The sequence below is a fragment of the Sceloporus occidentalis genome, unplaced genomic scaffold (assembly GCF_023333645.1).
Source record: "Sceloporus occidentalis isolate IW3139 unplaced genomic scaffold, rSceOcc1.0.p SCAF_1, whole genome shotgun sequence".
Taxonomy (NCBI): domain Eukaryota; kingdom Metazoa; phylum Chordata; class Lepidosauria; order Squamata; family Phrynosomatidae; genus Sceloporus; species Sceloporus occidentalis.
Window position 1 is genome coordinate 214,641,392 of NW_028316981.1, and position 117,591 is coordinate 214,758,982.

Consider the following 117,591-nt stretch of genomic DNA (forward strand, 5'->3'; position numbering starts at 1 on the left):
GCTGGATGAGGGAAAACCGACTCAAATTGAATCCAGAGAAAACGGAGGTACTAGTTATAGGTTCCCTTGGTCCAGGAATGGCGGTGGTTCCACCTGTCCTGAATGGGGTCACGCTCCCTGTGAAGGACTCCGTGCGCAGTCTGGGGGTGCTTCTTGACTCGTCGCTTCACCTGACTGCTCAGGTGAATGCGACGGTCAAGAGCACCTGTTATCAGCTTCGGCTGATTCGCCAGCTGCGCCCATACCTGGCCCAGAGGGACCTAGAAACTGTTGTACATGCTCTGGTAACCTCGAGATTGGATTTCTGCAATGTACTCTACATGGGGCAACCCTTATATCAAACTCGGAAGCTGCAAATGGTTCAGAACATGGCAGCCCGGCTGGTCACTGGTGCTCCCAGGACCAGCCATATAACACCGGTATTGAAAGATCTCCATTGGTTGCCTATCCGCTTCCGGGCCCAATATAAGGCGTTGGTTATTACCTATAAAGCCCTAAATGGCTTGGGTCCAGGTTACCTAAAGGACCGCCTCTCCCCGTACATTCCGCCTCGCACCCTCAGGACATCTGGGCAGCAGCTACTGAAGGTGCCTGGGGCTAGATTGTCCTCCACCACAAGGAGGACATTTTCCACTGCTGCCCCAGCCCTTTGGAATACGCTGCCCACTGAGCTCCGCTCGACTACCACCCTGGCCCAATTCAGGAAGGATTTGAAGACCTTCCTGTTCCAACAGGCATTCCCCGATTAAAAATCCTGTGGGCCTCCCTCCTCTTTCGTGGCCAAGAGGAAGGGCTTTGGGGCTTTTTTGCCTGTATTTTTTATTATTGTTTATATGTGATGTATTTTGGATTTTATTGTATGTATTGTTGTTTGAAATTTTATACTGTAAGCCGCCCTGATCGAAGGAAGGTGCGGGATATAAATAAAAACTTTATTATTATTATTATTAACAAAAGGAGGGATGGAGATAGGGAATAGTGAATGCCAGTGGCGTGCTTGCGCATGGCTCTTGCTCATGGCATGCCCAGGCTAGTGCTGACTGCCACCTTTGGGGTCGGGAAGGAATTTTCCTCCAGGACGGATTGGCCTGAGATCCTGGAGGTTTTTCGCCTTCTCCTGGGCACTGAGCAGGGGTCACTTGCCAGGTTAGTTGGCACATTCAAATCCATTTTTAAAAACCAGGATAAAGATAATAAAAATACTAAATCCAACATAAACAGAAAAAGAGCTAATAAAAGAAAAATAAATGTATTGATAAAAAACTACTTCTTGTGTCCTTTGCTTTTTTTCACTCATCTGTTAAGCACACTGCTGCCACTTGCTGTTGCACGTATTCTGGGACAACATGGCTTGCTGTGCCAGGTAGCTAGGTATATGGGCTTATATGTTAGACATCTGGATTTTGTCAGCTTTGTAGTTTAAGCAGTATAATCACTAGGGGGATGTGGGGGATCTGGACTGCACCAGGTGACACCCAAAGTGAGGCTGACACTACTGCAGCAATAAGCTGTGACACTTGCCTGTGTCCCTGTAAAAGTCTGAAGAGATGGGGTGAATGGAGATCGGGTTTGTCGATCTATTTACATGTACAGTTGCCCCTCCGTTTTTGCAGACTGCAGATCCGTAACTCTTGCTTACTCCCAAGGAGCAGATGGAGGAGGTTAAAATTGGGGGTGCACCTAAGACATGCATTTGCAACCGCTTGCCGCCATAAACGCACATTCAAGCCTATGGGGCTTGAACATCTCCAAGTTTCCATTTTTGCGCACAGGGGGTCTGGAATGGATCCCTCATGGAAATGGAGGACTGACTCAAAATACATTTGGGCTGTGTGTACGATATTATCATTTTAAGGTTTTATTTTAATTTTGTTAGTTGCTCATACCACAACAATTGCCATTCCATGCAGTGATATATGAGAATTATGATTTATAGCAATGGAAATAGTACAGTAATAGCATTTACATTTCTATACCACTTCATAGTGAACTCAGCATTCTCCAAGGAGTTTACAATCTGTAAGCCAATTGCTCCGCAACAAGCTGGGAACTCATTTTACTGACCTATGAAAGGATGGAAGACTGAGTCAACCTTGGAGCCCTGAGATCGAGCCCACAATGTTATGGCTGCAGTACGGTCATATAACCACTGCATCACCAGGGCTTTCTGGCTTCTGCCTTCTCCAAACACCACGATTTAAGAGTAGCATTAATACAAAAAACATTCCTAAGGATTCTGTATGGTGTGGTATGAGAGGAGGTTAACACCATGAGTTACTGCACTGGGTGATGCCAACCTGAGTGACATCACTTGATTTAACCTTTACATTCTGAATTGAAATGTTGGTGAAATAAACCTCTCAATTACATTAGATTTTCAGTGTTAGGGATGCAACACACACTTTCTTAGAAGCAGAGAACAACCGACCAATCAAGTCAAGGTACTGGGCTCCCAAATCCAAATACGAAGAACATTCCAGGAAAAAAACATGATACAAATCTTCTGTCTTTCTACAGCCCTATGGGCACTGTCTATTGGAGTTTGGGATGCCATTACATATCACGCTTTAACTTCCATTAGGTGCAAAGTATTACATCTGCCCATAGTTAAAGGGTCTTAAGGTCATATGGGCCTTAAGGAAATGAAAAGGCTAAATATGGGGGCAGTCTTCCAGGATAAATGGTGAACGTTTTATAAAAAGCAATGGAATGGCAATTATCTACAAGTGCAGCACTTTCTTGGAAATCAGTATCAGCTCAGGGCCTTGCAATTTCCAGTTGAGCGCCGTTATAAGCTTTTGCAGCCCAATAGTTTATGGGAAATCCCAAATTGGATACAAGACGACATATTTTTTAGCCCATGGGTCTGGGCCCATTTCTTCATACGACGAAATGGAAAACCAACTGAAAAATTATATTGAGCCAATAATAAAGTGCTGTTTTCTGAGCCAACATTTTAACTGAACAGCATGGAGATTTCATATACATATATGACAGTCTTGGGGAAAGATTTGGGGGCTCCCATAGCTCTTCTTAGAAGTTTATGTTGTATTGAGTAAAAAACTGACATGTCTGAGTGGACCCACACTTCAGCCCCATACAACAACTGGGGCAATAGCTTACTCATGTAGAGCTCAAGGCATGGCAACACAAACCTATCACCAGAATGTGCTGCATATTGAAAAATAGCATTGGCTATTGTATCAGCTGCGGATGCAGTAGCTTTCAAGAGTGTAGACCAGCATCCAGAGTCCTTAAAGGTTACCAATAGGTATTTATAATGACTAACTTGCTCCATTTGTTGGTTATTAAGCTGCCATTGATATTTTTGCCTTCGTCTTCCAAACACCATGATTTTAGTTTTTGAAGAATTAACCCCTAGAAATTCTTTTTCGTAATATTCTACTAGAGTCCTCAAAAGCCTATGCAAGTCCACCTGCGCATAAGAAAGAAGGATGGCATCGTTGACATATAATAAAATGGGGATATCTTTATCCTTCCAACAAGGGGAGGAAAACATTACATCTAACAGAGAAGAGATTATATCATTAATATAGAAATAAAAGAGGGACACCCTTATTGACAGGGATGGCTTCTGAGAAACTGCCATTTGAAACTGTAAGCTTCCTTTGGTGCTTTTCAGAGAGTTAGCACATAAAGGAAAAGAAAGAAAGATTCCATTTTTAGGCAAGTTACTGAAGCCTCTACTGTACTTGCCTAAACATTTCTTGTTTCACTGATTCTTGAATGAAATGGATTATCTAGATTTGTTTAAAAGTGCGTTCAGGTCTGGATTTGAGATGGAAGATACTTTGCTCCATTTTGATAGACCACCTACACCAGGAACATGATAGGACAGTTTGTTCATTCAACTCTTGTTCTGCCTTTCTTCCAAAATGGGATCCAAGGCAGCTCCAAGGTTACATTCAGGTTGGTCCTTTGGACGTCTCAGTGGAGTCTACTGTCATTTACATTTGGGTTCACATGTCAAGATTCAGAAAAGACACTGTTTGGAATTGATTTTTAATCATTCTTGCAAACTCAGATTCAAAATATGAGCTATTCAGACCACGGTCCTTTGGCCTGTCATTCTTTAATATCACGTGAAACATCCGAACAAGGAGATTGAAGGTGCGCTGAACATCAGTGTTCAGGTGAAACACAACTCTGTTGATCCATCTGATTGTATCAAAGGTGTTGATGCCTCGACCAGTAATAAGATGAATGAGAGTTAACAAACTGGAGCTTACGTATAACAATTAACCAAACAAACTGAATGTACAAGTATTCTTGGCTGTTGTCTGTAACCCCTCCAGATAAAACATTTAGATCTGTCCAGGATGGGTCAAGGTGGGCATTTTCTTTAAACATAAATATCAAAAGCTAGGTTTTGCTTAGCTCTTGAATGACCATATAGTAGACCATGGCCAAGGTGCCTTGCCCAACTCAGGCAAGTGTGGCAATGCCAATTATCTCTGCTTTGGGACCGATTTAGACCTGGCACTGTGACACATTGTGTTTACATCAAAACTAGACTCCAGAAGACTTCATCCTATATCATCCTGGGATCTGTACTCTGGTGGGGGGCCTACAGTTCTCTGTCAGAGAGCAACAGTTCTCTCCCATTTTCCTATGACCCAGTCAGCAAGCGTTCAAATTGAGGATTATTTTACAACAACAGTAAATCAGTGAATTTAATACAGAGATAAGTTCAGAGGAGTCAAGGTTTTCTGCAGAACAAGTGAGTTGCAGTGCAATTGCAATAATGGTTGAGTCACCCACATTCTGAAAATATTTCAAAATCCAAAATATTCTAAAAACCAAAACATTTTTTCATGAGTAGCTGATATATATATAACTTTATTACAGCCATTTGGCCAGCACAAATAGCGACACCTTTGCTTTCTGATGGTTCAATGTACACAAACTTTCTTTCATGCACAAATTATTTTAAAATATTGTATAAAATTTCTTTCAGGCTGTGTGTATAAATGTACATATGAAACATAAGTGTTTTTAGCCTTGGATCACATCTCCAAGATCACAGAGTCATAGTATTGTAGAGTTGGAAGAGGCCACAAAGGTCATCTAATCCAAGCCCCTGAAGTGCAAGAAGACGCAATCAGAGCATTCCTGACAGATTGACATCCAGACTCTGTTTAAAAACCTCCAAAAAAATGAAACTCCACCACTTTCAGAGGCAGCACATTTCACTGTTGAACAGCTCTTACTGTCAGGTTCTTTCTAGTTGTTACCCAAAATGCTAGAGTCCTGGAAGGGCATCCACAATTCTGTTCATTTAGTGCAATAGGAAGCTGTGAGAGGGCTCTGGGTAATGTTTAAACCAGGGGTTTAGCCTTTGCATAACAGTTCCAAACCGAGAACTCTTGACAGCAGATTCCAAATCAGTTCAGTTTATTAATTTAGAGGAATTCAACACTGATGCAAGACATGCACACACACAACAACTAAGATACAAAAGGCGGTAGTGGATAGTGACTTGTGGCTGCCAGAGGAGAATACTATACCAGTTCCAGAAGTGAAGTTCTGACTGGGAGGAGGCTGTGAACATTGGCTAGAAAAGTGAGGTCAGACAACAATACTGAGGAGTCAAGCTAAACTCTGGAAGAGTGCCTGCCTGGTCCTAAACTAGACTGAATCAAAAATATCCAAATAGGGATATTTATAGGGTAAAAGGTGTCCTGTAGCAGTTTCTCAGGGGTTTGAGTGGATATTCCAGAAGGAAGAATGGCCAGAGATGGGTGGAAATGACAGAGGTGCCATCTCCAGAAGGAAATGCCCTTTGATTTCCAACCTTCTGGCAATTACTCAGTGCATCACCCACTATCACACTCCAATGTGAAGGGATTGTGCAGATTCCTGTCTCAATAGTCCAATTTTGCCTACATGCACCAAGGCTTCCAAACGGAGCTTTCTTGATCTCCTTATTTGGGCAGGCTCCTTCTTCGCAACGGGCGCCTTTTGTGGCTACATGATCAAAACATTCCTTTTAAGATTATATTACTATAAAATGCCAACTAGGAGTGAAGGAGGGCTAGTCCACGGAGTAACATAATGTTTTATTTTCTTTGTTTTCTTCTCGTTTGAATCCATTGCTCCAGATAGTTTGAATCCATTGCTCCAGATTCAATGGATTGAATCCATTGCTCCAACAAAAAGGGACCTGACATCTATGTGGAAGAAGAGGCACCTTATCCTGATGCACTTCCCATCTTTAAATCCTTTCTCCTTGTTCACTTACTTCACTATCAGACTTGAACGACAGAAACCAGCTTAAAACAGGACTAGTCATGAGTTGAGGTGGAGAGGAGAAAATTCGAGTATGCTCCCCCATGTAGTCCTCTGAGTACTACACACACACACACACACGGAGTATATGGTTGTTAGAGACCAACAGGATTATTACATGGGGCTTTGAAATCATGATTACAGGGGGGGAAAGTGGCTTTGATGATACTTATCACACAATGATGCCTCTGACCCATAGCTGTTGTGTTCCTGAAATGCAGTGAGGGCATCTCTTTTCATTGACAGGGAAATCTGTCAATGATCTCCCAATCACACTAGTCCCTGGGTACAACATGGGATGCCCTCACTGCCGGGGCAGTTGTGATATTGGCAGTCATGTGGGTTCAGTGTCCCTTCCACTCCCTCTGTCCCCCCTCTGTCTCACTATAAGCATCAGCTTATGTAGAATGGGGAAAGTTATAGAGAAGGCTGAAAGGAATTCAGGTTATAGGAACGAATAGTCGACCTAAGCATTTTTTTCAAGGAGAGTTTATGAAGTCACACTCTCTCAGCCTCAGGAAGCCCCTCTGAACAAATTGTACAAAGAACACCAAACTCTATGGCTGACAGAAGTTGGAAATGACTTGAAGACAGACAACAAGAACAATATATCTTCCTTTGTGATGTATTTGGGCACTAATGACTGATATACTTCTTGTGAACATAACTGAGCGCTTACATGAATATCAGTGTTTCAAAATACAGATCAGTGGTATCAATGGCTCTTTAGGCTCAACCTACCTAAGCTTTATACTTTTCTCCAGAGACTTCTGCAGCAACTTCCCATGAAATGTATCTTGAAGTTTCCTATGTCTTTAATGAGTTGGAGTTAAAGAATTGAGAAGACATAGTATGAGTACTGACTGAGCACGTATGTGCTGACTAAGTTGTAAATTGAGGCTATCGTAGTTTGGCCACATCATGAGAAGGCATAAATCATTAGAAAAGGCAATGATGATAGAAAAGGTAGAAGGCAGCAGAAAGAGGGGAAGACCACTTGTCAGATGGCTAGATTCAACCAGAGAGGCCACTGGCCTGAGCTTTCAGGACCAGAGGAGAGCAGTGGAGGACAAGGGGTCCTGGAGGTGTTTCATTCATAGGATCCCCATGAGTCAAGGTCAACTCAAAGGCAGCTAACGACAACTCTTCTCTGGACCTCTTCACCCCCAAACATCCCAAATTCTAAGTGGAGGGCTGGCAGTGAGAGAAGAAGCACTGGCAAATCAAGAACATCTAGACAATATATCACACATTTGGCATAGAGGGTCCATTTTGTGTTCTTAGCAGTGTCTGAGAATGCCTGGAAGTGTGCAAATGGAAATGTGAACTTGCTGTCACAACAATATGGGGGGAAAGTGTTGAGATGAACCAGTGTTAAGAACAGAGACCACTTAGTGGTATCAAAACTACATTTAGGGATGGGGAATGTTACAAACCACATGGTACACACAATGGAACATGCAGTGGTATCAGTGCTATATTTGGGGATATGGTTCATGTAAAGCATCCATCAATAATAAATGCTGAATTAGGTGTGACCACCAAATGCACAAAAACCTAAGAGCAACAACTCTGGCTAAATTCATTTTTATTCATCCCAAACATATTTCACTATATCAAAGTTATCCAAACTTATCAGTAATCAAGTCATGAAACAACAGCAAGCACAGGTTTCTCATGATGAGCTGTGACTCTGTTGCTGGGGATGAGAGAAATCTTGTGTTGATAGTGATGCCTGTTGCTGGAAGGAGATGCCCTGGACAACTTGTCATGTAGATTTATTTTTAAAATGCAGCCCAATTGCCTCTCAGTTAAGTGGTCTTTTGCCAGGCTGTGCCTCATTGTGCTTGCACATTGGTATGTCATGACCATAAATCAGTTTGAGTCTACTACATAATGTGGAAAATGCAATCATTTTCATTTCTTACCAGCACTTCTGTACAGTCGGCCTTTCCCTTATGCGGGAATCCGTTCTGAACCCCCCCCGGCGCGTAATGGAAATACCGCATATGCTTGAGCCCCACTGAAAACAATGGAGCTTATGCATGTGGTGCGGTGTGCATGCGCCACGGGTACACATGCCATTCTTACTTCCGTCTCATGGCTTCAAAGTAAGCTGAAAGCCGCATATGGTGCGCCCTTGTATGAGGTGAGCGCGCTGTACTAGTTTCTTGTGGATTCTGGTATGGCCTGTTCCTGGGGCAGTCAATGGATCCAAGAATTCAAAGATATAACCCTGTTAGTCTGGAAAATCAGTATGCAAAGACTGCACCTTTGAGTCTTTGCACCTTTGAGTCTAACTGAAAAAGAGAGGCTGGTAGCATAAGCTTTTGCAGACTTGAGCTACTTCCTCAGATGCATGGGGACCAAAGTCAGTGTAGTGAATCCCCTCTTGGTTTTAATCTTCAAAGGTAGTGTCCCCTCTGTTCAATGCCCTGGGCAGTTCCTTTAAAGATCACAATAAGTGCCAGAACAGCTTCATCCCCGCCACTATGAGAACCAGTATTGCCTGTTCCTTCAACCAGTAGATCTAGGCCCTCAAGAAATGTGAGCTTGGGATCATATTCTGCTCACCTGATCTTGGAAACTAAACAGGGTAAACCACTTCTGAATATTCCTTTCCAAAGAAAACCCTATGAACTTCACGGGGTCGCCGTGTGTCAACAGGGGAATTGCACCACACACACATGACATTGCCTTATGCAGAGTCATACTGCCGGTCTGTTTAGGTTAGCATTTCTAAGATAACTGGCAGCAGGTCTCTTAGATTTCTCTCATAGATCCCTCCCAGCTCTGAGTAATTGCAGGAACTGAATCTGGAAACCTCTTCATCATCTTCTTCATAGTCAAAATTTTCTTATGCAAAGGATCGCTTCTGTCATTGAGTTATATGATGTTACACCATAAAGTTTATGGAATTAACACAAGTGTAGAATGAAATATGAAACCAGTTGTTGTTCTCCTGTAGGTGCAAATACTTTTTCTTCTCCTCTTTCTCTGCTCAGTTATTTCCCACCTCTTGGGGCTATAACTCTAGCCTAGGAGCAGAAATAATTTGGCTCTCCGAATGTTGTGAACTGTCTCCAGATAAGACTGGCTTGTTGGAGAAAGAGTCTATCCTTGGGGCTGATCTGTGGGCTTACTCTCTCTTATAAAGTTGTGTTCTTCCAAAAACGACTGTCCAACATGGCAACCGGTCTCTTTGGATTGCCCTTGGGGTCTGATCTTTCACCCAAGGATGGCTGGGGAGGTCTCACCATTGACAGCTGTGCCTCAGCTAAACCTGTGCCAGGTTTCACCTCCCTAACCCTAGTACGCGCTCCACGTGTACTTTAATGGCGGTGTGTAACCCGCCTTAATGGGGTTTTAGGTCAAGAAAGATGGCCTTTGTTTTAAGTTATATGCAAGATATCAATTAAAATAAATAAATAAAGATGGTCCTTGTTTAACCACAAATGTTGTGTCTGGTCTCATTATTCCGTGGTTGGTCAACAAAGAGCTTTCTTGATGGCTGCTCCTAAGCAATGGATGGAGCTCCCTCCCAATGGCTCCTCCATTGGCCCCTCTTTGCTCCCTTCCTGCTGCCAGAGCAACACTTTCTTTTACTTATTTAAACAGGCCTTCAGCATTTAACAGGTTGGGACAGAGGCATATTCAACGGGGGGGGGGGGGGGGGGTATATTTTTAAAAATATCTTGAATTTTAAAAAATCATTTAATGTTTTCATTTAATTGTTTAACAGTTTTTAAAATTTTGTGCTGTACCGGTTGAGTCTCCCTTATCCTAAATGCTTTGGATCAGGGGTATTTTAAATGTCAGATTTTGTTGAATTCTGGAATACCTGTATTTGCCTAAATGTAAATAATGAGATATCTTGGAGATGTGACTCAAGTCTACACATAAAATTGATTTATGTTTCATATTCAGCCTAGTGACATAGCCTAGAGGTCCTCTGATACAGTATCTTAAATAAATTTGTGCATGAAGCAAAGTTTGTGTACATCGAACCATCAGAAGGTAAAGGTGTCACTATCTTAGCCACACGTGAAAAAATTGTTTTGGTCTTTGGAATATTTAGGAATTCCACATTTGGAATAATAAATTATTCTACCTATTTTGTTTTAATGTATGTTGTAAGCCATTTGGATCCCATATTAGGAAAAGGCAGGATATTAAATACATACATAAATAAATGACTTATGCTTAGCCTCAATATCCCCCACACTTTGCCATTTGCACATTGTGATTGTGATGACATTTGTGATGTTTCTGCTGAGGCGCACTCATAAAGCTTTCAGTGATGCATCAAGCTTAGTAGAAAGCAAAGGGAAGGAGGAAGGGAGCTTTCATGGGAGACACTTGAAATTTCTTGGGAGCCACTTTTCTGTTAAAGGAGGGAGAGATTCAGCACAAAATGGGAATAAGAGAAGAGAAGGAATTGTATACATTTGTGTTAGATACCACACACACACACACACACACACAAAATCAACCAATCATTTCCCCATCAAAACTTCATCTAGCCAAGTGAACTTTCTATATATTTCTTTTATTTGTCTAAAATCAAGGATATTGGGATGTAAGAACAGCCAAAGCTTGGATGAAGATGTTATTTAAGGTGCCTCCACTACTCAGAAGATGGAGGCAAAATGATGCAATCAATGTGGAATAACTAGAGAAGCCCTGTTCCTTCTAAAATACGCAGAACAAAAGGCAAGGATGGCAGTTCAGTTCTAGAATGAACAGCTGTAGCTTCCCAAGGAGATGAAAGCAAAGGGATCCAACTGGGAAGGTGAGTTGCCAAACTCTATCTTTTAGATTGCCTGGCTCTCCAAATAACCTTGGTCCTGAAAAATGATGAGATTCCCCATGGTCTTTAAGGGTATGATAAAAGCACAGTAAACAAAACAAATTCTAGAAGAAGAAAGAGTATTTCCGGTGAATATCAAGTTTCTGGTAAGTCCCTACAGAGCGGGTCCTGGAAAAAGAGCAGGGTATTGGTGCTTGTGAATCCCTTTCTTAATAGCTTCTGCAAACTAATTATAGGGAAATATTTTCTATGGTTAACATCTTATTTCACCATTTTCTACATGACCTCTATGCAGATATCAAAGGAAATTTTCAGATTTAATAACAACTGCAAACATCTTTGTTTTATAAGACGGAGCAGTAACACCTTCCAAAGTAAGGTATGTTTTCAAACGTCGTCGATATAGAATGAGATGATGATAGCATGACAATATTTCTTTGCAGGAAATGTCATGGCTTGAAAAACTATAAAGAGTGTTTAAAATATCCTAAATTACTATGAGGTGGAAGTGAGTATTTAGGAGTAGGTTCTATAGAGAGAAAGAAAGAAAGAAAGTGGCATTCTGAACTGTTCAATATCTCAAGGCCTGAAAAATCTAGTGGTTCAACATTTTAAAGATAATTTTTGTGACATTGCAAATTTAACAGGAACCTAAATTAATAAAAGGAGATTAATAAATGTATTAATATCAAAAAGCTCAGTGCAAGGCAGGGAACCAACAGAAGACACTGTCACAAAAGGAGAAGAAAGGGAAGCATCCCAGATGAACTTCAGAAACCTGGAAGAAGATCTTTGTGATGTGTCCATTGCTAAGGAAACAGATACAAAATCAGTTCTTCTGGCTGCCTGCTGACATTATTTGGATAATTTCTGTGGCCTCTCCCTCCGAAAGGTAAGTTTCTCTGTCTTTTCCTTCCCTAAAGATGTTACCAGTATCTCCTGACATGGCTGCTCTCCATTTAATAACCACCAAAGCAGAAAAGGGTTTACAGTCTTGCGTATAACATGCAAAATAAATGCTACTTTTGCTAAATCTCTTCAGGCCTCTTTAAAGCACAGCTCATCCAGGAGAGGAATTGGTTAAGTAACTATTGACTGCAAAAGTCAAACTGTATGAAATGAAAGCTAAATGTATGCACTGGAGTAACTACAACAACGTGGAGGTGAGAAGGAGGCAAGTGTGAGAACATGTATTGTTTAAAAAGTAAATACAAGGTTTAAAGACCTCAGCTACATTGGGACGCTCTCTACATTTCACGTTATTTATCTAATATTAAGAACAAGTCTAGTAATCATACATTAACATTGGTTGCAGGACAGAAGGTGAATTATATGAAGAATAAATTGAATGAGGAAAGAAGTTGTGCTCCTTTGAAAATACACAATACCACAGTAAGGAGGTCAGGTGAGAAGTAAGAAACACAGTTCTAGAACAAAAGGTTGCATACTCCAAAAAGACTGGAATACAACAATCCAGCAGATATGCTGCACATTGTCTTATTTGTAGTTCTGTGTGCTTTGTTTTGCCTGGTTCTTTAAATAACCTTTCACCAGGAGAAGGATGGAAGTTCAGGTTTCTGTCAATGTTACCAAAAGAACAAACATGCACCAAAGTATATGACACGAGGCACAGAAGGGAATGGAAAAGGGAAAAGCATTTCCAATGAACATCCCCAACATTTTGGTAAGTCCCTAAAAGGTAGGTCCCTTTATTGGGAAGAGAACAGGTTCCTATTTTTCCTCAATTGACAGCATCTTGCAACTCAGCACCGGGAAATATTTATTCTGGTTAAAAGGTTATGCCATGTCTTTATAAATGACCTCTTTGTAGATCTGAAAGGAAGTGGAATCCTCTTGTTCTCTGAAGGCTGTTCCAAAAAAGAAGAGAAGGAGAAACATAACCACAGATGAACCGCATAAACTTCCATTTGAAGAACTTTTCTAAACTCTACAAAAGTACCAACTTCGACCTTTCAGTTAGTCTCAAGGTTTGTGCAATATCCCTTTGCATTCAGAAACCTGGAAGGTCTTTATGATGTGTCCATTGCTAAGAAAATCAGATAGTACATAGTCACTTCTTCTGGCTGGCTATTTTGATAGTTTTTGTGACTTCTTGTATTCTGAAAGGTAATTTTCTGTGTCCATTCTCTAAAGAGGTTCTCGCCTGGCATAGCTCCTCTCCATTTAATAAACACCTAAACACCTAAGCAGAAGAGAGTTTATAGTCTTGAGTAGAACAGACAATATAAATGCAGCTTTTGTCAACCTTTTCAGATCCCATGTAAAGCACAGATTTGCAGCTCTTCCAGGAGAGGAACTGAGTAAGTAATTGCTAACTGTAAAAGTCAAACTATATCAATCTGAAACTAAATTTGTACACGGCAATAACTGCAACAATGTGTAGATGAGAAGGAGGCAAACGTGAGAATTTCCTTTGGTTTAAAAGAAATTAATACGAGATACAAAGACACTTGTACGCTCTCTCCATTTCACATGTTATTTTTCTAATATTAGTAGAACTGAAGCAAAAGCAAGGCCAGTGGATCATATATTAACACAGGCAGAAGGACAGAAGCTAAATGATATGAAGAATAAATTGGACGAGGAAAGGAGTTCTGCTCCTTTAAAATACACAATACTCTGTCAAGGAAGTCAGGTGAGATTTAAGAGACATAATTCTAGAACAAAAAGTTATATACTCTGGAGAAATTTCAACATAACAATCCAGCAGATATAGTAGACATTATAGTATTTGTAGTTCTATATACTCTGTTTTGCCTGGCTCTCTGAATAACATTTAACTAGGACAGAGATGAATGTTCAAGTTTCTGCCAGTGTTAAGAAAAGCACAAATATGCACCAAAGCATCTGAAAAGAGGAATAAAACACACCTTCCCTCCAAAAGAGAAATGTGAACAGGATTTCCATCTCCAGTATTTTGGTAAGTCTATGAGAGCTAGGTCCCTTATTGGGAAGAGAAGAGGTGCTTCTTTTTCTTCACTTGACAGCCACTTGGTGCCTGGCTCTGGGAAATATGTATTAAGGTAAAAGGGTTACACCGTCTTTTTATAAATGACCTCTTTGTAGATCTGAAAGGAAATTTTCAGGTTAAGAAGAAGTGGAATCCTTCTGTTCTATGAAGAGAGAGAGAGAGAAAGATATACCTTTAAGGTAAATTGTCATCTGCAATAAACTTAGAAGTACACAGAATTTGACCAGATCATTTTTACTTGCAGGAATTAGCTTATTTAAAAAGGATAAAGAAATCGACTGCAAAGGATAAACATGATTAAGAAGCAATCTGCTCCTAATAAATAATCTGGAGTAATATAAGAAACACAACATATTTCTTCAAAAAAAGGAGTGTAAAGCATCCTAAATGAATATTCCCATCATGGAGGTGAGCCCTTAGGAAGGAAGGAAAAAGGAAAAAGATTCTTGGTTCATTTTCCTTGATGATTGGCAGGTTCAAAATCCTATGTAGCCAAAATCCTGGTTAACCTTTTTTAAGAGCGTATTTGTGATTTCTCTGCTGATTCAATGGGAAATTATCCAACTTAGCAAAAAAAAACCCAGGATAATGAACAAAAAAGCAAATATGAACAAGTCTCGTGTGAATTAAGGAAAAAATATATGTTTCCCCCTCCAAAAGAAGAAAGAGTGAAACTTCACGGATGAACCTCACCAACTTGAAATAATGTCTTTAAAATGTGTTGCTAAAGGAAAGAGGTATTTATTTGGTCACTTTTTATGGCTGACTGGGCATTTAACAAATCAAGTGTTGGAGAACATGGATGATATTTTAGCTGTGAGATGTACGTTTCTGTACACTTTTGCAGACTTAAAGAGAAGCCTCCAAGTTTAGTTGGTTCATTCTCTAAAGATGCAATCTCTTTCAGTGGTGATTCTTCAACCCTTTTGTCTAGGGGAAAAAAGATATCTTGAAAAATCATCCAACTTTTCTAGGAAACAAATTTTAAAGGTCTCCTTAGAAATATTGGCATCACAAGGACACAAGGAATCACATTATGGAGGCCATCTTGGGGCAAAGGAACCGAGGACAGGACTCCAGCAAGGAAAACCAAATGTCACTGAAGTTTATCCTCTACATGAAAGCTTTTTCAAGGTAAAAACGTGATTTGTTGCATTCCTTCAGGAGGTGGTATGTGCAAAACATCATAGATAGTCATCATAAACATATAAGAAGTTTTTTAAATATATCACTAATGCAAAAAACCAAACAGATACATGGTAATTTTTCCTGGTTGTTATCTCTTGAATTAAGTGCAGAGAACCTTGCTGTTCTTTATTTCTCTGTACTTTACCTAGTGAAAAGGTAATCCATATTAAAAGGAATTGATTTCACACTTTCTATTTGTCACTCTGTATTTGCAGCTGAAAGGAAAAGTTTATCCTCTGTAATATGATCTTTCTGGTTAAGTCCCCACAAAGTAGGCTGCTTCCTGGGAAACAGGGGATTATTTTGTGATTTTTCCCAACAATCTAGCAGATGTGGTGCACATTGTAGTATTTCTAGTTCTATGTGTTCTGTTTTGCCTGGCTCTCTAAATAACATTTGAGTAGGAAAAGGATGAAAGTTCAAGTTTCTGCCAATGTGAAGAAAGGCAGAGATATGCCCAAAAATACGTGACACAAGGTATTGAACTCATCTTCCTTTAAAATGGAAAAGTGAAAAGCATTTCCAAAAAACGTCTCCGTCATTTTGGTAAGTCCCTAAAAGGTAGGTCCTTCATTGGGAAGAGAACAGATTCCTGGTTTTCCTTCATTGACAGCCACTTAGAGTTAGGAATTGGGAAATATTGATTACATTTAAAGGATAACACCATCTTTTTACAAATGAGCTCTTTGTAGATTCAAAAGAAAATTGTCAAAGAAGAAATGGAATCCTTCTATTCTCTGAAGAAAGAGCGATACATCTTTAAGGTAAATTTTCAGTTGCAATAAACAGAAGAATACACATACTGACAAGACTATTTTTCCTTGCAGGGATTAGGTCAGTTTAAAAGGGATAAATCAATCCACTGTGAAGCATAAACATGATTCAGAAAGTAACCAGCTTTTAATAAAACGTATGGAGTAAATATAAGATGCACAACCTATTTCTTCATAAATGGAGCATTAAGCATCGTAAATGGATTTGCCCATCATAAAGGTGAGTCCGTAGGAAGGGAGGAAGAAGGAAAAAGATGCCTGCTTCATTTCCCCTGACGATCGGTATGTTCAAAATCCTATATACCGAAAATAGTGGTCAACCATTTTTAAAAGCATATTTGTGACTTCTCTGCACATTTAATAGGAAATTATGCAACGCAAGGTCTAGAACTCATCTTCCTTCAAGAAAGGAAAAATGAGAAGCATTTCCAATGAATATCTCCAACATTTTGGTAAGTCCCTAAAAGGTAGGTCCTTTTATTTGGAAGAGAACAGGTTCCAGTTTTTCCTCACTTGACAGCATTTTGCAACTAAGCACCGGGAAATATTTTATGGTTTAAGGGCTATGTCCTCATTTTGTAAATATCATCTTTGTGGATCTGAAAGGAAATGTTCAGGTTAAGAAGTGGAATCCTTCTGTTTTCTGAAGAGAAAGAGAGAGAGATCTTTAAGGTAAATTTTCATCTGCAATAAACAGAAGAATATAGAATTTGACAAGACCATTTTTACTTGCAGGACTTAGTTTATAAAGCATAAGGAAATCTACTGTAAAGGATGAATACGGTTGACAAAGCAGTCAGCTCCAAAAACAAGTTTTGAGTAAAATAAGATGCATTATATATATATATATATATATATATATTTAAAATGGAGTTTAAAGCATCATAAATGAATATTTCCATCATGGAGGTGAGTCCTTAGGAAGAAAAGACAGGAAAAGATTCCTAGCCAGTTTTTCTTGATGGGTGGCTGATTCAAAATCCTATGTACCCAAAATATTGCTTAACCTTTTTAAAGAGCGTATTTGTGATTTCTCTGCTGATTTAATAGGAAACTGAGCTTTCCGGAGTCAATGTTCAGAGCTGTTCGCCAAAGCCTCAGTTCAGTCCAGGGCTGCACAAAGAAGGCCTTGCATCCCCATTTCCATGTGTCTGGTCTTGATGCTTTTCTCAGAGGAGCCAGCAAGGAGCACAGCACAAGAACTGGCGGGGGAGGAGGGAGCATGGGTGGTGCGCTTGCGCATGGCTCTTGCTCATGGCATGCCCAGGCGAGTGCTGACTGCCACTTTTGGGGTCGGGAAGGAATTTTCCTCCAGGGCGGATTGGCCTGAGATCCTGGAGGTTTTTCGCCTTCCCCTGGGCACTGAGCAGGGGTCACTTGCTAGGTCAATTGGCACATTCAGATCAATTTCCAAAAACCATCTTAAAAACAATGGAAATATTAAAACTAATAAAGATAAACCAGCATAAATACAAATAAGAGATAATAAAATAATAAAAGAAAAGATAATAAAAGAAAAATAAATTTCTTGATAAAAATCTAGTTCTCGTTTCCTTTGCCTTTTTCACTGATGTATTAAGTACACTTCTCTTAGTTGCTGTTGCATGGAGTCTGTGATAACATGGCTTGCTCTGCCAGATGGCTAGGGATATGGGCTTACATTTTAGAAACTTTGATTGTGTCAGCCTTGTGGTTTAAGTTTTAAGTTCTGGATCTAATGGTTGGTGAAATAGACCTCTCAATCACAAGAGATTTTAGGTCTTGTAGCACCTTTGAGACTAACTAAAAGAAATATATTGGCAGCATGAGCTTTCCTAGACTTCAATCTACTTCCTCAGATGTTCTGAGACTAACAGACTAACATGGCTATATCTTTGAACAGGTTTTAGGTGATTCTACAGACTAACATGGCTATATCTTTGAATAGGTTTCAGGTGTTAGGAATGCAATACACACTTGCTTAAAAGCAGATTGCAACTGACCTTTTATATCTGAAGAAGTTAGGATTGAATTATAGGACTACTCACCCAAGAGTTGATTCTACTGAAATAAATAGGGTTTTGGAGTAAATGAATAGGATTGGGTCTATATGGTCCACACTGAGAATTAAACTTCGCTACAGAAGTCAATGAAAGCAATTTGAAAGAAGTAGGCTGAAGTCCCAATCTGTGTGTGTACAAAAGGACCCCAGTTCACGAGTGTATCTAGTGTGGACAAGGGGATCTGAGGTACACTGAACATCATTGTTCAGGCGGAACACAACTCTGTCTATCCATCAGGTTGCAGAGGATATTGATGCCTTAATCAGTAATAAGATGGATCAGATTTAACAAACTGAAGCTTCAATAAAAAAGATTAACCAAGCAAATTGAATATACAAGGTAGTGCATGTAACTTCTCCAATACAGCATTTCAATCTGTCCGGAATGGGACAAAGTGGGCACTCTCTTTGAAGGTAAAGATCACAAGGTGGACTTTGCTTGGCTCCTGAATGACCATATAGCAGACCATGGTCAAGGTGCCTTGCCCAGCTGAGGCAAGTGAGCCAATGCCAATGATCTCTGCTTTGGGGCAAATTCAGACCTAGATAGGGTTGCCATAAGTCAGGACCTCCAAACCGGGACAAATATAGGACAACATTTTCAAATGTAGGACACATTTTTTTAAAATGGAGGACACACGAAAAAATATGATGGTTTTTAAAATGTTAATATAAATGCATGTTTCTTAGGCATGAAATGGAGGACATTTTGGCATTATTCCTAGACAGATGGCAGAAATGTACTTCCCTTTCTGGCCAAATCACCCCCCTCTATTCCAAACAGCACATTTGGGCATTGAACATGGCTTTATTTTAACATTGCCTCTTGAATATTTCAGAGGCTTATTGCATAACCAAACTCTTTGGGTTTCACACTGAACATGGGTTCACATGGCTATGCATATTGAACATGTCAAGGTGGTTTAACAAGAAGTGGATTTGCCCTTGGTTTCAGGTGTCTTGCACCAACTATACTTCTCAGAAGTGTGTACTTGGTCAAGGTACTTTGGTTTTTCTTCACTGCGCATGAGTTTGGTCATGCTTCAGAAGCTGTCTGATATCAATATCACCATCATCATCATCATCATCATCATCATCATCATCATCATTGTTAAAGCAGACCTTTTAGCATTAAAAGCACCAAAAACACACAGAAATGCACTTTGGAAAGTCACACTGTCTCACCTTCAGAAAGAGTGCATGCCTCAGAAACTGACTGATATCATCATCATCATCACCACTATCATTGTTAAAACAAAGCAGACCTGTACAAATGGAATGGAAATCCTCCTCCTCCTCCTCCTGCTACTCTTCTTCTTCTTCTTCCTCCTCCTCCTCCTCTTCCTCCTCCTGCTACTCTTCTTCTTTCTCCTTCCTCCTCCTCCCTCCACCTTCATCCTCCTCCTCCTCCTTCCTCCACCCTCCTCTTCCTCCTTCCTCCTCCTCCTTCCTTCCTTCCTTCCTCATCCTTCCTTCCTCCCTCCTCCTCCTCCTCCTCCTTCCTCCTCCTGCTACCTCCTCCTCCTCCTCCTCTAGTCACTGCTGGCCCTGGGCCGGCCCACGTGGGGACCAGAGGAGGAGCTCCTCCTCTTGAGGTTGGCTGGCCAATGGGGGCAGACTGGAGCTCCAACAGCCCGCCCCCTGCTAGCAACCATTGGCCGGCCAGCCCCAGGAGGAGAAACTCCTTCTATTTAGCCCTGCAGGCATGCGCAGGGCAACAGGAAGCTGCCGGCGGGCGCAAAGGCCTCAGCGGCAGCGGCCTTGATAGCAGCAGCGCGCTGTGTGCGCTGCGTACAGCACAGCGCAAAGACTGTGTGCAACGGCCAGCACAGCCACAGCTGCTGGCGCCAGCGGCACCAGAGGACCCGGGGCAATCCCGGGTCCAGGAAGAAACCGGGACGGGGCGCCCCCGCCTGGTAGAAAAGCGGGATTGTCCCGCCAGGGGGCGGGACATAGCAACCCTAGGCCTAGAGCATGATGGAGGGTGAAACAAAAGGGTAGTTGTCAGTCCTTCCAGGGGTTATAACAAGCCAGCAGTAAAGATACCAGAAGCCGTCAAGGAGTAAAGAAAGGTGTCAAACCAAAGCTAGTCCAAGATCAAGGAGACACAAATGCTAGAGGACAGTCAGTCGCCCACATAAGACAGCTGTGAGCAAAAAGGACATTGGGGGCTTTTGGAAGAATTATGGGCATCTCCTTCAACAACACTAGCTGCCTAAATCATCAGCATCTCTTACGTTACAGCTTCTGGGATCAGTGTTTAGATGAATGTGAAGATGTGAGATAATGGCTGCTCTGAAACGGGTGTGTTTCATTTATAAAAATGGATGCAATTGCTGTGAAAGTAGGGCTTGTGTGGCAAGATCCACATCCAAAGCAAAAACAATCAACCCCATTTCTCCCACAAACCCAGGAAACCCAGGGCTTGAAGATGTACAGCCAGCCCTCCATATCCATGGATTCAACCATCCACAGCTTGAAAACATTCAAGAAAATATAAATTCCAAATAGCAAACATCAATTTTGCCATTTTATATAAGGGGCACCATATTACAATGCCATTTCATTTCATGAGACTTGAGCATCCACGGACTTTGGTACCCAAGTGGGGTCCTGGAAAGAAACCCCAGCAGATACCAAGGGCCCACTGTATACACACTGAAGCATTCCCATGGTGGCCTTTTTTCATAAAAGGTTGGGACCTGTAGCTTCATGATGAGTGGAGTAATAATCAGTCCACTCAGTTACCAAAGGAACACTCCCCAAACTGCACTAGTGTAAAACTAGTCTATATTTATACTATGGAAAGATCCTATTATCTTTGGGTAAACTGTCTTTCCGAATGACGCATTGTCCTCCCTCCCACTCATCTCGCCCCGCTTCCATGCGGATGGGGAGATTATGAGGAAACCTAGTTTGCCCCCGACACCAATTCAGTGTGAAGGTTATAAGGAAACCTAGTTTCCTCCGATCCCTCTTTTCACACCACTTGGATCTGATTGTGATTGTGAGGCAACCTGTGATGTTTCTACTTCGATGCACTCATGAGTCTTTTAGTGGTGGGTCAAACTCAGGAGTCAGAGAGAGGGAGAGGAATTTCATGGAAACAGCTAAGTTCCTCTGATAGAAGGAAAAACTTAATGAACAAAACAGGAAATATTCAAGGGTAACTGTGCTGGCCATTTACCAAATACAAACAAAAACCCATCAGTGATAATAATAATAAATAATTTATTTATATTTCCTGCCTCTCCCTGCGGATCGAGGTGGGATTACATCTGACAAACTAAATACAAAGATACAATCAATAAAATACTGACATTATTAATAAAATTGCATGACAGTCATGGCAAACATGGCAGTCACAATCAAAGGAGTGGGACATTTTATTTAATAAGGCTCCTATACAAGGTTGGGTGGGTAAGCTTGCCGGAAGAGATCAGTCTTAAGTGCCTTCTTAAAAGCATCTAAGGTGGAAATAAGATGGATCTCTTTCAGTAGGCCGTTCCACAGTTTAGGAGCAGCGGCAGTAAAAGCTCTATGGGAAGTCAATACCTTTATTGGCCAAACGAAATGGACAATATTGCTTGCAACAAGTATATTGAGCATTTTGGTTGGCCAATATAGGTATCACTGATGGATTTTTCATTGCAGGTCTGTGTTATGAAGACGTCAATCAGAGCGGTGAACATCTTCTTGGGTCTAAAACACACTGCAGAAATAATCCAGTTTGAGACCCCTTCAACTGCCCTGGCTCAGTGCTACGGAATCCTGGGAATTGTAGTTTGTTGTAGCACCAGAGCTTATTGTTTATACAATAGTCTTCTCACTGAGGCTCCATCCACACTGCTGAAATAATCCAGTCTGATACGATTTGGGCTGCATCTGCACCATAGAAATAATCTAGGTTGACACCGCTTTAACTGCCCTGTCTTAATGCTGTGGAATTCTGGGAAATGTAGTTGTGTGAGACATTTTGCCTTCTCTGTCAGACAGCCCTGGTGCTGCTACAACAGACTACAAATCCCAGAATTTCATACCATGGCGCCATGGCAGTTAAAGCGGTGTCAAACAGGATTATTTCTGCAGTGCAGATGGCAGCCTTGTTTCCAGAGAGGAGGGGCTACATTTCAACCTTCTGACCAGGAAGAATGTCAAAATCTCCTCTGTTCTGAGCATGACTAAGAAGCATGGATTTATATTAATAGGGTTTTTTTTTTTTTTTTGTAAATAAAGATTTATATTAATGTATTTTTTTAAATAATGTTTTTGGCTTTTAGTCCGGTGTGTCCTCCATGTTTCTTGAATATCCTACATTTCGGCCTAAATTGTGTCCTACATTTTTTCTACATTTTGCCGTGGTTTTCTGGTACACCATTATGGCAACTCTATCCAGGGCTCAGTGCTATGGGACTGTGGGATTTGTAGTTTTGTGAATATTTAGCCTCTGTCAGAGAGCTAGGGCACCACAACAGACTACAAATCACAGGATTCCTTAGTCTGTCAGTTAAATCAAACTTCACTTGTCCCTCCATATTCGCTAGGGTTAGGGGCACAAGACCCCCGTGAATATGGAAAAACCATAAATAACAAAAACACCATGTTTTTGCCTCCAGTGCAACTCTGTGGTCAACGTCTGACAGACACTGATCATAGAACTGCACTGGAGGAGCTACAAATGCCTAGTAGAGTATTCTCTCTAGGAATCTCCAGGCCTTTCAGTGTGACTTTTAGTTAAGATTGACCATAGAGTTGCACTGGAGGACCTAGAGACTCCTAGAGAGGACACATTAATCAGATCCGTGAATAATCAAATCAGCAAATGTCAAAGCTGCAAATGTGGAGGGACATGAGTGTAGCTTATTTCTGCAGTGCAAGGTGAACTCTATAGGAGGCGCCAAGATTCACCAGCGTCCAATGTTTCCCAAATTCTGGTTAATAAGGTGTTTTTGGACTCCAACTCCCAGGAGGCCCAGCCAGCTTGGCCAGCAGCCAGGAATTCTGGGAGATGAAGTCCAAGGTATGTGGAGGACCAATGTTTGGGAGCCACTGAATTAGAGCGAAAGAGGGGGGAAGAAAACAGAAGGCTTAACTCTATGGTAAAACCATAGAGGGGACTTCTGGACCTAACGGAAGTGACGTCATGAAGTGGAACGGAAGTGGCTGAGAAACGCGACTCCCTCTTAAACCGGAGCTTCTCCGGTGGCGGCGTCAGTTCTCTGCTTCTTCTGCAGAGAGAGGCTGTTCCCGAATACTCCTCTTTCTCTTGACTCGCTGTGGGGCTCCGTCGCCAAGATGTACGACGCGGACGAAGGTGAGTCGATTTCCACCTGTCTCCCCCCTTTTTTGCGATGGTTCTGCCCGATTCCACTGTGTCGCCTATTAAGCGTGGGCTCATCCATTAGGCTACGCGGGGGGAGCTCAGGGCTATGAGGTCAGGAGGAGGAGGAAGGATCCTTCGGGGGGGGGGATCCTGAGATGGCTTGAAGATTCACGACTGTCCTCTCCTCTTTTGCGATTGTTCTGCCCAACTCCGCTGTGTGGCCCCCTTAAGCATGGGAGCATCCATTACGCGCAGGAGGGGGGAGCCAAGGCTGATGAAGTCTAGGCAAAATGGGCTGGCATTGGCTGAGACTGAGAGAGTGTGGCATAAGGGACACAGTCTGGATGCCTCTGGGGACCATGGACATCTTCAGGTGGCCTTGGCCCAAGTTTTGCTCCCTCACACAAACCCCTGTTCTTGTGGTTGTTGTTGTGTGCCAAGTTATGGCAACTTTAATAACTTACTTGTATATGTAAGTGTGAAAGTGTCAATTTTTGGCAACGCTGTCGCTGGCTTTTGTGGGGCTGAGACAGTGGCCCCATACAGACTGCCCAAATAGAGCTGCTTCGGGTCACTTTGGAGGTATGCTGTTTCAATGATGCATGTGTCCTAAGAGTCCGGAAGCTGCATCAAAGCTACACTCCAGTCATTAGCACTGAATCGTGACATTGGTGCAGTTTCCGAACTCTTAGGACGCATGCATCATTTAAACAGCATACCTCCAAAGTGATCCGAAGCAGCTTTATTTTGGCCTGTCTGTATGGGGCCAGTGTGACTCAACTAAGGTCACTTAGGCCTGTTACAGACAGCCAAAATAAAGCTGCTTCGAGTCACAGTGGAGGAATGGTGTTTCAATGATGCATGCGTCCTAAGAGTCCAGAAGTCACACCAAAGCCACGCTCCAGCCCTAAGGACTGGATCATGGCTTTGGTGTGGCTTCTGGACTCTTAAGATGCATGCATCATTGAAACACCATTCCTCCACTGTGACTCGAAGCAGCTTTATTTTGGCTGTCTGTAACAGGCCATAGTGGGTTTAGGTGGCCAGGCCAGTGACCATTTCATGGGGGGGGTGGTCAAGACTTGTTCAGAGGAGGTTTGGCATTGCCTTCCTCTGAGGCTGAGTGAGTGTGACTTGCCCAAGGTCACCCAGTATATATATATATATGTGTGTGTGTGTGTGTATGTGTACATGTGTCATCAGGTCCTTTCTGACTTAACATGATCCTAAGGTGAGCCTATCCTGTGGTTTTCTTGGCAAGATTTGTTCAGTGGACGTTTGCCGTTGCCTTCCCCTGAGGCTGAGAGAGTGTGACTTGCCCAAGGTCACCCAGTATATATATGTGCGTGTGTACGTGTACATATGTCATTAGGTCCTTTCTGACTTAACACGATCCTAAGGTGAGCCTATCCAGTGCTTTTCTTGGCAAGATTTGTTCAGCGGACGTTTGCCATTGCCTTCCCCTGAGGCTGAGAGAGTGTGATTTGCCACAGATTACCCAGTGGGTTTACATGGCTGAGCTGGGAGTCGAACCCTGGCCTCCAGAGTCGTAGTCCAGCACTCAAACCACTACGCTGCAATGCATTCAAATAAATGGAGGGCCTCACACATCATTTTACTCCATCATGGCAAGCTGATAAGCCTCTCCATAGGTCTTAGGGATCAGGAGGCTCATATGTGGGTCCACGTTTGTTCCTGATCTTGTATTGAAACCGTGTGAGGCTTTGAAGGCAATAACCAATGGCTGGCGTCTTTGGGGAGCCTTACTCTTTGTCAGCAGACCTAAGTCTTCAGGAATTAGAATTGCACAGTTGTATAACAGGTCACCAGGGGCTTTTGTGGTGAAGCTGGGAATCGAACCCTGGTCTCCAGGGTTGTAGTCCAAACCGCTACGCCACACTGGCTATACCACTCAGTGTCCATCTGCAATATGACGATGATGATAATAATAATAATTTTTTCTCATCTTTTTTCATATAATTCAAAGATATAGCCGTGTTAATCTGCAGAATCAGTATGTATAGAGATCTTGTAGCACCTTTGAGACTGACTGAAAGAAAGAAGTTGGCAGCATGAGCTTTCCTGGACTTCAGTCTACTTCCTCAGATGCAAATTATTATTATTCAAAGATATAGCCATGTTAGTTTGTGGAATAAGTATGTAGAGAGAGAGATGTAGCACTTTTGAGACTAACTGAAAGAAAGAGGTTGGCAGCATGAGCTTTCCTAGACTTCAGTCCAAATGCATCTGAGGAAGTAGACTGAAGTCTTGGAAAGCTCATGCTGGCAACCTCTTTCTTTCAGTTATCTCAAAGGTGCTACAAGATCTCTCTACATACTGATTTTGCAGACTGACACAGCTGTATACACAGCTGTTAAACATTCATAGAATCATAGAGTTGGAAGGGACCGCAAGGGCCATCCAGTCCAATCCCTTCTGCCATGCAGAAATTCTCAATCAAAGCATCCCCTGTGACAGATCGCTATCCAGCCTCTGTTTAAATACCTCCAAGGAAGAAGACTCCATTACACTCTGAGGGAGTTTGTTCCACTGTCGGACAGCCCTTTCTGTCACCTCCCAATGTTGAGGTGGAATCTCTTTTCCTGTAGCTTGCCTCCATTGCTCCGGGTCCTAGTCTCTGGAGCAGCAGAAAACAAGCTAGCTCCCTCCTCATGCTTACTTGAAAGCAAGTCCCTCTTTTTTCACTATGGCTTACTCCCAGTAAATATGCCTAGTACTGTACTCCTAATAATTCTGATAGTTTCACAATTAGACATGTGAAATGCCTTCATATAAAGGTGAATTCACATCATGGTTTGCACACATTAAATCATATCTTCAGTTTTTGTAAGGAAAGTGAATGGCAGGGTTGGGAAAGGCCTCTGATGATATTCAAGGAAATAATGTTATTTGCAGTTTTGGAAATAAAGGTGAGTCATATATTGGCCCTATATATTTTGTGGAAATCTTTGCATAGCAAGAATTACAGAAGCTAACACTGAAATTACTGGTCTTTATTTTTAATTGGCAGATATGCAATATGATGAGGATGATGATGAAATCACTCCAGACTTGTGGCAAGAAGCATGCTGGATTGTCATCAGGTAATTGTCCAAATAAAAAAATATGAAATAAATCTGATTCTGCTAAAAATAAGCACTTTTGAGTTCCATTGAAGAGAAAAGCATATGTGTAAGGTCTTCCACACAAGTCAGTCGACATTCAGCTTAAACATAGTTTCGTGTCTGTGTGAAACTAAAAATGAAGATAATATACTTCTGTTTTGGAAAGTCTTGGTTTTTTGTACAATTGACTAAAAGTTATATATTAATCAGGTAAATGTAATTATAATCCTTGATGTAGCTGCATTCATGTAACACTGCAGTGGTAATTCTAATTGATTCTAAACCGTTTTACAAAGCTCCTACTTTGATGAAAAAGGACTCGTCCGACAACAGTTGGATTCATTTGATGAATTCATTCAGATGTCTGTGCAGAGAATTGTTGAAGATGCCCCACCCATTGATCTGCAAGCAGAAGCTCAACATGCTACAGGAGAAGTGGAAGAACCAGTAAGTTTTGATACCATGATGAAATGACTGCAAAGTCAGTATTGCTGTTTTAGTTACAGCTATTTGGGGTGGGTGTTTCACAAATGGGATGCTAAAACAGAAAAGGCTCTTTATCATGTCAGATAAAGAGAGAAAGTAGCACCTCCTACAGGGAGACAAGTTTGTATAAGAAAATGTGTTCCTTTAGTTATTTTGTGCCTGAGCCATTTGGAGCATTAAAGGTAAATACCAGCACACTGAAACAAATAGGTAACCAGTTCAGACCTCTTAGAATCCCACTTGGGTATACCCATAAGTAGCTACATTCTGTAGAGCATCTTTTAGAGAAGGTTTTTGTTAAACTAGTCTGGTCTGCTAAAGCAGAGCTTAGACCTCCATAGGACCTGTTAACAATTCTAGCTTGCCCCAGAGCTATGCACCTGTTATTCCTTTGAAAGAACAGGTGCATAGCTTTGGGGGAAGCTCCCAGATTTAGCCTTGCTACTAGGTGGCTTGTCCTAGGAGGTTGCCCCAAAACTATGCACCAAATCTTCCCTTGAAAGAACAGGTGCATAGTTTGGGGGGAAGCTCCTAGATCTAGCCATGCCACTAGGGACTATGGGGGTCCAAGCTCTGCTTTAGAAGACCAGACTAGTCCAATGAGAAGCTTCCCTAAACTGCCCACTTTCCCCAGAGTTTGATTTGTCACCCCATCATGAAGCACATTACTGCATCTAGGTGCCAGCATTGAAAAATGACATGCAAATTAATAAGTAGAATAGTACTTAAGAAAATAATAATAATTTTACATCATATGTTCCAGGAAATGTAAACGTTCCCCACACACCCATCAGAAATTTGTTTATCTACTGCTCTGGCTTCTGTGATTTCATCAGAAATTGCCTGTACGTGATGAAATATATATTTTCAATGATGAAGACTAGAAGCTATTTTTAAAACAATGTTGATGTTCTCAACTACATTCTCCATTTAATGTCATGAGCCTGAGGAGGAAGATGAAGAACAGTGGAGGCAGTGAAGAGCAGGGAGGGGAATAACATCTAAACTAGTGTTTGCAGTCCTAAACTGCAAAGCGCAGGAGGAAGCTGTGCACCAATGCTGCTGGTTCCCAGTGGATCACCAGCATTCTTTGCTGGTGCAAATGTAATGGAGGAGTACCACAACCTTTCTGGAATGCCCTGCACTGCCCTTCTTGCCACAGACACCTGCCCCTAAACTTGATCCCACACAGGCTGCATCTGCACTGCAGCAATAATCCAATTTGATCCCACTTTAACTCAATACTGGCTCAATACTATGGAATTCTGGGAATGCATTCATCTACATTCACATATATTCAGTCAGAGAAATGGGATAAAATGGTTTAAGAAGCTGCCACTTCTCATAATCTATAAACGGTCTAATTAAAACCATGTGTTTGGGTTATTTCCAGCCTCGTTATCTTTTGAAATTTGAACAAATTTACCTATCTAAGCCTACACATTGGGAAAGAGATGGTGCCCCTTCTCCTATGATGCCAAATGAAGCAAGACTGAGAAACCTCACGTAAGAAACTAGTATTTCTATTACTAATGAAAATATATGATGACACCTCACTTCTGATCCTTGTCAGAAGTGCAGTACTGTAGCACAAAAGATGAGGGCTTCAATTGGTATTATTTAAATTGTCATTACTTGGGGGAAAAAGTACCTGCATAATTACAGTTTTATTCTTCTCAAACATAGTAACTTCTTTTTCCAAGGTATTCTGCTCCATTGTATGTGGACATAATGAAAACAGTTATTAAAGAAGGTGAGGACCAGTTGCAGACACAACATCAAAAAACATTTATAGGAAAAATTCCTATCATGCTGCGATCCACATATTGCCTGCTAAATGGCTTGACTGACCGTGATCTTTGTGAGCTGAATGAGTGCCCCCTCGACCCTGGCGGCTATTTCATTATTAATGGATCAGAAAAGGTAAGGATTAGGAATTCTGAAAAATATATTGTCCATTCAGAAGGTTCCATGTATTTGCTACATAGTGGCTTCAGTCTGCTTAGTAGCGCTGTGTTCACTTTTAAAGCTGTGGCACACTTCTTAAACATAGTCGGAATGAAGCCCCACTATTCCCCTTAGTTGCCACCATCCACTGGTCCAGAATGCTGGGCTGTTTCTTTGGCTGCTATGTTATGGGAGCATGGGTTGAGACTTTCAATTCCATTTTCTGCTTAGAGCAAATAAGAGAAGGAAGCTAGGCTTGAAGACTGATTTTTTTTAAGGTACAGAAAGCTCTCTCCCTGAATCCTAGCATTCGTTAAATGCCAGGATTATGCCCTGTATTTGTTCTATTAAAACACATTCTACTAGGTTCCAGTTCAGAGATCTGATGGCTTGCCCACTATATTTTAGAGTGGCCTGGCAACTGTGTTTCCTTCTAGCTGTTACTGAACTGCAAGTCCCAGCACTCTTACCTAGCACACTAAGTGGTAAGGAATGCTGGCAGTTACAGCCTTGCAAATTTGGGTGGACTGTTTGATTCCCATCCCTATTTTAGTAACCAAGATCCTAAAAGTGTCTAATATTGCAAAAATGAACTTGCCAACAGTTTTTTATACATTAGTTTATACAGTATTCTCTGAACAGGTTCTGATTGCTCAGGAGAAAATGGCTACAAACACAGTATATGTGTTTGCAAAGAAAGATTCTAAATATGCGTACACAGGAGAGTGTCGTTCTTGCCTGGAGAATTCTTCTCGACCCACAAGTACTATATGGGTTAGCATGCTGGCCAGAGGTGGACAGGTGAGTATATAAAAACAACAGCACTAGAATATGGAAATCAGTGTGGGATAAAAAGGGGTGTTTGATTCTAAATATGTAACCTTTGAAGAAGACCTGCAAATATTCTGAGTTTGGACTGTTTGTGGTTTAAAAAAGTATCTTGTATTTTTCATGAACCTTCTTGTGTCTGTAAAGACATTGTAATTATCATTAATAAAAAATGTCTTAAAATACACTATTTTCACACATGTTATATAAATTATAAAATTTGCTTGAGAGAAGCTACAGGGAGAAGAATTTCTCCATAAATTATAAAATCTGCTTGTATTGAGCTATAGGGAGAATCATTTGAATATGTTCCTTTATTCTTGACAGTTCTCTATAATCTGTGGACTGGCATATTTCTTCTCTTTTAGGCCTTTATGTCTGCCTCATTTATTTTTATTTTTATTTATATCCAGCATTTCACTTCAGGTTGAGATGCAAGGCAGTTTGCGTTACCCAATTGTGATTTTTAACGGATTAAGACATGATAGAAAGAGAGAAGGAAAGTTCAAAAATGCATTGCAGTTAGGGGTCATTGCTGAGGTATTCAATGGGGTTTAAGCATTTTGATTTATAACCCTTCCTAGCCATACTTACTTAGATTGAACAGTATTTTAATTTATGGTACTTCCAAAGAAAACATTATCAGGCTGCTTATTGTAAACAGGAAACGAAATTTCATCACACTCATTCAGTGGTTGTTGTATAAATGCTTTATATTTGGCGCCCAACATGTAAGAGGAGATTTTGTAATTTTTTTTATTTTTACTGTTTTACATACACTGGGATTTGGTCTTCTTTTTGTTATAAATAATTTATTTTTATTGTTTTTTTAATTCTTTTTGACATTTCTTAATTTCTAAAGTAATGCTTTGTGCAGCCACAAGGAGGTGATGTTAAAGAAAGTAGCTCATTTAGCTGAGTTGGTCTTTTGTACTAATCGTTTGATCATAGTTCTGAAATGTTAATCAGAGGTGATATAAATATAGTATAATAGTAATTGCTTTTTCTTATTTCCTTGAAACTTGGCAAAGAGGGCAGATTACCTTCACTAGAATATATAGGGTTTAATCTTTGAATTAACAGTATGTTTGATATTAATACACTGATGCTTTGCTTGAATGCAAATGTGCTGAAAATGTGTTTACTTGTATCCTTAGGGTGCCAAGAAGAGTGCCATAGGTCAGCGCATTGTGGCGACATTGCCATATATCAAACAGGAAGTTCCTATCATTATTGTCTTTCGTGCCTTAGGGTTTGTCTCTGACAGAGACATATTGGAGCATATAATTTATGATTTCGAAGATCCTGAGATGATGGAAATGGTAATGTGGATTGATTTTATCTGTCAATTCTTGACATGGGGCAGTGTGTAGTTCTAGAATTACAGTTCTATAGTATTATCAAACCAAAGTAGAATCTTGGTTGCAGATAATTTAAGTTATGAGCCACTTCTTTGAACATTAATTTGTTGTATTTAACCACTAAAGATTTCAGGAGGCCTCTCAGGCCGATAAGACCACATTTTCCTTTCTATGTGTATTAGGTTAAACCTTCTTTAGATGAAGCATTTGTCATCCAGGAACAGAACGTTGCCCTGAATTTCATTGGTTCAAGAGGTGCAAAGCCTGGTGTAACGAAAGAAAAAAGAATCAAGTATGCAAAAGAAGTTTTGCAGAAGGAGATGCTTCCGCATGTTGGTGTTAGTGACTTCTGTGAAACCAAAAAGGCATATTTTCTTGGGTATGTCAAGATAAATAATATTACACATATGGAAACATGTCAGCCTGTTTGCTAACATAGGTTAAAATAGTACACTGGGCCCTTGGTATCTCCTTGGGTTTGGTTCCAGGAGCTCCCTGTGGATATCAAAATCTGTGGATGTGCATGTCCCATTACATACAATGCCACAGTAAAATGATGTCTATTATATAAAATGGTGTCTATTATATAAAATCAAGGTTTGCTTATTGGAATTTACTTATTGCTAAAAACATTTTCTAGCTATGGGTGGTTGAATCTGTGGATAAAAAAATCCATGGATATGGAGGGCTGACTATACATTGAGGTCTGGATTGTGTAGGCTGGAGGCAGAATTAACTGTATATGAAAGACAGAGAGGCTTCCATTCCAGAAGGCCATCTACATGGAGCAGCGTTTTGAAGCTGAAAAATGTGACTGGGGTGCTGGTGGGTTAGAATCATTGGGGGCTTCTAATAGGAGTGTCTTTGGAATCTGATTACATACTGTAATAAAAGAGATTATTTTTTTGTGTTTCATCCTGTGGAGGTGAGGATGAAGATTTAGGAGGTGGGGGAGTAGATTTGTTTCATTGCAGATCTCATATTGACCAAATTATTGCATCTTGGCAGAAATCTGAATGTCTTGAATATCTTCAAAATTTTATCTCCTTCTCCCTCTCATTCTCTCTTTTAGGTATATGGTTCATAGGCTATTGCTGGCAGCCTTAGGGAGAAGGGAACTGGATGACAGAGATCACTACGGCAACAAACGGCTAGATCTTGCAGGACCGTTACTTGCTTTCTTGTTCAGAGGGTGAGTGAAAAAAGCTGTGGGTTTTTACTTAATTATGGCCAGTACTGGCTTGGATCCTGAGATGTCCTAGTGGAAAAGGTTGGGTAGAAGTTGTGTTTCCCACCTCTTCACTCTGACAGCCCCCTTTGAGCTCACTCCTGATTAAACTGAACTGTTACAAGGAGAAAGCAGGATTGCCAAATCAGGCATGATGCACAGGGCATGGAAACATAGCTGAGGTAATTTGTTTTAGTTGAATGAATGTGTACCAGAAGGTTAAAACCTTAAAGCCTTTTCTGATTCTCCTGATATCTTGATACTCCTATTGCATGATAGTTCTTGGTAGTTCATGTTGGTGTTGTGTCAAATCAACATGAGTCTTAGGCCAACACCTTTTGGAAACATGTCAAGTATTTGTAATCTATCAGGATTCTTTGAATTGTTTTGAGAGTTCTTCATGGATCATAATTACTGAACATCCCCATCTGTTCTTTTGCTTTAATGAAAACCTGTTATGATGCTGAGATTTGTGTCTGATTCTCTTTGTACAAGATGTTCTGGCATTGACTACTTCTCAAGATGTTGTAGAGCTGAATAAAGGGCAGAAAAGGGCAGCCAAAATGATCAGGAGGCTGAATACATTTTCCTGTGAAAAAAAGGTTTAAGCATTTTGGGTCTGTTTTGCTTTGGAAAAAGACAAGTAAGGTCCTAAACACACTGCAGAAATAATTCAGTTTGAGACCACTCTAACTGTCCTGGCTCAATGCTAGGGAATTCTGGTAACCAGTTTTGTGAGACATTTAGCTTTCTCTGTCAGAGAGCTGTAGTGTCACAATAAACTACAATTCCTAGGATTCCCTAGCACTGAGCCAGGGCAGTTAAAGCAGTCTCAACTTGGATTGTTTCTGCATTGTGTTTTGGACCTAAGAGAGAATATGGCTAAAGTGCATAAAATTGTACATAATGTAAAGCAGGAGTGAGGAAAGTGGAGCCTATACACTACATTTAATCCACAATGCCTTTTTGACAGCCCCTAAACACCCAATGTTTTCAAAAAATAAAAGGGTGAAAAACATTCTAAATTGGCCCCAAACGTGACACCTTATCAGTTTCCAAAACCATAAAAACTGCCTGGGAAACCTAGGAAAGGTAAATTGAAATTGATTTCCTGTCATGTCCATATTGCTTTTTTAGTTTAAAATGTGATGGCTCAGCTTGCTTGAGAAGGCAGGCAGTGGAGTAAAAATTACCTCCTTTTCCTGGTACAGTTATCCATCCCTGAAATAGAAAAAGTGAATTGGGGGGAGTATTTTCCCACAGCCCCCTTGAATCCCAGATTTGGGGAAAGGGCAGCAACCACAATAATCCTGGACCCTGGGGCCATCCACTGAGTTGAATAACAGAAAGTTCAAGGTAGATAAGATGAAATAATTCTTCACACAGTACATAAAACAACAGAACTTTCTTCCCATAGTGTGGGTGGCCACTTAACTTTGAAAAAAGATTAGACACATTCAAAACAATACTGTCAGTGGTTATATTATTCACAAGAACCACATCATGCTAGTTCTCAAGACATTAATTTGCTTTTAACCTTTAAATTAATGTTTTTAAATTAAATAAATTAAATTAAATTAATGTTTTTAAGTGGATTATATTTAATGCTTTATAATTTTTGTATTCCAGACTGTTTTAGTCATATGGTTTTTAATGTAAAACATAAGCTGCTTTGGGTCCCATATGGGAGAAAATAATGATATAATTAAAATATGATAAAATATGATAAAATTAATTTCAGTATCAGGGGCTTTATGCTTCCCAGATTTGCTGAGGAATGCAAAAGGGTGCTCACTGTTGCATTGATGTGTTGCTTGGGAGCATTGGTCATTTGTTGGGGTAGAAAGTTGGACTAGAGAAGCCTTTTCTCAGACCAAAGTAGCTGTTCTCATAGTCCTATGAAGAGTAGTTACATCATTATTAGTAGGGTTTAATGTAACCTGCTTTTCTAGGCTGTGGACTGTATGTTCAGTTGTTTGGAAAGAATTCTTTGGGGAAATAAAGAAATTTCTTCTCATTACTGTTGATTTTTCTGCTTTCTTCAACAGAATGTTTAAGAACTTGCTGAAAGAAGTTAGAATATATGCACAGAAGTTTATTGACAGAGGGAAGGATTTTAACCTGGAGCTAGCAATTAAAACCAGAATTATATCGGATGGGTTGAAATACTCATTGGCTACAGGCAACTGGGGAGACCAGAAGAAAGCTCACCAGGCCAGAGCTGGAGTATCTCAGGTAAGCATACTGTCAGTTTCATGATTGTCAGATGAACATGGAGTTCAGATTGAAGCACTTCAACTTTTTCATTTGATAATATAATGTTTCTGTGACATCTGGAATCCTGTTAAGAAGCTTGACAACCATTTGGTTTAGTTGAAATCACTGCATGAAATTTTATTTCTAACTTGTAGCCTACCAGATATTTTGCCTCATTTTCTTCAAGAGGAATAGCCCATTCTTCCCTAAAACTCCTTTAAGTCCTTCCTCTGCTTGGATTGTTGTCTCTTTCCTTTCTTTCTCTTCATGCTTATGCCTGTTCTTTACTCTGTTCCCTTTGGTCGGGATCCCCTTCTCGTGACCTCAGTTTTTCAACCCTTAGATTCCCCTTCCTTTAGACAGCAACACCACCCCGCCTGTTCTTAAGTGCTCACTATGTCCTTACAAAAGAAACTTTCATTCAAACATTTTTGGATGCAAGCTGCATTTTGTATACAAAAATGACTTCTGCACTCCATTACACCAGAGATGTCAAATTTCTGGAAATTTTGAAGCCCTGGGGGAAGAAAATTTCCTATTTTCTCAGGGGACATTTCTGAAAACAGTTTACAAGCACAATACAGTTTGTAAACTTTCTTTTACTTTAGGAACATAAAATCTGTTATGTCTAATTTTGTTTGTCACAAAGTGATGTTTGGAATATTAAAAACACAGTTAATTTAAAACAAAGATTACAGACAAAACTTACTTTTTAAAAAAATGGTTTTTCTTACAAATGGAGCTACAAAGTCCCCTGAGTAAGGGACACCTGAATTGTAAGGAACCTGTTTGGTTTTGCCAGTTTATTAAAAACAGAAAAAGACAAAACAAAAAAACCCAAAAGAAATCATTAGCACAAACAAAACTAAGAAACTGGAGCCACTATGACATATGCCCTATGAGGAACGACTTAGGGAGCTGGGGATGTTTAGCCTGGAGAAAAGAAGGTTAAGAGGTGATATGATAGCCCTGTTTAAATATTTGAAAGGATGTCATATTGAGGAGGGAGCAAGCTTGTTTTCTGCTGCTCCAGAGAACAGGACCCGGAACAATGGATGCAAGCTACAGGAAAAGAGATTCCACCTGAACATTAGGAGGAACTTCCTGACAGTAAGGGCTGTTCGGCAGTGGAATGCACTTCCTCGGAAGGTGATAGAGTCTCCTTCCTTGGAGGTCTTTAAACAGAGGCTGGATGGCCATCTGTCAGGGATGCTTTGATTTGGATTTCCTGCATGGCAGGGGGTTGGACTGGATGGCCCTAGTGGTCTCTTCCAACTCTACGATTCTATGATTCTATGATTCTATGATTCTATGGTTCCCAACCTGTGGGTCAGGACCCTTCTGGGGGTCGAATGACTCTTTCACGGGGGTCGCCTAAGACCATTGGAAAACACTTATTTAATTACAGTTATGAAGTAGCAACGAAAATAATTTCATGGATTTGGGTCACCACAACATGAGGAACTGTATTAAAGGGCCGCGGCATTAGGAAGGTTGGGAACCACTGCACTATGATGTAGTGGTTTGAGCTTTGGACTATGAATCTGGACACAAGGGTTCAAATCCCCACTCGAGCATAAAAACTCACTGGGTGACCTTGGGCAAGTCAGTCTCTCAGCTTCAGATGGCAAGGGCAAATCCCTTATGCTTGCCAAGGAAACCCCATGACAGGCTGATAGGGTTGCCTTAGGGTCACCATATGCTGAAAACAACTTGAAGGCACACAAGAACAACAACAAATTCTACCATAGTGTCAAGCAGGTATAAAAGACTAAACCTCATAAAAAGAACTGGGATAAGAAAATCGAGTCTAGGAATTGCAATACTGTACATAGTTATGTATAAGTCTTCCCAGTATGTGTTTTTTGTAAATAGTTTTGGGAGATATCTTATCTAAAACATTTTAGTCATCATTCTAAAATAAAATGTTCCTTAATCAATTTTTTCAAGTTTAGGGGGGGAAATTATTTTGAAAGAAGATAAACTTGGCACCCCTCCAAATTTTTGTTCTGTTTCCCCTCCAAATCTATAACCCAACCTGCCTCTGAAGAAGATACTGTTTAACATTCTATGATAGTTAAAGGATGATGGAGGAGTTAACTAGTTTTGGTCAGCCTTTGGGCAGTGTCTTTGGTTTTAACAGAAATCTAGATTTCCCTTTTCTGCTTCCGTGTTGTACTTCACAGTTGAGGCTAGCAAATTTATTTTTATAATTTTATTAATGTATGAGGAATTTGTTCAGAGTTTTCTTCTGTCTGCTGTAACAGTCAAACTATAAAATGATATTTGTGTGGACAGGGAGAATCAAATTGCTTAATGAATTCCACTTTTTGGAGTAGTGAGCCTTTTAAAATCATTATTTTTTAAACATTGTACATCAACATGGGATTTCCAGTGATCTGTCATGCAGCTAGGTCCACAATTGTTTATCTGCTCTATTACATTCGTTGCTTCTCAACTGATTTTAGATTATCTTAAGTTACCTATGATAAATGCTTAAAATGAATGTATTTTCACTGTAAAATAACTCTTGCTTTAAGAAGGTAAATCTTGTTTTTATTGTTAAGATATACACTATATCTCTCATGACCACTTCTAAAAATTTACTTGGTTTTCTCACAAAGGTGTTGAACCGACTCACATTTGCATCTACACTTTCCCACTTGCGTCGCTTGAATTCCCCTATCGGCAGAGATGGTAAATTGGCCAAGCCCAGGCAGCTGCACAACACCTTGTGGGGAATGGTTTGTCCTGCTGAAACTCCAGAGGTAATGAACAGATTAGATAAAAACAAGTGTACAATGTGTGTATATTCCTCTATGTATTCCATCTATATATTTATCTCTGCAATGTTAGTTTTATTTTTAGGCTTCATGATGAAAGTTGATAATCTAAAAAACCTTGACTTAAGGAACCATGTTCTAAAAAATCTTCAGGTTTCTCAGACATCTATTTGGGATTGTTCAGTTTAAAGATCAGTAAAGGAAATATCTTGAAAGCTTGCCTATCACTATGAGTGTTCTCTTGTAGAGCAGGTTATAGGATATGAATGAATGAATGAGATTTTATTTATATACCGCCATTCCTTTGATCACGGCGGTTTACAAGATAATAATGAAATACAATACAGCACAAAACAAAATTACAGATAAAAATTAAACCATGAAAATCCCCCATATTAAACCGTATAATAAAGTACATCATTAAAAATCCATCATTCATACCTAATGATTAAAACCAGTTAAAATCAATAAACAATCTAAAACAACACGCAATACACAGGAGAAGATGACAGTCAGGACATGTGGGGGAAGGCTTGGCGGAATAAGTGAGTCTTGAGGTTTTTCTTAAATGACTCCAGGGAGGGGGCCGAGCAGAACTCATCAGGGAGAGAGTTCCAAGACTCCAAGAGAAAGCCCTTTGCGCAGTCCCTACGTATCTCATCTTTGGAACTCTCAAAAGTTTTTTCCCACCTGACCTGAGAATGCGGGGCGGATTGTATGGGGAGAGGCGGTCCTCCAAGTACTCTGGGCCCAAGCTATTTAGGGCTTTATAGGTAATAACCAACACCTTGTATTGAGCCCGGAAGCGGATTGGCAGCCAATGCAGATCTTTCAATATAGGTGTTATGTGGCTGGCCCTGGAACTACCAGTGACCAGCCTTGCGGCCATATTTTGAACCAACTGCAGCTTCCGAGTTTGGTACAAGGGTTGCCCCATGTAGAGCGCATTACAGAAATCAAGTCGAGAGGTTACCAGTGCGTATACTACTGTTTCAAGGTCTCCCCGGTCCAGGTAGGGGCGCAGCTGGCGTATCAGCCTAAGCTGATAGCAGGTACTTCTAACCGTCGCATCCACCTGAGGAGTCAGGTGAAGCGACGAGTCCAGAAGCACCCCCGAACTGCGAACAGTGTCCTTCACGGGGAGCGTGACCCCGTTCAGGACAGGTGGACAAATTTCCTTCCCAGGACCGGGAGAGCCTATCGCAAGTACTTCCGTTTTTTCTGGATTTAGGCTTAGTCTGTTTTCCCTCATCCAGCCCATTACCGACTCCAGACAGGCATTGAGTGGAGAGATGCCATCCCTAGTCACTGCATCAGTCGGAGACACAGAGAAGACTATTTGAGTGTCATCAGTGTACTGATAACACCGCGCCCCATGTCTCCGGATGATCTCTCCCAGCGGCTTCATGTAAATGCTGAATAGCATAGGGGACAAGATCGCTCCCTGAGGGACCCCAGATGTCAGGGCCCTCCTATCGGAATGACAGTCCCCCAGCTCCACCATCTGGAACCTACCTGAGAGGTAGGAACGGAACCTCTGTAGAGCAGTGCCCCCGATTCCCAACTCCCCCAGGCTATCCAGAAGGATACCATGGTCGATGGTATCGAAGGCCGCAGAGATGTCCAAGAGCACTAACAGGGACAAGCTACCCCTGTCCATGCCCAGACGGAGATCATCGGCTAAGGCGACCATGGCAGTCTCAACCCCATAGCCCGCCCGGAAACCGGTTTGAAATGGGTCCAGATAATCCGTCTCCTCCAAGACCCTCTGTAGCTGGGAGGCAACCGCTCTCTCGATCACCTTCCCTAAAAATGGCAGCAGTGACACAGGCCGATAATTATTTCGAATTAGGGGGTCAAGGGAGGGCTTCTTTAATAAAGGTTTTACAATGGCTGTTTTAAGATTAGATGGCTTGGGCCCAGGATACCTGAAGGACCGCCTCTCCCCATACATTCCGTCCCGCACCCTCAGAACATCTGGGCAGCAATTACTTAGGGTCCCCGGGGCTAGGCTTGTCTCCACCACTAGGAAGACATTTTCCATCGCCGCCCCGGCCCTCTGGAATACGCTGCCCATAGAGCTCCGCTCGGCCACCTCCCTGGCCCAATTTAGGAGGGATTTAAAGACCTTCCTTTTTAGAGCTGCATTCCCCGACTAAAGTCCAATGGGCCTCCTTCCTCTTCACTGGCAAGGGGATTGGCTAATTCGGGGCTTTTCTGTTTTTCTGTTTTTTATTGAACCTGTATTGTATTGATGTTTTTATTGTATTGTTTTAATTGTGCTGTTAACCGCCCTGATCTATTGGAAGGGCGGTATATAAATAAAATTTTTATTTATTATTATTATTTAAAATGGCCCTCCCCGAATGATGAATTGATAATACGACGCAACATTTCTGTTGTCGCCGTTCCCCCCCTGAACTGCCAGCCATGAAGGGCAGGGATCAAGAGAGCAGGTCGTCTTCCTAACGCTACCGAGGATCTTGTCCACATCCTCGGTACTTACAGACTCAAAATGATCCAGTGCAACTGAGTTCACGGAAGCTCTGGACGCCTCTACTCTTGATTCTGAACCAATAACAGCGTCAAGATCAGCTCTTAGCCGAGAGATTTTATCCGCGAAGAAGTTGTTGAACTCGTCACAGCAGGCTTTAGATGGCTCCAATAGTGGGTTCAGGGGGGGAGCCAACTGAGTGAGCTCTCTCACAACCCTGAACAGCTCTGCTGATATCTTCTCAACCTTAGACTTATAAATTGTAAACCGCTTAGAGAGTGCTATGCTTACTATTAAGCGGTATAGAAATGTAAATGCCATTGCCATTGCTATTGCTGTTGTGGAACTCCTACATGGTGACGTTTCTTTGCACTAGCGTCACTGTGGACATATTTTCTGTTCTATTGAATTCAGTTCAGTAAATAAGGTAGAGATTGGAAATTCTTGCTCTAAACACGCTCTTAACTTAAATGCTTGTCATAATATTTATGTCTTATGATATAAAATTGAGGCATGACCTTGAATGATTGAACTATACAAAATGTCATGTTTTCCTAGGGTCATGCTGTGGGGCTTGTGAAGAACCTTGCTCTCATGGCATATATCTCTGTGGGATCCCAGCCATCCCCGATTCTGGAATTTTTAGAAGAATGGAGTATGGAAAACCTGGAAGAAATTTCTCCAGCAGCTATTGCAGAGTAAGAATAAAAGGAAGCTGAATTTCAGGAAGCTTCACATAGCTCGGTCTAAGGCAAACTTTCATATATAACTTTTTATCCCCTCCAGTGCTACAAAGATATTTGTGAATGGATGCTGGGTTGGAATACACAAAGACCCAGAACAGCTTATGAACACACTGAGGAAATTGCGCCGTCAGATGGACATCATTGTGTCAGAGGTAGATGTTGGGTTGTAACTTGAGCTCTACACATACTGTGCTTGATATAGTGATAGTTGATAAGGTTGGTCTTGGTTTGTTTGGTTTAAATCTATTTACATATGAAATTTCTGTGCCATACATTAGATATTTCCTACTTTTGGCTGCTCTATAGTTTTGCTATTGTTTTTGAGACTGGTGTTTGCTTATGCAGGTGTCTATGATCAGAGATATCAGGGAACGAGAAATCCGCATTTATACTGATGCTGGAAGGATTTGCCGCCCGCTTCTAATTGTAGAAAAGCAAAAGTTGCTTCTGAAGAAGAGACATATTGACCAACTGAAAGAACGTGAATATAACAACTACAGGTAGAACCCCTCCAAAGCATTTTGCTTTCTCTTGGGGAAAGGTGTACCTGTCTCTTTCTTGCTATTCCATTAGCATGAGTCTCATATGATGGCAAACAGTTTCATATGATGACAAACTGGAAAGATTATTGGCCAGGGAAACCATGTTACTACATATTTGTTGTTCTTAGAGCCAGCTAAGTGCCACAGTATTTTAAGTAAATAGATGGGGGGCTTAAAATTGCATTCTGGTAATAACATCAGCCAAGTTTAGCCTAGTCATATAAGAACTGAAAGAATCTCATCTGGAGTGTGAATTTAGCAGCAGAGAAGGGGCCGAGCATCCTGATCTTGGGTGGCTCCGCCCACTTGGCTCCTGGTAGGCAGGTAGGTAACAAAAGAGACAAAGGGCATGACCGGGGCCCTGGCCCCCCGCCCTTGCGGGCGGAGCTACCCAGGAACCCCAGTCTTCTTCCTGCCTCGCACCTGGTAGGACGTTTGTTTTTTTTCCATCCATCTCCAGAATCTCATCGCTAGCTCCCTGGACTCGCCTGGCTCCCCTTTCTCTTCTCTCTCCTCTTGTCCCTTCCCTCTCTCTTACCCTAAAAAAAAAAAAAAAAAAAAAAGAAGGCACCTTTCCCCTACTGCTACCTGTGCCCTTGCCGCCTCCCTCTTCCCCCCCCCCCCCTTGACGGACATGGCGGCCGACAGGGAGACCAGAGTCACAGGAGAGCTTGCTTCCACTTTGTCCGGGCCAGCCCCGGCTTTGCCGGCTGCTCGCCGAGCGGCATCACCAGCGGCGCCCCTGGACGTGGAAGCGCGCCCGCAGCGGCCGGAGGAAGCCCTCCCTTTCGCTGCAGGCTCAAGGGACTCCCAGACGACCCATGGGTGGTCTGAAGAGGGAGAGCCCTCTCTTAACAACACCTCGCCGCCACAGTTGGTGAGGTGGTTCAGGGCCTTCCTCGACCAGGAAGCTTCCTCCTCCACCGGGGCAGCCCAGGGAGGGAGCGAAGGCGCTGGCTTGCACCGCGAGCCCAGCGTGGCGCCTTGGGGGGCCGCTACATTCCCAGGGGGCGGGCCGCTATTGATGTGGCCGGGATCCATGCTCCCTCAGCCCTTCTTCCCCAGCAACTCCTTCCCGGGGGGGTGGGGGATGACCCTGGGCTTACCCCAGGCTATTGCCGACCAGGGAGCCCATGGCGGGCGCCATCTTGGCGGGGTGGCGCTCCGCCCACTTCCGGACAACCCGGAAGTACCCCAGCGGCGCCATGCGGCCGCTCATGGGCGCCGCCATCTTGGCCATGCGGCAAACCATGGGCGCAGCCATCTTGGCCACATGGACGCCCATGGGCGCCGCCATCTTGGGCTGCCAGAAGCCAATGCCCACAGTCACCCCACCCGCACGGCGCTGGGATCAGGCGCCACCGCGCTGACAAGGGCCTACTCCGGGGGTATAGGGGAGGTCCCCGCCACAACAAGCCAGCCCCAGGCCACAAGCCAGGCCAGGGAGGGACAGGGACACAAGGCTCCCAGAAAACGGGGGCCCCTGGCCAGAGGCACACCCTCCCCCAACCAGACTCCTTTAAGCCACTCAGGGGCCCCTGACTCAGAAGGGGAGGATGAAGGGTCTTCAGGCTTCGGGTTCGGAGCGCTCTTACCTCCCTCCAGCCAAGCGCACCCGACATGACAGGGCCTCTAGTCGTAAGCGGCCTCGCGCTGCACTGTCCTCCGAGGACGAAATCTTGGAGGACACTCACAACCTCTCAGCCTCTGAGGCAGAGGAGGGCGAGCTGTCACATGATGAAGGGGACACCAAGTTAGACCCCCAATTGTCCTCTCGTCTGTTTAAACAGGAGGACTATGCGCCACTTATAAAAAAGACAACCAAAACCTTAGGCCTTACCACTCCTACAGACCAGGCCACCCCTTCCCCAGATTCAGACCTCCCTAAAATGAGCGAGGATTTGTTCCCAGTGCCGATCTCCCCAGTCCAACAAATCCCATGCCCACTCAACATCATGCAGATTATTAGAGACGAATGGGCAAAACCAGCCTCGGCCAGATCCAACCACGGCATTACCCACAAGTACTATGTACTTCAGCCAGCCGTCATGGACAGGCTCAGAGTCCCATCCGTGGATGCCCCTGTGTCGGCGCTCGTCTCATCAGCGGTGTTCAGCAGGGATGGTGAGGACACCCTCAGAAACCCAGAGGACCGTAGGGCCGAAGGAGCACTCAAAAAGGCCCACGAGGCCCTGTCCATTGCCATTAGGGCTGCGACCACCGTCTCAATGGTAATGCGAGCCAGCCTCCAGTGGTCCCGTCAACTCCTGGACATTCTACCCAACCCAGATACCAGGGTCAAACAAACCGTTAACAAAATTGCCAGGGCGGCAGCCTTCGCTGCCGACGGCACCCTCGACACCATCCAACAGTGCGCTAGAGCCCAGGCAGCGGCCGTGGCAGTCCGCAGGCAGTTCTGGCTTAAGAGCTGGAATGTGGATTCAAAATCCAAGCAGAACTTAGCTTTCACCCCATTCCTCGGTTCCAAGTTGTTCGGGGAATCCTTAGAACCAGTGCTAGTAGAAGGCAAGGACAAGAAAAAAGCCCTTCCCACCTCCAGAAAAAGAGACGATAAGAGGCAATACAAAAACCGCTCTTCCTTTCGCTCCCAACCCTCCTACCCCTCTTCCTCCAACTCCTTTCGAGCCAGGGAGTCCAGACCCAACAGATCAAATTGGGGAGATTCAAGGTCTAACAAACAGACAAAACCCTCTTTCTCCTCCAAGGAGGGAGCAGGATCCAAGCAGCCCCGCAAAAATAACCCCCAATGACGGCGCCCCCCCAGTAGGGGGCAGGCTGCAAGGGTTCAGCCACATCTGGGAGACATCCACCTCGGACAAATGGGTCCTGGATACCATTCGACAGGGCTACAGGATAACGTTCCACCGTACGCCCCCAGACAAGTTTATACCATCTCCCAGATCAGCCGATCCCAACAAGCACCACCTCCTACTGGAGGCCATCAAGCGCCTGCTAGACATCAAGGCCATCGAACCCGTCCCAAGACAAGAGAGGGGACTAGGTTGCTATTCCACCTTCTTCCTGGTTCCAAAGAAAAACGGATCCTGGAGAGCCATCTTGAATCTCAGGGGGGTCAACCGATTCGTCCTGAAGAAAAAGTTCAGGATGGAGACGCTCAAGTCCATCCTAGACGGTCTCCAACCAGGAGACTTTCTCTCATCACTGGACCTTCAAGATGCTTACCTACACATTTTGGTGCACCCTTCTTCAAGAAGATTCCTCAGGTTCAGATATGGCAAACGTCATTATCAGTACAGAGCTCTCCCCTTTGGGCTAGCCTCTTCCCCCAGGGTGTTCACCAAAATCATGGTGGCGCTGGTTGCCAGGTGGAGGACCCAGCGATTACACGTCTATCCTTACCTCGACGACCTTCTGATCCGGTCGTCCTCCAGGCGACAGGGGACTCAAGACATCACCTGCATTCTCAGGTCTCTGCAGGATCATGGGTTTCTCCTCAACCTAGAGAAGAGCTCGCTGCTCCCAAGCCAGCAAATCCACCATCTGGGAGCCATAATAGACACCCAGGCAGGGACGGTGCGCCTACCTCCAGACCGGATCCAGTCCATTCAGGAGGCCATCTCAAAGGCCCTGACCTCCAGGCGCCCCAGCCTCCAGCTCTTAACTCGCCTCCAGGGTCTCATGATAGCAGCTATCCAGTGCCTTCCCTGGGCGAGATTCCACTTGAGACCTCTGCAATGGCTCCTTCTGCCACACCAACGGGCCATTGCCCTCAAGAGACACAAGACGATACAGCTCTCCAGCGAAGCAAGGGAGTCGTTTCGCTGGTGGATGTCCGATGCAGTTCACCAAGGCCGCCTAATTTGGGGGCCCCCGAGTGTCCAAATCACCACGGATGCCAGCCTTCGGGGCTGGGGAGCAGTTTGCGGAACACAGCTGGCCCAGGGCAAGTGGACTCCGGAAGAACTAACACACAGCATCAACTGGCTGGAGCTCCGAGCAATTCACTGCACTCTCCTCGCCTTCAAGCAGACGATCCGTCAGAGGTCAGTCCTGATCAGGACCGACAACACCACGGCCAAGGCTCATGTCAACCGACAAGGGGGAACCAGATCCAGGGCACTGATGATCGAGGCTCAATCCCTTCTAGCATGGGCAGAGTCCAATCTCATAGCCTTGGAGGCAGAATACCTTCAAGGATCCCTAAACTCAAAAGCCGACTGGCTGAGCAGAACAGACATAGATCAAGGAGAGTGGAGCCTCCATCCTCAGACCTTCCAGATCATCGTCAACAGACTCGGCCAGCCCATCCTGGACCTGTTCACCTCCCCCGCCAATGCCAAGACACCCAGGTTCCTCTCCAGATTCCTAACGGAAGGGGCCGAGGGAATGGACGCCCTCAACTACCCCTGGCCACCGGGCCTCCTCTATGCATTTCCCCCGACTCCACTACTCACAAAACTCCTGGCCAGGATACGCAGGTCCAAATCGCAAGTGATCCTGGTGGCTCCAGCATGGCCGCGGCGACCCTGGTTCTCAGAGATCCTTGCCATGGCGTCGCAAGGCTTCGCCCTTCCACTCAGGAGGGACCTCCTCGCTCAAGGACAGATCCATCACCCGGACCCAGCCTGGCTACGGCTTCACGCCTGGAAATTGAACGCCACATGCTAAGTGGCTACGGATACTCCCCAGAAGTGGTTGACTCCATCCTCGCATCAAGACGCCAATCTACAAATAGGATCTACGAATACACCTTCAGGTCATTCAAAAGGTGGTGCAAGCGCAAGAACAAAGACTTCATCAAGGTTTCTGTTCCGACGGTGCTCCAGTTCTTACAAGAAGGCTTTCTCCAGGGCCTGCGGCCCAACACTATCAAGAGACAACTGCCAGCCATCACCTCCATCCTGCCCCATAAGGCGGCGGCCAGGATATCCCAACACCCCCATGTCCGTAGATTGCTAAAGGGGGTCGCCAACAAGGCACCCCCGATCAAACATAGGTTTCCGTCATGGGACCTCCACCAAGTCCTGAAGGCCTTGACCATCTCGCCTTTCGAGCCGCTGAGGGAAGTAGCCCTCAAGTTCCTGACCTTCAAGACGCTGATGCTGACAGCACTGGCTTCGGCGAGGCGTGTGTCTGAGATCGGCGCTCTCTCCGTCCGCAAGGAACTGCTAATCATCAGGCCAGACTCCGTTCTCCTGAGACCGGATCCAACTTTTATCCCTAAAGTCAACTCCGTCTTCCACACCACTCAGGACATCGTCCTCCCCTCCTTCTGCCCTCGACCTACAACCGACTTGGAGAAGTGTTGGCATACTCTAGATGTTCGCAGAGCCATAAAAGTTTACCTCAAGAGAACGGCCACATTTCGAAAGTCTGAGGCGCTATTCGTCTCCTTTCGACCTAGCTCTAAGGGCAAGAAAGTGTCGGTGTCTACCTTGGCAAGGTGGATCAAGCAGTGCATAGTCCAGTGCTACAGGTCACTCAACCTACAGCCGCCGGGGGACATCACCGCTCACTCGACAAGGAGCGCGGCTACTTCAGCGGCCCTGTCCACCAACGCTCCGCTGGCTGAGATTTGCAGGGCAGCCACTTGGAAGTCCCCATCTACCTTCACCAGACATTATAAGCTCGATCTCTTCCAATCGGCAGAGGCGGCCTTTGGCCGGAGGGTGTTACAACAAATAGTGTCAGATCCGCCCTCCGCGCCAGCCATTCCTCCCTAGTATCTGGTTAGCTTTTTTATATCCCAAGATCAGGATGCTCGGCCCCTTCTCTGCTGCTAAATGGAACATTGGACTTACCTGAGAGACGTCCCTTTACAGCAGAGAAGGTCCGAGCATCCTCCCCACCCTATCTGCCTACTGGCGCGGGGGGGGGGGGCGGGAGACAAGTTTCTCTAGACCGCATTCTTCCTAGGGTGCGTTCGGCTTAAAATCGACTGGGGTTCCTGGGTAGCTCCGCCCGCAAGGGCGGGGGGCCAGGGCCCCGGTCATGCCCTTTGTCTCTTTTGTTCCCTACCTGCCTACCAGGAGCCAAGTGGGCGGAGCCACCCAAGATCAGGATGCTCGGACCTTCTCTGCTGTAAAGGGACGTCTCTCAGGTAAGTCCAACGTTCCATTTTGTTGTAGTTGTCCTTTGCTTTTAAGTAGCCTCTGATTTATGGCAATCCTACCAAAGTTTTTTTGGCAACACTTTTTTGGACTATGACTCTGGAGACCAGAGTTTGAATCTTCCCTCGACCATGGAAACCCACTGGGTAACCTTGGGCAAGTCACTCTCTCTCAGCCTTAGAGAAAGGCAAAGCCAAACTCCCTCAGAACAAATCGGAAATGACTAAAGGCACACAACAACCACAAACATCCTATAAAGATTACTGTAGGGGCTCTGAATTAAAAAACAAGAAAATGTACTAATCACTCATGCCAGTAGGACAGTTTCCATCAGTAGCTGGGGCAGAGGAAGATTAATTGTTTCCCCTTCCCTTAGTGCAACATACATACTCAAAATCTTCTATCAGTGGTTATGGGACCCGTCAGAACAGATGGAAGAGATTTCAGGGGCAAAGAAAGGAAACAGAAATCCCAATGTTTGAGCAGAAAATGGGGACTCCAGTGACATTTGATGCTGCCCACTGCAATAGGATAATGTCTGTTTGATATCAAATTTTGGGCCCTGTAATAATTGAGGTGGTTTGCTTAGTTGGCAGGACTTGGTGGCCAGCGGTGTAGTGGAATACATTGACACCTTAGAAGAGGAGACTGTCATGTTGGCCATGACTCCAGATGACCTGCAGGAGAAAGGGGTTGCATACTGTTCAACTTACACACACTGTGAGATTCACCCATCCATGATTCTAGGGGTCTGTGCCTCTATTATCCCATTTCCCGATCACAATCAGGTTTGTAAGACTTTGTTTTATGTTAATATAAAAGCTTAAAACTAGACTATGCTAGTGTGTGTAATATTTTATGTGTGTATAAAGAGGATTCCCCACTAACATTGTTTGTTCTGCTACCTTCAAAGTCTCCTAGGAATACGTACCAGTCTGCTATGGGCAAACAGGCCATGGGTGTTTATATCACCAACTTTCATGTCCGGATGGATACGCTTGCCCATGTGCTGTATTATCCTCAGAAACCCCTTGTGACTACACGTTCTATGGAATACCTAAGATTCAGAGAGTTACCAGCAGGTAGGTTTGCAAGTCACTGTTTAATGTAAAGAAACCTGATCCCTTGAAGGTCCACTGAAAACCAAGTCAGTGCCTCAGCACCATGCCTCTAGATCTGAGGAGCTGTAAGCAGATCTTGTAGCATACACATATATTTCTCAAAACTTCTGTAGATCTTGGATTGCATCTCCTGGGAACCCAGGGCTTTTCCTTCACTGAGAGGCTTAGTATCAAAGGTTCAAAAAGTACAGATATCAAGGGATAATTGATAAACTAGATGCAATACTGTAGGTATTTTGATGGCAGCAACCTTAAGACTTCAGCATTGGGACTGGGGAAAAGTTTCTTGAAATCTATGTGCTTCTGAACCTACTTAAAAAACACAACTCTTTATTATGTTAATCCTTCATGATCCCATTTTATTGAATGATAATATAAGCACTTCTGAACCTTCACTGGATTAGCTAGTCAAGAATATCATTCTTGATGCTTTAGGAATAGCTCAGTACGTTTGGTCACCAGTTTCTCATGTTTTCACCATTGTAGCTCTAGGGGCATGGCTGTTCAGGCTGTTGCCTAGTCAGTTGGAAAAAGAAATAAAGATTATTAGGCTCAAGGTTGATCATCTCATAAGAACACAGTCATGGTTTCTCAGTCATTTCCTCTGAGTAAGGAGCAGAAAACCAATGTTTGGAGTTTGACAGATTGGAGGAGCATGAAGTGACAGTGGTGGAGGGGGAGGGAGGCGTGTAGAGTTGGAAGCAAAGGTATTACCAGCTCCTTCCCAAGATTAAAAATTCTGTTTCACAGTCACATTGCCAGGCTTATCCACCAGGGGTCACTGCATATATTTATTTACAACATTACTTCAGTTTTGCAGCCACTGTCTATTGTGGAAATCAGTATTTCAATATGAAATTTTGTCATTGTGTGCCTTTAAATAATTTCTGATTTATGGCAATACTATCGTAGGGTTTTCTTGGCGAGATTTGTTCACAGGGGGTTTGCCTTCGCCATCCTTGGAGACTGAGAAAGTGTAATTTGCCCAAGGTCACCCAGTGGGCTTCCATGAGCCAAAGCTGTGCTGCAGCCTCTTAAGACGCATGCATCATTTAAACAGTATACCTCCAAAATGACCTGAAGCAGCTTTGTTTTGGTCTGTCTCTACAGGCTCATAGTCTCCAGAGTCCTAGTTTGACACTTAAACCAATATACCACACTGGCTCTAATATCATATGCCATAAATACCAAGTCAGCGCTAAATAGATTAATGCAAGAGTCTGAAGCAGTGGTGGTAGGGTGTGTATGTTTGTGTGTGGTGGATGATGCATATTCCTGAATCTCTTACAGGCATCAACTCTATTGTGGCCATAGCATCATACACTGGATATAATCAAGAAGACTCTGTCATCATGAATCGTTCTGCTGTGGATAGGGGCTTTTTCCGGTCTGTCTGTGCTAAACTTGCATTTTTATATGAAATCCATAAGAGTATATCTAAAGTAACTTCACATGCTTTCTTGAATAATATTTTGCAGCATCACACAAAGTCATTTTCATTTTAGTAGGCTGGTAGATCTGAATGCTTTGCAGTGTTTCTTGGATTTTTTTTTTCTGTCAAGGATGTCTACCCACTTGATGTTGAAGATAGTATACAGTATATTTAGGGAGCACATTCTGCACAGACAGGATTCTAGGCATGCCAGGTAGGTCAGTACATTGATCAGTATAATTTGAGAGTACACTCTAAAGCAGGAAGGAGAAAACTTTGGAGTGGATTGCATGGGGCTCTTATTGTCACTAGATCTCCAGTCAGTGCACAGTCTCAGGTCTTTCTCTGCAGTGGAAGGATTTCTTGGCTAGTGGAAGTGTGTGGATCTTCAGGAATTGTATTCCTAAGAGGTGATGTTTTTCTGCTTTTTAGTTTCTCAACTTGCAAATAAGCTATCTGTCATGGGAAATTTTGCCTACTGTTACTTTCCCCCCTGAGAAAGTATGGGAGGTCCCAGAGTATACTTCAAAACTCACAGTAGTAGATGAGAGTAAGATGTGTCAACATGCTGGGTCTTTCCATTTTATGTGACTAGGTTGTGGGATTCTTTTCTTTTGTAAATGAATATAAGCACTAACCAAATGAGACCTATTTTACCAGAGCAGCTGGTCTTCATAATTCATAGCAGGCAGGTGGTTCCCACATCTCAGGTACATACAGAGAGGGATATTTTTTTAAAACAGTATGCTTTCTATAGGCTGCCCAGCTACTAGTTTTACTCAGACATGTGTGGCAAACATTCCTCCTGAACTCTGTGGGGCAGGAGACCACATACCCTAGAGTCATCGTCTCATTTTGCTTCTCCCTTGTTTCCCCTGCATTGAGAGGGTGAGGAAAGAGAAAAAGAGTCAGGCCACAGTGCAGCTTCTCTTTCCGCTTTCTTTTAAAGGGGCCTTTCTTAAGAGCCTGTGGGCCAGAAATTTCCTATCCCTGCAGCAAGTAGCGGGAGACCAGGCCTGCAATTTTTAACCCCTTTCTATTGCCACAAATTCAAGTTTCCCTGTATCATTTCAGTGCTTGACTGTGGGAATGAATTTAACTTTGGACTTTCTAGTTACTGATTCCCAGTATGTATATTGTAATACTATTCCACTTACTAGAATTTGTTACAACCATCCACCCACGCCCCACTTTTAAATCATGTCCAACTGTAGCATTTTCTGAACTGAAAAAGTGCTGATGGAAATGGATGTGATAGTATTTTAGTTTCCCTCCACCAGGTCTGTGTTCTATCGTTCATACAAAGAGCAGGAATCCAAGAAAGGATTCGACCAAGAAGAAGTGTTTGAGAAGCCTACTCGTGAAACATGTCAAGGTAAGAGCAGACATAACAGTAGTTGTTAAAAATTGGGCCAAAAGGTGAGTGCCCTATATTTGAATTTCATAGTCAGTCTTATAAAATTTAGGGAACAATACAACATTTAATCTGTTACATTGATAGAGAGCCTTATTACACCATGTACAATTCAGGGACTGTTTAGTTAATGGGGTTTCATGTTAAGTGAAATCAGGAAATAACTAGTTAACGGTTTGAGAAAAAACTAGGCTGCAAGCCAACTTGAAACATGATTCCTGCTTCCTGACTTGCTCATCTGAAGGAAAAAACAAAGCTCTTATGTGTGGGGGGCCATGAAGTTCATTCATACAGTATCTTGGTAAATTAGGAAGTGACGTGACCATCTAAACATAGCTGTTGTCTGGTAGGGAAGACTTGCCGGCTGCTGGTAATCTCACATTAGATTAAGTTATAAATCTGTTCATGAGGATCTCTGGTGCAATGAATTGTGCATTTAAAGCTCATGGCAGTTTAGTGTTGCTTAAAACATGAGGAATGTTCAAATGGTCCATAGTACATCACTAACAGTCATAGAGCTAAATGCTGAAGAACCAAAGGTTTCTTTTTGGGTTGAATTTCATGCTCGGTAGCACCACTAAAGGCAGTGGAAGTGACACCTTTCAAACTTATTTTCAAAGGTTTTTGCACTTTCATGGGTTGTGGCAATAAAAGATAAATGCAGAGGCAGAGTTCCAATTCAAAACTTTCCACACAGGAACGTCAAGAAAATCAATTCATCCAGGTTTAAGTACCACCTCTGCTGAAGAAAGTGGAATCTAAATTTGGTTTTTAATATTTGTAATGTTGGCCACCAGCCATGTATAGTAGTTTACCCCCTGAGCCCTTGATGGGCTAACAGTCCTGTACAGTTTGGTTGGTTGAATGTTGTGCAGGCCTGATCTGGACACTCCTTCTGTTTCCATTTATCTCCTCCAGGGATGAGGCATGCCATCTATGACAAACTGGATGATGATGGTTTGATTGCACCTGGTGTGCGTGTGTCAGGAGATGATGTTATCATTGGCAAGACAGTAACTTTGCCAGAGAATGAAGATGAACTAGAGAGTACGAATCGCCGTTACACCAAAAGAGATTGCAGCACTTTCCTACGCACTAGTGAAACTGGCATTGTTGATCAAGTTATGGTTACCTTAAACCAGGAAGGATACAAGTTTTGCAAAATCAGAGTAAGCACTAGAGCTGTATTTGGTCTCTTAGTAAAGATAAAGCCATCATTCTTAAATAGGTTTAACAACTGATTGTCGTATCTGCAGGTGCGTTCTGTAAGAATCCCACAGATTGGAGATAAGTTTGCCAGCAGACATGGTCAGAAAGGTACCTGTGGTATCCAGTACAGACAAGAGGTAAAAAAAAACCCACCAGTTTTCTTTGTATGATGTGAAGGAGAATCATGTTCGTAAAATTATTCCAGTTTATTAGCCTTTGTTTTATTTAGAATACTGAGTTTCTCCATTTGTACTCAGAGTGATGAGTTGTGGTAATTTACCCTTAGAATTGGTTGATCTTTACAAGCCACTCAGAACTGGCCAGTTGATATGGCTTTGTGGACCTCTCTGGCTATGGGGTCCAACTGTGACTCTAATGAGAAAGGCCTAACCCTTAGTACCAATTGGCTCGGATCAGAACCTTAGAGGCCAGGAAGGGTCACAGAGAAGGACAGTCTTCTGTAGGTGGGTTAGACTTAAGCCATTTAGAGCTCTGAACTGTATAGTCAGCTTGGACCTGGAAATATACTTGTAGTCAGTGCCATAAAAAATAATAATATGCTTCTTGTAGTCTGTCCTCATTAAAAGTTGGGTTGTAGAATTCTGAGCATGTTCACAACCCCATGAACAATATTTACAAGTACAGGAAAAACAGAACACTCAAACAGAATCTCTGGTAATCAGTAGAGGAAATTCAGAAAGGATCAAACGCTTGGTGGAACAAAAATATTTTTTCAGCTTGTCTAGACAACCCCGTGTGTGCTGTGCTGAAAAGCAGTCAAGATTATAAGCTTCAAGATCAGTTTTTTTGTTCTTTTGAAGATAGGAAGTAAACCACCATCTTCCTTTGTTGCCTTTAGGATATGCCTTTCACATGTGAAGGAATCACTCCTGATATAATCATCAATCCCCATGCTATCCCTTCACGTATGACCATTGGTCACTTGATTGAATGTCTGCAAGGGAAGGTAAGAGCCTGTGGCTACTTGGAGTTGAGGTGGTCTCCATCTTACCCTGATTGTGAGGCTTCTGGGATCACTTGGTAAAATAGGGTTAGAGGCAAAATGCTGGGCAAATGGGCGCCTGGTCCTAAATCCAGCATAAGCTGCCTTTATGCCTTTGAGATGCAGGCAGCTTGTCTTTTATTTCTTGTTGTAATTCAGCCATTTTTATTTTATAGTACAAAGTTAAGGTCACAGTCATGAGAGCTCATTTCTTTGGCAAAGAACTGAATCCATTCTGTGTGAATCTTATCTAGCAGATTCCTGTAGCTCCTTTTAAAGTGTGTGTGTATTAATCTGGCCTTTCCTCAGAACATTTTAAGTAGAGTGTCTCCTCATATTGATCTTTATAACCCTTTGATTAGTTGATGTGAACACGTATTTCAGTGAACTTCATGCTCAGGAAAAGATTGAACAGCAGTTTACTTATGTTTTGGTCCAACGCTCTACTCTGTCCACTATACTGTGCTGTCTTTTAAAACTTTGCTGATTAATCTCTTTTTAGGTATCTGCAAATAAGGGAGAAATTGGTGATGCCACACCTTTCAATGATGCAGTGAATGTGCAGAAGATTTCAAATTTGCTGTCTGATTATGGTTACCATCTGAGAGGAAATGAGGTATGTTGCTGTCTGAGTAGCAATTAGATGCTTGATAATGCTCTTACTTTGTACTGTATGGTGTTTTCTTTTCTATAGGTTTTGTACAATGGCTTCACAGGTCGCAAAATTACATCACAGATATTTATTGGCCCTACTTACTACCAACGCTTAAAACACATGGTAGATGATAAAATTCATTCCCGTGCGAGAGGACCAATTCAGATACTAAACAGGCAACCTATGGAAGGTCGATCACGGTACGAAATAGATTCATGCTTATTTGTGTTTTGCCTGTCACAAGTGTTGCAAAGGAAATCTGTAGGGTACTGAAACCCCATTCTTCTTGAAGTCTTTTTGTATCTGAGATTTCCCCACAGGCTTTGAAAATATTTTTAAAATATATAAATTGTAAAAAAAACCAAGCCTTGTTTATGCCATTTTATATAAGGGACATCATTTCACTATGCCATTGTATTTAATGGGACGTCAACATCCATGGATTTTGTTATCCATGGAGGTCCTGGAACCAGACCCTAGCGGACCTCATGGGCCCACTATACAGAAAGAACTTGACTGTAAAACTATTATAGTGTCTCTTCTCATTTTCTTCCATGCTGTAATTTACATTGAGTATGTATGGGACTTCTATGGGGCTTTTCAGGTGTTTTATAAAAACAAAAAGACTGTAGGAGTATGTGTTCCACATTGCCTGAATTTTGCTCTGGTAGTTTTTTACTTTATTGGGGAGTGGGGAGTCAACAAATTGGTAGCCTTCCAAAAATATGGAATCAAATATGTTTTCTTTTTCTTAGTGATGGTGGTCTCCGTTTTGGAGAAATGGAACGAGATTGTCAGATTGCTCACGGAGCAGCACAGTTCTTAAGGGAAAGATTGTTTGAAGCATCAGACCCTTACCAGGTTCACGTGTGCAACCTGTGTGGATTAATGGCAATCGCAAACACCAGGACACATACATATGAGTGCAGGGGCTGCCGGAACAAGACACAGGTATGTAAAAAGTTGACACAGATGCTGTTTACAGTTCTCGTCTTTGCATCTTCTATGTAATTCACACACTGATCCATCAGTTTCCTTAAATTGTAAGCTTTTTGAGTTTTAAGAGCTAACATAGCTAAGAAAATGACTTGAATCCAGAATGACGAGGGGTTCAGTCTTACCTCCGCCATAAACTCTCTGTTGCCTTTGAGGAAGCTAGCATTTCTTTTCTGAGCTCCATCTACAATACTGGAGAGAGAGATACTTTCCAGACTTTAGGGCTATTGTGCTGGAATAAAATAAATGAAGTTTGAATGCTCCCACATGTAAACTATTCATTGTGGTGTTTGTTCAAATAGTTTTTGACTTAAGGTGACCCTATGCCAATCCTAGAGAGTATTGTTTGTCCAAGGTCACCTGGTCCTTGACTAACTGGGGAATTAAAACCCTGGTCTTCTAGTCCAGCACCCAGATCACTGCAGCACATTGGCTTTCAAAAATTATTTGTGCCTTGTTATAAAAGATAATAGATACATTTATTTAAGGGAAAATGGTATGGATCTCTCTCATTCAAATCATATTCAGGTCAGGAAGCAGATACAGTACATTGATTTAGTATGTGTGTAAGAGACTGATCACAGTTATCCATGTCCTGACAACCTCCAGTTTAAACTGCAGTATGTTATATTTGAAGACAGCTTAAGATGTGGTAATCTCCTTGAAAGTCTTAAATGGCCTGTTATGAAAGGCCTCTTTATACCACATAAGCCTTTCAAACTGTAACATTCTTCATTAGTGGCCCTCTTCTGACTATTCATTCTGGAAACTAGGTGACTAGGCAGAAAGCTTTTGAATTTGTAGCCTCCTGTATATAGACACGCCTTACCAATTTTGCTAATGTTACTGCCCTGCTGATACTAAACAAATATCTTTTTCATTTCATTTCAGCATGTCATTGAAGCTGGTTTTAATTTGATAGCTTTATTGGTTCTGCCAGAATTGGTCACTGCATTGCTTCTGGTGCTTTCTATGGATATTAATTGTGACTTAGTGTTTATTAATTGTGTGAGCTGCCTTAAGTCTGTAAACATTATTGACATTTAAATATTTTTAATAAAGTAAGAATTTTTGCTAATATTTGTCAACCTTCTCTTTTCAGATTTCTCTGGTGAGAATGCCATATGCTTGTAAACTCCTCTTCCAAGAGCTGATGTCAATGAGCATTGCACCTCGAATGATGAGTGTGTAGCTGTCTGGAAGCTCCTGTTTTTCACCCACAATATAGTTTTTACCTCGAGTTTTTAACTTGTGTGCTCCTCCTTAAATATTTTCCAAATCCGAATATCTATCATGGCTGAGGTTTTCCAGTTGTTCAGTGTGTGACTTCGTTTTTGTAAATAGAAATAAAAGCTTTTCAGTCATGTATACACTTGTCAAATATTTTATTCATACTCAGTGAAAACATGTTAAAGGAATTAGTGACTCAGAGGCATGAATAATAGTAAAGAACAGTAGTTTTCCAGAAAATTAACATAACCTTGGCATAGACTAGAACTACCTCTCTGTATGTAATATATAATCTTCATCTTTCAGAGCTCAGCACTCTCACCTGGAAAACAAATACAGCAATACCATAAAGAAGATTATGTTTTCCTTGAAATGCACACAAAAAATTGGAAAAGGCTCTATAAAAGGTTCAGCATATGTGCTTGAAGCAAATGTTTTAACATTGGGGATATCAGTAAATCATCCTACATACATTTATGAGGACAGGATGTCCTCTCTAAGATTCTTTAGGATTACTGGGAATAAAAGCAAGCCAATGCTCTTGCATGTATCTCTATATTAGTGTTGTGCCACCTCCTCTGAAGCCTATGATCTCCTGATATGCTGCAACTAAGACAAGGACAAACTATTCCTCTGCTTCTTCCCACCACACCATTGAGACTTCTCTTAAATCAGCTGACAGTGACTCAAGGGTGGAAGTGCATTCCACATTCTTCAGGAATCTTTCATGCACCTACTAAAGAGATTCTATTTACAGTCTGCCATTAAGAACAGCTGTTTAAATCCTGATAACCCTTTCTTCTTGTTCATCAACTTTCTGAGTTCTGGTTCATGATATATTGGCATCTCTGTCAGCTCTATCTTATCTTACATGTTTTCATTGCTCAGCACAGCAAAATACACCTACTACCTACCTTTTTTAGTAGGTATTTCATTTATAGAATCAACAATTGTAATTCGTGCTGAGGCTGTGGCTTCTCCTTTAGAATTCAATGCATGGCACTCATACTCCCCAGCATCATCTTTGCTCAGAGGCGATATCTATCAAAACAGAACCCATAGTTAACATTTTTCATTCCTACAGATACTTGGAACAGTGCCCTTGTGTAATGTTTAGCTTTTAGACAGCTTAGGTCTGAATCTACTGTAATCTATCTCCTATATGACCAATTGGGAACATCCTCAATCATTTTTTGTAATAAAGCATTCTGACACCAATGGTTGGTTCTTTTTCCAGCCAGTCAAACTTGTTTGCTTTCAAGCTGTTTCTGATTTATGGCAACCCCAAGGCAAACTTGTCATGAGGTTTTCTTGGCAAGATTTGTTTAGAGAAGGTTTGCCATTGCCTTCTCCTGAGGCTGAAAGAATGTGACTTGCCTAGGGTCATTCAGTGGGTTTCATGGTGAGCTGGGGATTGAACCAACGCTCAAAACCACTACACCATGCTGACTCTCTTAACCAGTCATACATCTCTTGACTATTTAGAAGGACATGGGAAGGAACAGATCGCACAGAGCCATGTCTTTACATTATGGGATAGTATGTTGTATTTGCTACATTTTTTGCTTAGAAAATGTATTTAGGAAATCTTTGGAAACTGCTGGAGGCTATTTTTCCAGATAGACAATACAGTCACTATTCTTTAATGGAGTGGGCCCTTCTACACTGGGGGTTTTTACATAAAGCTTAAGTGACCACCTCAAAGGTGCATTAGTGGAGCATTGTGGCACTGGTCAGTTGTGTAGCTGGCCTATGAGGTCCTTTTGAACACTTAAGATGTTGCAGTTGCACCCATAGGAGCATGTGTTAAAACTTCAAACAGTTCCATTCTTCAAATACAACTAAACAGTCATATGAAACATAAAATCAAATACATTATACGTTGTGTTCCCCCCCACCCGCATCTGTCTTAGGCCTGCTAGTCTATGGTCCAAAACACACAGCAGAAATTATCCAGTTTGAGAGCGATTTAACTGTCCTGGCTCAGTGCTAGGGAAACCTGGGAATTGTAGTTTTGTGAGACATTCAGCCTTTTCTGTCAGAGGATTCCCTAGCACTGGGCTACTGCAGTTAAATCGGTTTCAAACTGGATTAATTCTGCAGTGTGTTTTGGACCTATATGTAGAGGTGACATCTGCTTAGCCTTTGCACACAAAATGAAACAGGCACAGACTTGATGCATACCACCCCGTTCTTCCATGGAGTCAGAATTAACTGAACAGTTCAGGCATGTGTATACTTTATTATACATGAGTATGCAATAAACAAAGATTACACCAGCAAACATAGCCTTGAAATCATAATCTCATTCATTCACTGCATCACCTCCCAGCTGGTCCTGGAGTTGGAAAAGCCTATTTTCTTTCTAAAAAACACTGCCACTGCTGCTGCTGCTTTGTGCCTCCAAGTCATTTTTCACTTATGGCAACCCTACGTTGAATCTAACAGGGTTTCCTTGGCAAGTTTCTTCCGAGGGGGTTTGCCATTGCCACCTTCTGAGGCAGGAAGAGTGTGCTTTGCCCTAGGTCACCTGGTGGAGGATTTGAACCCTGAGTTGTAGTCCAATGTTCAAACCACTACATGACACTGGCTCTCTAAAATCTTGCTGTTGTCCTATCCAAATTACATAGAAGTGCTTCAATCATGATTGTAAGAGAACTGGTACTTACCAATACCCAGCCTGTTACTTCATGCTTCTCAGGACCACCACGAGTCTGGATGGCTAAATTATCCCGATCTCCCGGAAGAAGCTCCATTCTCTGGACACCATACTGTCCCCTTGTAATCTGGTGTATGAAGGGAAAAAATTAGGGTTGATTGCAGTTTTGTTTTTTAAAAAATATTATCTTGTAATTTCCCAGTACCCTAATTTCGTTGTCCATAGAAGCCAGATGTTTAAAACAGTTCAGAGCTTATATACTGGGAGAGAAGTTTATTTATGCTGGTCAGGATTCAAAGAACTTTAAAACTGGTTCCATAACCTGGGAATGCTTTTACTTGTTTCTCCCCAAACGGCAATCTCCCTCCTCCAAACACTGCATGGCAATTTGTATTTTGGAACAGATGACTTTCATAATCTGTTCCTGATATGGACTGAGAGTGGATTGAGAAACAAAGAAAGTAAAATAGCAACAACTGGAGTAATACAAGCTGCTCCTGTCAACCAAACAAGCTCTTTGGATCCTATTATTTGGCTGATTATGCCCTTCTTGCGCTACATAAAAATAGATATGCCAAATTCTACTCCACAGATGATGCTTTGAGCCACAAAATTCTACAGAGGGATGCAGAGAGATGGTTTTGGCCTTGCAAGTCAACTCCCATCCCATAGCATTTGAGCAAGGTTCTGAGAAAACTGGGAAAACTATGCCAATATCCATAGTGCTCAGGTGAAGTGTAAGCTTAACCAGTGTAATTTTACCAGGTCTTTGCCTTTGTCGACAGTGCAATTGGCAGCTTGATGGTGCTGAGGCATACTCTCAAGGGTCAGTATTGCCTAGGGAAAAGCAGGGAACCTGGGAAGTGTCAGGATGCAATTGTGCCCCCGGGAAAATGGAAGAGCCGACTTCCCCCTAAATCTTCAGCAAGTACACTGTAACATACACTGGAGATTCAGGAGGGCAATGACTGTTTCTTTCTTCCAGCTACACAACAAAGCTGTGCGTTGCTCAGGTGCCCCCTGCCTTCTCCTGCTCACTATTGGCCATGGAGGTGTACCTTGGCACCATCAAGCTGTAGTTGCACTGTGGGGAGATTTGGCAAGGAGGTACTGGACAACTCCTTTTGCAACATCCCCAAAAGTGCTTGTGCATCAAAATGCTATAGGATTCCAGCCTTGTGTATGTCTCTGTGTGTGTGTGTGTGTGTGTATAATAATAATAATAATAATAATAATAATAATAATAAATTTATTTATAGCCCGCTTTTCCAGGATAGATCAAAGCGGGTCACAGCAAAGCATGCATGTGCCTTCAAGTCACCTGTTGATGTACGACGATCGCATTAGTTTTTTAGGGTTTTCTCAAGCAAAGAGTACTCAGTTTGTTGTGTGCCTTCAAGTCACTTCCGACTTAATGATAACCCTGTCATGGGGCTTTCTTGGCAAGATTTGTTCACAAGAGGTCTGCAACTGCCTTCCTCTGAGGCTGAGAGCATGTGACTGACCCAAGGTCACCCAGTGGGTTTCATGGCCAAGCCAGGAATTGAACCCTCGCCTCCAGAGTCATAGTCCAACACTCAAACCACTATGCCATGGTGCATTCAAATAAATGCAGGGTCTCACACATCATTTTACCCCATCAGAGCAAGGTGAAAAGCCTCCCCATAAGTCTCAGGGATCAAGAGGCTCATATGTGGGTCCACATTTATTTCCAACCCTGGATCCAAACCATGTGGGGCTTTGAAGCCAATAACAAATAGCTGGAATCTTTTGAGGACCTTCTCGTAAGCAGACATATGTTTGCAGGAATTAGAATTGCACAGTTGTATAATGTTTGTATTCAGCAGAGAGCTACTGTTGTTTTATTACGTAGCAGAGCTGGCAAAGTGCCTGATATCCATTGGTGCACAGTGCACATCAGCGTGCAATGTGTAGCAAGGTATGAGGTGCAATGGTGTGAATTATACATCAATGTGCAATCCGAATCAGTGTGCTTTATGCACCGAGACACATCAGGCTCTCTTCCTGGTGTCCTATACTAACCACCTTTGCAATTCAGTGAAAGGGTTTCTTAGTGCCTCCTCTACATAGCTAAGTTTATGTAAAGTTATGTAACATAACAGGTCATATAGGATTCTGGTGAGGATTTTTAATTGTGCCCAGACACGAGCTGGGAACCAATGTAACTGGTGTCAGAAAAGTTACATGTTCCCAGCTATACACATCCATTGATATGTTTGCTGGACAAACTGAGTTTCCTGAGGTCTAGTCTAAAACATCAACCAATATATAGTTTGTTGAAGTAATCCAACCCAAACGTAACCAGGGAATGTGCTACTTTGGACATGAAGCTATCTGAGCATCCAGGAGCACAGACCCTCCAACGTTTCACAGAGAAAAAATCGGACAGACATGGCTAAGCAACCTCAGAGTGTTTCAAAATAATAGAAGAAGTTATTAATGAGGAATGACACATAAGCTAAGAAACTGGGACATTTTCAAAGCAGCTGAAAAAAATGGGACAACAGAGGATTAATTGGGACTGTCTCTACCAAATCAGGAGAGTTTGGGGGTTTGGGAGCACCGCTACATCCAAAAGCGCTTCCAGTCTGCAAACTTGTTTTTTTTTAAAAAAAGAAATAACTATCTTATTCAAACCAGGCTGAATATAACGAAGGAGAAATAAAAAACAAGGTTGGGCAGAAGCTGGGAACTGAGGACTTTCAAACACATACCTTAGCTACAATCGTATAAACCAAGGCCACTTATGTTATCTAGTTTCATATAACTGCTAAAGTCTAGCAGCAGTTCCCTTGAACTTCCTTCCTCCAACATGACTGCCCAGAATATGACAACAGAACTGTGCAATATCACCAGATCTCTTAAGTCTTTAAATTTTCAGACCTTCCAGAACATGCTTAAGATCACAGAGTGACATTCTTTAATACTCACCTCTCTTCCCTACAAAGGCCTAATATGGTAAAGTGTATCAAGGCTTGTTTTATGTGGATCAACAGAAACAAAACCAGAACTTGTTGAGGCCTAAAATTGGTGGGGGGAGATGGATGTACCAGAAGGCATGGGGCAGATTACATAATTTTTATTTCTTGCAGAGGCGGCATTTTGCAAATGCCTGTTGTTCAGAAGAGCTTCCCTGTCTAGCAATTTAAGTTATGCTTGCAGAGGGAGTGTTTGGCTTGGCATGCACTTTAATCCACCCCTCTTGCATTCTCATTTTGTTCTAATGTTCTCCCTTCTGCATCTTGCATGACTGTATTTAATGTGATTAATCGTGCAAAAGTTATTTTTTCTACTGCCTAAACCCTCGCATCTTCCTTCTGTATCTCCCAACCTGTTATACTTACCCATAAGGCTACTGATACCAATCCACTAACACATTCTCCACAAGACCCACTGAAATGAACAGAGACCTCTTGCTTGTTCATTCACTTCCATGGGACTTGCACATGAGAACTGGGCAGCACTCTGGCATGGCTTCCATCTATTTAAATGGAGCTTGCACACACAGTGACCATATGTCCTAACGCAAAGGAGGACAAGGCACCACAAAATGTAGGGCATCCAAGAAAAATGGAGGATATGACCAAATAAAAACTAAAAACACTAATACAGATATTAAATCCATGCTTCTTAGTCACGCCCAAAATGGAAGACATTTTGGAACTCCTCCAGGACAGAAAGTTGAAATGGAGGACATGTCCTGGAAAAGCAGGCCATCTGGTCACCATGCTTGCACAGAACTCCTTTGTGCATCATTTTGAAAATGTGCACCAAAGATCATTCACCTTGTTCCAGGTAAGGACTGGGGTTGGAACGCCAATGACCTCACAACTCAGGAAAATCTGGGCTCCAGTGATGTTCCAGATGTCTTTAGGGGGTGTTACAATGGAGGGTCCTAGAAACAAGAAAGGAGGTTAAGTGACAAATGTAAGAACTTCAAGATGATTTTTTAAAAATTTCAAAGGAAAACAAAACAAGCATGTGCAATATGGTTACACCTGAACTCTAACTAGTATCATTTTATAATTAACCAAATGCTGGCTGTCAAGAGACATCATCTTTCTAAAGTCCCCGGATGATGTATTGGGCCCAGGAACCAAGGACACAACCAGTTCCTTGTGCCAATGGGGGATTTTAATATCTGTTTCTCCAACAACAAGCACCCCCTCCCTCCAGCACCAAACTTCCACCTTTTGAAACTGAAGGGACTTTCAGAAGCACCCAGTGATATGGATTATGGATGTTGAGGCTTGACTACTGTTACTGGAGAAAAAAAAATTCACACAGGGCATGCCCAAGTCTTTGGGTTCTGATCTCTCTATAGTTATAGTTAAGTATCCTCAAGTCGATTTTGACTCATGGCGACCCTTTGGATGAGACATCTCCAAGACTCCCTATCTTCCAGTACTTTTCTCAGTTCTTGCAGATTCATACCCATGACCTGAAGCAGTTGGAGGGGGGGCATGTGCTAGTCCCATTTAATACACTTCTTTTTGACACTCATTTTCCCCGCACCTTTTGCAATAAATTGATTCTGTGCAAGTGTGAATGGGATGTGGATCGGAATCTATTTTTTTAATGATGTGATCAGATGATTGTCTACAGAAGAGGGTCCTTTGGATTCGAATTACTGGTCAATGTGAATGAGAAGTGGGTTATTTTACAACAAGAAAATGCGATCGACCCAAATGCAATGTGAATCACACTCCGCTGTCGAATCGATCCATCAATTCGAACCACAAACTGATTTATTTGTAAGTGGGAATGAGGCCTTAGTCATCTTCTTGGCTGCAGTCCCCATTCTGATCTATGTTGGATCCAAGATATTGGAACTCTTTTACTATTTCTATTTCTTCATTGCCTAGGTTGAACCTGCTCTGGTGCCACAACAAACTACCATTCCCAGAATTCCATAGCATTGAGCCATGGCAGTTAAAGTGGTGTCAAACTAGATTATTTCTGCAGTACGGATGCAGCCTCAGTCCAAGTAGCAGAGTTGGGAAAGATAGGAGAAACAGCTGTTTCCTGTTTGTGAGTACAGCAGCGTCATCGATCCAATCCCTGATACTGTCTCCTTTTCCACAATCACTTTTGGTGCTAAAGGCTGAAGCAAAACTGCATTCAGAAACATCAACAAACGCAGGATATACAGGCTTTTAAAAAATTAAATAATAAAGAGATGGCCATTTCCCACTAAGATATTTTTGACTTGTGTTTTTAAGTTCTGTCCCCGGGGGATAGGGAAAGAGAGCTTTCTCACACTAAATTACTGTAAAAATTACAATATGTGAACACAATTGCAAGTCAAAAATATAAGCCTTACAAGGAGGAACACTCTGTTAATACTAATGGGCTGCTCCCACATTTTATGTAGCATACAATATTCTGCTTGTTGCTCAGATCTCAGGCTAAACTTTGGCACTTCTTCCTTTGGCTTAGCTGAAGTCGATCAGCTAGTGACCTTTTGTACTATTTTGCTGGGATCTGCTTCAGTGCTGGAGAGGAAGCATGCCCCTGGGAGCCCCCCCCCCCCAAAAAAAAAAAAACTGTCATGGGAAGAGACAGCCTTTCAGACTCAAACTAGGGTTGCCATAATTGTTCACTTTTACCAGGGACAAAATGTGGAACAAATTCAAGACCAAACTGTAGGACAACTGCAGGACAAAACTCAGCCCAAAATGTAGGACATTGAAGAAAAATGGTGGACCTTAAATGTCCTACATTTTGAGCCCTGCCAACCCAAGACATTCAGAATTAATGAGTCAGCCCCACACTGAAAAACTGGATGCGAGATATCAGACTTTTGCCCACGACGCTGGTTGGGAGAAGATAATCTGTTTTTCCCCATTTTCTAAACTTTTCAGATGAGGCTGCCTAACATCAACATTTGTTGGGTTGGGTCGTTCTCGGTGCAATTACTCTTGAGCCTCATCAACCCTAAACTGGGCCAAGACATTTTGGTGCCTCTGGAAAAATAGACAGTCGGTCCTTTGTATGCACAGACTTTTTTATCCATGGATTCAAGCATCCATGGCTTAAAAATTCTTAAAACATACACAAATTCCCAAATGCAAACCTCGATTTTGCCATTTTATATAAGAGACACCATTTTACTATGCCATTGTATTTAACAAGACTTGAGGATCCATGGATTTTGGTATCCACAGGGGATTCTGGAAACAAACCATAGCGGATACCAAGGGCTCATTGTACAAATGACTCCACATCACAACCCCAAATATATATACAAATAATTTGTGGTTGTGTGTGTGTGGTTGTGTACATGCGCATATGCACAATCCACAACTGTGCTCCATAGTGTCAGTGAGGCAAATCAGGAGAATCTCCTAATGGATTTGACTTTACAGTTTGAAATATTTGCTCTTTCTCTACAACCTTAGACACCTGCCTCTCTTTATCTTAGAGATGGGGGAAGCTGCTACAATAATAATAATAATAATAATGATGATGATGATGATGATGATGATGATTCCCAGAACCTCACAGCATCTAGCTTAGGGATTTTTGGAATTGCAATCCACAAAAGTAACTCTCCCAAGTTCTGCTTTCTCTCACGGGAAAGCTGGCTCAGATTCCAGGGTCGCAGCTGGAACTTATGTGTACAAATATTTATGAGCAGCTTTAGCCTCTGGTTTTTCCCTCTAAAGTTGTTTTCTGTTTGAATCTTTCCCAAAAGATCCAAGTGTTATACAAACAATATTCACAAAGCACTGTGAAATCACATCCTGCTGGCGTGCTAAGGTAATCTCAGGGCATGAAAAGCTCAAGGGGCCTTGTCAGTTATATCACTTTGGTTCCACTTTAACTGCCATGGTGCCTTCCTATGGAATCTTTGGATTTGTATTTTGGAGAAGCACTACAATTCTTTGGAGGAGAATTCTAATCGCCTCATATAATCCTAAAATTGCATACAATAGAGCCATGGCAGTTAAAATGGAATCAAACTGTAACTGTACTATAATTGTGTGGTGTAAAAGGGCTCCTGGAGAAGTCTCTTTGACTGAAATCTGAGACTCAGGCTGCACCCACACTGCAGAAATAACCTGGTTTAACACCACTTTAACTGCCATGTCTTAGTGCTATGGAATTCTGGGAGCTGCAGTTAGTTGTAAGCACCAGAGTTTTGCAAACTACAATCCCCAGACTCGGCACTGAGGCATGACAGTTAAAATGGTGGCGAACCGGATTAATTCTGCAGTGTGGGTGCAGACCCAGCACCACTAATAGTTGAAAGACTCAAAACAAAACATTCTGCCTGGAGATTAATGGGAAATATGTTCAGTTTGTTTTTCAGTATGAAATTACTTAATTTGTAGTTCCTCAACAAACACACACACGCACACACATATGAATGCATAATGCACAAGCTGCAGTGCACAACTCTGCGAGGTATACATTAAATGCACACCCATGAATTTTCACTACCTCTTTAAACACTGAATCCTACAGTTAATTGAGTTATTTTTTATTTAAAGGTTGTATGGAGCACTTTGCGGATATTTCAAACATCTGAGCTGAGCTCAGAACTAATGCAATAGATGTAAAACAGCTTGTAAACAGTTTTTTTCGGGGGGGGGGGAGTAACCAAGGCAGAAGGACAAACAGCAGTATAGCAAACAGTATACACTCGTCCCTCCACATTTGTGGCTTTGACTTTTGCAGATTTGATGATAATGCTTATTTGATTATAATGCACAAGCTGCAGTGCACAACTCTACTAGGCATGCATAATTAGTTATTATGCTCCAATCGCTAGCAGAATAGATCTTCTCCCCAGTTATGATTATGGGGGAGTTATGAAATAATGTCACAATCCTGACTAAGGGCCCAAACAGACAAGCCAAAATAAAGCTGCTTCGGGTCACTTTGGAGGTATGCTGTTTAAATGACACATGCATCTTAAGAGGCCAGAAACTGTGCCAAAGCTGTGCTCCAGTCCTTAGGACTGGAGCATGTCTTTGGTGTGGCTTCTGGCCTTTTAGGACACACACATCATTTAAACAGCAAACCTCCAAAGTGACCTGAAGCAGCTTTATTTTGGCCTGTCTGTTCAGGCCCTAAGTAGCAATTCTGAATATGAAACAGTTACCCAGATTTACTCATCCATAACTATTTTGTATTTACAGAATCACAGAGTTGGAAGAGACCTCAAGGGCCATCCAGTCCAACCCTGTTTTGCCATGCAGGAACTCACAATCAAAGCACTCCCTGGGACAGATGGCCATCCAGCCTCTGTATAAAGACCTCCCAAGGAGACTCCACTACTCTCCAAGGGAGTGTGTTCCACTGCTGAACAGCCCTTATTGTCAGGAACTTCCTCCTCATGTTGAACTGGAATCTCTTTTCCTGTAGTTTCCATCCATTGCTCTGGGTCCTATTCCCTGGAGCAGCAGAAAACAAGCTTGCTCCTTCCTCAATATGACACTCCTTCAAATATTTAAACAGCTCCCTAAGCCATTCCTCATAGGTAGGGTTGCCATAACCTGGCGGCCCCCGTGCCATTCACGGTTTCGGGGGGCCCCTCCCGGTCACGGTCCGGTTTGGGCCCCCACCCGTGCCTTGTTCCCGGTTTGGGGGTCCGCTGCGGCCATTGCCGCTGCCGCTAATGCGGCTGCTGCGGCGCCGACCCACCTCCTCCTCCGGCTCCGCCTTCCTCCTCTTCCTCGGCGGGCGGCAGAAGCGCCGCCGCCACCACGCCCCCACTGGGAGGGCTTGCGCACCGCCCAGGCCTCAGCAGGGGCAGGGGCAGTGCGCGCGCCTTCCCCACTTCCCTCCCCGTGCGCGCGCGCCTCTGCCTCACTTCCCTCCCCCCCGCGCGCGCCTGCCCTGGTTCTCCCTCTTCCTAGACGGGCCGGCGGCAGAAGCGCCGCTGCCACTGCGCCCCCACTGGGAGGGCTTGCGCGCTGCCCAGGCCTCAGTAGGGGCCAGTGGCAGCGCGCGCGCCTTCCCCATTCCCTCCGCCCGCGCGCGCGTGCGTGCCTGCCCCACTTCTCTTCCTCCCGCGCCAGCCATCCTAAGGAGGAGGAGGGGGGAGAGGAGGAGGTGGAGGAGGAGGAGGAGGAGGAAGGAGCCGGATGAAGGGTGCCTGAAGGCCAGGGCAGAATTGGGCCACAGAAGGAGGAGGAGGAGGAGGAGGAAGAGGAAAGCTGAGTCAGTGGCCATTAGGTCTGCCTTGGTATTTTGGGGGTTTTTAAATTATTTTTTAAAATATAAAATACTTATTTTATTTTATTTTATTAATTTTTATTATTGCTTGTTTTTATTTTATTTCATTAATTTTTATTATTGCTTGTTTTTATTTTATTTCATTAATTTTTATTATTGCTTGTTTTTATTTTATTTCATTAATTTTTATTATTGCTTGTTTTTATCTTATTTCATTAATTTTTATTATTGCTTGTTTTTATTTTATTTCATTAATTTTTATTATTGCTTGTTTTTATTTTATTTCATTAATTTTTATTATTGCTTGTTTTTATCTTATTTCATTAATTTTTATTATTGCTTGTTTTTATCTTATTTTATTAATTTTTATTATTGCTTGTTTTTATTTTATTTTATTAATTTTTATTATTGCTTGTTTTTATCTTATTTCATTAATTTTTATTATTGCTTGTTTTTATTTTATTTCATTAATTTTTATTATTGCTTGTTTTTATCTTATTTTATTAATTTTTATTATTGCTTGTTTTTATCTTATTTTATTAATTTTTATTATTGCTTGTTTTTATTTTATTTCATTAATTTTTATTATTGCTTGTTTTATTTTATTTCATTAATTTTTATTATTGCTTGTTTTATTTTATTTCATTAACTTTATTATTGCTTGTTTTTGTTTTATTTTATTAATTTTTATTATTGCTTGTTTTTATTTTATTTCATTAATTTTATTATTGCTTGTTTTTGTTTTATTTTATTAATTTTTATTATGAAATATATACACCCCTGCCTTGTTTTTTATTTTTTCCCCATTATTTTTTATTATTAAATATATGCAAGTGCATTTTCTGTGTATTTATGGCACTTTGAATGCTAACAAGTCTGCCTTTCCTGGACAATTATAGTGATGATGATGATGATGATGGTGATATTGATATCAACAAGCCTCTGAGGCACGGCCAATGTAACTTGCTGTGATTTTTACAAACTCATGCACAGTGAAGAAAAACCACAGTCCCTTGCCCAAGTACACACTTCTGAGAAGTAAAGTTGAACCCGAGGGCAAGTCCATTTCTGCCATCTGTCTAAGAATAATGCCAAAATGTTCTCCATTTTGATCATGCCTAAAAACATGCATTTATATTAACATTTTTAAAAAAAAAACCCTCAATTTTTTGCGCGTCCTCCATTTTTATAAAAATGTGTCCTACATTTGAAAATGTTGCCCTACATTTGTCCTACATTTGTCCCGGTTTAGAGGTCCTCACTTATGGCAACCCTACTCATAGGGCACACACAGATCAATACTTAGTCACAAATTTGACACTATTTTGACCATGATTATAACCCCTTTCCCCTAAAACCTAACTTTAGCAACATCAGATGCATGGAGAGAAGGAGGTCCCTTCTGCCAGTGGTTGGAGTGCAGGTGAATGATGTTTTCCATCAGGTTGAGGAGTGGGTTGGGCCAGGAGAAACTACTTAATTAAGTATACAGGTTCTTAAGCAATTAGAAGTTACTTAACTAGCTGATACTGGATTCTGGCCATAATTTGTAACATCCATGGACAGGAGTTTCCATTTTTGGTCTTCCAAATGAATTACATGACAAATTACTTTAAAGAGCTAACTTTCCATGGGCTCAGGGACGTAGCCAAGGGGGGGGGTTCTTGGGGTCCGGACCCCCCCTTCCGTTAGATAAAATGAATGGTGTGTGCTGCTGCGCTGCCGCACCCAAACCCCATTATAATGGTGGCACTTAGTCTGGACCCCCCCCCCCCTTCCCAAAATCCTGGCTACGTCCCTGATGGGCTGCAGCTAGAAATGTTTCTTCAAAGATCACAGGCCTTTGCCTCCCTTCTCCCTTTTTTCAAATTATGAAGAACCCTAGATCTGCTAAGCAGCCTTTCCAGGGCATAAAGGAATTCAGAGCTGCTGAGACCCTCTGGGAAATGCAAATATGTACATTCAGAAGCTGGGAAACCAAAAAGTTCCCAGGCCTGTACACCGGAAATAAGTGACTTTGGCATAACACTGTACCCTCTTCCTTCGTAGATTTTTCTTTAGCTTGCTTGCAATCAACAAGTCCACTGAAAATTTTTGCATATATTTTGATCTTAAAAAACCAAGGATAGATGACAAGCCACCTGATGGATCACTAAAATAAATATAATTTAGTTTTCAAACACACGGTAGAGTCTAGCCGCTGGACTAATTTCTATTTAGAGATAGACTTAGCCCCAAGAAAGCCTGTTTCATATAATGAAGACCACAGCCTACCTTTTTTTTAGTCAATAGATAATTTGATAGGATGAGTTGGAAAATGGTCTCTGATCCTGCTGAGTAGTTTGAATGTTGGACTACGACTCTGGAGACTAGGATTAAAATCACCACTTAAGCATAAAAACCTACTGGGTGACCTTGGGCAAGACACACTCTCTCAGCCTCAGAGGATGGTAATGGCAAAGTCCCCCTGAAGAAAACCCTATGATATGGCCTTAGGGCCAACATAAGTCAAAAATGACTTGGAGACACACAACAACAACCTGCTGCAGTTGTTCACCTACGATGAACCTGAGAGGCACATTGCAGAAATTCTTGTAAACCTGGGACATGTCAGGCCTGAAAATACTGGATTGCTCTTCTTTCGGAAACAAAAGTATAGTTGGCTCTCCACATTTGCAGCTTTGAGTTTTGAGGATTTGATTATTTGCCATTTTGATTAATACATTCTTGCTAAGAATCTCTAGATCCTTCAGCATAATTCTGCTGGAAGGTGACCATAGAGTTGTGCTGGAGAACCTACAAGTTCCTTGAGAAAACACTTTTCTAGGCATTTGTATGTCCTCCAATATGATTCTATGATCAACATCTGGCAGATGTTGACTATAGAGTTGCACTGGAGGACCTGGAGATTCCTAGAGAGGTGTTCTCTCAGGTAAAAATAGTGTTGTTTTTTTTAATTTGTGGTTTCCCCACAATCACAGGGGTCCTTCACCCTTAACCCAGCAAATGTGGAGGGATCACTGTAGTTGTTTTTCTTTTTCAACACAGGTGTTAAAAGATAAGACCAAACCTCTTGTACCTGTAAGAGTTAAAGGCAAAAGGAAGCATTTCAGCAGGTGCCATGTGAAGAGATGTACCACCCAAGATTACTCTTCTGCCCAATGTCAACGGCACATGAGCCCTGTTCTCCATGAATCCAATTCATCCTTTTTACAAGCACAGCACAACACTGATGTCCAACTGGGAAATTTGTCTGCCATACTTCTTATGTGTCAAGATTGTCTTGCAAACCTGGTGTAAGCGAAGTTCAGAATCTGACTTCTCCAATACGTGTCTTTCTGCTGCCACTAGATACTGAGAGAAACCAAACCATCAGGAGATTTGTGCATCAGAAGACTTTCATGTTATCGCCCTTGTTTATTCACTGACTTTTATGGTGGCTTCAAACAACATAAATCTCTGCTCATAATCCTCCCTTTTCTACACAGCTTCCTCATTTTTTATCCTTACAGGAGGTAAATCTATTAAGCAGAAAAAGACAACACAGCTGCCGAATGCTTTCTAATTGCTAGCATGAGGAGTTCTCTGTCTGGAATTGCCTTGAGATACAAACATTACCTTGTGTTTCCACGAATTCATCACGGCTCAGTGTTTTTGCTAAATTTAAACCATTTTTTCCAGTCAATTGCCAGATTGCCCTTTCAGTCTTACAGCAACATTATTTTGCATGTAATCTACGTAAAATATGTTTCACAAAACATGATAACTGAATACAGTTAAAACTGTCATTAGGAACAGCAACTCAAATTGCTTAACTCAGAACATAACCAACAACATCTTGACAAAATAGAGGGCTGTGACTAACATTGTCATATTGTCCCCCTCCTGTATGATTTTTAAACCTTGCCAGAATGCATAGCTTCAGCTCCAGAAGACTAAACCTGTCACCAGAACAGAAGCAATAGCAGGATAAATCTGATTTTAAAAGCTTGCCCAATAAGATATGTCTTCAGCTTCTTTTGGGAGAGCCTTAAAGTGGAAGCCTGATGGAGCTCAACTAGAAGGGGTGTCCCAGAGCCATGCCACCACCTCTTGAAATGCTCCTAAGTGTGGCATAGTGGTTTGAGTGTTGGACTGCAACTCTAGACCAGGGTTCGATTCCCAGCTCAGAAATGTAAACTTACTGGCTAATCTTTGGCAAGTCACACTCTCTCAGCTGCAGGGAAAGGCAAACCTCTGAATGTATCTTGCCAGGAAATCCCCATAAATGCTAGGGTTGCCATAATTCTCTACCACAAACTGGGACAAAATGTAGGACAAAATTTAGTCCAAAATGCAGGACAAAATTTAGTCCAAAATGCAGGACAATTGTAGGATAAAATTTAGACAAAAATGCAGGACATTTAAGGCATTACTTGAAGGCATGCAGCAACAACAAAAATTCTGCTCACTCCCCAGAAAGCAGGCAATAGAACCAAGAACAAGCCCTAGAAACCAATTTCAAGACCACAGGCATGTCTTTACAGGCAGAAAATATAACTTGGTCCCAGTTACTGTGTGGTAGGGATTGAGAACATCCAAACTTCTCAGATGTTGTAGAATACAGCTCCCTAAATCCCCTATTATTGTTGCTGTGTGCCTTTAAGTAGATTCTGACTTATAGTAACCCTAAGGCAAACCTATCAATGTCATGTTTGCTTCCAGACTCAGTATAAAGGGCTGGTACTGTATAGAGATTTGTGAGAGCCAGAGTGGTGTAGTGGTTTGAGTGTTGGATACGACTCTGGACATTCTCAAGCTATTTTTAACTGTGTGTTTGTGCATTCAGATTCTTTTGAAAATGTCATTCCTGACAACCATATTATTGTTGTAAGAGACAGATGAAGATGAATTGTGTGTACATACAATAGAATGAAACCCAAGTTTTTACTTGCTGGAAATCGGGAGTTAAAAACACAGGTGGAAGATAGATTAGTCTTCCTTTTCATTCTGATATAAAATAATTAACCGGACATTTTTCTTCTACAATCAGTGGAGGACCCTGTTTTGGAGGACACTTAAATCAAAAAACATACTCAGGGGTAGCCTTGTTAACCATATAGCAAAATACAATAACATCTAAAATCCACAAAACAGTGGCCTGTTACAGACTGCCAAAATAAAGCTGCTTCTGGTCTCTTTGGAGGCATGCTATTTAAATGATGCATGGGTCCTAAGAGTCCGGAGGTCGCGCCAAAGCCACACTCCATTCCTAAGCACTGGAGTGCAGCTTTGGTGCAGCTTCCGGATTCTTAGGATGCATGCATCATTTAAACAGCATACCTCCAAAGAGACCCGAAGCAGCTTTATTTTGGCAGTCTGTAACAGGCCATAGTCAAGCAAATAGTCCCCAAGTCATGTCATAGCTAAGTAATATTAGGTGCAATCATGTTTAGATGTCGAAACATTTATAATTACTAATTTCAGAGAGCTCAGGTATGCCTATATCTACTAGGAAGTGAACTGTTTGTCTGTAAAAGGCATGCCAAGCCCATCACACTAGATAGACATTCCTTCCCATTCTAACAGCAAAGGCAGCTAAGTTTAACAATCCTTTTATTACTTGCAAAATGTTGTAATTTTGCATATGGAAATGCTATGGCTTCGTGGGCTGATGAACCATGGAAATCAATGGGATTTACATACATGTTGACTTGCCATTCAGCAATTGATTTAGTGAGTCTGCACTATTTTGGATTAGCAAGTAGACTTGAGGCTTTCGGTCCAATTTACCTGCATCCAAAGTAACTCTTATCAATAGCTAAGATCAACCTACAGATTAGTAGTTTATCCAGTGCACTGAAGAGTACTTGTGTATATCTTGTCGACTGCCAGAACTTGTTGATTGTTGACTGCAATAGTGCAATGTCAGTTTGTAGATGTAAATGTCATCTCACCTGACATCACCTCAGATATACTGCTTTCCATTGGAGTCCATTTATCCAAGCAGCGATGTACACATATGCATAAACAAGCCCTGGTTGGCAGAATAGTTACCAATATGGTGGTGTCACATCAGGGAGTGGAAAAACCTCCTGGGATTTTAGTCTAAATTTTAAAAGAACAAAGATGTGAACCAATTTTGGAGACAGGGTTCAATACCTTGCATAACAGTTTCTTTAAAATGTGGACTAAACTCAGAGGGAATTCAAGGTCCCAATAACATGGAAGTCACCAGCCATGACTGATTATCAAGATGGATTGGTCAATTCCAGAAGAGCTCTGAATTTTTAGGATAAGCTATACCTTAAGCAGGACATCAGAAATGAATATATAGAGGAAGTGCACCTGTACGTGATATCACTAGACTAGAGGAACAGATACAACACTCTCAACTGCTTAGCACTGGTCAGAGAAACCGACAACTTTAAAGGATTAGAAAAGCCAGCAGTTCTTTGTGGTAGAGGAGTGACAATAATCTCCAAGATCTGAGTGACAGTGGGATGAAAGAAATATGGCCACTACTGAACCATTTTAAGCCTCTTAGAAGCCATTGTCTCCAGTCTCAAATGAGCCCTTAAAAATAGAGCAAAGATGCAGAAGTGACTAAGTGGCAATCTGCACATATCATATTGTTAAAGTAACACATTTTTTTTTAAATGGAAGAATATTACACCAGAACATCTGAATGTTAATAAACTTACTAGTACCCCTCTCTCATACAGCTGTGGTGGTGTGCCTCTTATATATTTGTACAAGTGTTTTTGCCTGTTAGAAGTAACGTTATTGTCATGTCACTGAAACACTGAATTCTGGGCTATTAATTAGGCTATTACATGAAACCGGATGTCTATTACATGAAACTAGCACCGATATGTGCTAGTTCAGTAAATCTTCTGATTGGGTTTGAAAGACGTATAAGTTCAACACCAACTAATTTTGTGAAAGAGTCACATGGAGAAATTAACATGGCATTGTAGACCAAAGTCCCTGTCAGCAACCCCTAAAGTGTCAGAAAGGGCAGTTTCACACAGCCCTTGAACATCTTAGCTGAGAACTGCAAAAGAGAATAAGAACCCAAACAGACAGGCCAAAATAAAGCTGCTTCGGGTCACTTTGTAGGCATGCTGTTTAAATGACACATGCATCTTAAGAGGTCAGAAGCTGCGCCAAAGCTGCGCTTCAATCCTTAGGACTAGAGCGTGGCTTTGGTGAGGCTTTTGGCCTCTTAGGATGCATGCATTATTTAAACAGCATACCTACAAAGTGATCCGAAGCAGCTTTATTTTGGCCTGTCTGTTTGGGCCCTATGTCTCCTCTGGGCATGAGGTCTGGACCACCAATTCCAGTGCATTAAGCCTCTTCAACTGAAATATGAGGATAGTATCAGTCCAATCTTACAAAGATCAGGACTGCTGGGGTAATGTGTGTGAACTGTGAGTGTTAAGAAAAAGTGATTGTTAACTACCAAACATTCTTACATGATGCAAGCAAATAAACTCATATTTGTATTCCAATCCTGAACATACTAACTAGTGAGTAACTCCACTGAACACAACTGTACTTACTGAAACAGACATAGATGGATCACACTGCATAACACTTAAAAAGAGGACAATTATGATATGCTACTTGTAATTTACAGCAAATGTAAACAAAATAGCATCTGGCAATACCACATCTTTTTTATCTAGACATATCACTTGGTTTTTGGTGCTGCAAAAATGATTAAACTACTGTCTAGTAGTTCTGGCAATTTTTAGTACCAGCTACAACATTTTATTCCCATTCTCAAGTGGGAATAGGTCTGAGACGTATCAGAACAATATGGTCCCTTCTCTTCTCCAATTTTCCTTTTTAAAAAAAATGTTTCAAGTTACATAGTGCATCAGCGAAATAGAACTTTTACACAATAACTCTGGAACTATTTTTAAAATAATAAATAAATAAATAAATAAATAAATAAATAAATCTTTATTTATACCTCGCCCCTCTGTCCAAGACAATCGGGGAGGCTATTAAAACTTAATAGAAAAACCCAATATTCCCATTTCCCTCCCTCCCTCCCCCTAAAACAAGAATTAAAAAATTAAACATTAAAAATAATCCAATTAAAATAGACAGTGTGATGGAATACGAAGTGTTCAAAGAGGAAGTTGTGTTCAGCGTGTGGCCGGGTTTACTGTTCAGGAAAGGCCTGCTGGAAGAGATCCGTCTCGACAGCCTTTTTGAAGTTGTCTAAATTGGTGATATGACATATCTTCTCTGGCAGGCCATTCCATAATCTGGGAGCGGTGGAGGAGGTCCTCTGGGTGGTTGCAGTCAATCTGGTCTTTATAGGTTGCAACAAGTTCCTCCCAGAGGACCTAAGTGCGCAGGGTGAATTGTACGGAAGGAGGCTATCCTGTAAATAGGTTGGATCCAAGACATGTAGGGCTTTAAAGGTCATAACAACACCTTGTTTTTTAATTTAGAGAGGAGAAAATTTGCCTTCAAACCACAGGACCATCTCATCGAACTATGCCTTCTTAATTGAACTTTTGGAAAAACCATAGTGTAGATCCAATACAGCAAATTGCTACAAACAGCATCCTGAAAGAACAGAATAAATGGATATGGAGGCAACATCTGACAAAACCTGGCAAACTGAGAATTCAAGCTTCTTTAGATCACTGTGGAATAGTTCAGAGAAGAAACAGTCAAAGAAACAATTGTGTGCCGACTGGGTTTTAAAATGGCAAGCATTTACATAGTCTTAAATATTTTATTAAGGGATGTTTCCACCCTGCCAATGTCATCAGTTAGAGTCAAAGAATCAAAGTTGTCAAACATTTGGCAGAACCCTAGTGAAAAACATGCACGAAATATCACATTCCAGTTAAAAGGACATGTGTCTCCAACAATGTTTTGCAGCTAGATTTGGCCAAAATCAAAAAGTAAATATATTTCTGTACTCATAAAGTTCAAAGAAATCAGAAAGACATGTCCCTAAACCACTAGCAGGTGGTCAACATCCACTGTACCTCTTGGAACATCTTTGCAAAAGACGTCAGCAATAAATTCCCTATAAGAATGGCAAGAAATCTTTGAGAAAGGATATTTGGTTGCTGAAATCAGAGGGACTATTCCCAGGAAACCACAGTAATCTATTTTGCATGTTTAGTCTACATCTGATCCATGGGAACTGTTTGGTGTTTTCATTCCAGAATTGCACACACCTGCTGCAGCATACAAAACTATTGTGTGAGACATGGATAACAAGCAACAGAATTAACATGGGGGGCCCTGGTATTCTGAAACTGTGTTATGGCACCTGGGAGGCCGAATCCATCAAACCCCCGCTCTCTCCTGTTAGGCAAGCAAGAAGATTCTTTGGGGAGATCTCTTGGTCTGCAACTGATTATAAAGTAGTTTGTGTAGAAATATTATTGGCCAGCGCTCCAAACATTTATCATTTCTCTTCTATATCTTTTTCTTATGGACTGGATATTTAGTCCCTAACCCTCCCCACCCCTCAAAAGCAAGATGGATATTAAGGACAGAAAAGAAAGGACAACATAACCACAATAACCTCAAGGAGTTTGTGCACTAGGCATTTTTCCAAAGTCCTATTTTAGCAAAGGCCACATGCATTCTTTCCTGAAAATATTTGGAGTGAAAGCACATGTTTAGAGGATTATTGGAACTAAAGCCCTGTTGCTCTGAGTGACAAGGCATTAATAGCATTATAGAACAGTGGGGAGTCTTCCAAAGGCTTACAATTCCCTCTTTCCCTTCCTTCCCCATTAGGTTAAGGACATATTCAGACAGTGAAAATAATCCCAGAACAATGTGGGTTGAATCTTTGTTGTCCACATGAACTTCGAATGCATCCAATAAAGTTTTTTGGGGGCTGCCAAAAAAAATCACTTAACCTGGGATAATCAACAAACAAATAAACAAACAACAAACAGCTTCATTTATATACTGCTTTGTACTGAACTAACAGTGTCTAAGCAGTTTACAACTGTAAGCTAATTGCCTCCAACAATCTGGGTACTCCTTTTAGCGACCTCCTCGGAAGGATGCAAGCCTGAGTTGAGCTTGAGCCCTTTCTCTGGTATTGAACTCGCAGCCTTATGGCTTTGAGTGAGTGGCTGCAGTACAGGCATTTAACCACTGCGCCAAGCCACCTCAGGTCCTCCCGCAGTTTTCATAAAAGATTTGCATTGTTAGCTGTGTCAATAATCAATGTGAACAGAACCAGGATAAACCAGGATAAATCTTTGCATGCCTTGAATGAGTTTCAAATACATTCACACCATCAACTCCATCTTTATTCACCATGCTGACACATGAACTCTCAGAGATGCACAGAGATACAGTTCCGATAAAATTGTGTGAACAACAAAACTGGAATGCATGAATGAGATTATTCAGATAGTTGTGCTTAAAAAAGTCTGAATAACCCCTGACTTTTTGAAAGATGCTCGGACACATCTTGATAGATTCACTGAGAAAAGCATTCCTCTATCAAGTCTCAACCAGCATGTTGTAGCAGTTTGAGTGCTGGACTAGGACTTCAGAAGACCATGATTTGAAATCTCCACTCAGCCATGGAAAACCACTAGATGACCTTGGAAGGCAATGGCAAGACCTCTATGAACAGATCTTGCCAAGAAAACCCTATTAGAAAGTTGAAGGTACATAACAAGAAAAACAAACCAAGTCACACTCCTGCCTACTCCTAGGCCTATTAATGTGGCATATCCCACATCCCACCATGACTTTGTAGTTGTTTGCCTTCAAATCGTTTCTGATTTATGGCCACCCTAATGCAAAGATATCATGAGGTTTTCTTGGCAAGATTTGTTCAGAGGAGGTTTGCCACTGCCTTTCTCTGAGGCTGAGAGCCTGTGACTTGGCCACGGTCAAGTGGGTTTCATGGCCAAGCTGAGAACTAAATCTTGATCTCCAGAGTCATAGCCCAATACTCAAACCACTATGCCATGCTAAATCAGGCTTTTTTCATGTCCTGCTTCACATGTCGGGGATTGTGAGTTCCGGCATGGCAGGGGCTGGATTAGATGGCCCTTGTAGTCTCTTCCAACTCTATGATTCTATGAGTCTATCATTGGTTGCTACCAGTGGGGGCAGAAGCAGGGAAACACACAATGCAGGGAGACAATATAATAGGCTTGCAGAACAACAAACATATTACAAAAAGGGAAAAGGGAACACAGCAACAAGTAGCTGTTCCTGGAGGCAACATTCAACATATCATCCTGTTGAATTCCACCCAACTGTAGACAGGAATTAAGCCCAAAAGGATTGGCGTAGGAAAGGACTTATAGGGAAGCACAGGAAGGAAGTGAAAAATGGCATAAATATTTGTCACACAACTTCCCTTCCTCTGCTAGAAATCTCCCATTGCTTCATGTTGACTACTGTGCAAGAACAATGTCCATTTGAATGCAAAAGTTCCAACTCTATGGTGTAGACTAATTTAAGTCTGCAGTGTGGGTCTCCAAGTAATTGTTTTGTTATTGTTCCAGAAAGCATTCATAGTATTTATATTTAAATTATAGTATTTTCCCCATTTGTACCAACTCTCAGCCTCAGAGGATGGCAATGGCAAACCCGCTCTGAAGAAACTTGCAAAGATATCCCCACTTTAGGATTGTCATAAGTTGGAAATGACTTGAAGGCATACAACAGCAACAATTTATGCATATGCTTTAGCAAATATTGTACAAACCTGTATTCATTTTTTCCTGTTTAATATTCAAACATTTCCTGTTTTCTGGAAACATGTTAATATTCCCACTGCCATCACCTGGCAGCACTAAGTGGCTACTTGCTTCTCACTTGCTAAAAGTACACATTGTAATATATATATACACTGGTGCCTCGGGATACGAAATACCCAGGTTACGAAATTTTCGGGATACGAAAAACGTGGATTGGAAAAAACTGTTTCGGGTTACGAAATGTTTTTCGGGTTACGAAATTCATTTCGGCGCGAAATTCAAATGATGCAAAGTGCAGCTACAGGCTTTCCAGGGATTTCCAGGGCTAACGGAAACCTAAGGGGGCTGGGTTAGGGGTTAGCTTTGGCGCGAATTTTGAATTTCGTTAGCAGCAGTGATTGGCTTGCGAAATCAAGCTGATCAACTGTATTGGCTAACGAAATTGGGGGGGTGGCCTGGCTTGAGATACAAAAGCCGGCTTCCATTGATCTGCTCCTTTGTCTGGCCCTGTGGACTGTGTGAGGAAGAGTTGATATTCTGAGCTCTGACTCTTTGGTTCCACTTGAGGTTCGGACTTTTCCTGGCCTTTGGACTTTTTCTGCCTTTGCCAGGTGTATCTTCGGATCAAGACCGGCCATCAGGAATTTCTCTACAGGTAGGTTGATGGATTTTTACCTTCTTCTTGTGGGGTGGGGTGGGGTGAGACAGTGTGACCATGCTTTTGCTGTGGGGTGCTGGGTTTTTTTTTTGTTTGTTTGTTTTTTTGTTTTCAAAGTGTGGATTGTGGGTTTTGCTACTGGCATGTTCAGATGTGTGGATTATGGGCTTGGGGTGCTAGCTTGCCTTTTTTGGCTTTTTTTCCTTTTAGGGTGGCATGTTCAGATGTGTGGATTATGGGCTTGGGGTGCTGGCTTGCCTTTTTTGGCTTTTTTTCCTTTTAGGGTGGCATGTTCAGATGTGTGGATTATGGGCTTGGGGTGCTGGCTTGCCTTTTTTGGCTTTTTTTCCTTTTAGGGTGGCATGTTCAGATGTGTGGATTATGGGCTTGGGGTGCTAGCTTGCCTTTTTTGGCTTTTTTTCCTTTTAGGGTGGCATGTTCAGATGTGTGGATTATGGGCTTGGGGTGCTAGCTTGCCTTTTTTGGCTTTTTTTCCTTTTAGGGTGGCATGTTCAGATGTGTGGATTATGGGCTTGGGGTGCTGGCTTGCCTTTTTTGGCTTTTTTTCCTTTTAGGGTGGCATGTTCAGATGTGTGGATTATGGGCTTGGGGTGCTGGCTTGCCTTTTTTGGCTTTTTTTCCTTTTAGGGTGGCATGTTCAGATGTGTGGATTATGGGCTTGGGGTGCTAGCTTGCCTTTTTTGGCTTTTTTTCCTTTTAGGGTGGCATGTTCAGATGTGTGGATTATGGGCTTGACATGCTGGCTTGCCTTTTTTGGCTTTTTTTCCTTTTAGGGTGGCATGTTCAGATGTGTGGATTATGGGCTTGACATGCTGGCTTGCCTTTTTTGGCTTTTTTTCCTTTTAGGGTGGCATGTTCAGATGTGTGGATTATGGGCTTGGGGTGCTGGCTTGCCTTTTTTGGCTTTTTTTCCTTTTAGGGTGGCATGTTCAGATGTGTGGATTATGGGCTTCACATGCTGGCTTGCCTTTTTTGGCTTTTTTTCCTTTTAGGGTGGCATGTTCAGATGTGTGGATTATGGGCTTCACATGCTGGCTTGCCTTTTTTGGCTTTTTTTCCTTTTAGGGTGGCATGTTCAGATGTGTGGATTATGGGCTTGACATGCTGGCTTGCCTTTTTTGGCTTTTTTTCCTTTTAGGGTGGCATGTTCAGATGTGTGGATTATGGGCTTGACATGCTGGCTTGCCTTTTTTGGCTTTTTTTCCTTTTAGGGTGGCATGTTCAGATGTGTGGATTATGGGCTTCACATGCTGGCTTGCCTTTTTTGGCTTTTTTTCCTTTTAGGGTGGCATGTTCAGATGTGTGGATTATGGGCTTCACATGCTGGCTTGCCTTTTTTGGCTTTTTTTCCTTTTAGGGTGGCATGTTCAGATGTCTGGATTATGGGCTTCACATGCTGGCTTGCCTTTTTTGGCTTTTTTTCCTTTTAGGGTGGCATGTTCAGATGTGTGGATTATGGGCTTGGGGTGCTGGCTTGCCTTTTTTGGCTTTTTTTCCTTTTAGGGTGGCATGTTCAGATGTGTGGATTATGGGCTTCACATGCTGGCTTGCCTTTTTTGGCTTTTTTTCCTTTTAGGGTGGCATGTTCAGATGTGTGGATTATGGGCTTCACATGCTGGCTTGCCTTTTTTGGCTTTTTTTCCTTTTAGGGTGGCATGTTCAGATGTCTGGATTATGGGCTTCACATGCTGGCTTGCCTTTTTTGGCTTTTTTTCCTTTTAGGGTGGCATGTTCAGATGTGTGGATTATGGGCTTGACATGCTGGCTTGCCTTTTTTGGCTTTTTTTCCTTTTAGGGTGGCATGTTCAGATGTGTGGATTATGGGCTTCACATGCTGGCTTGCCTTTTTTGGCTTTTTTTCCTTTTAGGGTGGCATGTTCAGATGTGTGGATTATGGGCTTGACATGCTGGCTTGCCTTTTTTGGCTTTTTTTCCTTTTAGGGTGGCATGTTCAGATGTGTGGATTATGGGCTTGACATGCTGGCTTGCCTTTTTTGGCTTTTTTTCCTTTTAGGGTGGCATGTTCAGATGTGTGGATTATGGGCTTCACATGCTGGCTTGCCTTTTTTGGCTTTTTTTCCTTTTAGGGTGGCATGTTCAGATGTGTGGATTATGGGCTTCACATGCTGGCTTGCCTTTTTTGGCTTTTTTTCCTTTTAGGGTGGCATGTTCAGATGTCTGGATTATGGGCTTCACATGCTGGCTTGCCTTTTTTGGCTTTTTTTCCTTTTAGGGTGGCATGTTCAGATGTGTGGATTATGGGCTTGACATGCTGGCTTGCCTTTTTTGGCTTTTTTTCCTTTTAGGGTGGCATGTTCAGATGTGTGGATTATGGGCTTGACATGCTGGCTTGCCTTTTTTGGCTTTTTTTCCTTTTAGGGTGGCATGTTCAGATGTGTGGATTATGGGCTTGACATGCTGGCTTGCCTTTTTTGGCTTTTTTTCCTTTTAGGGTGGCATGTTCAGATGTGTGGATTATGGGCTTCACATGCTGGCTTGCCTTTTTTGGCTTTTTTTCCTTTTAGGGTGGCATGTTCAGATGTGTGGATTATGGGCTTGACGTGCTGGCTTGCCTTTTTTGGCTTTTTTTCCTTTTAGGGTGGCATGTTCAGATGTGTGGATTATGGGCTTGACGTGCTGGCTTGCCTTTTTTGGCTTTTTTTCCTTTTAGGGTGGCATGTTCAGATGTGTGGATTATGGGCTTGACGTGCTGGCTTGCCTTTTTTGGCTTTTTTTCCTTTTAGGGTGGCATGTTCAGATGTGTGGATTATGGGCTTCACATGCTGGCTTGCCTTTTTTGGCTTTTTTTCCTTTTAGGGTGGCATGTTCAGATGTGTGGATTATGGGCTTGACATGCTGGCTTGCCTTTTTTGGCTTTTTTTCCTTTTAGGGTGGCATGTTCAGATGTGTGGATTATGGGCTTCACATGCTGGCTTGCCTTTTTCGGCTTTTTTTCCTTTTAGGGTGGCATGTTCAGATGTGTGGATTATGGGCTTGACATGCTGGGTTTTTTTTTTCTGTTTTCAAAGTGTGGAGTGTGGGTTTTGAAACTTTGGCCATGGTCCCATGTGGGCCAGAGAGTCCCACCATAGGGTGGCATTTTCAGATTTTGGGTTTCTGGCCTATGGGCTTGTGTTCTTGTGTGCTTTGGCCATGGCTGTGATGATTTGAGAGTGTGGGGTGGGACTTTTGCAAGTTTGGGCCAGAGAGTGTGACCATGGGGGTGGGGGTGGTTTCCAATTGTGGCTTTTGCTCAGTGCCTGTGCCTTTTGTCCTTTTTAGGCTTGAGCTATGGCTCCCAAGCCAAGCGGTGAGAAAAAGAAGAGGGCTCCCTTGTCCTTGGAGGACAAGAAGGACATCATCGCCAAGCACGAGAGGGGCGTGCGCTTGGTGGACATTGCCAAGGAGTATGGACGAAACCCTTCGACAATTGGCACTGTCCTCAAGCAGAAGGAGGCCATCAGAGCTGTTGTGGCTCCAGCGAAAGGCGTGACGACGATTGCCAAGCAGAGGACACCGAAGCACGAGGAGATGGAGCGCCTGCTTCTCCTCTGGATCAAGGAAAAGGAGCGAGTCGGGGACACTGTGACCACCTCGGTCATCTGCGAGAAGGCCATCACCATTTTCGAAGACCTGGCCAGCAGGGAGGCAGATGAAGGAACTTCTTCGCAGGAGGAGCCAGCCACCCCGGACTTCAAAGCATCACGTGGCTGGTTCGAGAAGTTCAAGAGGAGGACCGGGATCCACTCTGTCGTCCGTCACGGCGAGGCGTCCAGCGCAGACCACCAGGCCGCCGAAGCATTCGTCGTCGAGTTCAAGGCCATGGTGGAGGAGGAAGGCTACGTCCCGCAGCAAGTCTTCAACTGCGATGAGACGGGCCTCTTCTGGAAGAAGATGCCTCGCCGCACCTACATCACCCAGGAGGAGAGGAGACAGCCAGGCCACAAGCCTATGAAGGACCGCTTCACACTTGCGTTGTGTGCCAATGCCAGCGGGGACTGTAAGGTCAAGCCCCTGTTGGTGTACCACTCCGAAAATCCAAGGGCCTTCAAGGCACACAACATCCAGAAGGACAGGTTGCCAGTGATGTGGCGCTCCAATGGCCGCGCATGGGTCACACGCCTCCTTTTCGTCGAGTGGATCAACAGTGTCTTCGCCCCGACAGTGAAGCGGTACCTGGAGGAAGAAGATTTGCCCTTGAAGTGCCTCCTCCTCTTGGACAATGCTCCTGCGCACCCGCATGGCCTGGAGAAGGACATCCTTGATGAGTTCTCCTTCATCAAGGTCCAGTTTCTGCCACCCAACACGACCTCCCTCTTGCAACCCATGGACCAGCAGGTGATCGCCAACTTCAAGAAGATCTACACCAAGCACATGTTCAAGCGTTGCTTCGATGTGACGGAGAGCACACAGCTGACCCTTCGAGAGTTCTGGAAGCAGCATTTTGATATCGTCGTGTGCTTGAAGATGGTGGACTTGGCCTGGCAGGAGATCACCAGGCGCAACCTGATTGCTGCGTGGAGGAAGCTGTGGCCTGATGCTTCTTCCTTGGAAGGGTCACAGTCCGAGGGTGCTGAGCCAGGTGAAGAGGAAGAGGTGCACGAGATCGTCTCCATCGCAAGGTCCCTGGGACTCGACGTGGACAACGAGGACGTGGAGGAACTCATCGAGGAGCACAACGAGGACCTGACAACAGAGGACCTGAAGGCCTTGGCGGCGATGCAACACTCGGCCGTGGATGAGGACGTGCTCCATTTCGACAGGGGCCAGGAGGAGGAGGCTGCGGGGGCATCTTTGCCAACGGCAGAAATTAAAGACATTTTGCGGCAATTCCACAATGTGTCTTCATATGTGGAGAAGCACCACCCTGAGAAGGTGCTCACCAGCCATGCCATTGCCCATTTTGATAATGTCTGCCTTAGCCATTTTAAGAACCTGCTTAAGGGCCGGCAAAAGCAGACATCCTTGGACCAGTTCTTCACTAGAGAGGGAGAACCGTCATCCAAGAAGGCAAAAGGTGACCCTTAAAAAAAAGGTGACCCTTAAAAAAAACACCAAATTCTTTTTTAAAAAATGGTTAACTTTGTTAAATTGGTGGCATTGGCTAAATTGGCTGAATTGGTTAAATTGCTTGAATTGGATAAATTGGCTGAATTGGTTAAATTGCTTGAATTGGCTAAATTGGCTGAATTGGTTAAATTGCTTGAATTGGATAAATTGGCTGAAGTGGTTAAATTGCTTGAATTGGCTGAAGTGGTTAAATTGCTTGAATTGGTTTAAATTTGGCTTTTTGGGCTGCCCCTCTCCTCCTCCTCCTCCTCCTGCCTCACTCCGAGATGCCAGGACCAGATGCCAAGACCAGCAAAGATAAGAAAAACACTTTTGTATGGTCATGGGTGTGATGATTTGAGAGTGTGGGATGTGAGTTTTGCATGTTTGGCCTTGATTTGATGTGGGCCAGAGAGTGTGACCATGGGGTTGCTTTTTTAGATTTGGGGTTTCTGGCCTTTGGGTTTGGGTTCTGGGGTGGTTTGGCCATGGCTGTGATGATTTGAGAGTGTGGGATGTGAGTTTTGCATGTTTGGCCTTGATTTGATGTGGGCCAGAGAGTGTGACCATGGGGTTGCTTTTTTAGATTTGGGGTTTCTGGCCTTTGGGTTTGGGTTCTGGGGTGGTATGGTCATGGGTGTGATGATTTGAGAGTGTGGGATGTGAGTTTTGCATGTTTGGCCTTGATTTGATGTGGGCCAGAGAGTGTGACCATGGGGTTGCTTTTTTAGATTTGGGGTTTCTGGCCTTTGAGTTTGGGTTCTGGGGTGGTTTGGTCATGGGTGTGATGATTTGAGAGTGTGGGATGTGAGTTTTGCATGTTTGGCCTTGATTTGATGTGGGCCAGAGAGTGTGACCATGGGGTTGCTTTTTTAGATTTGGGGTTGCTTTGGTCATGGCTATGATGATTTGAGAGCTCCTCCTCCTCCTTCTCCTGCCTCACTCTGATGCCAAGACCAGCAAAGATAAGAAAAACACTGTTTTTCTTTATCCTTTAGAATGGGCCTGACCATGGGGTTGCATGTTCAGATTTGGGGTTTCTGGCCTTTGGGTTTGAGTTCTGGGGTGGTATGGTCATGGGTGTGATGATTTGAGAGTGTGGGATGTGAGTTTTGCATGTTTGGCCTTGATTTGATGTGGGCCAGAGAGTGTGACCATGGGGTTGCTTTTTTAGATTTGGGGTTTCTGGCCTTTGGGTTTGGGTTCTGGGGTGGTTTGGCCATGGCTGTGATGATTTGAGAGTGTGGGATGTGAGTTTTGCATGTTTGGCCTTGATTTGATGTGGGCCAGAGAGTGTGACCATGGGGTTGCTTTTTTAGATTTGGGGTTTCTGGCCTTTGGGTTTGGGTTCTGGGGTGGTTTGGCCATGGCTGTGATGATTTGAGAGTGTGGGATGTGAGTTTTGCATGTTTGGCCTTGATTTGATGTGGGCCAGAGAGTGTGACCATGGGGTTGCTTTTTTAGATTTGGGGTTTCTGGCCTTTGAGTTTGGGTTCTGGGGTGGTTTGGCCATGGCTGTGATGATTTGAGAGTGTGGGATGTGAGTTTTGCATGTTTGGCCTTGATTTGATGTGGGCCAGAGAGTGTGACCATGGGGTTGCTTTTTTAGATTTGGGGTTTCTGGCCTTTGGGTTTGGGTTCTGGGGTGGTTTGGCCATGGCTGTGATGATTTGAGAGTGTGGGATGTGAGTTTTGCATGTTTGGCCTTGATTTGATGTGGGCCAGAGAGTGTGACCATGGGGTTGCTTTTTTAGATTTGGGGTTTCTGGCCTTTGGGTTTGGGTTCTGGGGTGGTTTGGCCATGGCTGTGATGATTTGAGAGTGTGGGATGTGAGTTTTGCATGTTTGGCCTTGATTTGATGTGGGCCAGAGAGTGTGACCATGGGGTTGCTTTGGTCATGGGTGTGATGATTTGAGAGCTCCTCCTCCTCCTCCTGCCTCACTCTGAGATGCCAGAACCATCAAAGATAAGAAAAAAACTTTTTTTCTTTATCCTTTAGAAAGTTTAGAATGGACCTGCCAGTCATTGTTAAGATCATTAGAAAGTTTAGAATGGACCTGCCAGTCATTGTTAAGCTCTTTAGTGCCTCAGGCAACTTGTATTGTAGGGTACTTAGCTTAATAGGCCTCTATTGTGCCTTTGTTTTGACTTGCAGGTTCAGTCTGAGGTCATAGAACGCATTAGTTATTTTCAATGGAAAATGTGTTTCGGGTTACGAAATTTTCGGCTTACGAAAGGAATTGCGGAACGAATTAATTTCGTAACCCGAGGTACCAGTGTATATGTATATGTATATATTTCAGATGTAAAAAAACCAAACAAACCTATTACATAGTCACAAGGAACCTGATTTTGGGATTTTTACTGCCAAGGGAAATTAAGAGCCTGACACATTCCAGAAAGCACACTGAAACAAATGTAGAAGAAAACCTCAAGCGTCTAATCTTTTAATACCTTAAACAAGCAAAATGTGTTTCCATCCGTCTTCCATAGGTTGGCAGTGGCTTCCAGGGCCTAGGAATGTGAAACATTTTTAAAACCTCTGCCTTGCCAATGAAGGCTTCATGTAAAATTTTGGCAACTGTGTTGCAAAGAAGGACTAACCTTAAAACTAAGGCCCCATTCATACTGGTCTAAAAGACCTGGAAGGAACTGGGCTGATCCGGATGCCCCTCCCCCGAATCGCTCCGTTAGCAAGTGCCCACTACAAATTTGAAATCGAATGCATTTTGACCTGCAAATTAGAAATCGAATGCATTCTGTGTCTGCTGGCGAGGTGGCTGCTGCCAATCAAGCTATCGTCATGGTGACATTTGCAGGGCATCGGGGAAAGTGTCCTCCCTTTTTAAAGAGCCAGGCACAGGGGTTTCAGCGGCTGAAGCAGGGAGAGAGATGCCTCTCTCTCTCTCTCTCTTTTTATAAACCTGTGGGCTTTGGGGTCAGATCTGCCCCTGTCCCAGGCAAAGGATGGGATTGCCATGCATTTTTTAATGATTTTAAAAGCAACATTAGCTTTCCCTTTGCTTCCCTTGCTGTATCTGCTCAAGAAGACAAACCATGCGCATATTTGCTCCAAAAAAATTGTTAAAAATGTAACATTGATTGTTTGCAACATTTGTAGCTTCCCCCTCTGCAGAAGGCAAGGAGATCCAAGGATATAAAGTGCAAGCCCAGCTCCATCTGCCTCTGGAATACAAACATAATGTATTCAATGCGCATATTTGCTCAAAAAAAATTGTTTGAATTTGAAAAGGGGGGGGGGGGGTTTGCCTGACATGAGCTCCGTTCGTGACCTGAATTTTTTCCTCCTGCAAGGGAAGGAATGCCCAGCGACAGAGGGCTTTGGGCAGGGGATGCAGGGAAAAGAGGCTCCTAAAGAATGCCTTCCCTTGCTCTCTTCTTCCCAGGGCTCTTTTCTCCTCCCCCTCCCCTCCGATGAGGGGAGGAAATGCCTTGCCCTTTGCCCACCCTCTGACCTAAATCCCTCCCTCAATTTGCCTCGATCGTGATCGAGGCCAAGTTCTCATTCCCAGGACCCGGGGTTTTCCAAAAGAAACGGTATTTGCGCCGATTTCAAAAACACCGCGCTAGGGGCCATTTAACACGGAACGGGTGTGCAAGCCCCGGATTCGCTTGTGTGAGATTCGGGGTGAGTAGGAACTTCACGTGATTGAATCGGTTTCAGAACCGATTTTTTTTGTAATGTGAATGGGCCCTAATTAAAAATCCAGTTCAGATTCCAGCTGAAAGCATTATTAAACTAATGTCAAATATCTAAAAAATGTTTCAGTTATTAAGAGGAAAAAAATCTAGAACGAACACTACAACCCATACTATACCTATATGTCAGAATGACTTTGATTTCTATTCTTCATAAGATAAAAAGACAAGTGACACATATCCACTGGCTTCCCGTTTAACTTGGAACATTAATTTTTACTATGTGAATGATGAAAACATTATGTACCTCTAAGAAAAATACAGCCCAACATGTCTGCATGTAACTAAGTACTGGTTCTGTAATTGCAGGTGAACTTGAATGTATCATGTGGGTGGCAATTTAACCACATTTTTAGATTATGTATAGGCAATATCTTTTGCTCATCTACAACTACTTACAGAAAATGCCCAGAAAGTACCACTGGGAATACTGTCTTCCACTATAATATCTTCAAAAGTATTGTTTAACAAATCTGATTGCTAACCAAAAGACTAGCTACTGTGTGGTATCTGTTATTATTATTATTACATTTATTTATATAGTACCATAGCGCTATAGCCTTTACATAACGCTTTACTAAGCAATCTTCACAACATGGTTTTGCACCTTAAATAATATAGCACAGCAATATCTAATGTTGCAAGAATTTCCTGGGTTTCTTATGGTAACTTCTCTTCTTTTACTTTGTAACAAAGATGGCCCTTCTATGGCCAGTCTTATGCTATTTAGTGGAGAGCTGTTGTGAATTTCCCAACACTTTCTCACTTTTGTTTTCTTCCAGTCGTAAAGGTATGAGAGAAGATGATAAAAACTCTCTTTCACCAAACCGATTTTTCCGGCTTGGCAAAAGGGACACTTTTACAACCCTGTCTAATGCTTTTATAACAAGAAGAGAACTAACGTCCCGTAGAGACAGAAAGATAAATGCACTTCTCTCCATCTGCCTGCCAGGTTTGTTTTTAATGTGATAAAGCTCAAAGTTGCAAGGCTTCTCTTAAACCACTTTGGAAAGCACATCCACCTCCATTATGCACATTCCCCTAATCTCAGAGTTATGGGAAAGTTTGTAAGAGTTATGCTGATGGGAGAATGGCACGCTACATGGTTGGATGTATCCTCTCTTTATTATGGCCAATAATAGGTTTGAAGACTTAGCTCTAAGGAGCTAGTGGGCTGTAATCTAGCAAATACTAGAGTTATTTCTTCACCAACAGAGACTTGCTGCTTCTTCCATTCTCTTTCATAGTTTGTAGATTTCCACATTTGGCCACTGCTGATCTGCTATCAGGGATAAAAAGTGCAGCTGTTCTGTGAACAGTCAGATGGTTATCACTGCTCCCTGCTATATATTTTGTTTCTTTATGGTCCTTTCCTTCACAACCTTTAAAGGATATCTCAGCATGTGTGGTCCTGTCCCCAAATCCCCTTTCATCTTGATCTTTCCAAGGCATGGTGGAAACTGAGCACAGATTACAGTTTGCTACGCCTTGAAAAGCTTAAATTCTATTTTTCACAGTCTTGTTCATGCTGGGTGATTGTGACAAAACTACTTGAAAGCTCCCAAGGAATGGATAAAAAAAGGTCATACTCAAAAACAGGTACCAAGAGTGCCAAGAGGAGGGAACTTCAGCTACATGCCCAGACTTATTAACTGGTATGTTGGCGTTTTCATAAAGACAGGACCAGATGATTTGGTCAGATGCAAACAGCAAACACACAGTGGAATGCAAGCCTGCACATCTTTTAAGCTAGCGTTAAAATACTTTAATTTCTACTCTCATGCCGCCTCAGGCAGGAGATACAATATCTTGTATTATTGATGGCCAAATACAAATTAACTAACAATGCTTCTCCCCCGCAAAACTTAATCACACAGATGGTAATTTAAAGTGACATGCACTTTTCAAGTAACAACAGTTGGAGACGATTTAAGAATAAAATATTACAAATCCCAACTGCTAACATGTGAAAATGTGCCCTACCGCTAACATGAGGATCTTGCCATGTTGATTTCAGCTGTACTACCTAGAAATTAAAAACAAAATTAAAGCCACATCCAGCAAGATTTAAGCATGCTGTTGCACATTGGTTTCAAAGGGATGAAGCACATATAGGCTAAATTCAATAGCTCTCTCTCTCTCTCTCTCTCTCTCTCTGGCTTTGCTTCACGAACGAAGATTCACGAAGGACTCATCCCGCGCTTTGTACAAGCGCGTTGGTGACTAAAAAGGCCAATCCGGGACAAACAGATCCGGGACAAACAGCGGAAAGTCTTCTTGGGCGACGTTTCCGGGTTGTGGTTCTTTCTGTGTTGTCGTTTCTCTTCAAGACTCGTTCGCCGTGAGCTTTCAAAAAAGGCTCCAGCATCGTGGATAGTGCGTCTCCATGCCTCCCAATGCGAGGCCAGGGCAGACCATTGTTGGTGATCAATTTGGCCAAGCCTGAGATGTTGTTTCAGGGAGTCCTTGTATCTCTTCTTTGGGGCGCCCCTCTTACTCTGACCTGTGGCGAGTTGACCATAAAATACTATTTTTGGGAGGCGATGGTCCTTCATCCTAGAAACATGTCCTGGCCAGCGCAGCTGCGTCCTCAATAGCATGGCCTCAATGCTGGTGATCCCTGCTTGCTCAAGGACAGCAACATTCGTCACATAGTCAGTCCAGTGTATATTTAGAATTGTGCATAAACAGCGCTGATGAAAGCGTTCAAGGAGTCGTAGGTGCTGGCGATAGGTGACCCATGTTTCAGACCCGCAGAGGAGAATAGACAGTACAATGGCTCTATACACACTGATTTTTGTGCTTCGCCTCAAGTGTTTGTTACTTCAGACTTTTGTGAAGCCTTCCGAATGCACTATATGCCTTTGCCAGTCTGTGATCGATCTCTTTATCAATCTTGGCGTCTGAGGAGATGATGCTTCCCAGGTAGGTGAACTGCTGAACGGACCTACAGTGACGTGAGGATGGTAGTGTTCTTCTGCTGGTGAAGGCTGGTAGAGAACTTCTGTTTTCTTCAGACTGACTTCCAGCCCAAAGAGCTCTGCAGCTGTTGCAAAACAAGATGTTAGGCACTGCAGAGCTGCTTCCGTATGGGCAACAAGGGCAGCATCGTCAGCAAAAAGCAGCTCACGGACTAGATAGTTTAGTCTTAGTGCGGGCCCTCAGGCGGCTTAAGTTAAACAGGCTACCATCAGTACAGTAGCGTATATAAATGCCGTCTTCTTCTTTGAGATCTGCCGTAGCCCTTTGGAGCATCATGCTGAAGAAGATTGTAAATAGAGTTGGAGCGAGAACACAACCTTGTTTCACACCATTAGTTATTAGAAAGGGCTCCGAGAGAGCATCGCCATATCTGACTTGACCTTGCTGGCCTTCATGTAGCAGGATGATCATTTTGAGGAATTTGGGGGGGCATCCTAGTCGCTCCAGGATCTGCCACAGACCTTTTCTACTCACAGTGTCAAAGGCTTTGGTGAGGTCGACAAATGTTACATTGGCCCGTTACAAACGGGCCTAAAAGTGCGTGCTCCGCGCATGCTAGGGTTAGAAAGGGGCGTCCTTTCCAGATGCCCCCAACCCTAGCACACACGGAGCGCGCACAAAATGGCGGTGGCCGTTCCACACGGCTGCCGCCATGATGATGTCACGACCGCGCCACCTCCAAACGGGGCAGCGCGGACGTGATGTCATCACGCCGCGCCAGGGCGAATAGTGCGCCCCTTCCCCAGCCGCAAAAGGAGCTCCGAAACGGAGCTCCGAAACGGAGCTCCTTTTGCCGTTTGCGTCGCTCCGAAACGGAGCTCCTTTTGCCATTTGCGTCGCTCCGAAACGGAGCTCCTTTTGCCGTTTGTGTCACTCGGCGCAGCCTTCAGACGGCTGCGCCCAGCAACACAGAAGAGAAAGGGGCCAAGCGGCCCCTTTCTCCTCCTCCCTGCCGCCGCGGGGTGTCCTTGGGGCTTGAAGCCCCAAGGACACCCCTTTCCAGGCTGCGGGGAAGGGGCCTTTTGCCGCTTCCCTGCAGCCTGGAAAGCGGCGGATCGGGGCCTCAGCGGCTGCTGCTCTGGCCGCTGAGGCCCCGATCCGGCTGGGACAAGGGCGGGTGCAGGCCGCCACTTTTCGGCGGTCTGTAACCTGCCATAGAGTCCTACTCTCTACATTTCTCTTGCAGTTGTCTAAGGTCAAATACCATGTCCATAGTTCTCCTATTAGCTCTAAAGCTGCATTGGCTTTCAGGAAGAAGTTCTTCTGCAATAGCAGGGACTAATCTGTTCAGCAGTATCCTTGCAAGGATTTTTCCAGCAATGGAGAGCAGTGTTATACCTCGATAGTTTGAGCAATCCGATTTTGCTCCTTTTTTCTTGTACAGGGTGATGGTGACTGCATCTCGGAGATCTGATGGCAGTTCGCCTTTTTCCCAGCAACTCACAAGGAGCTCGTGGCGTTTAGCATGGAGTACATGACCTCCATGTTTCCAAGCTTCAGGTGGAATTCCATTGATCCCGGCAGCCTTGCCATTTTTCATCTGCTGTATGGCCTTAACGGTTTGTTCCAAAGTGGGAGCTATGTCCAATTCCTTCTTCATCGATTGTTGTGTCATATGTTGAATAGCTGAGTCTTGGACTACTCAGTTGGCACTAAAGAGGCTTTGGAAATGTTCAGCCCATCGGTTCAGAATGGAAGCTTTATCTGTGATTAGTGTTTGACCATCTGTACTGTATAGGGAGCTTTGGATCTGATATGTAGGTCCAAACACTGCTTTAAGAGCTTCATAAAATCCTCTGGAATCACCGAGATCTGCACAACGTTGTGTCTTTTCTGCTAAATTGATCCACCACTTGTTCTGAATGTCTCGGAGTTTTTGTTGGAGTTGACTACATGCGAGGCGAAAGGCTGCTTTTCTTACATGGCAAGATGGCTGGGCGAGGTGTGCCTAGTGAGTAGTTCTCTTCTTTGCCAACAGCTCCTGGATCTCTTGGTTGTTTTCATCAAACCAGTCTTGGTTTTTCTTGAGGGAGAACCCTAAAGATTCTTTCGCAGATTGCAGGATGCTGTTTTTGATATGTTGCCAAAGCACTGTAGGAGAAGAGTCTACAGGATGGTCTTCAAGTTTTGTTTGCAAATTTGCCTGGAAGTTGTCTCTTATGGCAGCTTGTTGAAGATTGTTGACTTGGAGTCTCCTCTTTAGGATGCCACCCCTCTTAGGTTTGAACTGAAAATGAAGATTTAGTTTGCATCTTACGAGGCGATGATCTGTTTGACATTCTGCACTGGGTATCACTTGGGTATGACGGACATTGCAAATATTTCTCTGGCGCACTAGGATATAGTCAATGAGGTGCCAGTGTTTGGATCGGGGATGCATCCAGGTTGTCTTCAGGCTATCTTTCTGTTGAAAAATTGTGTTTGTAATAGTCAGCTGCTGTTCTGCACAAAACTCTAGCAGGAGGCATCCGTTATCATTACAGTTTCCAACACCATGCTTGCCTAAAGCACCTTTCCAGGCTTTGAAGTTCTTTCCTACTCTGGCATTGAAGTTGCCAAGGATAATGATTTTGTCTTCTGCAGGGACTTTTTGTATAAGGTGGCGTAAGTCTGAGTAGAATTTGTCTTTCTCCACAGGGTCGGCTTGCATAGTTGGGGCATATATACTGAAGAGAACAACATGTGGGAGGCGTAAGGAGATAATGCGATCAGAGTGTCCTGTTGGCAAGGTTTCGAGTTTGGAGGCAATGGAGTTTTTGATCATAAAGCCTACACCTGAAAGATGTTTTTCAGTTTTGGGTTTGCCAGACCAGTAGAGTGTGTAGCCGGCACCATGTTCTTTAAGGCTGCCTTCCTCGTGGAGACGAACTTCACTAAGAGCAGCGATGTCGATGTTAAGTCGTGACAGTTCATGGGCTATTAGGGCAGAACGACACTCAGGACGTCCACTATCTGCAGAATCTTGCATGATTCTGATGTTGCAGCATGCAAGCGTTAGTCTACTTGCACCTTTGGAGGCTGGCGTGTGCCTTTGTCTCTTTGTCTTTGTTTGACCGCATCAGAAGATGCCCGTTGGCCGCAACTAGCCAACCAGGTTGTTGGGGATGAGCTTTCTTTAGGCCACCTAGTTCCAACTAAAAAAGACACAGTGCATTAACTGCCAAATGGTAAATTTACACATATGTAAATCGCACAGCTTCAACTGATCTATTGTGGTTTGGATTAGCAATTGTGTTTAGGTCCTAGCCTAATGTTCAGCGGTGATCCAAGGATGGCCTTTCCTTGCAATAATACAGAGCAGTTTTCACTTGTGACATGGATAAAGAGATAAAATCACTTGCAATTCCTTCATTATTTCACAAAGTCATTTATAGATACTGGTAAAATGTGAGCCAGCATGGCAAAGTGTGTTGGTTTGTGTGATGGACTATGAATTTGGAGACCAAGATTTGATTCTCAGCTTGGCTATGAAACCCAGTGGGTGAACTTGGGCAAGTCGCACTCTCTCAGCCTCAGGGGATAGCAATGTCAAACCCTCTCTGAACAAATCTTGCCAAGAAAAATCCATGATAGCCTTAGGGTCATCATAAGCTGGAAATAACTTAAAAGCACATAACAACAACAACTGGTAAAATGCAATTTTATTTAAGCTGATTAAAGGAGAGATCACAAACTAACTAACCTTTAATGAGCAGTATCTCTAGAAAATATTAAAATTTAATGGATGGTCAGACTGAAACACTATTTTCTGGGAGATCAGTGGCATGACATATCTCCACTGTGGTCTCCTTTTCAGAATTAAAGCATGCCAAAGAACTGATTGTGAATAAAGCAAACGACTTATCTTGCTTTTTGAAAGAGGCTCTGCACATTCTAATTCCCATTTGTTACACTTCCTGTGGAAAATCTGCACAGCAACAGAGGTTTCAAAAGTTCGTGTAAATTATGTCTAAAAAGAAGTCCTTTGTCTGACTTCATGGCTTCAGGGCACAGAATGTATCTGCCCCAATCTGTGGATGGTTTACACCCACACACCCAGAGACGCAAACACACACCCACACCCAGAATCCTTCCACTGCAAAGGATCCAGCCAGACAACTCTTTCAAAAAAACAATACCTTGAGTCCCTATATCAGGAGAAAGGTGGGATATAAATAAAATTAATAAAAATTATCATTATTAATGTTGTGCTATGGCTTTGTGTGCAAGATGTGAAGTTCAGAATAAGCTGATAAAATGGTGGGAAAGATGCTTATTGTTTGGGACATACTGCCTGGGCTATCTGGCCATCCCAAATAAAATATATACACACTCAGTATTCTCCAGCACCAAAGGACACTCAGTACTTTCCTCTACTTCTTTCTCCTCTTTTCAACCGGCAGCCTCTTTTCAAATCTGAACGCCCCTCTCCCTTCCAGTGCTGATGGTAACTATTTTTACTTGAAGGTTAATAGCACATTTCTAAGGATACTTGCTGAATAGTAAGTAAAATACACTTGCTGAATAGCAAGCAAAACATGCAATGGAACGTACTCACTGATGTGTTAAGGGCTGCAGCCTATGACCTGGGGATTACAATAGGATTCACGTTCAAGCAAGGTTGTTAGGACTGCAATTGCTAAAAGCAGAGCTTGGAACTAACTAGCTATAATTTAGTTGCTTTTCACAATAACCAAGGCACTGTATTACAATTGTAACTTACATATTAAGGAACAACTTCACTCCCTTCTCAGTGTAACAGTGATGGTTTAAGTGAAGATGTGTATCTTTTTCTGTGGCTTCATCAAACAGTGAAGAAGAAACAAACCATGGTGACAATGCTGTTGCCTTGTGCTGTGTGATGATGCTGAGGAATTTTGTACCATGTGGAAGCATTCACAGAATCATAGAATCACTATATTGATATGGACTGCCCTTGATTGCCCCAAGTCGTCTCACCTTAATTAGGTTTATTTTAATTAATTTTAATTGTATTTTATAGTATTGTCATTTTATATTGTTATTTAGATAAGGGGATAAGGGGATTATGTAATTTTAGCTATGTATGTGTTACGTATTGTTTTATGTGATTTATTCTAATCCGCCTAGATCCTTTCTGGAAGGCATGGGATATAAATAACACCTATTATTATTATTATTATTATTATTATTATTATTATTATTAGATCTGGAAGAGACCCCAAGGGCCAAGTAGTCCAACCCTATTCTACCATGCAGGGTCACACCATCAAGCATCCAGTCTCTGTTTAAAGACGTCCAAAGAAGGAAACTCCACTACACTCCAAGGGAGTGTGTGCCACTGTTGAATAGTACTTACTGTTGCTCCGGGTCTTAGGGGGCGTTCCAACTTGGCAGATAAAACAGATTATATTGGAGCGATTCTGATTCGGATTATGTTCTGGTAATAATTTGATTTTTTTCCATCGTTTCCATTACCAAAAGGGGCAAATTACCTCGATTCATTTAGACCCTGTTTTCGTTCCCATTTATTTTAAATCACTTTATTTTAAAGCGGATTAACTTGCTCCCCGTTCCCATTTGTGTCCACAAGCTGTCAATCAAGCGCATAGGCTTCAGACGTCACAAGTCTAGGGTTTTTTTTATTTTTAGGGCAGCCAATGAAAATTGGCTGCATTCAAGGCTCTTCTGTTGTGTCTCCCCAGACTAGAAGGAGGCTTGGCAAATCGGATCAAGGAGGAGAAGGCAGCGGGCTTCATTATTGGGGAGCGAATCTTTGGGGAAGAGAGAAGATAAGGCTCGATCCCCCCTCAGATCCCTGGACGTCCAGGCTCTCCATTCCCCAAAATCACTTTGCCTTCCCCATTGCTCACTGGGCTGTCTAGGGGGTGATCAAGCAGGGATGTCCTGCAAAGCCCATCCCATAGTTCCTTTGGAAGGAGCCTCCTTTCCCAAAAATCGCTTTGCCTCCCCCATTGCTCCCTGGGCTGTCTGAGGGGTGATCAAGCAAGGATGTACTGCAAAGCCCATCTGCTGCTCAGGCACTCAGGCAGAGGTGAAAAAAGAAAAAAAAAGTTTAAAATGGTGTTCAATGGCTCTCCTCACACACCGGTCTATGAATGTGGAGCAGAGGAGAGGTTGCAATCCACCAAGGGAAAGTCTATGCGAATTGAAGAAAATGGTGCTGGCAATGCAGAAAGAGACCAAAGGGGGTGACACCCCCAGGCCAGGCCCTTGAGTGCTGCTCCTCCCATCTCCAGGTTCCCAAATCAGACACCCTTTCGTTCCCATTTGGATACAGCAAATCGTACCTGCTTTCAAAAGTAACTCACGTTATAAACTACTATTTTTTAAAACCGAATTATAGGCTGATAATCCGGTTTAAACATTTTAATTCAATTCTAATTTGAGATGCTGTGGGAACGAATGAGGGGTAATGGAGATTAAATTCGAGCTTCAGTGGGAACGATGAACCCCAAATTCGGATCATGACCCGCTTTATAGGTAAGTGGGAATGACCCCTTAGTCTCTGGAGCATCAGAAAACAAATTTACTCCATCTTCAGTATGACACTCCTTCCAATATTTAAACAGGGCTATCATATCACCTCATAACCATCTCTTCTCCAGGGTAAACATTCCTAGCTCCCTATGTCTCTCTCACAGGGCATGGCTTCCAGACCCTTCACTATTTTGGTCACCCTCCTTTGGACATGCTCCAGCTTGTCAATATCCTTTTTGAACTGTGGTGCCCAGAACTGGACACAGTGTTCCAGTTTGAGGCCTGACCAAAACAGAATAGAGTGGCACTATTACTTCCCTTCATCTAGACACTATACTTCTATTGATGCAGCCTAAAATCACATTGGCCTTGTTAGCTGTCACATCACACTGTTGACTCATGTTCAACTTGTGGTCTACTTGGACTCCCAGATCATTCTTAACCCCCTAGTATTATGTGTATTTTGCCAACTGAATTGTTTTCTCTTTGCTTCTAGCCTCATTAGTGCCAATTCATGGGAAGAACATCAACTATTTTGACGTTTTAGATCTGGAACAACTAGAATTCAACACAGACAAAATGAAATACTTTTTCTCACAACTTTTGACTTAATTAGGCAATTCATCTCCACAAGAAGTGGTGATGTCCACTAGCTTAGAGGACTTTAAAAAGGATTAAAACATTCACATAGGATGAATCTATGCACCATGATACAGACATGTGCAAACATACATGTTCAATGAGAGTGTATTTCTAAGTTAAGTAAGGAAAAAATGTTACAAGAATGGGTGGCCTTGTAGCTCCACTTCTCCTCCATCCCAACACTTTATCTCAGTTTCCTCCTATCTATGACCATGTTCTCTTTTGGAAAAACAGACATGAACTATTATTTAATCAGGCAAGATATCTCTACAATCTTTGCACCTTTCACCCACCACAGAGTAACTGCAGCATGTCTCCACAGATCTGAAATGAAGGAATAAAGTCGCACCCAGGGCAGATGGCAGGATTTCCACATCAGCTGTCCCTTTAAACAGACTTACCACCCTGCCTTTATAGAGTTTTCAGGACAGTTTGACATTTAAATCTGTAAAGCTTAGGGTTTATGCCTGTACTTAGTATCAAACCTTACCCATTCACTTTCACTGCTGCACCGAGGTCTGCACTAGAAACAATGGTGCCATATTGGTCATTTAATGCAGACTTTGTTATTGTTGCTTTTGTGTGCACTCAAGTCATTTGGGTCTTGTGGCAACCCTACTATGAACCTGGCACAGGGTTTTCTTGGCAAGATTTGTTCAGGAGGCTTGCCTTTGCTCTTCTCTGAGGCTGAGAGAGTGTGACTTGCCTAAGTTCTCCCAGTTGGTTTCCATGGTGAAATGTAGATTCAAACCCTGGTCTCCAGAGTTGTAGTTCAATGCTCAAACTACTATATCAAACTGTTCTAGTAGCATAGTAAGTGGAATCCAGCTCAAATGTGAAGCCTTCCCTAACCTAGTGCCTTCCAGATGTGGGAAATGACGCATCCCATCATCCCCAATTAGCTGAGACTTGTAGTCTAGCAGCAAGTTGGAGAAGGCTGATGGCCAGAATCAACAGGGATACAGTGGCAAAAGAGAGCACAGCTGCCATCAACCTACTCTGCCCTGCAACTCCCTTCTACCCCATCATCCCCTCTCTTCAAACTTTTTCCTTTCCAGCTGAACCCAGAAGTGTGCATAGCTGGGGGAAAAGTGCTTGGGGAGAAGGACTTTTTTGTGAGGAAAAAAGCAGCAGGCAAAAGTGCCTTCTACTACCTAGGTGTCCATTTTCATGTTAAAAATGGATCTCCACTATGTTTAACAATATTTAAGCACATCAGGAAGACGACTGGATTGCAAGACCTTTTTTTTTTGGTCTGGCCAAGCAAGGACATTCTTTCATGTACTTAAGATTGATTAAAACCTTTCAGTTCTGCCATGCAAAGTTGGCATATCAGGGAGTACACTGCTCTCCTCCCATGATCAGCTTTGTTGTTAACTGCCCTTGACTCGATCCCAGCTCACAGCAACCCTGTGGATGAGAGATCTCCAAGATCCCCTGTCCTCCACTGCTCTGCTTAGGTCCTGCAAATTCAGGTCAGTGACCTCATTGACTGAGTCTATCCATCTGGTGTGAGGTTGCTACAAGGTCTTCTTCTCTTTCTGCTGCCTTCTACTTTCCTAGCATTATTGTCTTTTCTAATGATTCAAGATGTGGCCGAAGTATGACATCCTTAGTCTGGTCATCTTGGCTTCCAGAGAGATTTCTGGTTTGATCTGTTCTTAACATGAATTAACATTATTTAACATGTACTTAACATTGATTAAAACCTCTTAGTTCTGCCACACAATGTTGCCCTATTGGTGAGTATCTTGCTCTTCCCATGATCAGCAAATCACACCTTAACTTGAGCTAGAAGACCACAACAGCCTTGTACAACCTATCTTGAGTTCCATGTTTCAGTCCTGCTGGAATACACAACCTTTATATACAACTTAGAGGGTCCCGAATTCCTTTAGCTGAATGGGATTAAATCCATCTGATGTTTGCACAGAACTGGGATGTTGATTTACAGCAAAACCTGCCCCCCCACCCCAAAGGCTCAAGGCAGGCAACAAAATATACTCTACCTGTCCCTGGCCACCAAAAAACCCCACAAGTGTGGGCATCAACAAATCTTGAAACCTCTCAGTGCTGAGGAGTAGCCACTGACAACACCATTTCTCTGTGCACCTCAATGGCTGGAATTTTACTAGTTAGATAAAAGGCCAAACACAAAGGGTGTTCAATTGGACTGGATGACCCTTGTGATCTCTTCCAACTCTACGATTCTATGATCTAAATTTAGGTCTAAATTCATAATGCAAGAAAAGCAGCTCTCAGCAGTGTGTGTTATTCAGGCCCAATGAATTGCTGAAACTTGCCCATGTACATTTAAGGAGAACTGAGTGTTTGTTTTTAAAGAAACAGTTGCAGAGATCACTGCCAGGAATTGAATGGTGGGATTTTCGTGCCTCTGGGAAGTGCCAAACTGGGGGAGACTACCATAAAAGCAGCAAACAACCAAAGGTGTCATCTGTAGCAACCAAGGTTTTTTGTGGGTTTTTCGGGCTATGTGGCCATGTTCTAGAAGATTTTCTTCCTGGCGTTTCGCCAGCATCTACGGCTGTATCAACCAAAATATTACACACCATTTTTCGCTGCCAATCTTATGATTTACAACTAACAGCAACCATTAATTCAAAACAACTTAACACATGAAAAAGTTCCCCCCACCAACTGTTAATTCAAACAGATTAGATTTTTGTCTCAAGAATGTTTAACAGATTGTGAACATTCCAATCTTTGGTGCAGTTTTAACTTCCTGTAATGCTGCTCCAATATTCTTCTGGAGCACTGTGGGATATTAGTCTCATGCCAACAGGTACTGGATGCAGCCTCCTGCTCCAGTGAAAGCCGCACTCAAAGCAATTGGGAAGAATAAATCACCATGAACAGGTGACATACCAATATAACTGCTACAATCCACAGAGACAGATTCAAGTATAGTTCTAATCAAAATCTGCCAACTAATAAGGAAAAAAAAAGACTGGAAGCAATCAATATACATTCCCACCCACAATAAGAAGACACAAAAGATTGCAGTAAGTACAGAACCATTGCTCTAATCTCCCATGCAAGCAAAGTCATGCTCAAAATTATGCAACAAAGACTCCCTTATATATATATATATATATATATGGAGCAAGCAATCCCAGAGGTGCAAGCGGGATTCAGAAAAGGAAGAGGCACTAGGGAATCACACTGCAAACATACGATGGATAGTAGAGTGCACCAGGGATTTCCAGAAGAAAATATGCATGTGCTTTATTGACTACGGGAAAACCTTTGACTGCATGGATCACAAAAAGCTATGGCTTGCGCTTAGAGGAATGGGAGTGCCACAATATCTGATTGTCCTGATGAGGAATCTGTACTCAGCACAAGAGGCTGCCATCAGAACAGCATACAGAAAAACAGAATAGTTCCCTAGTTTTCTGTGGGTTTTTCGGGCTAGTTCCCATTCCCAATCGCCATCTTTTCCCATTCGGAAAAGGGGTCAGGCAAGGTTGCATACTATCATGCTATCTATCCAACCTGTAGGCAAAAAATATTGTAAGGAGAGTAGGCTTATCCTCAGAGGCAGGAAGAGTGAAGACAAGCGGAAGGAACTTCAACAACTAAGATATGCAGACAACACAATACTACCAGCAGAAACCAACAAGGACCTTGAGCAATTATTGAAAAAGGTTAAGGAGGAAAGTGCCAAGGCAGGTGTAATGCTCAACAATACCTTGGATCAAATATTGTCCAGAACGGAGACTGCAGACAAGAAATTAGAAGAAGAATAGGACTGAGAAAGGCAGCTATGAAGGAACTGGACAAGATCCTAAAGTGCAAAGATACCACTCCGTACACTAAAGTGAGGATTGTCAAAGCCACCATATTTTCCTTCATGCTGCACAGAGCTGGAAATGAAGAAAGATGATAGAAAGAAAATCAACTCATTTGAGATGTGGTGCTGGAGAAGAATGCTCTGAATACTGTGGGCAGCCAAGAACTAATGGGTTCCAGAACAGATCCAACGATAACTCTTCCTGGAAACCAAGATCACTAGACTGAGGCTGTCGTACTTTGGCCACATTATGAGAAGACATGACTAATGATAAAAAAAAAAGCAATGATGTTGGGGAAGGTGGAGGGCAGTAGAAAGAGAAGAAGAACACACACCAGATGGTTAGACTTGATCAGGGGGGGACATGGGCCTGAGCCTGTAAGAACTGAGGTGGGCAGTCCAGGACAAGGGAGCTTGGAGATGTCTCATCCACAGGATCAGGGGGGGAAAACTGGGAGGTGATGCCCTAAACTAGAACAAACGGATGAATGGACAAAAAGTTTAGGGGGGATAAACATAGAACACTCAACAATTTTATTAAGACAGTGTGTTGCACTCAAATGCTACAAAGGTATTTTTTTAAAAAGATTTGCAAAGTGAAGAGTATATAATATACTGAATACAAAAAGGCTTGTTCTGGCCTGTGAGCCACGCCCTAACACACACAAGGCTAAAGTAACCAGTCAGTACTGGGCTGGGAAACTGCAAATTCCATGAGAAGGTATTAAGCACACGAAATACCAGTGCACAATAAAGACCAAATTAAGAGGGATAACACAGTGTGCCCATTACAGTTAAAAGATACAAAACATAGACCAAACGCGTTTCGACTGAAGCGTCTTCCTCAGTGGTCATATAAAACTAATATAACAGCCTTGTAAGGTATCTCATATGGTATATGGGGACATCCCGTCGCTGTAGGTAAGTTGTTGGTCCTCATAGACCATATATCATGCCTAGGACTAGGATGTCCCACATGGGACATCCTAGTCCTAGGCATGATATATGGTCTATGAGGACCAACAACTTACCTACAGCGACGGGATGTCCCCATATACCATATGAGATACCTTACAAGGCTGTTATATTAGTTTTATATGACCACTGAGGAAGACGCTTCAGTCGAAACGCATTTGGTCTATGTTTTGTATCTTTTAACTGTAATGGGCACACTGTGTTATCTCTCTTAATTTGGTCTTTATTGTGCACTGGTATTTCGTGTGCTTAATACAGTAGACCCTTGTTATATACTGGGGCTTGGTTCCAAGATCCCCCGTGGATAACAAAATCCGTGTATGCTCAAATCCCATTAAATATAATGACATAGCAAAATGGTGTCCCTAATAAAAAATGGAAAATCAAGGTAAATTTATACTTTTTTGGAACATTTTCAAACCATGTATGCTTGAATCCGTGTATAAAAAATCCGTGTATAAGAAGTGCCAACTGTACCTTCTCATGGGGTTTGCAGTTTCCCAGCCCAGTACTGACTGGTTACTTTAGCCTTGTGTGTGTTAGGGCGTGGCTCACAGGCCAGAACAAGCCTTTTTGTATTCAGTATATTATATACTCTTCACTTTGCAAATCTTTTTTAAAAAATACCTTTGTAGCATGAGTGCAACACATTTCTTAATAAAATTGTTGAGTGTTCTATGTTTATCCCCCCTAAACTTTTTGTCCATTCATCCACAGGATCGCCATGAGTTGAGGTTGACTCAGGGGCAGTTAACAACCACAACAACCAACCATCCTTGGCTTTTGGCAACATCCTTGCCATGTCCTCCAATCGCCATCATTAAAACTGAACTTGTCACCTCATTGCCACACTAAAACTCCACACAGTTTTGCATTTCTGTAGACATTCTCACACACAATATAAGGATGTAGCTATGTACGTCTAGCCCAGGCTTTCCACTCCATCAAATGCACCTGAGGAAGAAGGCTTAAGTCTACCAAAGCTCCTGCTACCAACTTCTTTCTCATGCCTCTGAGGAAATAGGGTCAAGTCTAGGAAAGCTCATGCTCCCAGCTTTCCAGTTAGTCTCTAAAGGTGCTGCCGACTAAAATGGTGAAGGGTCTGGAAACCATGCCCTATGAGGAATGATTTAAGGAGCTGGGTATGTTTAGTCTAGAGAAGAGAAGGTTAAAAGGTGATATGATAGCCCTGTTTAAATATTTGAAGGGATGTCATATTGAGGAGGGAGCAAGCTTGTTTTTTGCTGCTCCAGAGAACAGGACAAGGAGCAATGCATGCAAGCTCCAGGAAAAGAGATTCCACCTCAACATTAGGAGAATCTTCCTGACAGTAAGGGCTGTTTGACAGTGGAACATACTCCTTCCTCAAAGAGTAGTGGAGTCTCCTTCCTTGCAGGCCTTTAAACAGAGGCTGGATAGTCATCTGTCAGTGATGCTTTGATTGGTAGTTCCTGCATGGCAGGGGGTTGGACTGGATGGCCCTTGGGATCTCTTCCAACTCTACAATTCTATTTGAATTGGCAGATTGATTTTTACAGATGAACAGGGCTAGGTCTTTGAATTCTAACAATGAGGGTAGCCTTAAGTTGAAAAGGACTTGATGAAACCTAACCACAACAGCAACAGCAATAACAAGAACTCGAGGGAGTGTGTTCCATTGTCAAACAGCTCTCACTGTCAGGAAGTTCCTCCTTAATGTTGAGGTGGATCCTCTAGTTTCCATTCATTGTTACAGGTCCTAGTCTCTGGAGCAGCAGAAAACAAGCTTGCTCCCTCCTCAATATGACATCACTTCAAACATTTAAAAAGGGCTGTCATATTACCTCTTAACCTTCTCTTCTCCAGACTGAACATCCCCAGCTGCTTGGGTCTCTCCTCAGAGAGCTTTATGGCTTATAGCTTGCATCCATTGTTCTGGGTCCTGTTCTCTGGAGCAGCAGAAAACAAGCTTGCTCCATCCTCAATATGTCACCATTCAAATACTTAAACAGGGCTATCATATCACCTCTTAACCTTCTCTTCTCCAGACTGAACATCCCCAGCTCCCTTAGTCATTCATTACAAGGCATGGTTTCCAGACCCTTCACCATTTCAGTAGGACATATGAAAACAGATGACAGTACTTGCCCATAGGGAAATCATACTTGCACATACGCAATAATTGGGGAATGCTTGCCCATAGGGGACCATTGGGGAATGCTTGCCCATAGGGGACCATTGGGGAATGCTTGCCCATCGGGGACCATTGGGGAATGCTTGGCCATCGGGGACCATTGGGGAATGCTTGCCCACAGGGGACCATTGGGGAATGCTTGGCCATCGGGGACCATTGGGGACCATTGCAGAATGCTTGGCCATCAGGGACCATTGGGGAATGCTTGGCCATCGGGGACCATTGGGGAATGCATGGCCATCAGGGGTCATTGGGGAATGCTTGCCCATGAGGGGCCATTGGGGACTGCTTGCCCATCGGGGGCCATCGGGGACCACTGGGGAATGCTTGGCCATCGGGGGCCATTGGGGAATGCTTGCCCATCGGGGGCCATTGGGGAATGCTTGGCCATCGGGGGCCATTGGGGAATGCTTGCCCATCGGGGGCCATTGGGGAATGCTTGGCCATCGGGGGCCATTGGGGAATGCTTGCCCATCGGGGGCCATTGGGGAATGCTTGCCCATCGGGGGCCATCGGGGACCATTGGGGAATGCTTGGCCATCGGGGGCCATTGGGGAATGCTTGGCCATCGGGGACCATTGGGGAATGCTTGCCCATCGGGGACCATCGGGGGCCATTGGGGAATGCTTGCCCACAGGGGACCATTGGGGAATGCTTGGCCACCGGGGACCATTGGGGAATGCTTGCCCATCGGGGACCATTGGGGAATGCTTGCCCATCGGGGGCCATTGGGGAATGCTTGCCCACAGGGGACCATTGGGGAATGCTTGGCCACCGGGGAAAATTGGGGAATGCTTGCCCATCGGGGACCATTGGGGAATGCTTGGCCATCGGGGACCATTGGGGAATGCTTGGCCATCGGGGACCATTGGGGAATGCTTGGCCATCGGGGGCCATTGGGGAATGCTTGGCCATTGGGGAATGCTTGGCCATCGGGGGCCATTGGGGAATGCTTGGCCATCGGGGGCCATTGAGGAATGCTTGGCCATCGGGGGCCATTGGGGAATGCTTGGCCATCGGGGGCCATTGGGGAACGCTTGGCCATCGGGGGCCATTGGGGAATGCTTGGCCATCGGGGGCCATTGGGGAATGCTTGGCCATCGGGGGCCATTGGGGAATGCTTGGCCATCGGGGGCCATTGGGGAATGCTTGGCCATCGGGGGCCACTGGGGAATGCTTGCCCATCGGGGACCATTGGGGAATGCTTGGCCATCGGGGACCATTGGGGAATGCTTGCCCACAGGGGACCATTGGGGAATGCTTGGCCATCGGGGACCATTGGGGAATGCTTGCCCATAGGGGACCATTGGGGAATGCTTGCCCATCGGGGACCATGGGGAATGCTTGGCCATCAGGGACCATTGGGGAATGCTTGGCCATCGGGGACCATTGGGGAATGCTTGCCCACAGGGGACCATTGGGGAATGCTTGCCCACAGGGGGCCATTGAGGAATGCTTGGCCATCGGGGGCCATTGGGGAATGCTTGGCCATCGGGGGCCATTGGGGAATGCTTGCCCATAGGGGACCATTGGGGAATGCTTGGCCATCGGGGGCCATCGGGGAATGCTTGGCCATCGGGGAATGCTTGGCCATCGGGGACCATTGGGGAATGCTTGGCCATCGGGGGCCATTGGGGAATGCTTGGCCATTGGGGAATGCTTGGCCATCGGGGGCCATTGGGGAATGCTTGGCCATCGGGGGCCATTGAGGAATGCTTGGCCATCGGGGGCCATTGGGGAATGCTTGGCCATCGGGGGCCATTGGGGAATGCTTGGCCATCGGGGGCCATTGGGGAATGCTTGGCCATCGGGGGCCATTGGGGAACGCTTGGCCATCGGGGGCCATTGGGGAATGCTTGGCCATCGGGGGCCATTGGGGAATGCTTGGCCATCGGGGGCCATTGGGGAATGCTTGGCCATCGGGGGCCATTGGGGAATGCTTGGCCATCGGGGGCCACTGGGGAATGCTTGCCCATCGGGGACCATTGGGGAATGCTTGGCCATCGGGGACCATTGGGGAATGCTTGCCCACAGGGGACCATTGGGGAATGCTTGGCCATCGGGGACCATTGGGGAATGCTTGCCCATAGGGGACCATTGGGGAATGCTTGCCCATCGGAGACCATGGGGAATGCTTGGCCATCAGGGACCATTGGGGAATGCTTGGCCATCGGGGACCATTGGGGAATGCTTGCCCACAGGGGACCATTGGGGAATGCTTGCCCACAGGGGGCCATTGAGGAATGCTTGGCCATCGGGGGCCATTGGGGAATGCTTGGCCATCGGGGGCCATTGGGGAATGCTTGCCCATAGGGGACCATTGGGGAATGCTTGGCCATCGGGGGCCATCGGGGAATGCTTGGCCATCGGGGAATGCTTGGCCATCGGGGGCCATTGGGGAATGCTTGGCCATCGGGGACCATTGGGGAATGCTTGGCCATCGGGGACCATTGGGGACCATTGGGGAATGCTTGGCCATCGGGGGCCATTGGGGAATGCTTGCCCATCGGGGACCATTGGGGACCATTGGGGAATGCTTGGCCATCGGGGGCCATTGGGGAATGCTTGCCCATCGGGGACCATTGGGGAATGCTTGGCCATCGGGGGCCATCGGGGAATGCTTGGCCATCGGGGAATGCTTGGCCATCGGGGGCCATTGGGGAATGCTTGGCCATCGGGGACCATTGGGGAATGCTTGGCCATCGGGGACCATTGGGGACCATTGGGGAATGCTTGGCCATCGGGGGCCATTGGGGAATGCTTGGCCATCGGGGACCATTGGGGAATGCTTGGCCATCGGGGACCATCGGGGGCCATTGGGGAATGCTTGGCCATCGGGGGCCATTGGGGAATGCTTGCCCATCGGGGACCATTGGGGACCATTGGGGAATGCTTGGCCATCGGGGGCCATTGGGGAATGCTTGGCCATCGGGGGCCATTGGGGAATGCTTGCCCATAGGGGACCATTGGGGACCATTGGGGAATGCTTGGCCATCGGGGGCCATTGGGGAATGCTTGGCCATCGGGGGCCATTGGGGAATGCTTGCCCATAGGGGACCATTGGGGAATGCTTGGCCATCGGGGGCCATTGGGGAATGCTTGCCCATAGGGGACCATTGGGGAATGCTTGCCCATCGGAAAGCCTAGGGGATTCCCTCTCCTCGCCTTACCTTGTTCGCAGGGGCCCTTGTTCCTCTGCTGGAGCTTGCTGCCCTGGGCGGAAGCGCTGCTGAGGCTGGCCGCCCTGAGCTGGCAGGGGCTGGGGTAGGTGATTCCGTCGGTGCCGCAGACCGGGTAGCGGCTCTTGCAGAGGCAGACCCCGGGGCCCCTGCTCTTGGGCCTCCGCCTGCATTCAAGGCCCGGCCCGCAGCGCCCGAAGCCCCCCGGAGAAGAGGAGGAGGAGGAGGAGGAGGCAGGGGAGAAGCCGCAGGCCTCGCCTTCCCCGCGGGAGCACTGCCAGCAGCAGCCGCAGCCGTCGCGGGCCTTGCCCAGGGGGCATCCCTTGGGGGGCAGGGGCGGGCAGCTGGAGGGCAGGCAAGGCGGGCAGCCGGGCAGGGCAGGGGAGGCAGGGGAAGGGGGCAGCGGGGTCCCTCCGTCCGAGAAGCCCAGGAGGAGCAGGGCCAAGAGGAGCCCCGACGGGAGGCACGCGGAGCAGGAGGACAGCATCCTGAGGGACAGGACTGAAATGGAGCAGAAGGAAGGGGCTTCAAGAGGGAGGCAGCGCCAGCTGGGAAGAAACCCCACCCCCGGATCCCTCCCTCCCTCCCTCCCTGGAAGATAGGGCCTCCTCCTCCTCCTCCTCCCGCCTGTGAGGAGTGGCCGGAGCGCTGTTAGAGGAGAACTAGAGCTCTCAGAAAGAGGAATGGACAGGGAGCGGGGAAGGGGCCTTGGAGGAGAACTAGAGCTCACAGGAGGAGACAGGGCCAGAGCGTGGGAAAGGGGAGCTCAAGGGGAACCGGGGCTCACAGGGGGAGATAAATTCCCAGCGCGAAAGGGGCTTTCGAGGAGAACTAGAGCTCCCAGAAAGAGAACCAGAGCTCACAGGAGGAGCCATATCCAGAGTGTGGGAAAGGGGCTTTTGAGGAGAACTGGAGCTCACAGGAAGAGAACCAGAGCTCACAGAAGGAGAGCATGGGAAAGGGATTTTTGAGGAGAACTAGAGCGCTCAAAAGGAGACATATCCAGAGCGTGCAAAAGGACTTCCTGGGATGTCCAGAGCTTGGAGAAGGGACTTTTTTGGGGGGACCAGGCGGTAGGGAACTAGAGCTCCCAGGAAGAGGAATGTCCAGAGTGTGGGAAAATGAGGGGTTTTGGGGGGGGGGGCGTGGGCGGGGACTATAATTCCCAGAAGCTCCCAGGCAGCACAGCTGGCTTTGTCCCTTTAAGAATGTCTAGAGCTTGGGAAAATGACCTTTAGGGAACTATAACTCCCAGAAGAGCCAAGGTGGCATAGTGGTTTGAGTGTTGGACTGTGACTCTGGAGACCAGGGCAGCTTGGCCATGGAAACTCACTGGCTGAGTTTGGGCAAGTGACACTCTCTCAGCCTCAGGGGAAGGCCATGGCCCAAGCCTCCTCTGAACAAACTTTGCCAAGAAAAGCCCAGGCAGAGGAATAGGCTCTGCTGCTACTTGGGTTTGGCTTTAATATGACCTAGCAGTGCCCCCCACTGGAGACTGGCCATATTACACTGTTGAAGTGCTATAGCCTGGTTGCCCACTTCCTTTGGAGTGTTGGACTGTGACTCTGGAGACCAGGGCAGCTTGGCCATGGAAACTCACTGGCTGAGTTTGGGCAAGTGACACTCTCTCAGCCTCAGGGGAAGGCCATGGCCCAAGCCACTTATTAAGTTTTTTCATGGATGCAGCCAAAACCCAGCAATAATTCACTTCTTTTTGAACTGTGTCTTGCAGGACCCCAGTTTGCATAACAGGAAATCCATTTGGGTTTGAGTCAGCAAGGCAGACAGACAGGCTTCAGAGTGAGCAGCTTTGGTATACTTAAAATGTAGGCCTACAGTGTCTGGAAACCAAACTTTGGTCCTCCAGATATTTTGGACTCCAGCTCCCAAAATTCCTTACTGCTCGCCTAGCTGACTAAGGCTTCTGGGAGCTGAAGTCCAAAACCCCTGGAAAGCCAAAGTTTGGGAATCATTAGGAAACATTCAGGGGGGAAAAAGTGTTTTCAGGACCAGAAATACTCTTAGACCTTACACACACACACTTCTCTTCCTCCAGTTGCACTTCAAGGGGGGGGGGGTGGTGAATCCCTATATTTATTTTTATCAGTAGGCAAAGTAATAAAGCAAAGTGAGATTTTAATTAAAAATCCTTATTCTCTTTTTATGTGTTTTACGTAGGGACCACCAAACGCAGTGTTCAAACATGAATCAAGGAACATGAGAGACACTGGGCTAGCCAGAAAAATCAGCAATAGCAGAACATGTTGTAAACCATCCTGGGCACAAAATGCTGTTTGAAAACACTGAAATTATGGACCATGCTAACAATTATTGGGTCAGGATGCACAGGGAAGCCACTGAAATGAACAAACACCTTGACAAATTCAACAGGAAAGGAAAAAACCCTTCAAGTAAACAAAGTTTGGCTACCAGTCCTCAAAAACACCAAAATCAAAACTCAAAACATGAAAATGAACACTACCCAGGGTCAGGGGGATTTCCCAGCAGACAATGGATCACTAATTAAATAGACACTCTGAGGCCATGCCATTCAACAACAGATCAACACACATATTAAGATGTAAATCACTTCCTCCCAACCAAGGGTCACACATTATATATACACCCCTCTCACTTCCATGAAACATCGTGAAAAAACTCTTCTAGGACAGGGGCACATAGCTCGAAAAACACACAAAAAAAACCCCTGTGCCTACCAGGTTTTGCCCCCCAAAGTTGAAAACATGACCCTTGAAAAGCTAGCATGGTCTGCCAACACTGCATCAGCCTCCTTTGTGACACTTCTCCAGGTGATCTTGGTTGACTATGGGGATTGAACCTGGCACATCATCCCTTGGTTCAGGCTGGAATGTGACCAAGCAACCCATTTGGAGTTGGGTACCCTCGGAGCTCTCTTTGGGCAGGAGACTGGCAGGTAATATGAAACCTTTGAACCTGATTTGGCCTGATGTTAATATTATGAGCAAACTACAGTGAGCCCTCCACATTTGCTGGGGTTAAGGGCTCAGGACCCCTGTGAAAGTGGAAAAACAGCAAGTAAGAAACCACTAGGTTTTTCATCCTCAGAGAACATCTCTCTAGGAATCTCTGGCACAACTGTGTGGTCAACATCTGTGGGAATCTGACCATAGAATTGTGGTGGAGGACCTACAAATGCAGGGGTAGGCAACCTTTTTGAGCCAGGGGCCGGGTTGCTGTCCCTCAGACAACTGGGGGCCCGAGCAGTGGGGTGGAGCTTCCACCCTCTGGGGGTGGGGCCACATGCTGGGGGTGGAGCTTCCACCCTCCAGGGGCGGGGCCGCATGCTCCGCCCCCGGAGTGATGATATTAATAATAATAATAATAACAGTTACTAGCATGGAAACTACTAAAATGCAATTCAGAATAGAAGGGAGAAAGCATGCACACTGTCTCAAACCAGAAAAACACAAGGAGCTGAGAGGAATTTTTGCAAAGAGAACACCAAGGGCAAGTAAATAATAATAATAATAATAATAACAGTTACTAGCATGGAAACTACTAATATGCAATTCAGAATAGAAGGGAGAAAGCATGCACCACTGTCTCAACCCAGAAAAGCACAAGGAGCTGAGAGGAATTTTTGCAAAGAGAACACCAAGGGCAAGTAAATAATAATAACAGTTACTAGCATGGAAACTACTAAAATGCAATTCAGAATAGAAGGCTAACCCCCCTCCCCTAATGAAGCAACCAACCTCTCTCTGGCTTGCTGTTGCTCTTGCTGGCCAGCTGGCTCCTCCTTCTTCCTCCTCCTCCTTTCCCTGCTCTGCTATTCATAGGGAGGGGGAGGAGGAGGGCAAGGTGGAGCCCACTGCAGCCCCTGGAGCCCTGTTGGAGTGCTCTAGGGGCTGCACCGGGCCTCCTAGATGGGCGCCGCCATTTTGTTTTTCAAAATGGCGGCCGAAGTCTTGCATGACCTTTGCCATCCTGAGGTCACGCAAGACTTCGGCCACCATTTTGAAAAACAAAATGGTGGCTGGAGCGGCGCGAAAATGGGGGCAATCGGCGGCAGGACTGCGCAGGGGCCAGCAGGAATGCATTGGCGGGCCGGATCCAGCCCGCAGGCCGCAGGTTGCCAATGCCTGTACAAATGCCTAGAGAAGTGTTCTCTCTAGGAATCTCTAGGTCCTTAAGCCTGGTTAAATTCTGGAAGAGTCGCACTGGAGGGCTGAGAGATTCCTAGAGAGGACACAGTAATGACACTTGTGAATAATCAAAATAACAAAAATCAAAGCTACAAATGTGGAGGGCCGACTGTACTTTGTTAACAGGACCAGCAACCTAAAAAGTCTAAAGTGTCAATATCTCTCCCTTCTTGTTGTTGTGTGCCTTCAAGTTGTTTCTGACTTACGGCGATCCTAAGGTGATCTCCCAAAATCACCTTTTCTTAGAGTACCAGCTGAAGTCTCAGAGGATTGCTGGGTCTCCAGGTGGGGAGATGATTTCAGGATGAGCAACACTAGAGGAGGAGAACATTCAGGTTTTGTATGCGAGGTAGTTTTAAAACCAGCGTGCCCCTTTCCACTGTTTCTGATGCACCAAAAAGCCAGCAGTGAGAGGAGGGGAATGAGGAGAAGGATGGTGGCTGCATGCACTTGCGCCCACTGTGCCATTTGTAGCAATGTTGCTCCAAGTGCTTCCTTCCACTGCAACGCATGAGCCTTCTTATACAAGCCCAAGCAGCAGTGGTGCAGGGCCTGGAAGGGATAAGAGGAATAAACACTGAGAGCTTACAGTGAGCCTTCAACAAGCCCCAGATGCAGTACAGGGCTTGCAAAAACTCTTCATGCGTCATGTGTACTTTGGTAAGGCTGTGTGGGATACAAGCCCTAGCAAGAATGGTAGAAACTGATGTATTTACTGGGTGCATTTTGCTTAGCTGTTGAAAAATACTTGGTTTTACCATCTCTTCTGGGTGGTCTGGTTAGCCAGGTTCTTAATCCAAATTCTGGGCTCATTGCCCATAATCAGCTGACTCATGAGCACCTTGCTTCCATTCCTTGCTTGCCCTGCTTCCAGGACACCAGAAAGACGCATTGTTTGGGCTCAGGTTTGGCCCTGATATCTCAGGCACTGGATTGTTGTTGATATGACAACCCTACTCCCTTTCCACTGCCAAAATGTGTAGTACCAACAGAGGACATAGTGGTTTAAGAGACAGAAGAGATAATGCTACTGTCACTGTGTACAGTGGGCCCTTGACATCTCTTGGAGTTTTGTTCCAGGACTCCCCATAGATACCAAAATCCATGGATACTCAAGTCCCATTAAATACAATGACACTGTAAAATGTTGCCTCTTATATAAAATGGCAAAATCAAGGCTTACTTTTTGGGATGTGAACTTTTTAAAAAAATATTTTGAAGCATGGATGGTTGAATCTGTGGCTATGGAGGGCTGACTGTACACTCTTTAGTTTTTTGTGGGTTTTTCAGGCTATGTGGCCATGTTCTAGAAGAGTTTATTCCTGACATTTTGCCAGCATCTGTGGCTGGCATCTTCTCTGGTGCAACATCAGGAATAAACTACTAGAACATGGCCACATAGCCCGAAAAACCCACAAAAAACCTATAGATGTTGGCCATGAAAGCCTTCAACTTCAACATTGTACATTCTTTCTTTGTACAGTTCCTTTTTAGGTAAGTATGCACACCAGTTACAGCTGCAACCTCCTCCAGTCTGTAGGGGATCCAGTGTAAAACAGCCCTCTTGAGTAAATGCAAAAGAAGACTGTTCCCCTATCTCAGTTATATCACCCAACAGGGTTTAACACACTCAATTCCCTGCTGGTAGAATTAAAAAACACAGCCATATTAGTCTGGAAAATTAGTATGCAAAGGAATCTTGAAGCACCTTTGAGACTAACTGAAAGAGATAAACTAGGAGCACGAGTTTTCCTAGACTTGAGCCTACTTCCTCAGATGCCTATGGTGGGGTGGAGAGACAAGAGACAGACTGCTACGAACTTTTCTTTTTCTCATGCACCTAAGGAAGTAAGCTTAAGTCTACAAAAACTCATGTCACCAACTTATCTCTTTCTCATGCATCTGAGGAAGTAGGCTGAAGTCTATGAAAAACTCATGCTACCAATTATTGTCTTTCAGTTAGTCTCAAAGGTGTTCCAAGATCTGTTTGAGTACTTAATTCCTTTCTGTCATATAGAAAGTTGGCATTTGATGGTCTTACAACCTCATCTAGTGACAGAAGGTTTGTCAGCACTCACCTTTAGCAACGCACTCAGTTTTCATTATGTACAATAAATATTTTTGAAAAATTATTACTGGTTAGTTTAGAAGGTTACCAAGATAAATGTGATGTGTTCAGTGGAGCAGTAAAGCAGTGAGCAAACAGGTCAGTTAAAATACCTTGGCTCAAGACACATCTATCTTTAACATTTAGCTTGTGGCCTGTTGTTTCAAAATGCCAAGGGTTTAACAGTTCTGTGTGAGCAGATAAAAATGCTGTTGTAAGGGACAATTTGTTACATGGGGCTGGGGGCGGGGGGAGAGAGACAAAGGCAATGAAAAAGCAAGATTTTCCATGGGCTTGGAGTACATCTTTTGGCCTAGTCTACCTCACAGGATTATTGTGACAAGAAAATTTGGATTTGGGAGAACCACTTACATTGCATCAAGAATACATTCTGCAAACTAGAATTGCATTTTTGCTTGTTGTTAACTGCCTTTGAGTCAGTCTTGACCCACAGGGACCCTGCTACTGAGACATCTCCCAGACCCCCTGTCCTCCACTGCTCTGCTGAACTCCTGCAAACTCATACTCATGATCTCTTTAATAGAGTCCATCCATCTTGAATGTAGCCTTCCTCTCTTTCTACTCTACCTAGGTATCTAGACTATGGAATGCCCTTAAAGACATGGGAGTGCCAACACATCTGACAGTCTTGATGAGGAAAAGGTACAGGCTGTACAGAGGCTACTGTTAGAACAGAACATTGAGAAACAAAATGGTTCCAAATTGGCAAAGGAGCCAGACAAGGCTACATCTTATCACCCTACTTGTTCAACTTATATGCAGAACATATTATAAGAAACACAGGCTTGGACACAGAAGGAGGAGGTGTGAAAATAGGAGAAAGAAATGTCAACAATCTGAGATACCCAGATGACACTATAATACTAGCAGAAAACCTCAAAAGACCCAGAACAACTACTAAGAAAGATCAAGGAAGAAAGTGCAAAAGTAGGCCTATTGTTGAACATAAAAGCGGGTTACAGACCGCCGCTTTGCGGCGGTCTGCTGCCGCCGCCGCTTGATCCACACGAGCCGTAGCACCCACACCGCGCGGACCAAAGAAGAAGCTCCAAAATGGAGCTTCTTCTTGCGGCGCCTCTGTGACGTCGCGAGGCGCCAGGGGCGCATTCGCGACGTCACAGACGCCGCGACACGTTCAGACGCACAGCGTCCGATACGTAAAGATGGCGCCGGCCGTGTGGAACGGCCGGCGCCATATTGTACGGACAGAGTCCGTACTAGAGCCAGGGGCGTCTAGAAGAGACGCCCCTTTTTTAAAATGGGACGTCCTGCGGACGTTCCAAGTGGCGGTTTGTAACCCGCCAAAGAAAACAAAAATAATGACCACGCAGAACCTACACAAATTTGAATTATACAATGAAAAAAATAGAAATAGTAAAAGAATTCTCATACCTGGGTATCAAACATTGATAGAAATGGAGACTGCAGCCAGGAAATCAGAAGAAGATTAAGAATGAGAAGGACAACTATGAAAGAACTAGAGAAGATTCTAAAATGCAAGGATATACAACTGAGCACAAAAGTTAGAATAGTACAAGCCATTGTATTCCCTATTATCATATACTGATCTGAGAGCTGGACAGTTAAAGAGGATCAGAGGAAAATCAACTCATTCGGAATGTGGTGCCTGGAGAAAAGTGCTAAG

General features: G+C 43.6%; 2 protein-coding genes across 2 annotated transcripts; one reads left to right on the forward strand and one right to left on the reverse strand.

The window, feature by feature from the left end:
* The first annotated feature begins 23,270 nt into the window (after nt 1–23,270).
* On the forward strand, nt 23,271–56,522 carry LOC149323375 (DNA-directed RNA polymerase II subunit RPB2). The gene is made up of 25 exons (XM_089488860.1): nt 23,271–23,427; nt 26,468–26,540; nt 26,858–27,008; nt 28,441–28,553; nt 28,751–28,970; nt 29,637–29,795; nt 30,980–31,144; nt 31,366–31,562; nt 32,256–32,375; nt 34,460–34,646; nt 37,292–37,435; nt 40,503–40,642; nt 40,731–40,842; nt 41,036–41,190; nt 47,914–48,112; nt 48,238–48,406; nt 49,736–49,832; nt 51,158–51,252; nt 52,210–52,460; nt 52,548–52,637; nt 53,360–53,467; nt 54,006–54,119; nt 54,198–54,358; nt 54,914–55,109; nt 56,257–56,522. The coding sequence occupies exons 1-25, from the start codon at nt 23,409–23,411 to the stop codon at nt 56,344–56,346; spliced, it is 3,525 nt and encodes a 1,174-aa protein (XP_089344986.1). The 5' UTR covers nt 23,271–23,408; the 3' UTR covers nt 56,347–56,522.
* IGFBP7 (insulin like growth factor binding protein 7) lies at nt 56,523–110,157 on the reverse strand. The gene is made up of 5 exons (XM_089488862.1): nt 109,623–110,157; nt 62,850–62,959; nt 59,054–59,170; nt 57,299–57,425; nt 56,523–56,706 (listed from the first exon to the last, which is right to left on the reverse strand). Exons 1-5 carry the CDS (start codon nt 110,116–110,118, stop codon nt 56,687–56,689), a joined length of 870 nt encoding a protein of 289 aa, XP_089344988.1. The 5' UTR covers nt 110,119–110,157; the 3' UTR covers nt 56,523–56,686.
* Between the last annotated feature and the right edge of the window lie 7,434 nt (nt 110,158–117,591).

Coding starts and splice junctions, on each gene's coding strand:
- LOC149323375 (XM_089488860.1), top strand. Junction 34,647..37,291: donor CCAGAGCTGGAGTATCTCAG/GTAAGCATACTG, acceptor TTTCTCACAAAG/GTGTTGAACCGACTCACATT. Junction 55,110..56,256: donor GCTGCCGGAACAAGACACAG/GTATGTAAAAAG, acceptor TTCTCTTTTCAG/ATTTCTCTGGTGAGAATGCC.
- IGFBP7 (XM_089488862.1), bottom strand. CDS start 110,118: ATGCTGTCCTCCTGCTCCGCGTGCCTCCCGTCGGGGCTCCTCTTGGCC. Junction 59,171..62,849: donor CAGTCCTTACCTGGAACAAG/GTGAATGATCTT, acceptor TTCATACACCAG/ATTACAAGGGGACAGTATGG. Junction 57,426..59,053: donor AAGTAACAGGCTGGGTATTG/GTAAGTACCAGT, acceptor CTGTTTTGATAG/ATATCGCCTCTGAGCAAAGA.